Here is a 101,669-nt window from a genome sequence, read left to right as displayed (position 1 = left end):
ACGGCTTCAACCCCCTGCGGTCACAGCACTGAACCAGCCAGTGAACGCACTTCCCCGTTTGCCGAGGCCTCGAGCTTAGCTTCACCTGATCAGGACGTTACGTGCTTTGTGCACGGGTCCCAAGCCTTCCTTTAACTGCTGTGCCCGATTGTTTCACCCACTGAGTCACGTGTTGAAGCTTGCTCCTTGCCATGGTGACACAGGATTCATTAGGAGGGAACACACCGTGATAACCACACACGAATATCTCATCTGATCATCAAATGCAGCGCAGGGAGCTGGCCCGGAGCTCTGATTGTCATCCAGACAAAAAGGCCAGGAACACCAGAAAGAGCTCTCACTTACCCCGGGTACTGGCTGCTGCAGGAGCACAAAGCTTCCCGCGCCGGGGCACCAGGGCACAGCACAAGCTGCAGGGCACGGGGGACGCCGCAGCGCTGGGGCCAGGCCGCGCACCGCAGCTCCTCCAGCGGCTACACGTGCAGCAGAAGCACCGGGGCCCTGGGGAGAGCCAACGGCTCCCTCCTGCTCAGCGGGAGCAGGTGTCGGAGGTGCCAGACCGCAGGCAGCGCCCTCACACCGCGCCACGGCAAGGGCTGAGCCTACAACGCTCGACGCTGGGCAGACGGCAGGGGCTGGCCCTGCACAGCCCCGAGTCTGGGAACCTCTTTGCGCGGGTCAGCGGCCGCGCTCCCGCCACAGCACGGGCAGGATTGGGTTCGCCCAGCGGGGGCTGCTGCCCCGCCCGGGCCTGCCTGGGGCGAGGGATTTCCCAGGAGAGAGCCTGCCCCGCCGCCAGCCTCACAGCCCTGCGGCCGCCGTGGGGACTCTGCCCCCGAGGAGCGGGGCCGGGCAGCTGCTGGGAATCAGCTCTGCCCCTGCCGGACCGGGAGCTGGGGCTGCTCAGTGCGGAGATGCAAAAGCTCAGGGGGATCTCATCAGTGCCTAAATTCCTGAGGGCGGGGCGCAGAGAGGACAGAGCCAGGCTCTTTTAGTGGTAGCCAGCGCCAGGGAAAGAGACAAGGGGCACAAGCTGGAACGCAGGGATTTGCCTGAACACCTGGAAGCACTTCTTTGCTTTGTGGGTGATGGGGCACTGACACAGACTGCCCCGAGAGGTGCTGGGGTCTCCTCCTCGGAGAGCTTCTAAAGCTGCCTGGACGCGGTGCTGCACACCCTGCTCTGGGTGGCCCTGCTGGAGCAGGGGTTGGACCAGAGGGACCCAGAGGTGCCTCCGGCCTCAGCCGTGTTGTGGTCCTGGGGGACTGGAGACCTGCGCTGGCTGGGCTAACCCTCCCGCAGGACGGCTCCCAGCCTGAAGCCAGGGACACCAAAAGGAAGAGCTCCCTGCGCTTCCTTCGGGATCGTGCTTCAGCGCCGCGCCCCTGGCTGGGAGAACACGCTTGCTTTTGGCTTTCCTGGCTGCCCACCTCCAGCAGCGGCCCTCCCATGGCTTGCAACAGACCCTTGGGGTGTCTGCGGGGTCACAGCAAGCACTGGCACGCGTGGTTAAAGCACGGCCCGTCCTCCTGCTTCCCAGAGCTTCTGCTGCAGGATGTGCCCCAGACTGAGTCCTGCACCGAGACTTTCCGGCACGTAAAACCTCTTCCTTTCTTCCAAGAAGGCAGCACGGAGCTGCTGATGTTGCCACCTGGTTTGCGGCACAGCTTTGCCCAACTTCAAGGAAAGCCTCATCTCCTGCGGCTGGGTGCTGGCGCTGGGGCAACCTCACAAAAGTCCCCGCCAGGTGTGCCCGGGGCGGCTTTCCTGCGTGAAACCCGGCTGGCGGGTGGGGGCACGCTTACGCAGGCGGCACTGGGCAGCTTCCAGAAAGCCCGTCGGGCTGCCACGAAGGGGCCGTGCCCACGGGCACTTCCCGACGCCTCCACACCGCCGGCACCGCGGGGGTGCCCGGGCAGCCTGGGGCAGCGGGGCGAAGCCCCACGGGAGGCTCCCGCTGCGCCCGTGCCAGCCCCGGCTTCAGCCGGCAGCCCGGCGGCGGCGGCGGGCACCCGGCGAGAGGCTGCCGGTGCCCCCCCCGCACGGGCCGAGGCTGGGCGCTCACCGGGGGCAGCCCCTGCGGGTGCCGCCGCCGGGCGCTGGAGCCGGGCCGGGGGGCAGCGGCTGCCCCGCGCTGTGCCGGGGCTCGGCCCCCCGCCGGCGGCAGCACGGGGGGGGGAGGGGGCCCGGCCCTCCCGCGCGGGGCCGCGCCCCCAGCAACCGCGGCCCGGCCCCGCCCCGCCCGGCCCCCCCCGCCCCGGGCCGCACCGCCCCCGAGCCGCCTTCACGGGCACGCCCCGCCCGCAGCCCCGGCGGCGCGCCGGAAGTGACCCTGGCGGCGCGGACCGTCACTTCCGGCCACCCGCGGCAGAGCGCTCAGGCTTCCGCCTCCGGCGCGCCGCCGGAAGTGGAGTCGCGCTTCCGGTGCGCCGCCGGGAGCTGCCACCGCCCGCCGCGTCCCGTCCGGTCCCGTCCCGTCCCGCCCCGCCGGGTCTCGCCGCTGCCGCCATGTCGGTGCCAAGCGCCCTGATGAAGCAGCCGCCCATCCAGTCCACGGCGGGCGCCGTGCCCGTCCGCAACGAGAAGGGTGAGCGGGGGGCGCCGGCGGGCGGCGGGGGGGGGCCCGGCGGCGGCGGCCCGGTAACGGCGGCCCCGCAGGGGAGCTGTCCATGGAGAAGGTGAAGGTGAAGCGGTACGTGTCCGGGAAGCGGCCCGACTACGCGCCCATGGAGTCTTCGGAGGAGGAGGACGAGGAGTTCCAGTTCATCAAGAAGGCGAAGGAGCAGGAGGCCGAGCCCGAGGAGCAGGAGGAGGAGGTCGCCAACGACCCCCGGCTGCGGCGGCTGCAGAACCGCGTCACGGAGGACGTGGAGGAGCGGTGAGTGCCGCGGGGAGGGGGCTGGGGGGCTGGGCACGGCTGTGCTGCAGGCAGGCTGCAGAACCCCCTCCAGAGACTGGCCGCGCGCCCTGCCAGCACCAGAGCCGCCCCGGGCTGTTGCCGCCGCAGGCTGCGTTGGGCTGCGCGGTGAGCTGCCCCGAGAGCCTGCAGGCACGGGGCCAGGGCTCAGCCCCGCATTCGGGTGCGCTTTGGGTGGTGCAGGCAGCCTCTGAAATAAAAGTTACCATAAAAGTTGCCATAACGCGCTACAGCTCGGTGCTGATGGAAAGACGGGGTTCTGCGTAAAACGTGCCCAGGGCAGAGAGCGGCCGAGTGCTGTTCGGGCTCTCCCGTGGAGTTGCTTCGGCTGTCAGGCCCAGTTAAGGGGAGGCTCCCCCAGGGAGCAGTTCGCTTCCCGCAGTCTCTTTGCACTTAGCGTACTGAATTTATCTGGGCTCCGTTGTAGGCTGGCACGGCACCGTAAGATCGTGGAGCCTGAAGTGGTTGGAGAAAGCGATTCTGAGGTGGAGGGCGAAGCGTGGCGCCTGGAGCGAGAGGACACCAGTGAGGAGGAAGAGGAAGAGATCGACGATGAGGTACGCTCGCGTTGCTGAACAGGGGTAGCCCGGAGAGGTCCCCGAGCGCCACGGCTGGAATTGCATTCGTACGGATGGGAGCTGTCTGCGGGGACCGAGCGAGGGCCGGCACTGGGGTCACAGCAGCGGCAGCGTGACGCTGGCTCGGGGGTTACGGGGTGCTGGGGGAGGCCGCCCCCACCCTGCAGGGTGGGCGATCTCACAGCCAGCGAGTTCGGAGCACCGTGCTCTGCACGGACAAGGGAGAAAGAAGCAGGAGCAGGGCTGACTGCGCGCGATGCGTCTCCGTTAGGAGATCGAGCGTCGGCGCGGGATGATGCGCCAGCGAGCGCAAGAGAGGAAGACCGAGGAGCTGGAGGTGATGGAGCTGGAAGACGAGGGCAGATCTGGAGAGGAGTCCGAGTCAGAGTCCGAGTACGAGGAGTACACAGACAGCGAGGATGAAATGGAGCCACGGCTCAAACCCGTCTTCATCCGCAAGTAGGCGCCAGGGCGGGCAGCTGGGGGCTGCGCACAGATCCTGCTCCTGCGGCAGGGGAGGGCAGAGAGCTGCGGCGTCCTGACAGGGCACGGCTGGGCCTAAGCGGCAGCGCGGTTCCAACGGGGCTTTGGGCAGGTGCAGCGCAGTGGGAAGCGAGCAGCGAGCTCTGCCGTGTTCCACAGCCACGGGCAGGACCTTCTGCCGCCTGTGCGTGCCTGCGGCCGCAGGGGGAGCGGGCCCTGGGCTGGGCAACGCCAGAAATGAAGTAGCTCGCCAAAAGGCTGAAGGTTTCCGTGCTCCGTGCCTGCAGGAAGGACCGAATCACGGTTCAGGAGCGAGAAGCAGAAGCCTTGAAGCAGAAGGAGCTGGAGCAGGAAGCAAAGAGACTGGCAGAGGAGAGGCGCAAATACACGCTCAAGGTACCACAGGGCGGGCTGGGGTCTGCGTGGGGCAGGCAGTGCAATGGGCTGAGCTCGGTCCTGCCTCCAGATCGTGGAGGAGGAAGCGAAGAAGGAGCTGGAGGAGAACAAACGCTCGCTGGCAGCACTGGATGCCCTTGACACTGACGACGAGAACGACGAGGAGGAGTACGAGGCCTGGAAAGTACGTGAGCTGAAGCGCATCAAACGGGACCGTGAGGAACGAGAAGCGTGAGTATTGTGTGCTCAGGCAGGAGGGGAGTGCCTGCACCCCGCGGGGCAGGGGACAGTCGGGGCGTCTCCTCCCGACCCCCTTCTGGCAGCGCGTTCTTGCCTAGAGAAAGCGTCCAAAGCCCTCGGGGTGCCGTTGCTCCGTTACGGAGCCGGTAACGGTGACCCCTCAGAAGGGCCCCGGTGGCAGCGGCTGCCCTGTCTGGGGGCGCTGGGGGCGTGGGGCTCAGGGCTTTTCTCCTGCCCAGCATGGAAAAGGAGAAGGCGGAGATCGAGCGGATGCGGAACCTGACGGAGGAGGAGCGCCGCGCCGAGCTGCGGGCCAACGGCAAGGTCATCACCAACAAGGCCGTGAAGGGCAAATACAAGTTCCTGCAGAAGTACTACCACCGCGGCGCCTTCTTCATGGTGAGCGCTGCGGCCAGAGCCCGGTCCCACGGCGGGGCTCTGTGGGGGCACGCGGCTGCCATGGGGGCGCTTCCCCTTGCGGTGCCCGGCCCAGGGCTGGGCACACGCGTGGGACAAGGGCCAGCCCTCGGTGGCAGCGCGGCTGGAGTGAGCAAGGTGACGTGAGCCGCCCGCCAGGAGTGGCGGGCCAGGGAGAGCAGCAGCACGGCCTGGCTCGTGCCGCCTGCTGGCAGCTCTGCGGAGCTCTGAGGTTGGGCGGGACCGCAGGTGCTGCGGCAGTCCCGGAGCGGAGCGGCGGCTGCTGGGGGCCCCTCTCTGCTCCTGGCGCCTGCTGGAAGAAGCTTGCAGCTCAGGCGGGTGTGTCCTTCCCCCGCAGGATGAGGACGAGGAGGTGTACAAGCGGGACTTCAGCGCCCCGACCCTCGAGGACCACTTCAACAAGACCATCCTGCCCAAAGTCATGCAGGTGAGTGCAGGGGGCTGACCGGTGGGGCGTGTGCGTGCCGGGGGAGGAGCCATGGTGCGGCAGGACAGGGTCCCCGTGGCTCCCCGAGGGGCCGCTCACCGGCTTTCCCGCTCCCAGGTCAAGAACTTCGGGCGCTCGGGGCGGACGAAGTACACGCACTTGGTGGACCAGGACACCACCTCGTTTGACTCCGCCTGGGGCCAGGAGAGCGCCCAGAACACCAAGTTCTTCAAGCAGAAGGCGGCGGGCGTGCGGGACGTCTTTGAGAGACCCTCGGCCAAGAAGCGGAAAACGACCTAAGGAGGTGCGCGGGAGGCGTCCCGAGGCTGACCGCCGGGCGGGAAGGTGCTGCTGTGCCGGCTGCCCGAGAGCCTGAGCAGGAACAGAGGGGACAAAGCTGCCGGGCCGCGCTGCGCCGTTCCTGTGCCCCTGCTCCGCACCCTCCCCGGCGGCACCGTCCGCCCGCGCCGCGCAGCCGCGGCCTTCTCCACGCCCGGCTCCCGCGGAGGCTGCCGCCCGCCCGAGCCGCCCAGCCCCGGCTGTGTCACCGCCCCCCCGCCCTGAAAGCGCCTCGGCAGCGCCGGGCACGGCCGTGCGGGAGCACCGCACCCCCTGCCCCCAGCACCCCCACCTGCAGAGGAACTCGCGGACTTCTGTGTCTGCTCCGTAGCATCTCCCTGCGCCCTGAACCCCCCCGTTACCAGGTCGGGCCCTCTTCTGGTTTGGAACAGCTGTAACGACGTTTCCTAACCCTGTTTCTGCGGGGCTTGGCTTTTCTACCCGGGCGGTGGGAGGGGATTGTTTTGATTAAAGCAATTTTTTTCCTAAGACTCGCGGTAGCGGTGTCTGTGGAGGAGCCCGCCAGGCGCTCGGCTGCCCTCCGTGCCTCGCTCCAGGCGCAGATGTGCCGGTGCCCCCCCCGCAGCGCTGCCCCTGCCCCGCCAGGGCAGCAGCACGGCTGCAGGGGAGCAGCGTCCCCACAGTGCCAGCTCCCCTGCCCAGGAAAGGGGAGGGCCCCGCGTTAACGGGTGGGACGCAGGTGCCGCTGTCACCGCTCCTCGGGACTTCCTGCCTGCACTCAGGGCTGGGGCAGGTACCCAGGGGCAAGGCAGGGGCTGCTCCACGCTGGTCCCTGCCTGGCGCTCACGTCCTGGGTCCGCAGCCGCCTGCACGTCCGGCCTTCAGCTGCGGCTGGCCCACAGAGAAGGAAGCAGCAGCGGCGCTCTTGCGGCCGCCCGGTGCAGCCTGGCGTGTGCGCGCCCTGCTCAGGAACAGCCCAGCCCCTCGCAGCCCGTCCCCGGGAGGAGCTCGAGCCCGGTGCCAGCCCCGGGGCAGGCTGACTCCTCTGTGGGCAGGGACCAGCGGCTGCTCTCTGGCCGTGGGGCGCAGGGCGGCCACCACACATCTGCCCCCTGTGCTCGCCAGGGCCGGGCGCCCTCTGGAATCTGCCCCCGGGGGAAGCACTCGGCGCTGCGCGAGCCACAGGAACACCTGCTCCCGCTGGTGCCTTTATTCAATAAGTTAACGCGCCTCCTCTCCAGCCAGGCTGCGTCGGGCGAGAGGCCGCTCCCGCAGCAGGGGACGGCAGCGCCGGCGCAGCCGCGGGGCCCACGCTTAGTTGGTGAGGGTGATCAGCGCCTCCACCACGTTGCCCATGTGCTCCCGCAGGCTGCGCTCCGCAGCCGCCCGTGAAATCTCCATCTCATTCATCTGCAGGAAGACAGCCGCCGCCCGCTGCAGCAGGCACCAAACGGCCGCAGGCCCAGCCCGGGCAGGGCTCGGCCCGCCTGGGGCGCCCCAGCCCCGCACCGCCGGGATTCCCCAGCCGGGGCGGTGGCGGCCCCCGGACACCGGGCTGGGGACACGCTGCCCCCCGGCCCCGCCCCCACTTACGATCAGCTCCAGGTCTTCCTTCTTGATGGTGACTTTCGCCAGCTCCTTCTCCCTGCAACGAGGCAGCGCCCGCCGCCGGTGAGGGCCGGGCCTCCCCCCTTCGCCCGGGCACGCTCCGCGGCGGGACGGCTCCGGCTCCCCCAGGACGCGGCGCCGGGGCCGCTCCGTTACCTCTCCTGCTTCGCCTTCTGCTCCCGGGACCGCCGGTCTCCGATCACCGACATGGCCTGGCGGGACGAGCGCGGTCACGGCGGGGCGCGGCACCGGGCGCGGCACCGGGCCCCCCCCCCGGCCCCCCAGGGGCCCCCCGGGACCCCCACCCCCCCCGCCGCCCCCCCCGGCCGCACCGTCTCGAGGTTGGAGCTCTGGATCTCCTTCTCCTCCGCGTAGTCCGTCACCCTCTCCAGGTCCGCCGCCCCGCTGTCGTGCTTCCGCGGCTTCTCGGCCGGCCGCCCGCCCGCCCCGTCGCTGCCGCCGCCGCCGGAGCCGTTGGGCTCGGTCTCCAGCTCCAGCTCCACGTCCCCCTCGGCCGCCATCGCGCCGCCTGCGCGCCCGCTTCCGGCCACGTGACGGCGGCGGAACCAACGAGAGGGCCCCGCCGGGCGGGAGCGGCGCCCCCGGGGCCCTGGGGTGCGAGAGCGCCCCCGTGCGGCGGGAGGCCGGCGGGCGGTGCCGGGGGGCCCGCAGGGGCCGTGCGCTGCTCCCCGCCTCGGTTCCCCCGCCTCGGCCCCCCCTCACCGGCACTTCCCCGGCGCCAGCCATCGCCACGGCACCGGCAGTGCCACCGTGTCCCCACAGCCCCCCGAACACAGCCCCCCCAAAAACACACACACCCCAAACACCCCCCCCAAACAACCCCCCCCAAACACAGCCCCCCAGCACAGCCCCCCCACAGCCCCTCAGGGCCTCGCCATGCCCGTGAGCGACCCGCGGTGAGGGGCTGCGGGGGCTCAGCCGCTAATCCCCCCCGGCCCGCTCCCCGGAGCAGATGGCGGGGCGGGACGAGCCGACAATCCCCCTAATCCCGCCGGGGCAGCGGGGCTGAGCCGGGCCATGGCGGGCACGAGGGCATGCGGCCGCCTCCTGCACTCGCTGCTGGGCCAGGTGGGACCCCTGGACAAACAGGGGGGCCGGGGCGGGGGGCCGCGGGTCTCCGCTGACTGCGCTGCCCCCCCCAGCTGTGCTGCGGGTGTGGCTGCAGCCCCTGCCGCGGGCTCCGCGTGTCCACGGGCACCCGCGTCCTCTACACCCTCCTGCATGTCCTGGCCTCCGCCGTGTGCTGCCTCATGCTGTCCCGCACCGTGGCACAGGCCGTGAGGGAGAAGGTGAATGGCGGAGCTGGGCGACCCCGGGCGCTGGGGGTGCTGGGGGTGCTGGGGGGGCTGGGAGCAGCGCGGGTGCTGGCGGTGCCAAGGAGAACGGGGAGCCAGGGGCACTGCAGGTGCGGCCATTGCCCGGAGCGTGGTTGTGCCGGGGATGGCGAGGGCGTTGGGGGTGCTGGGGGCATCAGGGGTCCCACGGTGCTGAGGGTGCGGGGGGTGCCAGGGGTCCCCGCAGTGCGGGCACACCGCCGGTCCCAGCCCCTTGCCGTGCCCGCAGGTGCCCTTCTTGGCTGTGCTGTGCCAGCACCTGCCTGGTGGCACAGACTGCGAGCGGCTCGTGGGCTCCTCGGCCGTGTACCGGGTCTGCTTCGGCACCGCCTGCTTCCACCTGCTGCAGGCCGCCCTGCTCCTCAATGTGCGCTCCAGCACAGACTGCCGCGCTCAGCTCCACAACGGGTACAGACCGGGGAAGGGGCTGGGGGCTGCCGGGGCTGCTGGGCGCCCCCGTCCTGCATCTCGCTGCCCCGCAGGTTCTGGTTCCTGAAGCTGCTGGTGCTGGTGGGGCTCTGTGCCGCCAGCTTCTTCATCCCCGAGGACGGCTTCATCCGAGGTGCGTCCCCCGCCCCGCCCAGGCCAGCCCCTGCCCGTAGCCCCAAGTCCCCCCCGCGTCGTGCCAGCCCCACCACCGCCCTCTCCCCCTGCAGCCTGGCACTACACGGGCATCTGCGGGGGCTTTGCCTTCATCCTCATCCAGTTGGTGCTGATCACCGCCTTCGCGCACACCTGGAACAAGAACTGGTGAGTGCCGGTGCGGCCGGCTGGGTGCCCAAGTGCCCCGGGCTCTCACCCCTGTCCCGGCAGGCTGACAGGCGCTGCGCAGGACAAGCGCTGGTACCTGGCCGTGCTGCTGGCCACCGCCGCCTTCTACACCCTCGCCTCTGCCGCCTTCTCCTTCCTCTACAAGTACTACACCCACCCGGCTGCCTGCCAGCTCAACAAGGCGCTGCTCACCGTCAACGGCAGCCTCTGCGGCATCGTGTCCTTCATTTCCATCACGCCCTGCGTGCGGCTCAGTGAGTACTGCACAGCGCCACACGGCACGGCACTGCCTGGCGAGGTGCAGGGCTAGCTGCATCCCAGCACCGGGAGGGCAGCTGCAAGCTCCCAGCTCAGCACAAGAGCAGTGGGCACCTGGGGAGGCCCCAGCTCCTGCTGGCCCCATTCCGTGCCTTGGCACAGGGCTCTGGGCAGGAGACCCACAGGAGGGGACTGCCTGGAGCCCACACGAAGCCTCTGACCCCTCCCCTTGCAGAGCAGCCGCGGTCAGGGCTGCTGCAGTCCTCCATCATCAGCTGCTACGTGATGTACCTTACCTTCTCTGCGCTGTCCAGCCGCCCTCCGGAGAGAGGTGAGTGGTCCCACCTTCTGCGGACAGCCAGCTCTTGGGACACGACCCCCCTCTCTCACCTCCACCTCCCTGCAGTGCTCTACAAGGGGCAGAACCTCACCGTCTGCTTCCCCGGCACCCGGCAGGATGAGCTGCAGACAGAGGACACAACCGTTGCTGTCCTGGGGGCTGCCATCATGTACGCCTGCGTGCTCTTTGCATGGTACGTGTGCCCGTGGCACGGGGTGCGAGGGTACTCGGCATGTCGCAGCGCACCCAGAACTGCCCCTTGTTGGGCACAGCCAGCTCAGCACCGTGTGGGGACCCTGTCCCCAGCCTGTGGCATGGCCGGAGGAGCTGGGTTGTACCCAGAGGCATCTCCCGATGGGCAGGGGCAGCGTAACGTCCCCACGCCGGGCACAGCAAGTCTGCTGCTGCTGTGTCGATGCCAGGTGATGGATCCCTGGGGTGGGCTGGGGCTGGCGCATTCCCTTGCGTTACGCCCTCTGCCTCTCTCCCGTGCACAGTAATGAAGCCTCCTATCTTGCCGAGGTCTTTGGGCCCCTCTGGATGGTCAAAGTTTACAGCTTCGAGTTTAAGGTGAGTATGGACGGTGCCCGCCCCCACCTGTGCCCCACATCCTCCTGCCACAGACGCAGCGCCCAGAGCCCTCCTGAGCCCCAGTTCCAGCCCCGGGGCAGAGGCAGGTTTGCCCAGCTCAGCTGGGGACTCTCCCGTGCTTACCCAGTCTGCGCCAGCTCCCTGCAGCCGGGCAGCTGTGGCACCAGCAGGGCCAGCTCAGTCCAGATGCTGCGGGGCTGCCCGAGTGGGGCAGCAGCTGTGGGGCTGGGCTGCCCCAGCAGCAGCAGGGAGGGGTGGCCACAGGTCCCTGCCTTTTCCCCCGCACCATCACCAGCTCGCCTCTCTGGCTCTCTACAGAAACCTTCCTGTTGCTTCTGCTGCCCAGAGAAGATGGAGGAGGAGCTGAGAGGTGAGTGCCAGCAGGTCGGGGAGAAGCTGCAGAAACATAAACGTGGGCACCAGCATCAGACCCCAGGGGTGCTGGCCAGGACAGGGTGCAGGAGCTGTTGTTATCTTGCACTCTCCCAGGTGCAGAGCAGACGTGTGAGCAAGAGGAGCCTGCCAGGGGACAGTGCCTTGTCCAGGATGAGCAAGACCGGGTGGTCTACAGCTACTCAGCCTTCCACTTTGTCTTCTTCCTTGCCTCACTCTACGTCATGATGACCCTCACCAACTGGTTCAGGTAGGGCTCAGGGTGCTGGCCAGCCCCCCCCCCCTTATCCTTGCTCCTTTTCCCTAACTCTGGTTGAACCACCCTGCCCAGGCTGCCCACCAGCACTGTCAGCAGCCAGCTCTGACCCGCTCACGGTGTGGCCGTAGCCTGGTGCTTGTCACAGGCGGTTCCACGTCGGGCCAGTGTCACCAGTCCGGTCGTGTGCTGGGCAAGCGTAGGGCTCTGTGCCTGCAGACCCGCGCTGCTTTGTCCAACAGCCCCTGCCCAATCCCCAGCGGATGCCGGGGTCACCTCTCTTGGTGTCCCTCGGGTGCTGACACCTGCCCTCTCCCACCAGCTATGAGAACGCGGTGCTGGAGACCACCTTCACGCATGGCAGCTGGTCGACGTTCTGGGTGAAGGTGGCTTCATGCTGGGCCTGTGTCCTGCTCTACCTGTGGCTGCTGCTGAGCCCCCTCTGCCTCCACGGCTCCCCCCAGCACCGGCGGAGCAGCCCAGCCTTGCGCGTCCTGCGGCGGCGACGCGCCCCACACCGTATCAGTGTCTCCACGTAGTCCCTGCTGGGACGGACTGCGCCTGGCCCCGTGCACCGGTCATGCCGTGGTCCTGTGCCCGGGCCCCTCTTGACCTCGTGTCCCAGGAAAAGGCAGCATCAGAGCACCGCAGGGGGATCGAGGAGGTGTGTGCTCTGCTACACCAGCTCGCAGGGACGCTGGTCCTGCATTGAGCTGCAGCCATCGAGGGGCCGGCCTGAGACCACCTGGGTGGCGGGTGCTCAGCCTCGGCTACAGCTGTGGCCCCTCCAGCTAGGGAGGCAGCTCCTGCCCATGCACACTTCTGGCATCGCTCCTGCCCTGGCCTGGGGCCTGCCAGGAGAGCAGCACTCTGCGCTGGCCACCTCCACTTCAGCTCGCCTGCCTGGCCGTGTGGTTATTGTAAATAGCTCCTTGAATACATTTTTTTTTTTAATGTAAAGCTCTGAGTTAAGCCTATGCCATCTGCCCCACATGCACACAGCAGCCATGGGTCTGGGCACGGCAGGTGCCAGCAACACCCCAGCAGCCCCCAGCCCTGCGGGGGCATGGAGCAAGGGGCAGGGGCCTGGCCTGAAGGGGAGCAGCCAGGGAGCGCCCTCGGTCCTGCCCCAGCTCACAGCCAGCACCAGGCCCTGCGCCCAGCCCTGGCACCAGGGCTGCTCCCGTCCCCACCTCCACCTGATCCCCGCGCCCACTCCCCCCCAGCTGCCCCTCTCCCACCACCGCAGTCACACCACGCTCCCATTCTGCTCGCCGCGGCCGAGCCCAGCCCCGCCAAGAACGGACGGACGGACGGACGGCCGCTGCCCCCGGCACCCGCCCGCGCCCGGAGCGAGCCCGGAGGGGCCGGCGGCCGGAGGGCGCGGTACGAGCGCGGCCGCAGGAATGCGGGCCGGCCCCGGGCCCCCGCCCCGCCCGCAGAGCAAACACGGCGGGGGCGGCCCCGGCGGGGCCCCGCTGCCGCCCGACGGGGGCCCCGCGCGGCGGCTCGCGCCCGACCGGGACCGTCGCGGGTCCGCCGGCGCCCCGCGCCCACCGGCCCCAGGAGCGGAGCGGGGAGGGCCCCGTCCCGCCCGGAGCGGGGCTGCCCGGGGGCTGCCGCCCGTGCCCCCCCCCCCGGCCATGCAGGGGCACGGGCGGGGCGCGGGCGTCGCGCGGCTGCAGCAGCGGCTCGGGGCCGCCACGCAGGTACGGGCGCGGGGCGGGGGGCGGCTGCGGCCCCGGGCTGCGCCGCCGGTGCCAGCGGGACTCTGCCCGCCCAGGAGAACACCCGTCTGCGGCGCACCCTGCGGCAGGCCGAGGCCGGCGTCTCCCAGCTGCAGGCAGAGCTGGAGCGGCTGCGGAGGGACTTCGGGCAGCGGGCGCAGCGGCGCACGAGGTGGCACGCGGGGCGCGGGGGGCGAGGCGGGACCCCAGACCCTGCCCCACGGCTGCCCCACACAGCCCTGGCCGTAGCCAGGACGGCCCCGGTGCAGCCCCGGGCTCGTGCTGGGCCCGGGGCCAGGCTCCCGTCGGGAAGCGCTGCCCACCCAGCTGTGCTGCGAGCACCGGCAGCCGTCGGGAAGCCCGTGCAGAGCAGCTGGCACGTCCCCACCGGCCTGCTGTTGGCCGCCCCTGTGACACCGGGTGTCCCGGGGCCGTCCCAGCACCTCTGCCAACCCTGTGGGGCCGGGGCTGGAAAGCTGTGGGCAGCCCCAACCTTCGGAGGCCCTGCCATGAGGATGCTGTGTCCCTGCAGAGAGCAGCAGGCCCTGCGGGAGCTGGTGGAGGAGAACCTGGCCTTCACGAGCTACGTCAGGATGCTGCAGTACGTAGGAGCCTGGCAGGGAAGCGGTGGCAGGGGACAGCTGCGGGGACCAGCTCCTGTCCCAGTCCCTGCCAGCCTGGGGCTCAGGCTGCTCCTCCGGGCAGGGCGACGAACAGGAGCCTGTGCGAGAGCAACAGCAGCCTGCGCTCGGCCCTGCTGCTGGGCTCCTGCCTGGGCCCTGGAGCGGTGAGTGCTGCGCAGCGCAGCAGGGAGGGCAGGGACGTGGGCGCTGCTGGGGTTCCCCGCTCGCCCTGCCCGTGCCCCAGCCCAGGTGGGTCCAGCACGGGGGCTGCAGCCGGCACCCAGGGACCAGCCGCAGCCCCGGGTGCTGGGAGTGGTGGACGGCCCCCCAGGAGCCCCTCCGCACTGATGCCTTCCCTACAGCCACCGCCCCCCCTCCAGCCCCGCAGCCCCCTCGCTGACCCCTCACCCTGCCTCCCCGAGGATGCCCACAGCAGGTGAGCAGCGGGTGCAGAGGAGCAGGGACAGCTGTGGCCGCCCCTCCCTGAGCGCTGCCCTGCGCACAGGTACAGGGGGGGCAGCTCTCCACGCCCCCAGCTCCCTGCCACAGGCCCCCGGCAGAACTCAGCCTCCAGCACGGACACAGCCTCGCTCAGCGACGCCGGCAGCTGGAGCTCGGAGGACGCGCGTCCCACCAGCCCCTGCTGGGACACCCAGGTGAGGCCCTGCCCAGTGCCCCAGCTGGGGAGGGGGATGCCGCTCTGCCTACCCATGGCCCCCAGCCCACCCCACGGGCTCAGAAGCCCTGTTGTGATATTTGCCACCCTGCAGGACCCTGCGCCCCCGGCAGAAGGCTGCTGCCAACCTGCGCAGCACTGCTGCAAGAGGAAGCTCCCTGCCTTTCCACCGGAGGTAACCAGCAACGCCCCATCCGGTGCTCGCAGCCCAGCTGGGGAGGGGAGCGGGGGCACCCCCGCTGCGCCGTTCTCCCAATGCCCTCCTCCCCCCTTTCCCCAGGGATCCAGGGCAGCAGAGGAGCCTGCTCCCCCCTGCCCCATGTACCGGCTGGTGCTGGCAGGTGACAGCGGCACAGGCAAGTCCAGCTTCCTGATGCGCCTGTGCATGAACGAGTTCAGAGACGTCTCTGCCACACTAGGTACCAGGGCTGAGGTGGAGGGGCAGGGGCACAGGGAGCCAGGCCTGACTGCTCCTCCTGGCAGGGGTGGACTTCCAGATAAAGCAGCTGCTGGTGGATGGGGAGCAAACTACACTGCAGATCTGGGACACAGCAGGGCAGGAGAGGTGAGCAGAGCCAGCCAGAACCTTGCCCGCCTCCGGCATCCAGCCGGCAGGGCTGGCAGGTCCCCACAGCTGGCCCCGGGCTGGGCGGGGGTCTTGGCCCCCCTGCAGTGACAGCCCTGCTGCAGGTACCGGAGCATCGCCCAGTCCTACTTCCGCAAGGCCCACGGCGTGCTGCTCCTCTACGACATCAGCTCCCAGAGCAGCTTCCTCAGCATCCGCCAGTGGATTGAGGACATCAAGGTAGAGGGGAGGATCCGACAGCCCCTGTGGAGCAGGGCAGCAGCCCTGGGGCTTCCCTGGGGAAGGCTGTGCTGAGCCCCAGATGGTGCTGTGGGAGTAGCAGCAAACCTGCTCCAGCTGGGCCGTTTGTGGAGCAGTGTCTGGGACCAGCCAGGCCTTGGGGAGCACCTGGACCAAAAAGGGCAGAGCCCTGCAGCCCCAGAGGTTGCTCGAGCCAGGCTGTGCGCCCCAGAGCCACGAGCTGCTCCTCGCTCCAGCAGGCTGCTGAGACAGCGCTCCCGCTCATGCTGGTGGGGAATAAGACTGACCTGCGCCCCGGCCTGCCGGAGGCAGCAGGGGTCCGCACGGCCCACGGGCAGAAGCTGGCCATGGTGAGCAGCCACAGCTCAGGACAGGGCCTAGGAGGGCCGGGACCTCCCCCCAACTCGCCTGCTCTCCCCCAGGCCCACAACTGCCTGTTCTGCGAGACCAGCGCCAAGGACGGCACCAACGTGGTGGAGGCTGTGCTGCACCTCGCCCGGTGAGCAGCCCTGCGTGCCGGGTGTGCCGCGCAGCGCCCGGGCAGCGGCCCTGGCTGACGGCACCGCGCTTGGCCCCGCAGGGAAGTGAAGAGGACGGCGGGCTCGAGCAGCGGCCACGGCGTCCGCCTGGATGCGAGCATCCCTCCCCCGAGGGCAGCTCCGCGCTGCTGCAGGGCCTAGCGCAGGAGGCGGGCGGGCTGCAGGACACCGCCCGCCCCCGGCCCCGCCCGGCGGCTCCCGGCCCGCCGCGCCGCCCGCTGCCCCCGCAGCTCCCCCGGAGCCGCGCCGCCTCCCTGCGAGCGGCCCCCGGAGCCGCCTGCTCGGCCCCCACTACAGCTCCTTCCACCCCAGCCGCAGTCCTCCGCTGGTTTCATTCCTCCGGGCTTCCAGCGCATCCCCGTCCTTCCGCCGTCCCCCAGGCGTCTCCCCTCGCCTGCCCCGCCCGGGCCCGGCCCCCCCCGCTCGCCCGCAGCCGCGGTCGGGGTCCCCCGAGGCGGCGCCCGCGGAGACCTGGCAGGCTGCGCCCTCCCCTCCCGGCCTCATCTTTGTTTCTCACCGTGAGGCTGCGGCCGCTCCGCGGCGGCGCTGAGCCCCTCCGTCCATCCGCTCAGCGCCGGGCGCGGCCGGGGCCGAGGCCCCACCGGGCAGCCCCGCGGCGCGGCCCCATCCCGCCCTCCGGGCGGCTCCAGCCCCCCCCAGCCCGGGCGCACAGAGGGAGGAGGCAGGGCCTGCACGGCTCCACAAGCTACTTTAATAGGAGAGGGGCCCGGGGCCGGCGCAGAGCGCTGCTGCCGGGGCCCCCGGCGGGGCGGCCCGGCCCCGGGGCTGCGCTGGGCATCCTGCCGGCGGGCGGCCCGGCCCCGGGGCTTCAGAGGCCCGGCCCAGCCCCGGGCTACTTGGCGCCCTCCTTCTTCTCGTCGGCCTTCTTCTGCTTCTGCTGCATGATCTCCGAGTCCCTGCGGGAGAGCGCGTCGCCGGGCTGGCACCGGCACCACCGCCGGCACGGGCCGGGGACGGGGCGGGGGTGCCGGCGGGGCCGGCCGACGCTCACCTCTGCTTGCGGGCGGCGGCCGAGAGCCCGTCGTCCCGCCGCTTGCCCTTGCCCGAGTCGCTCTGCTTCTTCAGGTTCTTCTGCCGTGCCAGTTCGCGCTGGTTCCCGCCTGCCACGGCGCGGCCGCCTCAGACCGGCCCCGAGGCCCCCGGCCCGGCCCCGGGGCTCGGCCCCGGCCCCAGCCCCAGCCCGGCCCGGCTCAGCCCAGCCCAGCCCACGCCCCCGGCCCGGCCCGGCCCCGGCCCCAGGGTCCGCACTCCCGGGCGCGGCGCCGCTCCCCCGGCCCAGCCCGGCCCCCTCCCCCCGCAGTGGCGGGTCGCGGCGCCGCCGCCCGGCGCTGTCCGGCCCGCACTCACGGGTCATGGCGCCGCTCCCTCCCGCCCTGCGCTCCGCCGCCACGTCCCGCACTGCCCCCCCACGCCCCGCCCCGCACAGCTCTTTAAGGGCGCGCCGCAGCCAATCGCCGCGCCGAGCCTGGCCCCGTCAGGTTCCCATTGGCGCGCCGCGCCGGCTCGGCCCCGCCTGATTGGCCGCGGGCTACGACCGCCGTTCTGCCGGCGGGGGCGAAAAGGCCGGGAGCTGCGGCGCAGGCGCGAGGGCTGCAGAGCTGCGCCCACCGCCCGGGAGGGCGGGGCCTGGCAGAGCCCCGCCCCCTCGTGGAGCTTGGGGGGCGCAGGCCGGGCCCAGTCCCCACTCCGGTCCGCCGCCGCCGCCGCTCCTCCGCCGTCCCGCGGGGCGGGGCCCGGGGCCGCTCAGGCCGCTCCCTCCTGCGGGGCCCTGCGGGCAGAGCCGGCGGTGAGCGCGGCCCGGCGGCGGGGGATGGCCGCGCTGTGCGCCGGGCCGGGCACGGCCCCGCCAACGCACCCGGGGCTCCGCGGGAGGTCGCGGGGCTCCTCGGGGGCGGCGCGGGCCGCGGGCCGGGCGCGGCGCTTCACCAGGCGGGCGAGCTCGGCGTGGACGGCCTGCGGGGGGAGGCGGCCGGGCTGCAGCGGGGCGGCGCGGGGGCGGCCCCGCCGCGCCCCCCACCCCCCCGGCGCCCGCACCTTGCTGGCCGGGTCCAGCTCCAGCGCTCTGCGCAGGACGAGCGCGGCCTCCTCGTCGCGGCCCTGCTCCGCCAGCAGCTGCGGGACGGGAGAGGCGGGGCTGGCGGCGGGCGCCGGCGGCCGGGCGCGGCGGCGCGGGGCGGCGCGGGGCGCACCTGGCCCCGCCGGAGCAGCGCCTTGCCGTTGTCCGGGCTGATGCGCAGCGCCGCCTCGCAGGCCGCCAGCGCCTCCCCGCCGCGCTGCAGTCGCCGCGCCGCCGCGGCGCAGTTGTTGAGGCACTTGACGCGCTGCTCCCGCAGCTCCTCTTCCTCCTGCGGCCCGGCCGGGGCTGCAGGGGGCACGGCGGTCAGCGGTTCCGCCCCGCCCCGCATCGCCCCGCCCCGGCCCACCCCGGCCCGGCTCACCGGCGCCGTCGAGGGCCCGCAGCGCCAGCCGGTAGGAGCGCAGCGCCGCCGCGAAGTCGCCCCGCGCGAAGTGGACGTTTCCCCGCTCCCGCTTCTGCGCGCCCAGGCGGAGGCGGGCGGCGGGCGGCAGCCGCCGCGGGTCGGGGCCGTCGCGCACCTCCAGCAGCGTCACCTCGAAGAGCAGCGGCGCCTCGGGCGGCACGTCGGGCTCCCTGCGGGCAGAGCGCCGGCTGCCCCCTGCGCCGCCCGGCCGCGCCGCCCCCCGGCCCCGGCCCCACCTGCCCGCGCGGCCGTAGCCGTAGGGGAAGGCTGCGAGGAAGAAGGAGACCTCTCCGGGCTGCATGGTGGGGACGCCCAACTCCAGCGCCTGCGGACACGGGGCACGGGCTGGGATCGTCGGGCGCCGGCCCCGAGCCCCGCACCCCCGCCGGAGCAGACCTGCACGACGTCGCCCTGGCCCGGCACGAAGCTGAGCCGCGGGTCCCGCTCCACCAGGCCGCCGTCCTCCAGGGCCCCCAGCACCTTCACAGACACCTCCTGGCCCGGCCGCGGCGGCGGGCCGCCCTGCCCGTCCCGCACCACGCGCTTCCGCAGCAGCCGGTCCTCTGCGGGAGGCGGCCCGTGAGAGCCGCCCCCCGGGCACCGCCGCCCCGGCCCGGGGCTCCCGGCCCCGGCTCCCCGCGCCCGGGCACTCACCCGTCAGGTCGCTCCAGCCCTCGGCGGCGAAGAGCGGCGTGAAACCGGCGGGGCCCAGCGCCGCGAGTCCGTCCAGCCGCCGGTAGAAGAGCTGCTCCTCCTCGCGGCCCGACGGCACCGCGATGGTGGTGTGGGGCATGCTGAACCGGACCCTCCTGCCCCGGCCCGGCCCCCGCGGCCGCTCGCCGGCCTCCGCCTCCCGCTCCGGGGAGCCGCCGCCTGCCGAGGGTCCCTGCATGCCCGCCCCCGGCCCCGCTCCCCCCCCGCAGCTGTGACCCGGCCCCGGCCCGGGCGGGCCCTCGCTCCCCGGGGCTCGGCGGCGGGCTCCCGCAGCCCCCAGCCCGCTCCGGGCGCGCCGCCTCCGGCCCCGCCGCCCCGCGACTGCCCCGGGCAGCCCGGAGCCGGGGGCGCCCACGAGCGCATCCCGCCGCGCCGTTACCTAATGCCCGGAAGCCGCTAAGGGGATTAGCGGTGACGGCAGGGCTTTGCGAGCCGCCGGCAAAAATAGCCGGCTCAGGTCGAGCTCTGCCGCGGGGAGTCCCGCCGGGACCGGCCCGGGATCGGCTGCCCCGCCCCGGAGCCGCCCCGCCCCGCCCCGGTGCCGCCCGGCGCGGTCCCGCACTCCGGGCCATGCCGCGGGCGCGGACGGAGCTGCGCGGGCGGCTCCGGTACCGGGGCTGCGCGCGGGGCCCACGGCTCAGCCTCGTGCACGTGCGGCTCTCGGAGGCGGCGGCGCGGGCGCTGCGCGGCTGCCAGCAGCGGCAGGTGGGACCGGGGCGGGCCGGGGGGCGCGGGGGAACGGCGCTGTGCTGGGCTCACGGCGTGCCGCGATGTTGCAGGGGGCGCCGGGGCCCGCGATCGCCTTCCAGGGGAGCCAGGGGGTGAGTGGGGCTGGGGACGGCGGCTGGGGAGGACTCGGGGGGACCGGGGCGCCCGGGGTAGCCGGGGGTGAGTGGATCGGGGCACCGGGGAAAGAGGGCGGACGGGGCGGGACGCGGCACCCGGGCCGTCGGGGGCCGGGGGAGGCTCGGGGCGCCCCGGGACGGTCTCCGCGGGACGGTGCCGGTGGCGCCGGTGGGAGCCGGGGCGGCGCCGCGGGGTGGAGCCGCCGCGCCCCGCGGGATGGAGAGGCTCGGGGGGGGGCGCGGCCCTGACAGCCGGTCCCCGCCGGCAGTGCCTGACGGTGCCGGGAGGCCCCGGGACCTCTCCGCGGCTCTTCGCCTTCTTCCTCTCCCGCTGCAGCCGGGACGAGCCGCAGGCCAGCTTCGAGTGTGTGCGGCTGGCAGTGCCCCGGTGAGCCCCCCGCCGCCAAGCCAAGGGTCCGGTGGGCTGCGGGGTTGCTCACTCGTAGCCCCCCCAACAGCCAGCCTTCTCCCACTCTCCTGGTCACCTCTGCACTCGACCTGTGCCAGCAGCACGGCGTCAGCCCTAGCCCTGGCACTGCTGACGGTGCTGCGGATGCCCATGGGTGCGAGCACTGCCCATGAGCAGTACCTCCCATCACTGTTCAGACCCCAGTCATGTCCTATCCTGCTCACGGTCCCCAGTGGCAGCCCAGGACTTTTGGGGTCTGAAAATCCCCAACAGCCTCTCATTGTTCGCAGCATCCTCAGCCTACAGTCCCTGCAGGGGCATTCAGTATGCTGGGGCAGCAGCAGCCTTGGAAACAGGGCCTCTTTGGGGACAGGCTACCTCCTCTCTTGGGGTGCCTGCCTTGCAAGGTCTTCTCTGGGCTTTGCACGGGATAGGGCACATGGGCTGGGCTTAGCTGGCAGGAGATGTTGTCTTCTCTCAGACTAGGTCAGAGCTGGCTGGACAGCGTGGGCAGCATCCAGGAGAAAATCACAGTCTGTGCCTCAGAGGGCACCTACCCACCGCTGCGGGAGCGTGTGTCCCAATCTAAAGAGCCCTGGAGCAGAGCAGTCGCTGAGCCAGATGTGGCTGTGCCTGGCTATGGTGAGCAGGGTGCTGCAGGGGGTGCTGAGCCTCTGCTGCCTCTCAGGCTGAGGCCACACTGAGGACCCACACCCGCATGCTGGCAAACCACCAGGGTGTGATGGCTGCAGGGCCCCTGCTGTCCCCCCAGGAGAGGGATGCTGCCTCCCCTGGGACCTGCTGGCTCTGGGATGTGGCAGCTGCTTGCCATGGCCAGGGGCAACAGCTCTGCAAGTCTGGGGGTGTTGGGCCACACCAGGTAGCAGGAGCCAGCAGTGGCACTGCGAGTGCGGTACTGGATTCCTGTCCTGTCACCCACAGTGGAGTGGGCACCACTGGCTGGGGGCACAGGGGCTGCACTGGGTGTGATGGGAGAGGAGACCTGGTGTGATTCTGCCAGGTGCTGACACTGCTCTCTCCGGGTGTGTCTGCAGGCAAAGGTGTCACGGCTCCCGAAAAGGCAGGCACGGTCTGCGTGCTGCAGCAGAGCTCCCTCTGTCACATCCACGAGGGCAAGAACCATGGGCCAACAGCAGCCAGCCCCAGGGCTGCTGCTCAAAGCCTGGTTCAGCTCCTGGCCCTGCGGCCCCACCGCAAGCATGAGCTCCTGCAGCGGCTGGTGGGGACGCAGGCAGGCAGGCCCGACTGGGCAGGGCTGCTGGCTGCACTGGAGGAGGTGAGAGGCACTGGGGCAGCTCAGCTCTGGGATGTGAGCACTGCGGGACACACACCTGCTGCTCTCCCTGTGCAGGTGGCAGACCTGGATCCCACAGAGTGCTGCTACCGCCTGAAGGAGTCGCTGGTGGGGTGGGTGCAGGAGGACTGGCCAGGGTACACGGCCCAGGAACGTCGGCAGGTTGCCCTGCTGCAGCGCAGGTAGAGCCGGGGGACCGGGGTGAGGTGTGAGGAGCAGGGGGCTGCAGGTGCACGTTTGCTGCTGGGGTCTTGCTTTGAGCACGCTGCACGTGATGCCAGGTGCTCAGCACCCTCCAGGCACAGCTGGATCCACCCTTCTGCTGCCTGGGCACCTGGCATCCGAAGGCGCTTCCCCAGCCTCAGTCTCTGGTGACCCTCCTTCTTGTGCTCCAGCAGTCAGCCCCACGGCCCTGCAGCCCGGTCCTTCCTGGTGCCTCTGCAGCAACCGCTGGAGTGCGGCTCCCCTCCGGGTGCTGGTGGAAACCGTCTGGGGGTGGTAAGTGCTTGTGGACGCCGGCAGCAGAAAGCTCCCGGGTTCACAGGGGGAGAGGGCCTGGCTGGGTGTCTGCTTCCCGAAGGCATCCAGCTGCTTCCTCACTGTGTCCCCTTCCCATGGAGCCCAGCCACCCCAGGGCTCTGGGTTCTGCTCCTGCCTTGTGTCCCAGCCACCCCTGTGTCCTCTGTAGCAGCAGAGGCTGGCCCTGCTGCAGCTCCTGGCTCACAGACACAGCAAAGTGGCTGGGGTGTGCCGGGGCTGTGACATGAAGCAAGGGATGTCGCAGCCCTGGGCTGAAGCTGGCAGAAGCATGCAGCACCAACTGCTGGAGCAGGGGTCTGGGACAGGCACGAGGCAGAGCGAGTTTTCTTTCAGAAGCGCCTGGCACTGCTGGATTTCTCCAACCCAGGAGTCAGCAAGAGGCACCGGAGCTGCCTGCGGACATTTGGCACGAGGCAGCCAGGAGCACGGGGCCAGCAGCAGGCTGGGCCTCTGCCCCCGAGTAGCGACACCAGGGAGCTGCAGGGTGCAGAACGGGGGGAGAGCAGAGAAGAGGAGGACAATGACCAGGAGGAGGGCGCCCCATGCCCCAAGCAGCGCTGCTCTGCACCCAGAGGTGGGGGGGGCATGGCCAGGGCCTGGCCAGCTTGTGTTGCAGAACTAGACCCTAGGGTACCTTGGGAGGGAGGTGGGTGGCCCAAAGGAGGACTTCTGGTAAGCAGAGAGGTTTGGCTCCAGAGCCAAGGCAAACACAGGGATGGTGCATGCCTGGATGTGCTGCCCAGCCTCATGGCCCCCATGCCCAGCGGAGCCATGCAGCTGCCAGTTTGGTTTAGGACAGAGTGCTGGACAGGTTCTGGCTGAGTGGGAGGAGAAGGCTCTGGGAGGGCTTTAATCCTCACTTGTCTCCTTGTCAGACACCAGGTCCCAGCCCAGCAGTTCCTCCTTAGCAGAGATCCCGGATTACTTGCGGTAAGAGAGTTTGGCGCTAGCTACCACATCATATCATCACCCTGAGTTTGCCACTACCTACCACACACCATCATCCTGATGATTTGGGCAATTTGGCCCAGCCCCACAGCATTGGACAGGCTGAGACCAAACTGCCTGTCCAGCCTCCAGTGGCAGCAGCAGCAAAGGTTGCAAGCCAGGTCCCGGGCACAGCAGTGTGACAGCCCTGTGTGCTCACTGCCACTCATGCTGAGGGCATTGGCAAGACAACATCGCATGGCCAGGCCCCTGCCCTGCCACCAGCAAGGGCTCTACTGCAGCGCTCTTGAAGACACAGGGAAAAGAAGCCTTTTCTCCTTGTTGTGGCAGAAAATACCATACCATCCGCTCAGCAGAGCAATGCAGATCTTACGAGGCAGCATTCAGTGCAGACTACGCTGAGTACCGCTATCTGCACGCTCGCATTGGTAGTGTGAGCCAGAAATTCATTCAACTGGGAGCTAGAATGAAGACATTGAAGCAAGGAACAGAGGAGCGCAAGGCAAGCAGTAGACCTGGGCCATGGGTGACACAGCTGTGCTGTTTCTGCTCATCTCCTGCTTTTGGCTTTCAGGCACTTGAAGCTAAGATTTTGTACGAATACAGCCACTTCAAGAAGGTAAGGCTGCATGCCCAACAGGTACTGGGGTCCCTCCAGGAGCTGATCTTTGTGTGTGGTTTTCTTTTTTTTGTTGTTGCTCTTTTTTTTGTTGTTGTTTTTTTTTTTTGTTTTCCTTTCAGAGTTATCCTAGTTACCAGCAGGAGAAGAACCGCTGTGAATACCTGCACCAGAAGCTCTCCCACATCAAAAATCTGATTCTACAGTTTGAAGGAAGAGGAAGCTCCTAAGCACACCACTGCTGGGATTCTTTTTTTTTTTTTTTTTTTTTTTTTGCTTCTCAGGACCTGTTCTTCCTGGAACAGGGGAAGAGTTGGAAGAATTAGGTCCCCAAAAAGTGCATTAGACTGAGGGTGATGTTGAATGTCCCACAGCCCAGGGGTAGTTGCCAGGCTACTGTAGAAACAAGCTGCCCGCCGTGCTGCATTGCCAGTTGTGAAGTGTTTGTCTACTCTGCAACAAAGCACCTGGACACAGGCAGTAACACTCACCAAGAGCAGGCTCTCAGCCACACTCTTAGAAGAATGTCACCTGTGCTCAGTACCTGGCTACCACGGGTTCTGAAGTCAGACTAGACCAGATGACAAGGATTGGAAAAGCTGCTTCTTACCCAGAGCAGGACAGCACTTTGCCCATTAGGGAACCAGCACTCCAGTGTGGTTTTACAGAAGATAAATAGGGCCTGTTATAATCCCATTTCTTGCATTAGTGTCTGGATCTGCAGCCAGCTTCAGGGATCCTACCAGCTTCAGGTGCAAGGGGGTCAGATTTTGCTCTAGGACACTACCAAAATGGGGCCTTGATACCTGTGCTTGGACACAGACCACTTGGCAGCCAGCAGCAGACTAGAGAAGGTAAATGTGGTTTAGTATACTGATGGAGTAGAAATTCGTGTATTTTAGAATTGATACTGCATAGCTGCTGTAGCCAGAAAACTATGTGCTAAGTGTTGTACGATCTACTGTACCTGGAAGATTTCAGCAACAATAAAAAACTGGTACACTGCCTTTTGGAAGTGTGGGGGAGGAAACCACAAAGAAAGCACTAGTTCTTACCATGGTAACTGCTGCACCAGAGTAGTACCTCGTAAGTCTGCTGTTCCTTGTTCCAATTCACACACATCCTGAGAAACTCATATCCAGGGCAACGGCCTATCTTTGTTCACCCACCACAGCACTCCTGACCTTTCCAATCAGCACATTCTGGGACAGGGAAAGTTAGGACTGCTTGTACCAAGACGGTCAGTCACAGCCCACACCATCTGACTGGAGAATAGGATTGCATTCCTCTCCTGGAGAAAGGCATTGCTACAGTCTGCTTTCTACCAAAAAAACCAGATCTTACAATTAAGTGGTCTTAATTAACTGTCCTAACCACACACAAAGTACAAACAGATCTTCAACAAGCCTACTGGCTGTGAAAAACACCATCACTGGCTTTACCTGTGTTTGGGTAGAATATGGTGTTACTAATGCTCCTCCCCTACAAAAATTAATCCTCCCCCCAAAATTAATTTTGCAAAATTTAAAAGCTTACTTGAAGCTGCTGCTGGTATGCTGCTGATCAAACCTGATGACATACTGCTCTGTAAGTCTGCATGTCTAGATCCAGCAGTCACATTAAGTACTATGTACCTCTAAAGTCACCAAAGCAGCATTACTGCCCTACCAGGCAACATGCAGACAGCAAAAGCATTTATGAACAGGGTCCCTGAACCCTAAATCTGCACAGCTGCAGCACGACCCATTGGGGCAGTTGCTGCTACTATACTCTGGGAGGACTCAGATATGGACAAAGAGATAAACAGTCTAAAGGCTGAGCCTAAAGGCTCTGAAGTAAACTAGACTCACAGTAGGAAGGTGCTGACTAGAGAGCAGCAGCAGCCTGATGCTATGTTTGAGATCTCCATATGACAGAGACACTTTGGTTTAAGGGGGTCATTTTATTGTTTCACTTCTCCAAATGTACAAAAAAAATTAGAAAATAACCCTACTCCCACCCCCTCCCAAACCACAAAACAAACCAGTCTGGGGAGCCCCACAACAGTGCAGCTAAGAGACGGCAGGAAATTAAACAGAATTAGATACAGCAGCTGGGGCCCCTCAGCCCACATGGTCACTGGCTCTTCACAACCCAGAACTGGCCCCAGTCTGCCCAGTGCTTCCCCAATTCACACAGAGCTCATCCTGACAAGATGGTGAGTGGGTACTTTACAAATCCTCCTTTGCTTTCTTCTTGGATTTCTTGGTTTTATCTTCCTCCTGCAGCACAGGAGTGCTGGTTGCCTCCCGCTTCAAGTAGCTGATGAAGTCACTCACTTCTCTGCCACCCTGCAGGAAGCACAAGACAGTAAGGCAGAGCCTGATCTCCCTGCGGACTTCCCTTTGCTGGGTGTGTGTGTGGGGGTGGTGCTCAGGTGCCAGGCAGGAGACCAAAGCGACCGTAAGCAGAGCTCTCCCCCGTGAGTCTGCAGTGTGCAGCAGAACATTCCCAGCAGGTACCACCAGGCGTGTTCCCAGGGTAACAGGACAGAGTGCCAGGCACAACTCCAGAGAGACTCCACATTATTTGGACACTTGGATTCTACTTTATCTTTTTTTACGAAGCCCCAGGAGAAGCAAAACACTCACCTCATACTTCTTTGGACTCTGCTTCTTGCCAGCTGGAGCAAAATAAATGGTGGGAAAGCTGGGGAAATAGAATAGATGCCTCAGTTCAGGATGTGCTATTTTCTTCAGGCTTTGTCCTTCCAGACTATCAGGCCAACACTCACTGTGGGAACTCGCGCCCTGCATTGCTCTGGTTTAGCATGGCAACAGCTTCACCAGCTCTTATGCCAGAAGGTATGACCTCCAAAAGCCTGGTCCTGTCTGCACAGCTGGCTGAGCACAACTATGGCCAGTTTTGCAAGCTAAACGGTTTTCATAAAAGCAACTGCAGTGTTGTTCTTACGCTGCTGAGACCAGAATCATAGCAGATTCAAAAGCAAAGCAAGGGGTTCAGTGAGACAGGCCTTTAAGCATGGCCAGGACACCAGAATCCCAGAGGAGAGTGACAGATGTGTGTAGTTTTTATCCCACATGACTTCTTCACACTAAGCAAATGCCTAACAGTTGTATGCCAGTTGCCCCTGAGCTCACATCCACCCCAGGAGACACTTTCAGCTCTTCTGTAGGGACTGCTGGTCAGACAGAAGCCTGAACTGGTCCACTGATGCAGTGCTATAATGGCAATAACACCTACCCTCTGACTTCATATGGAGAAGGCACATCGTTGGCTGTAGCATCCATTTTGGCAATGACAATATTGGGGTCTTTACTGAGCTGTTAGTAGAAAGAGCATATTAATAACCAATCGTAGTAGTTAACACCAGGAACTAGGCAATCAGCAAGGACAGTGATGTCAGGACAGTACCCACTGTACACAAAAAGATCAGCAAATTTCTGTGCAGTTTTCTTCTGCCTCAACAGGGACACAAAGAAGAAAGTCCCTCCTCATTCAGTTGTATGCAGCATACAGCTCCCAAAGGTACCTGCTGAATTTGTCTGGTATAACTTCTGGGGAATGCTGACCCCGGAGAAACCACCTACCTTCAATCTTTTAGATGTAGGAAAGGTGCCTGACAATCAAATAGGAAAACACTGGTCGGATCTGAGAAAATAGCTGTATTTACTCCACTACTGAAAATATACAGGGCAGTGTTATCCTTCACCAGACAAGAGACTGTAATCATTCAGAGGGAAAGGACCTAAAAGAGGAACTTCGCCAATTGAGGACAGTCACTGAATCAGGGAATATTTACTTGCCAGAGCAAAAAGAGCAAGCTAAACCTAACAGCATGGTTGCTACCATGCTCCAGACCCTGCTAATACACTTCTGCATTCACAGGCAATGCCAAGCAAAGTCCTCAAGAAGGCATAATTATGCCCTGTTATCACAAAGGCTAGACAGACAGAACCTGCAGTATTGTTTAGCGCTGCAAAGTTCTAGTTTACACTTGCAACAGAATCCTAAGACCTACCTTCTCCCCCAGCTCTTTGTATTTGGGCTCCAGATTCTTGCAATGGCCACACCAAGGTGCATAAAACTCTATCAGGACGTCTTTGTCTTCTGCATTAACAATTTCATCAAAGTTCTCAGCAACCACCACCTGACAGAGTTTGATCAGACAAGTTAGTTTTTTTCTAAGTCAGCAGTGAGGTAACATGACATACTCCATATACTATGCCCCAGGAAGCCTGGCTCTCCCACAGCAGGATTCACATCACACCTACACAGTGAGCATCAAAATGACCAAACACACATCCCTTCACCACGCTGTAACATCTTTAACTTGCAGGCAAAAGACTAAGATACTGGCACCACCTGCAGGTGAGGTTTGGACCTGGTAACATTGCAGGAGGATGGTAAAATCCTTTATTTTTAATTCCACTAGTTCCAGGCTGAAAAATGAGCTTAGCCAGACTGGCCACGGCATCCCCATGCACACACAAAACAGTGCCCTTCATTCCCTCGTAACACCCACATCATAAAGCCAAACCATGGGAATACTTTCTTTCAGGGCAGAATTTAGTGGGATGAATGTACAGTAGGAATTATACCATCGCCCTAAGGTGATGAGATGAGCATTAACTTTTTAAGGAACAGTGCAGTTGTGACCAGCTCGAAAGCCATGCCATGGGAGAGCACAAGTCAAGACAGCAGGCCTCTGCAGAATCCCCGTAAATTGTGATGATCTCACACTTTGAGGACAAATCACTAGTGTGCTCAAGCAGCAGTTACTGTGCTGACAGAACAGTATGGAATCAAAACTGCAAGCTGCATTTCCCCCTTGCCTCAGAAAACTGCAACATAAAAAGGAGTGAATTCTTTTTCCATCTATCACAGGATAGGCTTCTCAAGATGCCACAACACAGCATTCACAGTATGGGATAACTGGCATATGACTAGAAGCTGCCACTGAAGTGCTCTCCAGCCACTAGTAGGAGCTGATGCTAGCCTTGATACAGCACTCACCTTCACAGGACCATCATTGCTTTCAGGGACAGGCTCCGATTTCAGATACTTTTTTAAATTTCCATCAAAGTAATCTTGCAGGAATCTCTCCAGAGCCTTTCCATCACGGCTGAAAGCAAAGTGACATTTTACAGCCACCATGACACATACAGGATGAGAGACAAAAACTTTCAAGGCTGAAATAAGCTCCTTCCACCCACATAACAGATGCTACTTGCATCTGCGAGAGCACCAGTCTGGGGCCAACTTAGAAGACCCAAGAACAAGCACAACAGAAACCACTAGAGTTTTGACAGGAGGCTGGTTGCATACCCCATTCAAGGTTTTAGGCCTTCCAACACCCTTAAGTTTCTTCTTTTCTCAATAAAAAAAGGTATAACCATTCCCACCCGTACCCTTTAATACATCTTAATTCCTAACCACACATTAAATAACTTGAATTTAATTCTGTACCTTTGTATAAAAACAGGGGGGCTGGGAAGCTCTCTGGAGGGTAGGAAAGCACACCTGACAACTAAGGTATTTTGACCCAGCAGTCATTTCTTCCACCAGGAAGATCCAGTTTTCCTGTTTCCTCCAAGCTAATGAAGTATGATCTGGTCACAGACCCCCAGACAAAAGTCTATCAACAGAAAGGCAACATTGCTAAGTTCAAAAACTTACGAGAATTCTTCCTGCATGACATATTTATCTCCTTTAGCTGTTCTGATGGCAACAACAGGAGCCTCACCCACGCTGCTGTCTAGACCAAATTCTGACAGCTCATGGCCAAAGGTTTTCCGGCTAGCAACAGCAAATGACAGTTTGTGGCCAGCATCCAAGAACTTCTTTGCAATCATCATAACTCTGAGGAAAAAAAAAAAAGACAAAACAGAAAACAAAGATGATTCCCTGGAACATTATTTTCTACATGACATAACACCTTTCAAGTTGAGGCACACACTGGACAGGGAATTCAGTGGTGTGAAGTGATACATTCAGCACAGGTAAGTCCTACAGAAGTGGCGTTGAGAAGCAGAGTAAGCAAGCAAGCTTGTGTTTATTCTGAATGAAGCCTGTGCAAACGTTAGGTGCATTCATCTTTTAACCATCAGCTTGATCACTAAGGTCTAAGGCAGTGGTGAATAAGAAGGACAGAATACCATATAACCTTACCAAGGAAATTTCAGTTTAAGGTCAAGGGACTAGAGATCCAAAAGCAAATATGGTGGGGTTCCAAATGATAAATGCCTTTGGTTCTGCAGACAGCAGCCAGCCTGGTAGTTTTGATTAGAAACCCACCTGGAATTTTTCTGAGAGAGAATAATTCCCATACAAACAGTTTTAAGAAACTCTGTAAATGGAACTGTGGAACAGCACTAACACAGGGACCAAATAAGAGAAGCAGATGAACACCACCCCGGCCACTGCGTACCTGTTACGCCAGTAGTTGGAGCCCTTTGCATTCTTCTCATAATCCACATCATAGTATGCCACCAGCAAGTCCTTCCCCTGGATCAAGTCTTTGTTGTCTTCAGTCATGTGTGGACAGATGCCAAAGCTATCAATGAAAGAGAGGTTAGCAGCTTTGATTTCACTGTCCAAAACCTTGTCTTGATACAGTACACTCCTGTTTCACACCCAATAATGTTCAGTAAGCAGTAAGACCCAAGTAAGAAACACTTCGCCCATTCATGTACCAAGTCAAATCTCCATCTCTAGCCACAACGTCAGTTAACATATTTGACCTAATTAAAGCCAAATTTGGCATACTTCTCAGGAAGTTTACCATTTCTTAAATACAACTATAGTTGCTAGATTATGGAGTAGATGCCAACAACCATGCCAGGATTTCCAGAAAGAAGGGAGATATCCCAAAGGACACAGTGCCTGAAAGACAGCTCTTACGGAAACTAAACAGGAAGCAACAGCAACGCCAGGTAGAGAAAAAATGAGTTCTGACAGGTCTGAATCCACTTCCAGATAGATGCGTCTATCATGTTCTCCAGTAAGGAAACACTCACATGTTCTCCTGGATAAATTTCTTGATTTTTCCACTGGTGATTTTGTCTTCTGTGTACTTGACAGTGCTGTCCTCAAACTTGTTCGTGAGCCGTGAAGGACGGAACAAGACTATACCCCTGAGGGGAAGCAGATATCATGAATTAGTTCAAAGTGTCCCTAAGCTTCCAAAGGGCAGCAGCTAGAGGAAGCAAAAACCTGATCTCCAGTGACTACCCCCATTCGATGTTCATAGATGCAGCAAGACTGGCTAGTTTCTCGGTGTCACTATTGCATTATATCTATCTGTCAGGCTGTTTTCTGTTATTCAGACAGGACATGGCCTTCTACAGTGAGAAACTAAAAAGAACATAGCAAGCAAGGGGGAGGCAAAACACCTCTGCTGAGACATTTCCCACCTGGAGGCAAACACTAACTCTCCCCATCCTGCAACTCTCAATTCCAGACATTTAAACTACATACGTATACACACACACACACACACAACTGGCATTTGGAAAAGCAACAATACCTTAAACTATGTTCAGAAGCTTAATCCAGTTAAGAACTGGAATCCATGAATTTGTTCCAGATGTCTCAATAACAAGAAATCTTTACATTAAAGAACTTACTCTCCATCTTCCTCATACTTCTGCACCAACTGCTCCTCACTGGTGTGTGCAAAACGGTAGTTATCTCTTAAGTTGTTGGCAGCTTTCATGAATTCAGAATAAGCATCACCAGATGCATCTCCAAAGAAGCCTGCAGCACAAAGACAGATGGTGACCCCAAACCAACTCAGCAACAGTTACTGTGCAGCTCTCATCATTTATCTTTACAATGCATTGAAAGATGTCTTCTGAATCAAGCCCTCCAATGCATGTCCAGGCCCGTCTTTGACAGCTTCTCTCCCATTTTTAGTGAAACATTCCCTCCCTTCCATCAGCAGGAAGTTACTCAAGAATTAGTCATTCATCTAAAAGAAAGATGTCCTCTGAGCATGAAGATTTCCATTTGCAACCACACGAGACACTGCTAGTGGTAACAACAGCCAATGGTACTAAGTTCAGGACTGCTGATCAATACTCATTCCGTTCCACTTGTATGATGACACCTGATCTAGACAAAGAAAAACTGCTATTGCCACTTGTAAACCATGATCAGCTCATGCAATGCTGACAAATACCACCCTAGTGTACCTTCTACAAAACAAAAGCTACCTCTTGTCAGTCAGCCAAAAGAGCAACAAGCTTAAAAAAAACCAAAACACTACAGTGCCAAGAAGACTGAAAGACAGTCAAAGAATCAAAAGAAAAAAAGTTGGAACGAATCCCCAGAGGTCACCAAGTTCAATCTCTTGCTCAAAGCAGAACCAGCTTCAAGGACAGGTCAGATTGCTCAGAGCTTTGTCCAACTCAGTTTTGAAAAATTTCCAAGACTGAAAGCTTCAAAACTCTCTGGGCACACGTTCCAGTGCTTTTTCACTCTTGCCATGAAAAACTTTTTTGCTCACATCCAGCTGCTACTTCCCTTGCTACAGTCTGATAGCACCTCTCATCCTTTCACTGTATATTCCCAGATTTTCCAGGGCCAAATGTCCACTCATTTCAGTGCTGCACTGATTCTACTCACCCACTACAGAAGCATCTTTATCACCGATGAATTTCTCAAAATCAGCCACAGAACTGAGAGCCACTGAAGCAGGTCCTGCCTGTTTCTTGAGATGACTGACAATTCCATCTTAAAAGAAAAATGAAATGATTGAAGGGATGAATACAAAGTTCTAAAAGACATTTTTCAAGCTTCCTTAAAACAAAAGCTGTTTCTCCAGAATCCACACACCTGGTGCCACGTGATAAATACGATATGAATTGGAAGACTGTCATCAGCACCTTCTCTTAAGTATTTCCATGCCATCACATTGAAAACTAGTCTAAGAAAGGCAGAGCTTTTCAGAGCATTGCCCTTACAAAAAGGATCTTTTTCAATGCTCTCATACCAAGAGCTGCATGGTACGCCTATTAGGTGTAACAGAAAGCTGTACTGGTACAAATAATGCATTCCAAGAAAGCTCATCAAGACAGACACAGAACACCCTCTCACTTGTGCAGAACGACTTCAGAGATCAATTACCATGGAACAAGAAGTTATCTGTATGAGGTCTTCCCCTCAAGCACGTTCTGCATACCACCCATCAAGGGTGCTATGGCTGAGAGACAATTTAGAAACCTTCACCTTTAGAAGAGCTTTAAGGGATCCTAAGCATCCAGGACTTTCACAGCACAAAGAGTTCTGGGAGGGGCAAGGTGTACGTGTAGGTGGGATTCTTCTTTGTACCTCTCAATACATTTAACGTCCCCGATACAAGCCTATTCAGTGTGGGCCTGCCTTCCAGCACTGTTTCAGCAAGCGAGATGCTGAGACTAACAAGCTCTTACCCGCTGTCCTGGGCCCATCATAGGTTCCTGCCTCTTCTCCGTCTCGAAAAATCTTCAAGGTGGGATATCCACTGACTCCATACTTGTTACAGGTGTTTGAATTTGCTGTACAGTCAACCTAAAGGAATAGAAATATTGCTGCTCAGCGACCTAGCAACCCGTATACCCAAAGAAAAGCAGCTTTGCCATTACCCACACCGTCACACATAAATTGGAAGTTTGATGGCTGGAAAGCTCTCACATGCTTTTAACCAAGGCTGGATTCCTTCCACACAAAATGCAAGGATCTGAGAAGCATCTATTTGACTCACATGTAGAAGATTAGAACCCAGGCCTAGCACCCAACCAAGTGGTCCAATGGGGACTCATTACACAGACTACCACTGAGAAATCAATAACAGGGAAGGATGTAATGGGTGTAACAGCACAGATGTAATAAAAGACCCAGAAAAATATTTGAGGAAATACTGGAAAGATTAAATAGTTGTAGGTTTGACATGACTACACGCAAAAAAAAATCTGAGAAAGAGTAGATTATTGCAATCAATGACAGGCTCAACAAGAATTGACCATTCTTAGCACGTTACCAACCCTAACGGTTCCTGCCATGCCTGAAGCAAACAGGAGCCCATAGCACTTCCCACAAAGGAACAGGAAGACCCTCATTTAACAAAACTATGCAAGTTTTCTGGCAGAAAACTCTTGAAGAACGTCCCTTACTTTGTAAGTCACGGGACAACACCGTGACTACATCGCACGCTAATTCTTGGACTAGGACCACGCAGCTCACAGGAGGTTTCTTCCTCCCAGCCTGGGAGGGCCCTCCCCTCCCTCGGGCAGCGGCACACACCCTTTTCACACTCTGCAGGCCAACCGAACGGGCCGCAGCCCCCACAGGCTTCAGCTTCCCGACCGCTCCCTGGTGCTCGAGCCCACAAAGCGGAGCAGCCTGGCAGGGCTCCCAAGGGCCACGGAAGGCCAGGCGCGCGCACGGGCAGAGGCTACCGGAGGGCTGCGACACCGACGCCTTTATTTGACCGAAGTCTGTCCGGGAGCCTCCCGCAGGTCAGCGCCCCCCCGGCTCGAGCCGCCGCGGCCGAGCCCCCACCTTGACGAGCGGCACGATGCCCTTCAGCCGGGTCGCCGCCGACTCGTACTCCGGCGCCAGCCGCTTGCAGTGCCCGCACCTGGGGAGACGGAGGGGTTAGGCCCGCCGGGAAGCCCCAGCCCGCCCCAGCCCGCCCCGCCCCCGCCCCGGGCCCTCCTGCCCGCGCCAGGCGCCCCCCGGGCCCGGCCCGGCCCGGCCCCGCCGCCCCCCGCCGCCCCTCACCAGGGCGCGAAGAACTCCACGAGCACCAGCCCCGGGCGCTCGGCCAGGCCGCTCTCGAAATCGGCGTCGCTGAGCTCCACCACGTCGGAGGCGCGGCCGGGCCGGGCGGTGAGGGCGAGCAGCAGCAGCAGCGCGGCGGGCGGCGGCCGGGGCGCGGACATGGCGGCGGCGGCCGGGGCTGCGCTCCCTGCTCGGCGGCGGCGGCGGGGGAACAAGCGCCGGGGGCCGCGGGCCGGAAGTCCCGCCTCGCCAGCCGGATCTGCCGTGTGGCAGCTCCCGGTTGGGCGCCGTGCCGCGCGTCACGCGAGCCGCGGCCAATGGGCTACGGCGCGGGGCGGTTGGGGAGCCGCGGCGGCCCCGCCCCGGCCGCGGGGTCTCGGCGCCGGCAGGGCCTCAGCGGGGGCGGGGCCGGGGCCGCTCGCCCCGGTGCGGCCGCGCAGGGGAGCGGCCCCTGGGGTCGGGGCCCGCCGGGGCCGTGGCGTTGCTCCGGGGCCTCCCCGCCGCTGGAGCCTAGCGCGGCGCCCGCCCCGTCCCACAGCGCCGGGCCCCGCCGCCACGCCCGGCTCTGAGCCGCCGCGAGCGCTCCGACCCTGCCGGGCCCCCGGTCGGGGACGCGGCCGTGCCCCGGCAGGGGTGGCGCTCGCGAGGGACTTCGCTCCTTTAACGGCCGTGGCCGTGGGAAGCGCTGCGGCGCGTTGAGGCCCCGGTGTTGTCGCCCAGTAGCCCCTGCCTGCGCCACCGAGGGCGGTGCTCCCGCCCGCCGCGCCGGGCAGGTGGCGGTGCCCCGCCGCAGGCTTCCGGCACGCCCACGGCAGGCGCGGTGCGAGGCGCCGGCAGCTCCGCTCCCGCCGGCGCCCATCCACCGCGACCCCCGGCCTCCCGGGGCAGCGCTCCCGGCACCGAGGCGCTCCCAGCCGGCCCCGGCTGCGGGCCTCTCCCAGCCCCGCGGCGCGCAGCGGTGATTCGTGCTGCTCAGCCGCTGGACGGGAGCGCGGTCCTTGCTGCTGGGCCGCCTGCGGAGGTGCTCGGTGCCCCCGGCAGCCCTGAGCTGCGTGGGGAGCAGGGGGAGCGGGGCGCCGCCTGCCCCGTTACTGCGGGGCCGGCAGGAGGCGCCGCCGCCCTTGTCGCGGGCTCCACGGTACCGCTGGGCGCCGTGCGGCTCAGGGGGCCGGCGCCGAGCCCAGGAGGAGGTCGAGCCCCCTCGCCTCGGCCCCGCCTGCCCTCCCCGGCCCCGAGCGGGCCGGCCCCCGGCATCAATAATGCAGTAACGCAACGGCCCGGGCATTGTCTGCGGCGCGGGGGCGAGCGGGCAGCCCGGCCTCGGGTTACAGGCCCGGAGAGAAGGCTGCCGGAGTCGGCCCTGCGGCGCCAGGCGCTCCCCGACGGCAGGAACGGCGTGAGCGGGCCGGGGCCGGGCGGGCTGCGGCACGGCTCCGTCTCGGGGGGCTCCGGGGCCGCCTCTGTCGGGGGGAGGGCTGGGAGCTGCACGGAGGGCGAGAGTGGCCGGGCTGGAGCCGGGCACCGCGGGCAGCCCTGCGGCAGCCAGGCCTCGCCCGCCGGTCCCTCCTTCGCTCAGCTCGGGGCAGCCCCGACAGTCCCGGTGCAAGGTGAGCCCGGGCCGGTCTCGTCCCGCCCAGGCGCAGGTAGCGGTCGGGTCGCAGGAAGGGATCGAGTGATCTCCAGCGGCTGCTTCTGCCCCCGCTTCGTGTCTCCCGGCTCGTCCGCACGGCGCGGCCGAGCCCCCGCCCCCGCCGGCTCCCGGCGCGGAAGCTGCCGCGGGGCACGGGGATGGCGGCTTCCCGTCCCGGCGTCGCGCTGGGGCTGCTGCTGCTGCGGGCCCCCGGCGCCGGTGGGTGAGCGCAGACCGCGCCGAGACGGGGCCGTGCCCGGGACCCGTCCCGCACCTTCGACCCGTGTCCCGCGTGGGAGCCCATCCCCTGGTGCTGGGCGTGAGGGGCCGGGCTGACCCCACGCGCGGGGCTTTGTGTGCGGGCAGCTCTGGGAACGTGCGTGGTGGCGGGGCGGGGGCGGGGGACGGGGCACGAGGCCGGCACGGACACGGTCCCACGCGCAGATCCGCGCGGGGGCCGCGACCTCCGGGCAAGGCTGCAACCCAGCCGGACAGCTCGGCCCTGCCTGCCCTGCAGGAGCTGTCCCGGGACGGAACGGCTCCGTGCCCCGAGACCTCGCGGCCGTCTCGAAGTCCCGGGCCCGGCCGCTATCGCAGCGCGCCGTCCCCGTCGTCCCACGAGCCGGAGCGCGGCAGCACGGGGAGGCGCCGGGCCCCGGGCAGAGCCCGCCGGAGGCCGCGGGGGTCCCGCGGGTGGCGAGCTCCGGGACTGCCGCGGCCCGCTCTCTGCCCAGAGCCGTGTGCGCGTGCATGTGTGCAGGTCTGCGTGTGTGCGAGCACTGTGACGGGCTCAGAGCAGCAGCAGGGATGTGAGCCCTTTCCACGGAGTGCCAGGACTGACACGCTCTGCTCTGAAAGCACTTTCTTTCCTGCAGGCAGGAACAGAGCCGGGCTCCGCTCTGGTTTCACCTTGGTTCTCCTCCTCTGCCTGCCCCAGAGCTTTCTGTGAGCATCCCTCTAATAAAGTGGCGATGGGAACCCAGCTCTGCCTGCAGTGACACAAGAGTTGCTTTTTGCAGCTCATCCTGTCCCAGCAGTTCTTGGCAGCCTGCTGCCTCCCAGCTCCCGTCCCACATGCAGCCCCTCGCAGCCCCCAGACCAGGGCAGCCCCAGAGGCCCCTCAGGCTTGTTCCCTAGGGCAGCAGTGGCACAGGGAAAGCTCAAGGAAGGTGAAGCTCCTTCAAGAAGGTGAAGCTTCTTGAGGGAAGCTCAAGACAGGTGCAAGAAACATAGATTTGTCCAGGTGCCTCTCTGCAGGCACAAGGCTGGGTGGGGCGGTCGGCAGGGCTGGGTGTGCTGTGGGGCTCGAGTAAGGAGCAGACTGAGACATAGCTACAGCAGCGCACATTTATGGGGTCGGGCCTGGCGCGTCGTGGGTAACAACGCAGCGACATGCTGGGCACAGCGATGGCGTAAGCTACAGCGGGAAGCTGGGTCCTGCAGGGCTGGCGCTGCCGTGGTCCAGCTCAGTGCCGGAACTGCGGGACCGGGGAGGGGATGCGGATGTCCTGCCCCTTCTCCAGGCGCCGCTCACAGTCGATCAGGTAGTTCACGCCATCTATCACCAGCTGCACCAGCTCCACCTGCACCGGGGGCACACACACACATCCTGACTCAGGGGCTGTCCTGGCCCCAGCCAGGCCTCTGCTGAGCCATGCCAGCAAGGGTCCCGGCCACCGCGCTGCATGAAGGGCACATGCTGCCACCTCTAGGAGAGTGGTACAGCCCGCAGACCTCATGTGCCAGCCCCAGCACACAGACCCAGAGCTGAGGGCCTGTTGTGCACATGTTCCAAACCACCTGCTGCAAAAGCATCTCTGTCCAGCACCCACCTCTGACTTCCCCAGCCGGTCCAGGTTGGAGATGTCGAAGACATTGCCAGTAGCTGCGGTGTCTACACCACCTGTCCCACGCTTCTGTAGCCGGAGGTTCTCCAGGATCTTGGGGAAGCGGTTGTCCTAGTGCCCAGAGAACACGTCAGTGCTCAGTGCAACCATCAGCAAGGCAGCCAGGCCACTGCAGCCGACTGCTCCCCAGGGCAGCCCTCCCACACCTTGCACAGCCCCGTCTGTGGGCCCTGCCCTGAGCAGACCCAGCTCAACACGCGGGTCCGGCCCCTTGTATGCTTCACTGCCCTGGTGAGCCTGAATGAGGTCCAGGGCTGGTCCCATGCAGTCCTGCGCCTCCCCACGAGGCTGGGCTCCCTGTGCTGGCAGCTGAGGCTTGCCACAGCCCTGGGCTCGCTCCCCACAAAACGAGCCGTGGTAACTACCTTGCTGAGCAGCGGCAGCTTGATGTGGACGCCTGCTCGCAGCCCGGTGCCCAGGTTGGAGGGGCAGGTAAGGATGTATCCCAGCCTCTCATTCCACATGAACTCCCAGCCTCGCTCCTGGATTAGCCGCTCCACCTGGGTTAGAAGTGCAAAAAGCAATTCAGCCTCCAACTGCACAATGCACTGCCCTCAGCAAGGCACTCCTGCCACTTGGGTGCTGCCCAGCCCTGGGACAGTACAGGACACAAACCCTGCAATGGCCTTGCGTGCCCCTGTCCACCTGTCTGTGGGTCTGGCACGGCAACGGCCGGTGGGTGCTCACCTCCTTCAGGCCCCGGCAGAACCGCTCAAAGACGCGCTTCATGTTGCCACCCTTCTCCATGGAGATGATGCGTGTGTGGTCCTCCTCATTGATCCAGATCAGGAAGGTCTTCTCGTTGTTGTGCCTAGGGACAGGGCAGCATTTGGCGGTGCTGGCAGCCAGCAGAGCCCCCGTGCACACACAGCTGCCTGTGCCAGCCCCAGCAGTGCCCTGCTTCCACCACCCCCCCCCCCAGCCCCGGTGCCCATGCTGCCCCTGGATCCAAGCTCTCACAGCTGAGCATGTTGCCAGAGCACAGCACGGCAGTGAGGCAGACAGCCAGGAGATGCTCCCAAAGATGGGCCAGCGTTCATCCACACGCACTGCTGTGGGTGACAAATGCTGGCTCCGGTGCCTTGGGCACGGGCAAGCGCTGCTGGGGAGGAGCAGCGTGGTGCCAGCCCTTCCTGACCCTGGGGCAGGGACACGGCTCCTGCACCACACAGATAGCAGGAGGGGCTGCGAGGTGTGAGGTGCACTCTGGAGCGCTGGGGTTTGGGGCGGCTGGAGCCGTTTGTGACATGGAGGTGTTTTCCCTGAGGCTGCTATAAAAGCGCTGTGCCTGCCAGGGCGGTGTGGGCAAGCGCATGTGCCGGCTGTTGCTCCGCGGGTGCGTGGGATGCTGTGTGGGTGTGCAGAGATGCTGGGAGCGAGCGGTAACAAGCAATTGTAGCAAGATACATCTGGGGGCAGGTAGAGTGTGCAGAGAGCAGGAAGGAGCACTGGGGGTTGCCTGGGGAGCAGAAGGCAGTTACAGGTTTTTGGCAGCCCAGAGAATGGGAGGCTGTAGGCTGGAAAGAGCGGTCAGAGTTGACAGCAGGGGCCTGAAATGGCCGGCTCCTGAGCTGCCCACCGCTTAGCGAGATGCTGCGGTTTGTGTGAGGAGCAGACACCCACTGACTGCTGCACAGCTCAAGGGGCTGAACCCTGCAAGGGGACCCCAGGTTGGGTGTGAGCAGGGAGGGCCCAGCTGCCGCCACCACGGAGCTGGGGCGATGGCAGCCTGGGGTCTGCAGTGCAGGGAGTGAGGGGAGCATGGGCGGTGTGGCTGGGGCAGCTGGACAGAGCAGCAGTGTCCCCCTGCCTGTCTGCCCTGCTGGCTGCTCAGGGCTGGGAAGATCCTCACCAGATCCCTCGGGCGTCGGGCCAGTCCCGGGCCATTCCTGCCGCTGTCAGGAGGGGGGACACCGGCTTGTCGAAGAGGAAGTGGTCCTGGAAGGAGGCAGAGAGTCAAAATGCCCCCTGGGGCTGCACAGCCGAAGCTGTGGCACCCCATCTCTCTGGTCCCAGTGTGCCATGCAGGCGATGCACTGCAGCTGTCCCTGGTGGGGTGAGCTCGCTTGCTGTCCCAGCTGCGGTCAGGACTCCCTGCTTCCTGACTGGGTGGGCAGAGGCTGCTGGTGATCTTGCCTTCCCCTGGGCATACACAGGGGCACGGGGCAGGAGCCGGAGGGGCACATGGGTTGCTGGGGCCGTGTTCAGCCAGCTCCGTCCTCCCCCAGGAGGGCTGAGAAGCGCCATAAGCAGCCTCTGCACCACTGGGGCAGGGAGCCCTGGTCCCACAGGACCGTGGGGCTGGGGAAGGGGGCCATGGCCTCCTGGGGAGGTGATGCCTGGGATGGGGTCCTGCCCCAGGGCTGGCCAGGCAGTGTGCCAACTCACATCAATGAGTTGCTGTTGCTCCTTCTCCGTCATCTCGCTGAGGCGGTAGTACCGGCCTGCCAGGTCTCCAGAGAGGCCGTTCAGTGCCTCCACGGCCACCTTCTCCACCTCCCGCCGCTCGGCACGGGTACAGGCTGGTGGCAGGCTCAGCCCACGGATGCTGCGCCCCGTCCGGACCCGGGATGAGAGCACATAGCGCTCATCGAACTGGCCAAACTTAATCTGGAACAGACAGGTGCCGTGGGGTGTTGGTGGGGTGGTGCTGGTGCTGAGCATCGCCCTGTCCACCAAGGCTCAGGAAGGGGACCCTGCTCCCAGCCAGGGCTATGTGGCACTGCCGCCCATCTCGCCCACCTTGGAGGCGTCCAGGTCCGTGACATGCTTCATGGTGCGTGGGTTGTACCCGTTGTGTCGCTCCTGGATCACAGGGTCAAACAGCTCGGCAAACACCTGGAAGGACATGGGACGGCATGCAGCTCTTCAGATCCAGCGTCCCACAGAGCCCCTGCCACCAGCACCGGGGACATGGCAGCACAGGGGACCACAGAGGGTGGCTGGGGTCACCTCACATCCCGCAGCACAATGGCAACCAACAGGGCAGACACTGCCCAGACAAGTAGGGCTCAGGGGCAAGGAGGAGGAGGTTGCAGGGCTTCAGGAACAGCTGCTCTGCAGGAGCCCTGTGTCCCCATGGGGACATGCTCCAGCTGCCTGGGCTGAGTAGAAGGAGGTGAGCGATAATACTTCAGGCTGCTGGATCCCAGGGATTGGGTCCAGGCCAGCAAGAGACAGCACACATCGGGCCAGAGCTACGCCATGTCCCGCAGGTACCGGGACTGCCACGGCTGCTGCAGCCACCCTAGAGAGCCTGGAGCACAGCAGGGCTTTGGCCATCACTCACCTCATATGTTTCTTCATCACCAGCTACCATGCCCACAGTCTTGATGAAGGGGTGGCCAGGATTGTCCACACCTGTCTGGATGCACTGGTCTAAGGTCCAGCCATTGGGGGTTGCTTTGTCACAGAGCCTGGTGTAGATGGCTGGCGTCAGGTTGCTGGCCATGCAGTTGTTGTGTTTCCGCAGGTCAGGGTACTCGGCACTGCAGGGCAAGAGAGCAATGAGCCTTTGGGGCCAGGGGATCTGCACTGGGTCTGGCTGGGACGGAGATCACTTTCCCCACAGCAGCCCACGTGTTACCGTGCTCTGCACTTGTAGCTAGAACACTATTGCTATCACACCAACGTTTTGGATACTGCTGAGCAGTGCTGGCACAGCATCACAGCTGTCTCCAACCCCTTCCAAAGGCCAGTAGCCAGGGGGTGGGCAAGAGGTGGGGAGGGGACAATGCCAGGGCAGCTGACCTAAACCGACCGAAGGGATATTCCTTATTGTATGACAGTCTGTTCAGTGACAAAAGCTGGAGGGAAACAAGGAGAAAGGGGGGAGGGGGGAGTCTCGTTATGAAAGTGTCTGTCTGCCCAAGCAACCACATGTACTGAGGCCCCGCTTCCCAACAAATGTCTGAATGTTGCCTGCTGATGGGAAGTAGGGATTTTTTTTTCTCCTACTGCTTCTGCGTGACTTTTTTTTTTCCCTTTCATTAAACTGCTCCTTATCTCAACCCACGAGCTTTTTTTCATTGTATTTTCTCCCTGTTTCCCTCTGAGGAGTGGGAGTGAGAGCAGCGTGGCAGTGCGGAGCTGTCCATCCGTTGCTAAATTGCCACCGGGACCCAGCGCTCCTGCCCCACGGAGACCCTCAGGGCAGGCATGTGCAGGGGAGCTCTGGGGGGCTGGGAAAGCCACGCTGCCTGCCCAGGAAGGCAGCCGCTGGCATCACACAGCAAGGGCAGAGAACAGCCCAAGCTGACTGCTGATATTGCCACAAGGACAAGAGTCCATGAGCAAACCTGGGCCGGTTGTTAGGGTGCGGCTCCTTATCAGCTGCGTACCAGGGCTCCTGGGCTCTGGGCTGCCACGTCAGCCACAGCCCTGCGCAGGGTCCGGGTGTGGAGGGGCTGGCTGGCCAGGCCATGGGGGCTCTTGCTCGCCTTCTCCTGCAGAGGGGCAGCTGCTCCCAGCACCAGGGTCTGCCCAGGGGCACGAGCCCGTCCCATGCAGGCAGCGGGGCAGCGGGGCACGGAACCCTTGGGGGCCCTGTCCCACGTCTGCCCGCACTCGGTGCTGTCCCCTGGGCCCTGACCCCACGCAGCTCAGGCACCGTGGGGCAGGAAATCGGCTGACCCCGATCTGCAGCTGGTGGGAACTGCACCAGTCTGGAGCAGTTTATTGTATTAGGGGAATGCTTCCCTCTAATCAGCTTAGTGGGAGGCCGTCTCCTGACCTCCTTCCCACTTTAGCTGGGCTTTGTGCTTGTCAGCACCACCGCTGCCCCCACCCCTGCGTCTGCAGGTTGGGGAACGCACATTGGCCCCACGCCTACGCCTTGGCTGCTGCTTGTGGCTTCCGGAGTTTGCAGAAAGAAAGGGAGGTCGGGCTCTCATTGCCACACTGTGTGGGGAAGCACTGGCAGTTCCAGCCTGGCCTCGTGCAAGGAGGCGTTTGCGCCAGGCAGGAACGGGCCGCAGGCCTGTCCGGCTGAAGGCTGCTCCCCCAGCCCACGCACAGTTCTCTGCCATGTTGAGATGCTTCAGCTCAAAGGACGGCTTGTTGTATATGGGACGCATCCTGCCCCTGCCTCCCTTGTTGCTCCTGCCCCTGCCATCAGCTGGCTATGGATCCATGTCTCCCTGGGGAGAGACATCCTCATAAAAAACACTGATCAGAATGGGACACTTGGACACGTCCCTTCCCTACCCCCAGCACTGCCTGGCATGCCAGGACTGAAGCTCACTCTGCTTTCCTGGTGTCAGTGGACTACGTCCAGAGAGCCAGAAAAGGTTGCTAAGGGGAGCAAGCTTGCTTGCAGAAAACAGAATGCTGTAGTTTTAAGCTCACCGACTGCTGTGGTCAGTCTGTACCTCCACTGCAGAGTTCAGAGACTAAAACCTAAGACCCTGCCCCAGGATCTGTGCCTGCTGCAGTGCTGATTTAGTTCCTGGCCCAAACACACCCTTCTCCAGAACAGCCCTGAATCACAGCCAGCAAATCTGGGCAATCTCTTTTCAGCCTTTCCAGAGAACCCCAACTAAGCTGGATGGTGCCAGGATAAGCAGGGCAATGCAGGGGATGAAGGTGTTACATGCTTAGTGCTCTTAGTGCTGTGCTCACAAGCACTTCCAAAAAAGCTAGAGCAGAGCTGCACAGGGCACTGCCCTGCCACCTGCCTGGGCTGCTTCCCGGGGCTGCGTGGGGAGGACAAGGGGAGCAGGCGCTCTGCTCTGCTGGGTGTCCAGGTTTCCTCTGCCACAAGCAGGAAGGTGACAAGGCACTTGGCCTTCCTGGGATTCCCTTGCCCTTTGGTTCTGCTCCCCAGAAACGGTATTAAAGCAACGGCCCCTTCAGAGCTGGCTTTTCTTTGCCAGTGCCCCGATGCTGAGCTACGAGGTGCATTCCTGTCAGGCTCCCTGGCCACAAAGGCTGGGAGCTCTTCCAGCAGGAGATGGATGCCTGCCAGTACAACGCGGCTGGGAGTGGGCACTTCGCTACTGGCCGTGCTGCTGTGAGAGCCAGCTCAGCACTGCGGTGCTGCCACGCCGTTGGGACGGGGCTGCCTGCAGTGACCGTCCTCTCTGCCCTTGCACGAGGGGTGCTTCACCCAGGAGACCTGCAAAGTGCTCAACAGGCAGTATTAGCCCACCCACTCTCCTGGAGCGGCAGCCTGTGCGTCTCCCCGTGACTGTGGCTAATCCTGCAGCCTCCGGCACCCTTCCTGGCGTCACCGGCTGCTGCTTCTGCAGGTGCACTCCGCGGACACCCCGCTGAGGCCACCCCTGCTGCGCGGGGCCTCCATCGAGGCGTGGGGCTGTGCGGGGCGAGCACCGCGGACCCTGCGGGAGGAGCTGGTGCCAGCGAGGCTGCGGCAGGCAGCGGAGCATGCGGCTTGCTCACGCAGGGAGGGGGGGTAGGGGCTGGGATTCTCCGCGTGACTGCTCAAACGTGGCTGCTGCGGGACCCTGCCTGGCGGCGGGCACCTCCACGCCAAGGTGTCAGAAAGCTGACGGGGGCGTCCGTGCCCCCAGAGTGTGGTCATATGTACCTCTGACAACCATTCGACCATTGTGTGATGCAGAGATCTCTGAAGGCTGTTGCCAATGCCTCTCATTGTTTGACTTAAAACCTAGAGGGGGCAAGTCCCCAGATGGGATGACTTGCCCTGCAGAGCAGGGTGCTGTGGCTCACCCTGGGGCTCTGTCCAGTGTCAGCATCATCACAAAAGCCAAATGCACCCTCCCGGGAAGCTCATCTCAGTGTTTCCCTGACAGATCCCCTGCCCTGGATTTCATCCCTTCCCCCAGACTCATCTCAGCCTCTGTTTCCCACAGATGGTGCCTGTCTCTTCCTCCCAGCCCCGTCTTTGTTTTCAGCATTAACTCTGACCTGCTGTTTTCCCCCAGCCCACTGGTCCTGCCACAGCAACACCTTCACAGCACTGCCAGCTTGCCCCCCACCCAGCAGGTGTTTCGAGTGTGCAAGGGGACACTTCTGTGTTCAGGTTCAGCGGGGTACAGGCCAGCTGCCTGCAGATGCCAGCACACCTCTGTGGGGCCAGAACACAGGCAGAGTGCCTGCCTCTCCCACACCAGATGGGTGTCACAGGTCCCAGTGGATTTTCCTCTCCATCCTCACTCAGTGAAGACCTTCAGTCATTCAGAAAGCTTGAAAGCACAGTCCTCTCAGGAGATGAATAAACAGTAACATCCAATCTTCATCAGTCCCTGAACTCGTTCCATTTCCATCCCGTTTCCATGGCCCGACCCAGCACGTCTGAGCACCAGAGCTGGCTCTCAGCACAGCTTTCTGCACGAGCAGAGCTCTCAGCCTGCAATGCAGAGCAGCACCGCTCACTGACAACACGGTGTTTGGTGCAGGCATCACAGCAGCCGCATGTGTTTGGAGCAGCGACACGCCGCCTCCTTCCCCGCTCTTCTCCCTCACTGCACACAGTCCCTGCTGGCATCAGGATGGGGGGGACACCTCTCCTCGCTTTCCCAACCTGCATCTGACCTGTGGCAGGCTGCCAGCGCAAGGGGAAGGGCCTGCTGGCAGCCACAGCATCCCTCTCCCCTGCCCTGCCCTGTCCCCGTGAGGCACAAGCAGCTCTGCCCTCTTCCCCCCCGTCTTGTGCTTTTCTCCCCATACTCCTCGGGGCCAGGCAGCGTGGGGGCCAGGAGGGAGCTGCCACCCCTCTGCTGGCCTTGAGACCTCCTCTTCCTCATTGCTAAGGCAAACGGTGGTGAGTGGAGCAGTAGGTAATGCCTCCGCATGGACAGGGCTGGTGGCAGCCACGTGCCTGGTCCCCCTTGGCAGAGAGCAGTTTGAAGCGGGGGGGGGGTTGACACGGAAACTTCTGTGCTGGAGCTTGAACCTTAGCACTGCTCCACAGCTCTGACACTTATCTGGCTTAAAGGATCAAGCACAGGTTGTGGAAATAGGGCCAGCAGCTCCCGCACACAGAGCCAGCATTACCCCAAAAGCACCCCTTAGCCAGACCAGGCAGCACGCGCCCGCCTGGCCCAGCTCAGCCCTGCGCCCACCTTCCAGGCACTTGCCTGGTCCCGATCACACACCTCAGGGCTCATCTTCACCCCACATCTTCCAGCACAGCTCTGCCTGGGAGGACAGGATGAACTGCTCAGCCTTAGCGGGACCTGTGGGCCCTTCCAGTTCTCCCTTTAGAATCTGCCATGAGATGGGAGAGCGAGGACCGTCAGGGAACCTTTTTTTAACGCCCTGGAGAAGTCCTTGGCCCAACGTCAGGCACCAGTACAGCCCAGTGGTGAAAGGCTAGGAGCCACAGCCAGCCGCGGGGCAGCCAGGGAGCCTCTGCTCCAGCACAGGCCCTCACGGACAGAGCTCCAGGGTATTTTGCCAGGACGAGAGAAAATGCAGCCTTCCTTTTGCTCCGTCCTGTTCCCACCAGGATACTGGCAAGCCTCCACTGGCTCCTGCGACAACCGGGCCAAGCTCGGGGCATTTCTTTGCTTGACATCTCTGCAACGCTGTCCCCGCCGGACGGACTCACCGCCTCCGCCGGTCCCAGCTCTGCCCCGGCCCCCGGCCCCCTCCGCTGCCCAGCCCCGTCCAGCTCCGCCCGCCCCCGGGCCCGCCGCGGCAGCGGCTGCTCCCGGTTGCCGACCCGCCCGCGCGAGGCGCAGCCCGGGCCGGCCGGGACGGTGGTGCCGGTGCCGGCCCGGTGCCGGCCCGGGGAGGCCGAGCTCGAAGCGGAGGTTCCAGCGCCGCGGCCCGCGCCCCTCCCGCGCCCGGCGGCCCCGGTGCCCTTGGGCTCGGGGACGGGCGCCCGAGGCGGAGCTGCTCCTTCCCGCCGGAGGCGGCCAACACGGGCGAGCCCCCCGCCGCCGCCGCGCCGCCCGGTTCCCCCCGCCGCCGCCCGGCTCCCCGGGCTCGGTTGCCCGCGATCCCGGTCGCTCCCCGCCGCGGGACGCGAGCGGCCCCCGGGGAGCTGGGGACGGGGAGGGGGGCACGGCCCCGCGCCCTTCCCCGGTGCCGTGGCCGCGGGGACCGGCCCCCGCCCGCCGCCCGCCGCCGGCCCCCCCACACGTGCGCCCCCGCCGCCCGCGCCCGGTACCTGGGCGGGTAGCGCCGCCGCTGCCGGTCGCCCGCGCTGACCGCGTCCCGGGCGAGCAGGAAGCCGGCGGCGAGGGAGCCGGCGCCCACCATGGCCAGGAGGCCGGCGGAGCGGCGGGCGGAGAGCGCGCGGGCGAAGGTGCTGGCCATCGCGGAGCGGCGGCGCGGCGGAGCGAGCGCGGCGGGGGCCGGGCGGCGGACGTGATGGGAATGGGAACGGCGGCGGCGGCGGCGGCGGCGGGAGGGTGCGCGGGGGGCGGGGAGCCGGCGGCACGGGGGGGGCCGCGACGGCACCGCCACCTGCTCGGGCCGCCCCGCCCCGCCCCGGGGCCGCCGCCGCCGCCTTCAGCACCGCGCGCCGGACAGCGCCGGCGGGGCCGCGCGCCCGACCCGCCCCGGGCCCCTCGCCCCGCGCCCCTCGCCCCGGGCCCCTCGCCCCGCGCCCCTCGCCCCGCGCCCCTCGCCCCGCGCCCCTCGCCCCGCACCCGCCGCCGCAGGCGGGCACGGCGCAGCGGGGCGAAGCCCGCGACTGCGAGGGTGCGGCCGGGGCAAAGTCCGCGCACCTGGAGCCGGCGGCGGCGGGGCGCGGATGCCGGGACGAGGCGCCCCGACGGCCCGGTGTCGGGACGGGAGGCGGCCCGGGATGCGTGCCGGGGCGGGCGGGCTGCTGTCACCGTGGCGCCCCGCGCCGCTGCCCGCGGCCGGGCATCCCCCCCGCTGCCCTCGCACGCCGGGTCCGGCCGGGCCGGGGCAGCCGGCCGCAAGCGCCGTGCTCCCGGCGGCCGCGGCAGCGCCGGGGCGCGGAGCGCGGGCCTCGGGCCGCCCCGCGCTCCGCCGCCGCGAACGCCGCGGGACGGCAGCGCCGCGGGCCGTGCCCGGGTCGCGCCGCCCGCCCGCTGCGGGCCCGCCCCGCCCCGCGGCGCAGGGCTCACGGAGCTGGCCCGGCTCCGCGGGACGCGGGCGCCCGCCGGGCCGCGCGGCGCGGTTGCCGCGGTAACGCGGGGCCCGGCGGCGCCGCTCGCGCCCACGCGCGCGCGGCTCGCGCGGCCTCGCAGCGCCGCCCGTCGCCGCCAGGGGCCGCTGCGCCGCGCCCGCCCGCGGCCGGCCGGCCCCGCCCCCCCGCGCCGATTGGCCGGCGGCGGCCGTCAGCAGGCCGCGATTGGCCGCCGGCCGCGCCGGCCGCGCAGGGTGCGCCCGGAGGCCGCAGGTGAGCGGAGGGAAATGGCGGCGCCCGGCGGGGCGCCCCCTGCCGCCGCCCCCCGCCGCCGCCGGCGGAGCGGCCCCGCCGCGGGCTGCGCCGGGCGGGACGGGGCGCGGCGGGGGCGCCGCTGCCGGGCGGCGCCGGGCGCCGGGGGGCGGCGGGTAGGTGTCGGCGGCCGCCGCTCGGCGCGGGGCGCCCCGGCCCCCCCCGCGGCCTCCCCTTCGCCCTTCGGCGGCCGAGCTCGGCGCGGCCCTGCGGGGGGGGAGCGGGCGGAGCGGGCCGGGCCTCGCCCCCGGCGCTGCGGGCGGGCCGTGCCGCGGCGGGCCGGGCGCTGGCTCCGAGCGTCCCTTCGGCGGCGGGGCCGGCGCGGCTTTGCCGTGGCTCCGCGGCGGGGCTCCGGAGCCCGGCCTCGTGGCCAGGCGCTGCCGCCGCGCCGCGCGCGAGGCCCCGGCCCCGGCGTTCCCCCGCCGTGCTGCGGGGCAGCCTCGGCTCCGCCGGGGCCTTCGGGGGAGCGGCGGCCGGGCCTCGCGTTCGGCGTGCGAGGGCAGGGTAAGGCGTGCGAGCGGCTGCCCCCGGAGCGGTTACCGGCCCGCCTGCAGCCCGGGCTGGGGAAAAATGAGCGTTAAGTGCTAACGTATCCACAGGTTGTACGCTAACAAACCGAGGCTAACGAACATAACAAACGACGTTTTAAAAGTTCAAACGTCTCTAAACTTGTTTATGATCTTTCTTATCAAAAAAAAAGGAAATAATATTTTATGTTTAAAATTGCTAATAAATCTGTATTAACAATTACAGGCTCAGAAATTCTGATGCTGTAAAGCTTCACGCTTAACAATCTTATAAATCTCTTAAAAAAAAAACATAAAATAATTTCATAAGTCAAGAGTGGATCTTACTCCTGCATTTGCTATGTGAACAATATAACAGCTGCTCAAACGTAGAGGATGTAAGTCACCAGGTTTTTGCTGGATTCGCAAGCAGAGGCATTGTGTAGAAGAAGGAGCTCCTAGTCAGGAAACGTGTTTTAACCATTGCTGCACCCTCTCTGGGTTTGAAGTTGTTGATAGATTTGCAGTTACTGACAGTGCTGTTCAAACAGGCAGAACAGTATATTTAGAAGCATGACTTCAGCTGCCCGATTTTGAAGACGTTGAACTTCTTTGTTAATAAAACATGGAAAATGTTCTTTAATACACCAAGTCCAAATAGCTTTTAATTATTAACTCTGAAATAGGCGTGTGGTTTTTTTTCTGAGGCAATTAAGAGTTTGTGACTTGATTTTTGATAAGAGTACAGCTTTCACCTTTTGTGTGTAAGTATGTAATTAACCTTAATACAAATAGTCCTTGTGACCATGGAAATGACCCCTTTGGTACAGTTACTTCACTGATCATACATTCAGGGTCAAGGCATAAGTTTTGTTTTTTTTTTAAAGTACTGATGATCGTAAGTATTTTAAAGTGTCAGCTATGTGTATTCGTAAAGGTAGTCATATGTCGGGTACTTGACCTTGCCTAAGTCAGGATGGGGTTCTGTAAACTCATTTATCCTCACAGCCTGTTTGCATGCAGTGGTATCCTGCACTCCTTTGACCTCCGCTCTGCTGCTTCCCCCAGGCTCCCTGGGGTGCAGAAGCCTCTCCCAGCCACCTGTGGCTGCTGCCACTGGCGATGTGACTGGTTTTCATTGGTCACCGCATGCCAGAACCACGGCGGTCCTTGTCCTTCAGCTCTCCGCTGTAGAGACTGTGCTGTCAAGTAGTGCTTCTGCAACTATAACAGGCTTTGTTTTAAAAACAAACAAAAAAACAAACTAATCGATCAAAAACAACACCCCTCCCACATAGTTTTCACTTGTTAATGCCATGCTGGGTGTGAAGTTAATGCAAGATATGATCATCCTTTCTGCACTTAAATTTCTGGTACTTCAGAAGTTGGGCGCAAAGAATAAATCTCTCCATGCTGTGAACATCCTTATCAGAACACCACCAGATTCATCTGCTGGAGAACCTGGAAACAACTTACGTCTCATTTCTTATCGCTAATGCAAGGTAGTCCAGAGAGCTGAATTGGTCCCAGAACACTCAGAGGCAAAGTTTAAATCTCAGTTCCGGGTTGTGTGTCAGCAGTTTCTGCTTGCCGTTAGGTGATTACATTAACCTTTGGTATGACTGTGTAGCAGACCATAGCTGTCCTTGGAGGAGAGTGCAAGGATGTCTTTAGCTGGAGTGGCTGGTACGTACTTCCTCATATATTTGTGATGGGATGAGCAAGCATGAATATTTCAAAATAAGAACCATGCTTAACTTGTGTGTGTGTGCCATTGTCGTGTCAAGGCTTTTGATTCTCTTGGACGGTACAGCCAGCAACATTAATGCTTTATTTTCTTGCTGTGATTTGTGAAAGGTGAGAGACCTGTAGTACTCTTAGCAAGTGGAAACTGGTCTGAACCTATGGGCTGTAGGAGCAGTTAGCCCAGGGAGCAGTGAGAATGATGTAGAACCATCAGGACACCTGTGTGAGAAGCAAACATCCCGTACTGCCAGGGTCTCTCACAGCTCTAGGTTTGAAGAAAAAAAGCAGCAGGGAGGATGTAGGCTGAGCACCGTACAGGAACCTTGCTAGTACTGTTTCTGTAACAGATGTTGCTCTCCTCCTGTCATATAAACTCTTTGATATCCCAGCTCTAGAGCTGATTCAGGCATGGTGGCAAATCCTCATGTAATCTGTCTGTTACACTAGAATGGTACTTCTCTTGCCTGTTTGCCTTTAACAGCAGCAGTCTGTCCGAATTTTGCATACCTGAGTTATGCCTGTAACTGTTTCATCAAGTGACTGTAGCCGTGGTTGGTAGAAAGCCAGTCAGAGAAGGGATATGCTTTAAACAGAAACTTGGAAAAGGTTTTGCTTATACCCTGTCCCTTTCCTCTCACCAGAAACAACCTGAGATAACGAGGTTTATCCCATTAACACCAAGGGCATGCTGGATGTATCAGTGGCCTTTGGCTTCACTGAGGCTCTGGGTTTTCACTCGTTTTTAGTATGGCATGTCATAGCCTCCAGAAATAGTTGCAGAGCAAAGCAGAAGTTGCTTTTTTTTTTTTTTTTTTCTGGGATAGAAGCAGGAATGTAGAGAACCTGTTGCTTTCTTAGTTCTTAGGCCAAAGGTTTTCCTGCTGCTTGATCTATTTTTTCCAGGAGGGAGGGGAGAGTATGCGATTGGTGAAGACGGTCCTCCTCCTCTTCTTGCGTGGTTTACTTCGTTAAGTCATCAGCCACCAAGCTGATAGTGAACTTGCTAAGGTCTTACTCTGTGCTGGCATGCAGAGGCAGCGGGGCCAAGGAACAGAAACGGTTCCTGAGTATGTTGGGAATCCTCCTCTTGTCCTTGTGTGGAAGTAGCAGGATTATACGGCGCACACAGTAGAAATGCCTGTGTAGCCTGGTCTGCCAGTACTATTGCTACCGCCAGCTGAGAGCATGGGCGGTGGATTAAAGCTTTAACTCTCGCTAATCTGGATGCTCATGTGTTGGGTGTGCACTGTGCCTCAAGCGGCACGTAGGAGCAGGCAGCACTGGCCTTTGTGCACCGGTGTGAGCTGGGCTTGGTGTGTCTTCTTGCTGGCCTGGGCTCCCCAGGCAGATCTGGTGTGCGAATTGACAGTCTTGCTGTCAAGCCTGCGCCTCGTGGCGTGGCTTTGGGCACTTGTCCAGCGCGCTTCTGCTCCAGTGCTTTCCGTGAGTGCTCAGCTCTTACCTCTCCTGTCCTTTCTGGGAATGTGCAGCCTTTCTGCATGGAGGCATACCTTAGTTTTATCCATATTTCCCTGGAGATTTCAGAGGCAGCTGGATTGCCCGCTGTATATTTGTTTCTTTTGCCTGTTCCCGCCCTGCTCGAGTGGATGAAGTCAGTCTCCCTCCTTTGTTCTTGGTGAGGGGATTTGCACCTACCATGAAACTGTGCTGGCAGCAGGCAGGTGGCATTTGGGTGCATTTCCTCTGTTTTGTGAAGAGCTGTCAGGGAGGACTGGGAATCCAGTTGTATGTGGTGGTACATTCTCCTGTGATATGCTGGCTCTAAGGCCAGGCATGCCTCAAAAGAGGAAGTGCAGTAACTGTCAGTCTGGGGAAGGATGGAGATCACGTGAGAGTACAAGAAGCAGTGGTAGAGTGTGCATTTGTAGGAAATACTAGCATGAGGCGTTTACAAAGTCATCTTCTCGAGGTTGCACTTCCTGTACTGGTTTTGGCTGGAATAGAGGGAGGAAAGCTTTTCACCATGGGGAAACCATTTCCCCATTTGTGTGGGGAAATCAAAGTAAAGGGCAACCACTTGACATTTATGTGTGCACAGCTATGGACAGAGCTGAACAGTTGTGTCCTTGGTCTGTACAGGTCATGCATACTGTACATTCAACTCAGTTGCTTGTGTGGCCGACAGTGCTGCTCCTGTAGGCGATTGTGCAAGATGTGCTCATTTCCTAGTGTTTATAAAGAACGGCTTGTATCTGGATAACCAGACTCCATGGTCAAAGAGTAAATCAGAGCCAAGCTTGCAAAACTTAGAAGTCCTGACCTGCAAGCCGCTGCTTCTTTTGTGTCCTCTTTACCTGCCAAAGAGTTGTCAGTCCTTCCTTTTCCCTTCTCCCCTGCAAACTCGTATGTCTCTCAAACTGTTCTCTCTGTTACTTTAGGTCTTCTTGAGCTAGAAGGATGAAAATTGGTGATTGGAAAGTCACCGTCACTCTCCTAAGTTTCCTCCTAACTTCCGAGTCCCAGTTTGGGTGTACAAGGCTGCGAGCAAGTCTACTGTCCCATTCCATGATTTAAAGAGAGGCCTGGAGCATGCATCATTGTAAGGTTTAAATTATTTCAACGCTAGCAGCGACACTGTCCCTTTCCCAGCTGCTGCAAAAGGGCTCATTGCACAATGGAGCTACCTTTCTAAAATGGTTCTGGGTCCTGGATCCCCTCCCACCCTGAGGGTCTCTTCCTGCATACCTCTGCCTAGAGACTCTCTTCATCTCACCTGGCTCTCCCTGTTTGTCCTGGGCAGCGGGTCCCTGGACTTGTTCACTCTAGCTCAGTCCCTGCCCTGCCCACCCTCACCTGCTCCCAGTGGCATCAGCCCTGGCTCAGGCCCTTCTTTACCACTTTTTGCGCACTGTGATTCCAGAGCGGGATGGTCGGCCACCGAAGCTGCCATGTCGTCCCTGACGACCTCCAGTGAGGGAGAGAACTCCACTCCCAGGTTTGTCGTCGGCTCCAGGGATGATGAGACAGACTTCCTGGAATCAAACATGAAGACGGATGAAACCGATTTCTTTGAAGATGATGAAGAGGAGGAGTCGGTAAGGAGGTCCTGGCATTCTGGGTTGGAGCATCTGTGCAGAATTCCTGGGTTTCAGCCAGGTTTTGCATGGTTCCTGCTGAGGCCACAGACAGTCAGGACTGTGGGGAACATGGCACCAGGCCGTGTGGCACAGCCATGTGAAAGATGCATTGCACTGACATGCTGCCAGACTCGGTGCCTCGTGCTGCAGTAAATTCTAGCCTTTTCACTTGCAGGTCTTTTCCAGTTGCAACAGCAGATTTCTTTATCCTAGCAACTTAACCCTGATACTGCTGTAAACCTTTTGCTTTACCAGGGAACTTTTTGAGGAAAACTGAAGGAACCGTGAATAAGGGCAGAGAAGCGTCTGCGGGGAGGAAGCATTTGCTCTTTTCTGTAGCCTCCAGGAACAGGCTGCAGAAAGGAGAATGATCTCCAGCTCCTGACTACTTTTGGCCTCTATTCAGCCCACCCTTTCAGTCCCCACAACGGCCTCTGTACAGGGCTTCTGTTCAGAGGAGCTTCATGCCACTGAAATCATCTTGCCTTTTGGTGGGCTGAATGGACTGCTCACGTGGTGAACTGCTCTGACTTATTCTTAGTACAGTATGTAGGGACCTTGCAGAACTTTTATCAGCTGTTATCCTGTCTCTGCGCAGCCCGGGGGGGCTAACACAGGTAGATCCTCTAGCACAGTTAAGAAAGGTCATCAGCAGCATATGCTGACCTCCTCTTTAAGGACGGGAAAGTAGATTTCCAAAGGCAGTGCAGAGAAACCAGTGAATAGCTTGAACTTGTCTCTGCAAGACTCGTGGGCGAGGGCACTACTATGAGGCAGAGGAACTCTTGACCTTCCATCCTTTCATTCTGGTGATTCAGCTGGGACTTGTTTAAGTTGGTGATAGCTTTAGTGTTTTTTGTTTTTGTTTTTTTGTTTTTAATTCAGAATGGGCTGAGCAAAGTACTGTAGAGTGGAGTGGAATGTCCCTCACTTTGTTCCTGAGGAAAACACCAGTCCATCCCACAGAAACAGTTTAGGTGCCTTGGGCACGTTAAAAGTGACATTTCCTCCTCTGAAGTTATGAGAAGTTGCTTTTCCCCCATGCAGATGCTTTAGGGTGTTGCACAGTCCTCTGCTGCCTGCCCCTCTAGTAAATTCCTGACAGAAATTGCCTTGAAATACCAAATACATCTGCAGCACGTGGGGACTCAGCTTTAGGAAGGATACAGTGATACAGTATTGATGGCCCAGTGATGGGAGTGCCCAGTGTTTGTGGCATTTTATTTTTGCTGTGGAACCTGAGCCCTTGGCTTTGCAAGTCAGTGCAGGTAACTTCTGAAGTCTCAGCTTATAGTTTGAAGCCACACTTGCATGTGCCGTGTAACCCACAGTCCTGTGTGTATCACTTCAAATGACCTTACTGAGTTTGATCTTGCTTAGACCAGAATTACTTCATCAGGAAAACATCCAGTCTTTGATTAAAAACCGTCAGTGATGGAAAGACCAACACAGACCTTATCCTGTTCTTCTGTTACAGTTACCAACATTTTTTGAATACAGGCCTTCTATCTTGCCTTATTCGACTTAAATTTGTCCCACTGGATCTTGCTATACCTTTGTCAAGTATATGGAAGAGCCCTTAATACTGTTTCTCTTCTACTCACAACTACTTGCTGTTGTGATCTCCCCTTCATTTCCTCTCAGATAAAACAGACTGAGCTCCTGCTGTAGTCTTTTGCCATAAAGCATATGCAGCTCTTCTGTAAGTCCTCTTAAGTCTGCAACTTGTCCTGGTGAGTTGTGGGCCAGAGAATACGAGGGAGGATTCCAGTCCCTGCTGCTTATTCAGGTGCCAGATACTTTTTTCTCTTACCATAGCATTAGTACCTTGTAAAAGGAGGAGGTACATGTTGCCCGGCAAAGAAACAATCATTTTGGGCTGCTCCTTAATGACATCCGCCAGTGGAATCTAGTGGGAGCTGGAACTGTGTATGGTCTGAGTCTAGGAAGGGCTGTGAGTTCTTAGGATTGGAAGAAAATCTTGTGTTTGTTCAGTATTGCCGCATTTGTACACTTAGAGCTTAAATTCAGTAAAGCAGCTGATCCTGAACTAAAACAGTCTGTGTCTTCACTTTAGCCACCTGAACGGCAGATTGTGGTTGGAATCTGTGCCATGACCAAAAAGTCCAAGTCAAAGCCCATGACACAAATTCTGGAGCGTCTGTGCAAGTTTGAGTATATCACAGTTGTGATTATGGGGGAAGATGTTATTCTGAATGAACCAGTGGAGAACTGGCCTTCCTGTGACTGCCTAATCTCCTTCCACTCCAAAGGTAAAAGTCTGTAGCAGGCCTTAGCCTACCTAAGATCTGGACAAGGGAGCTTCCATTCATTCTTTTTGTTTTGTTTTCTGTATTTCAGGATTCCCTCTGGATAAAGCAGTTGCATATGCCAAGCTGTGCAAGCCATTTTTGATTAATGACCTTGGTATGCAGTATTATATCCAGGACAGGTAAGTGTCTGTGATCCAATAAAGCCGCTTCCCTCTTCCTTTGTCCACTTTCTGTCCTTAGCATGCTGTGCAAGCTTCTTCCTGGCCACAAGCAAATGAGATGGGAAGGAAGGGTACTTTAGCAAGGCTTTTAGGGGTTGTTTCCCCATAACACGAAGGGGAGTAGATCTGGGGGTAAACCCATTGAGACTTGTCATGTTTTGTCTTCTGGTTCAAATGCATTGTAAGGAATGGCCAAATGAAGTAGGATGTGGAAGTGGTCTCATGGAATGAGACTATTGTGCCAAAGACAAAAAGACTACCCTCTTAGTAGGAGAGCCAAGTAGTGGGATGGCATTCTGGGGCAGAAACTGGGGGCAGCAAGGCTAAGTCAGACCCTAAGGAAGGTATGTTGGTGAGGCACTTCAAGAGGCTTCTTAGCCAGTTAGTAAAACTAACTTGTAGTCATGTACCGCAGTGCGTACAAACTGCTTTGGCTGTATACAGGTAGGGCTAATACTAGACACCAAACCTCCCACTGTATTTTTGGGTTGTGAGCAGTGTTCCTGCAGGTGCTGACAGGCACCCAGAGGTGTAATTGTAGTGAAGGAATTTCAGTTTCCTCATTCCAGACTCTTCTGTTGAATCTCACTGTTTCTGTCCTCTCGAGGCGTGAAGTGTATCGGATCCTTCAAGAAGAGGGAATAGACTTGCCCCGCTATGCTGTCCTCAATCGAGACCCCGATAGACCGGAAGGTAAGTGCCCAGGCTCTTCTGAAAGCCATTTGCACATACTGTACTATTTAAGATATTCTGCAGAGGTTGGGCACTGATAATCAGCTCAAGCAGGTCTGATTCACGAGTCTGTTGACTTTGGTGGAGAAAAGCCGTTTCTGCTGGTTGGGCCTACTGGCCAGGACTGAAGGGCTTCAGTTCTGCACAGGGGCTGCTTCCACTTTTCCTAACATGCTGCTGCTCTGCTTTGTCTTCAGAGTGCAACTTGGTGGAAGGAGAGGACCACGTGGAAGTAAATGGAGCTGTTTTCCCAAAGCCATTTGTAGAGAAGCCGGTCAGTGCTGAGGATCATAATGTGTATATTTACTACCCAACCTCAGCAGGTGGGGGCAGCCAGCGGCTCTTTCGGAAGGTGAGAGGATCTCTAGTTATAGTGTCGAGACCAACAGATTTGTGGGTCTGAAAGATGCATGTGGCTTCAGGAGGGAGTGTTGGGGCAGGTGAAGGAGAAAGGAAGGTTTTGTGTTGGGGAATACAACTTCTTAGAAATTTTAGTTGAACCTTAAAGAGCTGGGAATTCCAGAGGAATGTATTTTAGTGGTAATGCTGACTTCACCTTTGCTATCCTATGTCTGCCCAGTGTCCTGTGTAGCAGTTATGGAGAAATGTGTCCCTTATTGAACTACATACTGTTTTTTTCCATATCATTTCCTCAGTTTATTGAGATGATCCTTTTAAAACCTGTTCCTGTCTGCTAACATGCGTGCTGCCTTTCTCAGCTTAGTGTTGCTTGCAAATGTAATAAATGCACTACGTATTCATAGATTTCACAGAGAATCTGCCTTTACTCACTTCCTCTACTTTGCCAGCAAAGTTAAAAGCTGTGATGCATCTTTTTTTCCAATCAGTTACACATCTGCCATTAGTAAACCTAAAGTGGTTGTTTCCTTAAGTATACACATGTGCCATTTGAAATTGTATCCAAAGCCTCCCTAGAACTTAAAATGACGTCATCTTCTGTCCATAAGATCTGTCATACTGTCCTAGAAAGAAGTAAAGTTGGTCTGATTATGAACTGTCATCAGTTATTATCATTTCCTTATTAGCTAGTCTCCTTACTTTACACATCTTTATCTACTGTTTTTTGGTGCATATCCTTGTAGCTATTGGAGTCAACCTAAAGGTCTATAATAACTTTTCTCCTCTTTAGGCCTGGAAAAGGGCATACCTATTGCCTGTCTTTTAGAGTCTTTTTTGTCCTCCATAATTATGCTGTAACAGCTAGGGGTTCTGAGAGGTGTTCAGCCAATTCTCTCCCTGTGGTTCAAAGCTTATGCTTTTTGTTCTTCCATCTAAGAAAAGAAACCCAACTGACTTCCTTGATGTGTTTATTCTTTGCTTTCAGATTGGTAGCCGGAGTAGCGTGTACTCCCCAGAGAGCAGTGTAAGGAAGACAGGGTCATACATTTATGAGGAGTTCATGCCTACAGATGGCACTGACGTAAAGGTAATGGAAAGCCTGGAATCGCTCCTCCTTTCTCCAAGACTGGGATAGCTGAAGGTTGGGCAGTCCTGCCTAAGTTGACTCTGGAGTGTTTGTTTAAGCTGTGAGGTGCGGTCTGTGCAGCTTGGATCCCAAAGTGGGGAGTGGGCATTCTGTAAATCATAACAGGAAGAAAGTGTGAGACCATCTAAATTTTTCCATGTGTCTGCAGTAGAACCTTCTGGAAGATGCAGTTACTCTAGATGGTTATGTCAGGTGTATCTATTTCTCTTCCTAGGTGTACACTGTTGGGCCAGACTATGCCCATGCAGAGGCTCGCAAATCTCCTGCTTTGGATGGGAAGGTTGAACGGGACAGTGAAGGGAAAGAAATTCGTTACCCAGTTATGCTGACTGCCATGGAGAAACTTGTTGCACGGAAAGTCTGTGTAGCCTTTAAGGTCTGTCTGTTTTCTCCGCTACACAAGCAGGATACACCATGAATGTCTGATTCGTAGCTCAAGCAGTGTTAAAGCCTGAGTTCTGTTACCCCACTGTGCTCCATGACTGCTGCCAGCTGCCATCTCTGCAGGCTGGGTACAGCTGGTCCTGCTGGCCCTGGCAGTTTGCTGATCAAAGATTACCGGGAAAGCAGGAGGGCCTCCATCAAATGCCCTCTGTGCTGGCAGGTGGCTGGTGTCCAGTGTGCATCTAAGCATCTAATATAAGATTCTGAGTGTGCCGCTTTGTCATATGTGCTGGTCCCTCCTTCACTATTCCTAGTTGTACATGTGTAGAGACCCTGGCCTTCACTTCCTCTGCTTTTTTTTGTTCTGTTTTTGATCTGGCTTTGGTGCGCATTTGTGTTCTACTGTAGAGTTAGGTAGCTGAATGTATGTAAGTCTAGGTGTAGTTACATGACATGTTCAGCAGTGTCAGCAGATGCTGCACTTGACTACTTGTTCCCGGCCTCACTGCAATTTGCAACCCATGCAGCTGTGCCGATACAGCTGTTCCGTCTTACAGCCTTTTCCACATACTGATGGATGTCTGTGAATTCACCACTTATTGTCTGTATTTCTTCAGTGTGCTTCAGAACAGTTAAGTTTAGAGGCAAGAGCAAGAGAGCCTGGAGCTGCTCCGTTCTGATCCTTTAGTGTTCTGTGGAGTAGGGGGGCTAGACCCGATAGGCTTAATCCAGGAGCTCATGGGCTGGGCTCTTGGTGCAGCTGTGAAGCTGTAGAGGTTCCTCTAAAGGGCCTCTTACTGCTAACTTGTGGCTGTGTTTTCCCACTTTAAGACCCGTGAGGCAGGCATAGAATGTAGAAATGCTGCAGCAGAGGTGCCTTTGGAGGCACCAGTGGAGCTGAACTGGGCAGCATATGCTAACAGGGCACGTGTGTCAGCCGTACTTGGCTGTGCATCTGCTGTCCTGCTTGCGGTACTCCCTCCCAATGTGCTTATGAATCCTGTGTCCTGTGTTTCCTCATGCAGCAAACAGTGTGTGGGTTTGACCTCCTGCGGGCAAATGGCCACTCTTTTGTTTGTGATGTGAACGGCTTCAGTTTTGTGAAGAACTCTATGAAGTATTATGATGACTGTGCCAAAATCCTTGGGTATGTAAAAGGGTAGAGGAACCCACAGCAAAGTATAATGAATGGAGATGATAAGTATGACATAGAAATCTGTGGATGGTTCAGCTAGGGAAATTTGTTCAGAAGGTGAAAGCATGGCTCTGGGAGGAAGGGGTTAATTATGTATAGCAGCTGGAACTCCTGCTTGCATTGGCATTAGCTGTCTTTTTCTATACCTAGAAGTATCCTACAGGATACATCTAAGATTGGTTGCTAAGGCCAGATGCAGTATTGGTGATGTGAGGGGAAATTGGTGTCCCCTGGGGGGTGCCCTAACCAGCCCGTGGTGTGCTAGATGTCTCTGCAAGGAAGGTAAGGAGATGATCTGTTTGTGGTTCTCAAATCTTTCAGCAGGACCACCAGGCAGGAGATGGAGAACCAAGGGAATGTGAGTTTTATGTTCTGATTTCTTCCAGAAACATAATAATGCGCGAGTTGGCTCCCCAGTTTCATATTCCCTGGTCTATCCCAACAGAGGCAGAAGATATTCCTATTGTCCCCACAACTTCAGGCACTATGTGAGTACCTGTCATCTTCTCAAGTGAATGCCCACGGAGGCTACATGAGAGACAAAGTGCAAATACTGTCCAAGGGACACATTTGTCAAGTATATCTTCTGTTTCCCCAGGATGGAGCTTCGTTGTGTTATTGCAGTCATCCGGCATGGAGATCGTACCCCAAAGCAGAAAATGAAGATGGAAGTTAAGCATCCTCGGTAAGAGTCAAGGCACGAAGATGCTGCTTTGCTGGGAAGTGAGGAGGGCCCATTTGCTGAATCAAGAAGCACAGCAGAAGAGCACGTGGAAAGCAGTGCTTTTTCCTGGCTCCATTCAATCAAATGTTTTCTTCTAAGTTGAGGGAGTCTTCTTTCCCCATAAGAATCTAGTCACCTTCTTCGTGAACACTGAAAGAAAGAGTGAAGGCTGCTAGATCCTTCAAAGTGAAGTACCCCACTAAATTGCAAGATAGGGGCTACCTCCTTTTCTTAACTGAGCCTGGAAACATTAATTTTTATGAGAATTTCTGAAGCACAGGGAGGACCCAGTGGGTCTGCTGGTTCTTCCTGAAGAATAGTGCATGAATGCATACGTAGGGATGAAAGTTGTAGCACTGAAACAACAGAAACTGTATCAGGGTTCTTTGTTGTCCATACAGGTTCTTTGAGTTATTTGAGAAATATGATGGCTACAAGACAGGGAAGTTGAAGCTGAAGAAACCAGAGCAGCTACAGGTGAGAGGAGCCCTCTCTGGGGTTACTGTGTGGATAAAGGTAATTTGGATCCCAGTGTGAGGCAGTTTTTTGAGAGGGTGAAAACCCTCAGAAAGGCAACAGTCTGTTGCACAAACACTCCCTTTCTCATTCTCCACCCACTATGCACTCAGCAGGGTGATAGTATGAGAGCATAGTGAAAACTGCTCCCGGATGACTTGAAGACTGTAGAACGGGGCTGACCTGATGCCGTTTGCCCATCTGTTGTGGTTGCCTCCAGTGAGAGACAGCTCCAGGCTGGGACAGGACAGTTTGAGGGACCTGTTTGGTTCTGAATGGGGCTGGAGCACGGGGTGAGGATGAAGCAAACTGCGGTGTGAAAGTTTGTCCTGCCGGAGTTGTGTCTTATGAAATGACATGTCTCTAAGGAGTATGTATGTGGCCCTGATGGTGGGTGAGACTGTCCGGAGGCCTTGTAAGATTATGGTGGTGAGTGAGAGGCAGAATTGCTGGGTGTTTGAGACAGTGTCTGCCCTCCAACAGGAAGTGCTGGACATTGCACGGCAGCTTGTGGTGGAACTGGGAACCCACAGTGACTGTGAGATTGAGGAGCGGAAATCCAAATTGGAACAGCTGAAGAGCGTCTTGGAGATGTAAGGATTCAAATAGTGGGGCACTGTGATTCTGTCTCAGAGCGTTGGTCAGCATGTGATGCAGAAGCAAATTGGGCTGCTGATGTCTTAAGCAGCTAGTTCTCCAGAACTCAGGGTATCCTCTGTCCGTTGTTAGAAGCTATATGTAAAAGGTGCCATCCTGTTAACGTTTTCTCCTCAGCATCAAAACCGCTGTTGATTCTTATTCCAAGTGTCTCTGGTGTTTGTCTAAACAACTTGAGACAAAACTGAGCTTCCTTTGCTGTGGGAAAGGAGCTGGAGTCCTGTAAGGACCATATTAATACGAAGCATTTTTATAAGTTTGGAACAAATGTGATTTAAATAAGGTTGTTTGGTGGCAAAAGTTTAACAAAAGGCAGCTTGGAAAACATGAAAAGAAGTTTGTGTCCTCTTAGATTGCATATAGATGAAATAAAAGACAGTATGGTGGTGGTGTCATCTCAGAAACAAAAGGAAGGTTTCTCTCACTGCGACATACACAGGCGGTGTCTATTTAAGCCGTGTCTGTGGAGCACAGAAAATTATTTTTTACCATGATTCCTTCCCCTGCTCTCTCTGCTCATTAGAGGTGCGGCTACATTTAGAGTGGCTGGCCGATTCTTTTTCTGTGATCCCATTAATTCACTTGCTAAAGATGTAGATAGAAAATAACTAGGGTTGATTAAAGTCCTTGTGGGGGTATGAGAGCACAGAATGCTGTCAACTGAAGAGCAGGCAAGTAAATGGGTCTTTGAATTTCATTTAGGGAGGTTATATAGCTTTTTTGTGTGTGTGTGTTCATGCTGGGTCATAGATAGATGTCAAAAATGTTCTTGTTCCATGGCAGCTGGTGTTGTAACAGGAAGTTAGTGCTTGTACTGTGTATTTTTGCTATGTGCTGTCTAGGGACCTCTGGATACAGGGTGAATGGGGTTGGTTTATTTTTAATTTTTCCCCCTCTCACTGTGTTAGGTATGGGCATTTTTCTGGCATTAACCGTAAGGTGCAGTTGACCTATCTGCCTCATGGACATCCAAAAGCTGCAAGTGAAGACGAAGGTAAAGAAATCAGACATTGCTGCCATGATCTTTAAAGCTTGGTGTTTAAGAGTGTGTACAGCTATCCTATCTATAAAGACCCCTGGATATACTAGCAGAACTAATGACCCATTAATCCTAACTTTGCTGCAATCATAAGAAGGGGTGAAGCGATACACAATGTAGTGTACCAGTACACCCTGGATGGTGCCACAGGGCTTCTGTTTCCAATTTAGTGAATGTCAGCCTATACCATCTGAAAGTAGTGGTTCTTAATTTGGTACTTGCTGGCTTGATTCTTGTGGATTCTGGGTCAGACTTGTGCTGAGAATGCTCTGCAAGGCTCTGGTGGCAACTTCTTCCTCCCATCCTCTCCCACTGCAAGCTCAGCTTTCAGATCTGACATAGTGAGTACCTGTTTGTCTCCTAGAAGGTCGCAGAGAGTCTTCCCCGTCTCTTCTCCTGGTGCTGAAGTGGGGTGGAGAGTTGACACCAGCAGGAAGAGTCCAGGCAGAAGAGCTGGGGCGAGCCTTTCGCTGTATGTACCCTGGTGGCCAAGGTAAGCTTTTTAAATGCATCTTAGGTACTGTCCTGGGACTGTACCAGGTTGCTCAGCCCAGGTAATCATTAGTGTGAGGAATGCTCATATGTCTGTAGGTTGTGTGCAGCCTTTGTGATTCAGGTCATCACTGTTTTTGTTCTTTTGAGTTGACCTGATAAGGATAAATAATTCAAGTGGGCTTTGCAACCAAAGATAGCTAAGCTAGCCAGCAGTGTTTGTTGCAGTGGTTAAACTTCAGAATGTCTTAGTATGGGACATAGAATCACTAGGGCCGGAAAAGCCTCTTTCAATTAATCTGCCTGTATTCAGAAAAGAGAAGCAAGTCTAACAAAATAATCCTGATGCAGCAACACTTCAAAATTTATATATTTATTAAGAATGAAATTAGGTCAGGTGTAGAGAACAGGGGAAATCTGTCTTGGAACACTGGTAATTATGTCTTGGGACAGGGCAATAGTTAAATAACTTACCTGTGTTTTTTCTACCTTAATTCTGTGACTGTGAAAAGCACCTAGTACAGAGCCAGGAGCCCACCCCCTGCCAACAACAACAAAAGACTGAGATTGCCTTTCTCATCCAAGTAGAGAAGAGTCAGAAGTAATATACTTCTATATCGGTCTGATGAGACCGATTTACTTAAGATAATTTAAGGTGAATTGGAGAAGATTTCCTTCTAGAATAAGGGAGAATTAACCTGGGTGGAAGAGGATCAAGTTAGGGAATACTAAAGCAAAATGGACGTATGCAAGTCCATGGGTTCTGATGGGATGCCCCCATGAGTGTTGAAGGAGGCAGCAGATGTCATTGAAAGGCCACCGTAGATTATCTTTGAAAGATCATTGTGACTGGAGGAGGTGCCTGAGGACTGGAGGAAAGGAAATGTCACTCCTATCTTCAAAACTGGCAAGAAGGAGGACCAAGGGAGCTGCAGGTTGGTCATCTACACCTTGATCCCTGGAAAGGTGATGGAGCAGCTAATCCTCAAAACTGTTTACAAGCACATGAAGGATAGGAAGTTGATTGGGAGTTGGCAGCATGAGTTCGCAAAGGAAAAGCATGATTAACCAGCCTGATAAACTGCAATGAAGTGACTGGCTTGGTAGATGAAGGGAGAGCAGAGGATATTTTCAGTAAGACCTTTGATGCTGTCTCCCATAAAATCCTCACAGAGAATCTGATGAAGTAAGTATAGACTAGGTGGGCAGACAGCGGTGAGGACCAAAAGCTGGCTAAATGACCAGGACCAGAGGGTGATGATCATGGCGTGAAGTCTAGTTAGAGGTCAGTAACCAGTGGTATACCCCTGAGGTCAATATTGGGTCCAGGCTTGTTTAACGTATTCATTAATGATCTGGATGATGGGGCAGAGTGTACCGTCAGCAAGTTTGCAGATGACACGAAACTGGAAGGAGCAGCAGATACACCAGGGGGTCGTACTGCCATCCAGAGGGAACTGGACAGGCTGGAGAAATGGGCTGACAGGAGCCTCATGAAGTTCAACAAGGAGAAGTGCAAAGTCCTGCACCTGGGGAGAGATCTTAATCTGCAGTGACATGCTGTGTCACAGTTCCTGGAGAGCAGTTGGTACATGGCAGCTTTGTACAGATATACAGCTGACTTCTGTCTAATGTCTGTCCTTATCTAGCAGAGTGTTTCTCTGACTTATGAGCTCAGAGCTGGGAGCCGCGTCCCCTTCTTCTCATGCAGTGTGACTGGGTACTGTACAAATTCATCATGGGATTCCATCCAATAGCAAATGAGTCACCACTGTACTGTTTTTGGAGGGTCAGACTCAAAGCTGCATGAGTTGCTTTCTCTCATTACTGATCTGTCTCCTCTGGTTGACTCAGCCATCATAAATAAACTATTTTTCATGCCACAAGATAACTGTAGCTATACAGGATATGCTTTGGAAGCCAGGTGCTTCATTACTGGCTAGTTCTGTCTGCAGTTCTGATGGCAGCAGTACTTGCTTTTGTGCAGAGAACAAATAGAAGGAGGCAATTCTGTTGTGCTGCTTTATTCTGCACAGGGGCATTCAAGCTAGCAAAACAGTTACAGACTGTTGGGAGAGGGTTGCTGCAACATTTAGACAGCATCAGACCTTTACTGGTGAATCCTCAATTTCTTCCTCAAAATGAACTTTCCCAGTTTAACCTGGAACAGATTTTCAGGCTTCATGTATTGGCTAGAGCTCTGTGTTTTGGAGCAGCCTAAATGCTAGCTGTGAAAGTGATTAATTCTCTACAAAACTTTGTTACTGCAAGGAAGTTTGTTGTCTGAAGTAGTGGTATTCTGCAGTATACTCAGCTGATAGTTTTGCAGATGTCAGAATACTATTTTGACCTTGTTCTCTGTTCCAGGTGATTATGCTGGTTTCCCTGGATGTGGCCTGCTCAGACTGCACAGCACATACCGTCATGATCTCAAGATTTATGCCTCCGATGAGGGACGAGTTCAGATGACAGCAGCAGCTTTTGCAAAGGTTCTTCCTCTCTTGGGCATCTGCTAATTCTGCTACATTGGTCTTAGAATATGACAATTCTAAAGGAAAACCTCTGGTGATGAGGAAGGAACTGTCCTAGGAGTTTCCACCTGCCTGTTGGGAGGGCAGTGGTACACTATGCTAATAGCAAGTTTGTGGGGCAGCACTGGAAACCCAGCGTAGCTGCACATGTATGTTGTCTTTGGTATTATGCCCAATATGGGACTCTGACTTGAGGAGTTATTTACAGGGTATTGCTGGTGTTTAATGTTAGAACACATTACTGAGTATTAATTGCCTACAAAATGAAGGTTTCTGACTGCCCAGCCCAGAGGGCAAATGTCTATGGTGCCCAGACACCAAATGTCTTTGGTGCATTTTGGGGTGAAGGCTGGGGAGGAGACAGATTCATCTGCGGTTACAGCTTGAGCCAAGGGGGATCCTGTGGTAACCGTAGCTGTTCTTCAGAGCCTCTGCTGTATCAACATTTTCCGGCAAATTGTGTTGCCTGCTTAAGGATTGCCTAGACAAATCTGGGACTGCTGCAGGCAGAGATGGTGTTTTGCCTAGAAAAATGGCTGTTGCTGATGCTAGAAAAAGTAGATGCTGGTGCTGTAAAAATGCTCTTCAAGGACAGTTGAGATTTCACTCAAGTTAACTGGAGGTTGGCCTTGAAACTAACAGAAGTGTTTGTTGCATGGGTTGCACATAGCTGAAATCTTGTCCTCTGTTGTATTAGGGTCTGCTGGCCCTGGAAGGAGAGCTGACCCCCATCCTGGTGCAAATGGTGAAAAGTGCCAATATGAATGGTCTCCTGGACAGTGACAGTGATTCTCTTAGCAGCTGTCAACACAGAGTGAAGGCACGACTGCATGAAATCATGCAGAAGGATGCTGAGTTCTGTGAAGAGGATTATGAGAAGGTAAAGCACCTGCATAGTCTTAGAGCTTCCTGTGTCTAGAAGGAGAATAGCGTTGCTGCAGTAGTTTAAGATGTGAAGCTGGCTGGGATGTGAACAGTAGTTCTGTTAGTCTCAGATCAGCTCTAGTCAGAATTGCAGGATATAAACAGAGCTTAGGAATGGCAAAGGAAGGATTTGGGGGATTAACAGTCCCTGTACGTCTCCAAGTGGAAATCCTCACAGTTGTTCCGGTGTCGACTTGTCCACTTCAAGAATCATCATCATGGTACATTTCTCTCCCTTTAGAGGTCCCAGTGCATTTTATTCTCATTGCTATGCCAGAAGAAAATGGGTTTGACAAACCTGTTTTATAAATGCATGTACAAATATGTGATTGACTGACATTTGGCATTTTTTTCAAAGATTTTCAGTGTGTGAAATCAATGTAACCCTTGTTAGAGGAAAGCTCCAAGATGTTGTGGAAGAAGTTGCTCCTCTGGTCTTGTGAACTATGTCTCATACAGGTTAAAATTTAAAAAAATAGATCTAGGGGAATTTTTAGTGAGGACGCTACAAAAACCTCTTTCTTCAGTGGCGTACAGAAAACACTGCCCAACATTGATGCTGGAGTGTCAAAAACTAAAGGGCTTTTTATAAACAATGGGTCCTGCAATAAGCTGGCCACAGTCGCATGACCTCCTATGTACGCTCTTGCACAAAACTAGGGAAAATGTGCGGGTCTATGGCAGAGAATGGGAACTACATTCAAAAGGGGAGTGATGATGAAAAGAGCAGTGGGTTCAGCTGAAAAGCTGCAAAAGACATTGCCTCTTCTGTGTAAGAGAAAATTCCTCCCAAGTTGCTTCTCTGCAGGATGGGAAAGTGGTCCCAGAATAGCCTGCCAGTGTGGTAGCTCTCACTGGTTTATTCCCTCCCTTTCCCTTCTCCCCTAACCAGGAATCTGGATTTTTAGCAGCTCTGTGCAAGTGTATACTGTACCGTATGCTACATGTACTGTATGCTGTACCTGATAGCCCCAGTACAGGAATCATATGCATAGCAATGTGAGTTGCTTGCTATTTAAATCAGATTGATTGTGCCAGCTAGGGGTTAAAAATAGTATGTTTTGCAGCAGAGAGACTTAAACATGATTCAATAGGAACTGTGATGAACTTTTGAAACAACTTGATATGGAGTAGGGTGAACTTGGTTTTCAAGCCAGTGAATCTTTGAGCCCCTGTTTTTGTATGTTGTGGCTCATGACTTGGACGGATAAGATTGTGTCAGAGACTAAGGCTGTAAGCACAAGAACCAAATGCAATAGGCTTTGTTTATCCCGGCCTTACAGGAAACCATGTGTCAGTAATATAGGTGACATAAAGCAAGAAGACTTTTCTGTCCTTATCTTCTTTGGGGCTCCCTGATTAGGGTGCATTGCTGCATGCTGCCTGGAACAATCCAATTTGCTGTGGGTGGGCAATTCACCTTTGCCAGATTCTAGATCTTTCGTGTACATACGAACAGATCTTTTGGATACAAACCCTTATGTGGTCCTGTCAGTGTCTGGTAACTGAAGAGTAGAGAGCATATGCTACATCCAGCGCTGTAGCTGCCTCTCCAACCAGTCCCTAGACACTTTATTTTTCCCAGACTCTGAGATATGATTACAGAATACTTTTTCCCAGACTCTGAGATATGTTTACAGAACTGAAACCCATTACCATTAAGGAATATATTTATCACCTCAGAAAAATACTTAAAACACCTGTGGAGCCCTTCTGTTCAAGCACAGAAACAAAGAAGCCAAGAGTGGATATTGTAGGTGGAGGAAGGTCTGATCTGACAGGGGCAGTTGTTTGCTATCTCTGAGTTTGGTTCTAAGAACATGCCTAATTACCTTACCAGATTATTACACTTGGCTGGGAATGCAACTTTAGTACCTAATTTTAAAGCAGGGCAGCTGAAGAAGGCAGGTATTTTGTGTTCACAGTCTGTAAAGCTACTAACTAATCTCTATTGTTATCTTCTCTCAGCTAGCACCTACAGGTAGTGCTTCTCTGCTCAACTCCATGACCTTTATCCAGAATCCAGTAGAGATCTGTAACCAGGTGTTCACCCTGATTGAGAATCTCACCTCCCAGATACGAAAACGTCTGGAAGACCCAAAATCTGCAGGCAAGCATCAGAGCTGGAAAGGGTCTGCAGCAGATTCATTTATTCTTCTGTCTTCAGAGCTCCCAAACATCACTGTGGTTTATATATATATAACTATAGCAAAGAAATTGTAGGGTGAAATTTTGTATATGCTATTGATATAGAAGGCCCCTATTCTGCTTTCAGCTACTGGTAAAGAGAGCTGTAATGCAACAGAAATGTAATATGTATCTTGGTTTTAGAAGGAATATAATCAGCAGCACTATGGCCTGGAGGGATATGCTTGGCTTTTTCGGGAATGTCTTGGAGGGCAGGTCAAGGCTGTAGGCAAGTTCTTTGGGTCATGACTTGCTGACCTCTGAGAGTTTTCCTTATAACAGCACAGAGGCTGTATAAAGGCACCTGTGGGACACTGACACATTCTATGGTAGACAAGCTGTAAGGAAAGCAGTTTCACTTTTTTCAGATTTTTCAGAAATAATTTATTGCTGCAGGTTAAGATGCAGTGCAACAGGTCTAGTGGCTTTTCCAGGCTTGGATTCCTGTGGGTGGCATAATGCCTTCTATGCTGGGAGAAGTCAGTTGGAGCTGTCACTTGAAATCTACGTGGAATTAGGCAGGATGTGAATGCGTTTTTGTGTTCTCTGCTGTTTAGACCTGCAGCTGTACCACAGTGAGACTTTGGAACTGATGCTGCAACGCTGGAGTAAGCTGGAGAGAGATTTTCGCATGAAGAATGGCCGTTACGACATCAGCAAGATCCCCGATATCTATGACTGCATCAAGTATGATGTACAGCACAACTGTGCACTGAAACTGGAAGGCACAGCTGAGCTCTTCAGACTCTCTAAAGCCCTGGCAGATGTGATCATACCCCAGGTATAGCTTGTCCTGCCTGTGTGAAGATATCTGTGGTGCCACTTTCTGACCTATTCTCTGTCTGTTTTTTCTTGCATCTCCTGCACATTAACTTTTAAAGCAGCGTATCACAGATATTTCTCATGTATCTCTCTTACTGTTTGTATAATGCCAAAACCATATATGACTTAAGATATGGCAGTGCTTTCTTCATGGATGAGGATTCTAACAGCATTAGAGCAATCAACAGCTGATGCAGCAGCTTTCCCATGTTCATCACAATGCATTGTAGCACAGCTTCAAGTTGAGTGTGTGCTCTGTACAACATCCCATCTTCCACACGCAAGATTGTACCTGGGGATAGGGTTTTCTGTGTTAAAGTGAAGGCTTTTTATGGTAGATCTAATGTCCTTGTTAAACTAGGACTTTTTGAGTTTGCAAAGTTCTCACAAAATTTTTGCATGTATAAATGGGAGGGGAAAGGAGGGCCATTTGCAATAGATCTCTTTATTCACCATTGTTCTGTCCCACTTGAGGCACAAATCTTTCATTTATGTGAAATGAGCTTCTAACAGCAGGGTCCAGTTGCCTTGGGCCCATGTAAGGCAGAAGTGGGCTTCTAAGCTTTCCCACACTATTCCTGATGAGAGGTCCTTTGGCCATTTACAGCTTAGCTGTTCAAGTTTTATGACTGCAAATAGCAGTTGTTGCATTACTGCTTGTGACGGATCTGGGTATGTGTGTTCATACATCAAATTGTGTTTGTCCTGAGAGGAAGTTCCCTGTTGGGTACTTGTCTCTCTCAGTTGTTGAAAGTCTACTGATAGCTGTGTCCAGGCAGGCTAGGATTCTTGGAGGAGCCTCTGTCCTCTGTCACCCTCTTCAATATGTGGAAAAAATGAGAAAGTTGCTGAGTGGTGTTTCCCTTTCTGGCCTTGCTTAACTGTAGTTCTGTTTGTGGACAGGACTGAGGAAGTCCAGCCTCCTTTCATCTGAAGATGTGGCAAAGAACAAAGGCTCAAAGATATCTATTGTGTGTTTGTTTGTTTGTTTTTGTTTTGTTTTTTGTTTTGTTTTCCTGCAGGAATATGGAATTAATAAGGAGGAGAAACTGGAGATTGCTATTGGCTTTTGTCTTCCTCTCATTAAAAAGATCCAGTTGGACCTACAGAGAACCCATGAAGATGAGTCTGTCAACAAACTACATCCTTTGTAAGGACTGTGCTGCATGCTGTTATTGGTGGGGAGGGCCAGCTTTGGAGCAGCGTGTGGGAGCCATGCAGAAGAGTGTACTGGTGTGTGAGGAGGCACTGAACACACACTGCTCCCTCCTGGTGTGTCCTTTGGTTTGTCTGATGCTCCTTGAAGTGGAAGGGAAATGGAAAGGCACATTGAGACTGCTGAGAGTGAGCCAAGGTGCCAAAGAAGCTTAAACCGATTGTAGCTGGATGGTGGTACCTTCATTCCTGTCTCTGCAAGGGGCAAGTGCTAGATTGATGTAGGCACTTCTGCCTGTCTGTGTGTCTACCACAAAACTTGCTGCTTCTGTGCCTAATGCTCACTCTGCTTGTTCTGTTCCTGCGTCTCTTTGACAGTTCCCAGTGTACGATTTTCTTGTTAAGTAAACAGAAATGGTGCTGTATGATAGATGTTAATACACTGGCAGACTGTGAGTAACATGGGGCTAAACGTTTTTTTTAGGTACTCAAGAGGAGTTTTGTCACCAGGTCGCCATGTTCGGACACGGTTATACTTCACCAGTGAGAGCCACGTGCACTCTCTGCTCAGCATCTTCCGCTATGGGGGGCTCCTGGATGTAAGTGTTCCAGCAGTGCTCACAGAGTAAGCCTCCCCGCTTTTTCTCAGTAGCCCTTTCCAAGGTAGACAGTGTTTGTAGGTTGCCCCTTTAGGCAGTGTTCCCAGTAATGATGTGCATCAGTGGCCTCTGGCCTACTCCATTTCTGCTGTGTTTGCATGTTCCAGCTTCCTGCCTTTCTGGCATGTAGGAGGATTGGTCTTCCTCTTTCCTGACACTGCCTGCCTTACTTGTGCAGAGGCATGTTTTCTCCAAAAGTTCTCCTGTTGATTTTAGATGAGTCTAGACCACTTGCCTGTGTAGGAAGATAGCAATATGAGGCAGCGGTGATGCAGAGAATTTCTTCCTGCCTCCTTCAGCTCTTTATATAAAAAGTTATGCAGTCACTGTTATGTAGTGTTTTTCGGTCAATTCTAAGTCAAGAAAATCAGTTTGCTTACAGAAAAATTGACTTGGGGTTGCAAATGCATAGGGCGTGTTCTGTACCAGAGGGACAGATGACAGAGTTTTAGGGGACTAACTCATCCAATCCAGCCTCTTCCTGTGCTCTCATAATCTACTTCCTGAAGGAATCATCATGCAGACCCTGAGAAAAGCTCTGCTTTAGACTATGATTTATTTACCTGCTTTTAAGCATGATGTTCTCAAAAGCCTTGAGAGTTTGGGGTTGTTTAGCAGGTGTGATTTCTGATGTCTTTGGAAGCTACCTATATCTGCGGGCAGCCATCATGCAAGTACCTCTGTATTACTTGCTCACTCTGTAAGATGCTGCTTTATTCCCCACTCAAGTGTCAGAGGATGCCGTCTTGCCAGTATAAGAATGTTAAGCTGCATCTTAGTTCATATGTACCATTGGGGTTCATTTCATGTCCATCAAGGTGGTGGGACACTCCACAGCAGCACGAGTGGCACTTTAGGTATGCCCAATCCCTAGCAGTGCTAGGAAACAATTATGGATGGGCTGCCCTGCCTTGTGGAGCCCAAGGGTCCAGCGTGGCTCTGTAGACATCATTCAGCATTGTGTACAAGCAGCTTTACTCAGTCCTTTATTTACCAGTTCATTCCTTGTGCTTTTCTGTGATTTCTCTAAGATACTCATTCTGTAGAACACTGAGAATGACTGTGTTTGGGTACTGCTGTGGGTTATGCTTTTCTTCAGTCAGCATGGCATAGGGGGCTTGCATCTGGATGTGCTCAGAACTGCACGTGGATTGTATGGGTAGCTGTAGTATCCCTCTATGCAATTGCTCCTTACTGTAAGCATCCTGCCCTCATTGCAAGGTCATCTCTCTTCATGCAAGTTAAGCAAGATGTTTTTGTCCTGACAATGCTGTTACCTTGTGGAGAGGCTAAGTCTCTCAGACCCATTTCACTGAATGCTGCAAGGTGTCTGCTGTTGCTTATTCCATGCGACTGTTTATGTGTATATATCAGGAGAACAAAGACCAGCAGTGGAAGAGAGCCATGGACTATTTGAGTGCTATCTCAGAGCTGAACTACATGACCCAGATTGTTATCATGCTCTACGAGGACAACAACAAGGTGAGGGATATAGCTGTAGGACAAAATCCTTCCTGCCATGATGCAAGGCACAGTCCCCTGAGAGATGTGTTCAGCTGGGAAGTTTGTGACCTGAGCTCTCTCACCTTGTAAATAATGATGGATGGATCATTTACACAACCGCTGGTTTTTATTTTTAGGTGAGAGGAAGTGACCCAGTTAATGTTTGTTACGTGTAAGCAGAATGCTATCCTGATCGGTAACACCAAACTCACGTAATTGATACTAGCTATTTTAAAGCATGTCCTAAAGCAAAATCATTTGGTGTTTCTTACTATTAATTACAAATGAACAGTAAGAAAAACAAAATAAAATCAAATTATAATTGACAGTTTATTCAGAATATTTCTAGAAAATGTCCATAAATCCCACATTCATAAACTTCTTTTATTTAACTGAACAGAAATAGACTGATATAGTTAGGGAAGTATATACTGATATCTTCAGGAAGTTAAGATAATCACTTAGAAAAACAGATGGAATATGGAAGGTGACAGTGATGTCCATAAATAATTTTGACACTGAATTGTACGTACTGAATCCCAGGTTTGGTGACCTGTACTGCAGGAGGTCGTAGTGGGTGAGGGGAGCAGTCCTTTTCTGTAAGCTTTAGAATTAGAATTTTGTATTCAGAGAGCTGATGTGGGATTTTAATGGTAGAATAGAGATCTTGAGTGGTGTAAGTCTGTTAGTGAATTGAGATGATGAAACTTGGGGTTTTCATTAGTGCCAGATCCTGTAAAAGCTCTGGCTACCTTTTAAATATATATATATATATATGTTTTTTTATAAGTTATATATATATATAAGTTTTAAATGAATATGAGAGACAGTTACTTAAATCTTGGAGTAACTTGACGAAAGTTATAGGAGGGAACCCATCTCTCCCTGTGCCAGTAAGTTCTGATTTTGCAACAGGAATGGATCAGAAGGGGCTATGCTTTAGGTTTGTATATATACATATAGCCTGATGCTGTTTTGGTCTTCTGGTGGCTGTTGTCACAAAATAACAACAGTTTGAATGCCTCAGCTTTGTGCTAATAAGGGCTGTCCTTTTGGATGAGACAAACCTAGAGACAGTATGTTTGTGGTTCCTTGTTGCTTCTGCCTTTCTTCCAAAAGGATGCGCTTGGGATGCGTGCTGCACCAGCATGGTGGGCTGACCTAAGTCCAGATCATGGCCTGTGCTGACAGTGGGATTCATTTTTATTCGTTTATTTATTCCCTGTCACTTGTGTTCACAGGACCCGTCTTCAGAAGAGCGTTTCCATGTGGAGCTGCATTTCAGCCCTGGTGTGAAAGGCTGTGAGGAAGACAGAAATGTCCCCACGGGATTTGGCTTTCGGCCTGCATCAGCAGAGGTGAGCACGTTGTCCTAGACAAGAGTGACACTGTGGCCTGCATGCTGGGGACATGGTGAGCATGGATCTGTCAGACCCCATGCGGCTCTGCTGGGCCCTGCTGCAGTTCGGTCTCCAGCAGCATGTTCTCCTCTGGCCTTTAGTCTTGTGCCTGAGGACTCTAAGTGGGTTATGTTCTCTGCCTAACTTCGTGGGCTTTTCAGGACAGTCTTTGTGTAAGGAGAAAGCGGAATGCTATATCTCACTGAGCTTAGCAGAGCTGGAGATATGAGCCTAGAGTAAATGCCCTGAGCAGTGCCTGGAGCTGTCAGTGTTTCCTACTGCAGAATGAGGACAAAAAAACAGACCAAGGCAGCCTGGAGGACCTCTCCAAAGAGAAGGGCATTGATGATCCAAATCGTGCACAGCAAATGTCTCCGCAGCCCTCTGAGCCGATCAGCATTCAGCGAAGATCACCATTGATCAGGAACCGGAAGACAGGGTCCATGGAGGTAATAGTGCAACGGTCTGTCTAGGTTCTTCTAGTGAAGGTCTTTTGCCTAGTTTTAGTTTCCTGAGATTCCTCTTAACATGCCAGAGTTTGAGTTGATTCTGTGGATTGATTTGGGGATGGAATTTGAACAGGGATTTTTTTGAAAGCTGACCTACCAAACTCCTCACTGAAGAAATAGGGAATTGATGAGGAAGAGCAAGTAAGGAAATGCTTGAAAAACACAAGTATATTTAGAATACATGCTCTGTAGAGGCATTCATGTTCCAGCCACCAGATTGCTCACAACCTGTTCACCTTGCCACATTGTTATCTTTGTGTTCCCTTAGATTCCAGCCTTTGCATCTCACAGTTCAGCTCCCCATTTCTTGTTCCTGTTTCCTATGTGTGGTCTCGTGCAAATCAGAGGTCCCTGCTAACTGGCGGGTTTATTAGAGTATTTAATCTGTCATAGGGTTTAGAACTGTCAGTCTCTGATCTGCTAAAGCAACAGAGATCGATTTTATTGATCTTACTACTCTCTTTCATGGCTATTTGTATGCCATAAGGCTAGCTTCACAGTCAGCAGGTAGCTGACACCTTCAGGGTGTTTCATGGGCATTTTGTGTATCTATTTTCTGAGCCAGTGAAAGCAGAAAGTTAGGGCTTGAGATGTTTGTTAGCTGTCTTCTATCTCTGTGTCATTTGTGGTGTAATCTTTGTCTGTAGTACGCGGGGGCTCGTCGTAGTGAGCGCATGCTATATTTAAGGGGACATACTTTTCTGCTGCTTAAGAAGGAACTGTATGTCCCAGTGTTTCCAACAAGAATTTTGGGATACGAGGAGCTTAGTACAGGAATCCCTTCATACTTCTGAAATCTATACTGTTCCATAACCCAACACAAACCTGAAATTAAAATTGAGCACACACTGTCACAAGCTTAGCATACAAGTACCTGTATGCTTCTTGAAAATTGTGATTTTAAGGAAGAGACACTTTACTTTTTATGGGTGTATAAAGGCTTTTGACATCAGTGGGTAACTTAGGGCATGACACTAACTATACTATCTCTTTTTGCAGGTGCTTTCTGAATCTTCTTCCAAATCAGGAGGTTATCGCCTCTTCAGCACTTACTCAAGGCAGTCTTCTGAGATGAAGCAAAGTGGCTTAGGTACTGTACTTGACCTATACTCAGCCTGCTCACCTGTACCTCTGTATTTTTGCGTGCATCTGTCTGTCCCTTCCCATATACATCTGGCTTAAGTTCCTTGTATGTCTGTGTATGTGTGTTCTCTCTTCTTGTAGTGTTACTGCCTAGACTGCTATAAAGGCTATCTTATTGTAATGCCTTTTGTGTATGATCTTCTCCTTCAGTTTTTAGCAACAGAAGATGCACCTGTCATCCTTTATAGCACGAAACAACAGAGCAAGCTGTGTACTTAGAGACTGGACTTCTGCTTCTGTGTTGCTATCATTTGTTATACCGTTTTTAACCTTAGTAGGAAGAGGTGATCTCACGTGAGAACTAGTATGCTTTGTGTTCTGAAGAACGGTAATTTACAAACAAAGCTGCTCTTCATGTAAGACTATTTTATTTCTACCTTTGTTTCATAAAGAACTCTTGTATGGAACAGCTCTGTCATCTGCTGCGGTGTTTTGACAGCTTCAGTTGAGATAGGATCAACTGGTTAGCTGTTCTTTGCATGGTAGCCAGTGGCAGAAAATATTTTGGGGCAGTTGGTATTCTCCATGTGTCCTTGAGGATACCATTCCCTGCCAACCTCAGCTAAACTATGTGTTAATAGTGGAATTTTTTCCTGAAATATTCTCGCTAAAGCAAGATCTGTTTGGAAGATGAATAGCAGTCTTTGGTGCCATGAGGTTTAAAGTAGCTGAGAAACCTAGATCCTGAAGATGACTAATAAGCACCAGGAGGTGGAAGTGCCCAAGTTATGCTCACTTTCTTTTTCTTTAAAGCCATTTTTTACATTTTGGCTTTGAGGCATGGCCGTAGATTTCCTTGCAGAAGTTCTGATTTACAAGTTCTTTTCCCTGTTGTGTGGGCATCCTGCAGCCAAGGGTTTTCTGAAAGGCCTAATCTTTTTTTTTTTTTTTGGTCACTTTTGAATGATTTGCTTCTTTGGAAACTAATTCTTGCCAAGTTAATTGAATTTTCTTTGGAATAATAAGGAAATATCCATGGAGTCTGCAACCTATAGCTCCACCCAGTTGGAAAAGTCTAAGAAGTAATGCTGATGCATATTATTTTCTTAAAAGCATAATAACCTTGGCCATAGTGGTTTTTGAGTGTGATATATCTACTGCCTTTCACAGACCACCTGCAGGATTAAGGAAGCTATAATAGACTGCCTTGATTAGGCTTGAAGAAACCTGTGGTTAATCTGTGAATCCATGTGAATTAATATGAGAATTTCTAAGATAGCAATCTCTCAATGAAGGACATCTGTTTGAAGAATGAATACATCAAATGCAACGTGCAAACTGTCTTCGCTGTTTGGATTTCTGAGTGCCAGGAGGCATGTGTTCTGGAAAGCAGATTTTACAGCATAGATATTACACCATTTTTGAGGTTTCTGAGGAATGTCTGTTTTGGGGATAGAGAAGACTACTGCTATACCGGACTATTGCAGAGGACTACTTTTCCTTGACAACAGAATTTAAAATGTGATCCCTTCAGGTTTAATACCAGGTTCTTGCCTGACTTGCCTTGCAGGAAAGCCTTTGCTGATCACTTCCAACTGTGAAGCTCTGCAGAGGCAAAACTTTGGGTAGGAATTGAGAGACCAGATCTGTGACAGGAGATACAGCTGGATACTCAGTTCAGTCTGTAGAGACTTGCAGCTGCATGCAAAGAAGGGTTGAGCAGAAGAGACTTGTGGTGCAACGCCAGCTTGCACGATCTCTGGTTATTAGGATGTCTGTTTCTGTGAAGTTCTCTCAGCCTGAGAACTGTTGAAAAGAATGGTGCCTCTTTACTTTTAAAAGTCAAGCTCTTCAAGGATTATTCCTGCTTATTTTGTAGAAATCTAATTTCTTCCCCCTTTGTGATCTGAAATGCTCTCTCTCGGAGAAAGAATACAGAACTCATGTGAGCTTGAACTTTGGCTTTAATACTTGTCTCAGCAGCTGTGCTATGAGGTGGTTCATTCAGATGCTACCGCTGTTTCTGAGCTTTTCTGAAGCTGAGCTTACTCTCCTGTTGCCTGACCTTGTCAGTGTCTGGCTATTTATCTCTGAGGGAACATTTGCATCTCTTCTGGTATAACCTTGTATGTTGAGGCATACAGGAAAGGGGAGCAGGACAGAGCTCCTAGAATAGCCCTGTTGCCATACCTGCTAGAATTCTGTCTTTAGAGTATTTTAAAAGAAGCCTTAAAATGGCTGTTTGGAAAAGGGGAGAGCAGCAGCTTGCTTTGTCTTTGCAGTGTGATGCTTTGGAGTATGCCTCATTTTTCTGGGCAGGAGCAAGTGCATCATTATGGATTGTCTGCAGTATTGTGCATGCTTCTGGTTTGAGAAGCCTAGGGATCTTTCAATGCCTTTCTTCACTTGCAAGAACACTGAAATGGGATAAAATCTCTCCTTGCTGTTTGAGTAAGAGGTGGTTTATTGCTGGTGGGGGTGACAGCCTTGTTCTGAGACTTCCTCTCCCATAGGGAAACAGGGGATGTCCATTTTTAAACATCTGAAACATTGAATAGACATCTGAAAATTAAATATACAAAAATAATCCAGTACACACTGCTGTTTCTGGCAAGTGTTGCTACATCTTAAAACCAATTTGCTAGTATACCATTATGTTTTTAGGATGTGTGTTTGTTTGTTTACTTTGGTTACAGTGAACTCCTAGAGTTTATTCATAGACAATTGCTGTCATCCACAGTCATCCTTGTAAATTCTATTCAGGTTTAAGGGTGCGTACAGAGTGCTTTTTCTGCTGTAGAAGAACAGAACCACTGGGGTATTCCTAGCTTAATGATTATTGACTCAAGATTGCACAAGATAGTAAGTGATAAAAATATTCTGTTACATTTTTATTTGCTGGTAAATGAGTCTTGTTTTTGATGTTGTTTGTTTTAAACCATAGAAGAATGACTGAACATCACGCTGGCTGTCACTTGACAAAATTTTGTTTGCTTTCTGACAGATTCCAGTTCATGCTGAGTCACTACTGAACTTCACTTTAAGGCATTAGGAGAAAATTTTCTAAGACACGTGTATCAGTCACCCTGCAGGCAAGAGTTCTTTGCCTGTTTGTCGAAGGACATGTACGTGCTAGTCTGTCATGCTGGAAAAGCTATCAGCAGTGATATGGTGGAGTAGCTTAGGTTCAGTGCATATGAGAACTCTTTATCATCCTCCACTGTTCCAAGAAGCAGGTGATGTCAGCTGAGACTGAGCTTACACAGGAATAACTCAAAGCTCAGGATCTGTTTTTTTTTTTTTTTTTTCTCCGGAGGCTCCAGCTAAAAAGCAGTTTTGTAGGAAAAGGGCTGGCATCGTCATAGGCAACGAATGGACACTAGGCAGCAGTGCACCCTTCCACCAGAGGAAGACAATGGCTTGTTTTCTCTGCTGGGTTAACAGGACTGCAGCAGGCAGGCCGAGGGAGCTGTTTTTTCTTCTCTGTTCAGCATCTGTGAGACTGTGTCTGAAGTACTGCTGTCCTGTCCTGAGCTCCCTAGTGCAAGAAGGGCATGGACACAGCAGGCTTATGTAAGTCCAATACAGGGCAGTGGAGGTGGGTGGGAGCTGGAGTGTGCAGTTGATGAGGAGAAGCTGAGAGAGCTGGGCTTGTGCGGTCTTTGGGTCAGAAGCTGAATGGAGGATGGAGACCTTAATGTTGTTCAGCCACCTAAATGGGAGGTTACAGAGAATACAGAGACAGACTCTTCTCCAAGGCACATGGTGATAGAATGAGAACCAACAGGCAGAAGCTGCAGCATGGGAAATTCCAGTTAGCTAGGAGGAGCACAGTTTTCACAAATGCACCAAATATTGGAACAGGGGCCTTGACAGGTGGTGAAATCTCCTTCCTTGGAGGTATGCAAAACTTGACTGGACAAACCCTAGCAAGCTGATCCAAGTTGGTCTTGCTAGGGGGATTGGGAAAGAAGCTTCCAAAGGTTCCTTCCAACTTAAATTGTGCTGTATTTTAGAACCAAGAGCTGCTTGCAATATAAGCAGGATCTTTTTAACAGTAGTAACAGTTGCATTGTTCCACATAAATGCTAGAAGACAGTATGTCAGGTTTTTCATCCTGGCAGACAGGATGGAGCAAGATCAACCTGCTTGTTTCTGGAAGCAATGTAAGTGGGAGTAATGTTGTTTTTTAGTAGTTGGTATTCTCAGTACAGACTGTAGTATTAAGACAGTTTAACAGAGAATTCATAGACAATCAGTGGTTTGTCTGGCCCATAAGAAGTTTTTTTTTTTTCTTCTCATGGACAATTGCTTTCCTTGGTCAAAAGAGTTCTGTTTCTAATGCCCAGCAGTTCCTTAAATATCACATAAAGTCAAGTTGCTGTAAAAAATGCTGTACTTCACAGAAGCAAACACCAGCACTTTCCAAAGCCACTGGTCTTAGGTTGCCCTCCTGTGCTTGAGACCATTTTGAACACCTTATTTGTTGCCACAGGTTATGCAAATCTCCACACTGTGTGGGCATCTGGTGCTTTGTGGATGTAGATCGTGGAACACTTGGACCCACTCGGGAGTCAAAGCATGACCAAGTGGATGTGAAATATCATCTGGGCAGCAGCTTGAGAAAGAAAATTCTCTGGTCGTATTGCTTTCCTTACTGCTTGACAGAGCAATTAATCTCCATTTACAGCAACAGATTAAACACATTGAAATTTATTAGATGTAGACAACCCTTTCTCCTTCTCAGTGCCCTGCAGAAGAAGGATCTTCCAGAGAAAGGACAGGAGAGCAGAGAAACAAAGGCCTGTGACATGAACATCAGTGATTTGCATCCTCGCTTTTCTGATATGAATACTTAGTTTTGCTGACTGGCAGATGTCAAGATGTTTTTCCTAGACCAGGACAGAAGAGCCAGAGGGAAATAAACCACTGGAAGGAGTTAGGAACTTTCCTGGAGCTGAGTATTGGGCCTACCTCATGTGCATTTGTCGCTGGTGAATTGAGAATGGGGTTTACTGCCTCCCCGCACTCCCCCAGCATCAATTTCTTCCTGAGATGCCTGTGAAGTAGGCAGTTTATTCCTCATTCTTCGACTAACCCTGCTTTTCTGTAGTTGCATGTGGTGGAGATGTAATACTAACACCTTCCATGCCTTTCCAGGGTCACAATGCACCGGCCTGTTTAGCACCACTGTGCTGGGAGGCTCCTCCAGTGCCCCCAACCTCCAGGACTACGCACGCAGCCATGGCAAAAAGTTTGCCAGCAGCCTGACATACAAAGACGGTATGTGTGTTCTCTGTGCAGCAGGTTAATTTGTGGACTTTGGTGTCTCAGGATACTACTAAAGCAGAGACTTAGACCATTAAGAAGAGTGACACGGTTGAATGTGTATATTCGCCGCATCTACCCTAATGCATTTTGTCATATCCCAAGAAAACATGAACCCTGCTAGGACAAGACAGGAGCTGACATTGTGTGAGGAGTTTTATGCTGATGTATGGTAATGCTGGTGTATGGGTCGTGCTGGTGTCTGATTTTGCTCTCGTATTTTAATACTGCTTGCTGTTGTGGAGGAAGGATTATTGGTCCGGATAGGAAATAGGTTTGTCCTGGTACTGAAATCCAGCACGTCAAATCGTTTTGCTTTTCTTGGTGATCTTCCTGATGTTAAGCCAATGTTTTCATGCGACAGTAATGCTCAACCTACAGAAGATGGGGCCATCCCAAAGGCAGTGTGATGTGCTGGGTGGGATAAGATGAGTGCTGGAGTCCCCATCTGTGCGCTGGGCACACAGAAGAGTCTGAGAGAACTGTCAGAAAGCAAGTGTAATAGGTGTGATATGCTTGTGGTAAGTGGGATGCTTGGACAAAATACTGCAAAAGGACTGTAAGGTCTAGTTATTGCGACTAGTTTGTACTGCTGTATAGTTCAGGAAGACAGTCTGGTAAAATGTATTTGGGCCATTAGTATAAATGTTGCTCAGTGTGCATGGATGAAGGGGTGTTGCCAGCTGAGGACTGATCTGCAGTTAGTGCATTATGTATTGAGAAGCAGAGAGTCTGTTTCTACTTTCAAGGAAATTGGAGCACAGGAAAAGGCTGAGGTATCCTGAAGGAGTTGTAGGGATGTAATGCATTAGTGCAAGTGTTCTTTATGATCCCAGTAAGAAGGTCGTTCAGACTCTGTAAAGTATTGATTAGAACAGATTACGTGATGAATTGATTGAGAGCAGCCCTGCAGAGAAGGACCTGGGGAAGGCTGATGGATTCAAAACTGAACGTGAGCCTACAATGTGCACTTGCTATCCAGAAAGCCAAACATATCCTCATAAAGATCATTGTAACCAGATGATCTTTAAGGGCCCATTCCAACCCAAACCATTCTATGGTTTTGTATTCTATGATCTAGTTCCATTCCCCCTGCTATGGGCAGGGACACCTCCCACTAGACCAGGTTGCCCAAAGCCCCATCCAGCCTGGCCTTGAACACTTTCAGGGATGAGGCATCCACAATATCCATAAAAAGAAGCATGGCCAGCAGGTCAAGGGAGGTGATTCTCTCCTGTTGTGGTTTAACCCCAATAGGCAGCCAAGCCCCACACAGCTGCACGTTCACTTCCCTGCAGTGAGATGGGCAAAAGAATTGAAAAGGTAAAAGTGAGAAAGCTCAGGGGTTGAGATAAAGACAGTCTAATAGGTAAAGCAAAAGCTGTGCCCGCAAACAAAGCAAAATAAATAATTCATTCACTGCTTCCCATCAACAGGCAGATGTTCAGCCATTTCCAGGAAAGCAGGACTCCGTTATGGGTAACAGTTTCTTGGGAAGACAAACAGCATAACTTGAAACATTCCCCCTTCCTCCTTCTTTTCCCAGCTTTTATTGCCGAACATGATGGCATATCATTTGGAATATCCCTTTGGACACTTGGGGTCAGCTGTCTTGGTGTGTCCCTTCCCAGCTTCTTCTGTACCCCCAGCCTACTGGCTGGTGGGGCAGGTGAGAAACAGAAAAGACCCTGACGCTGTGTAGGCACTGCTCAGCAACAAGTATGAAATCGGTGTGTTATCAGGACTGTTTCTGTCACAAATCCAAAACATGGCACCATACGAGCTACTATGAAGAAAATTATCTCTATCCCAGCCAAAACCAGGACATCCCTTTCTATTCTGCCCTCATGAGACCCTACCTGGAGTACTGTTCTGGGGTCCCCAGCACAAGAAAGACATGGACTTGTTAGAGCAGGTCCAGAGGAGGGCCATAAAAGTCATCAGAGGTTTGGACACCTCTCCTGTGAAGACAGGCTGAGAGAGTTGGAGTGGTTCAGCCTGGAGAAGAGAAGGCTCTGGAGAGACATGATTGTGGCCTTTCAATATATAAACAATGCTTATAAGAAAGAGAGAGACTTTTTTTAATAAGGAAGAACTTTTTTGCAACTAATGTGGTGAGACACTGGAACAGGTTGTTGAGAGAAGCTGCAGATGCCCCATCACTGGAGGTGTTCAAAGCCAGGTTGGACAGGGCTTTGAGCAACCTGATACAGTGAAAGATGTCCCTGTCTATTGCAGGGGGCTTGGACTAGATCTTTAAGGGTCCTTTCCAACCAAAACCATTGGTCAAAAGTAACACAGGAAGGGAGAGAGGACAGATGATCTTATATGTCCCTTCAGGTACTGCAAACACTGAGTTATGCAGCATTGGACAAGCCTCTCCATGGATGGGGTCTGCACAGTGTGCTGTGCCTTGGTTGGAAATCCATCCAGTACTTCACAACTCGGGTTTCCCAGCATTTGAATGGACTATTATTTGTTGCTGTGTCTGAGTGCCTTTCTTACTGGGATCACAATGAACACAACACCCGCATGTGACGAGATGGGGAGGTAACTAAGGTTATAATTTGTGGCATCGGGGAAAACAGGAGATTGATTCATTTGGATTTTTGTTCAGTTCTGAGGCAAGGAGAATGGCCTAGCAAATCAGGGTGTAAAGATGTTATCCAATGCACAGACCTGTTGGAACCCCCTGAATACTGTTGTATTGAGACCATTAGGTACGCCAGCTTTCTGTGCTGTTTTGCGGAGTGTAAGAGAAAACACTAGTTGCTTTTCACCTCTTTAGGGAGCTCCCTAGCAAACAACAGGCTGTGTGATAGAGGCAAGGAGGATGAACTGGAAGGATTTTTTAAACCCTGCTGCACAAGCCTGAGTGCTGGCTACCTGTGGATCCCAGAATAAGCTCATGGTGTTTGGCACAAGACGGATATGGATACCAAGAAAGCCACTTGAAAAGGCCAGCTAGGGCTCTGGCTGATTTTCTTCCACAACTGTGCAAGCATTGTGGGCTGAAGGCAGTACTGATTCTCAGGGAAATCTGTCAGACTGCTTGCTCTGTGCTCAGCTGGGAACAGGACAGATTCTGCTCAGTCCTGGTGCAGCACTGCCTTTCTCCATAGGCTGTGTAGTGGGACTGTGCCTGCAACCGGCTACTTGCAGTCAAGGTCCACAGCAGACACCTACTGCTTTAGCCTAAATTCTGCAACAAGGTTTCTGTGTGCTTAGGTGCAGCTGTGCACTCAAGTACTTAAAAGTCAGACTTACTTAACTAATATGTGACTAACATAATGCAGAATTATTCATCTTGATGGTGCATTTCATTTTTCATATTTCATAGTGTGCTATGGCACCCTGTGCTACAAGTGCCCTGCCACAATAATAAGAAGAAGTTGGGGGGGTTGGAAAAACAAATAGGAGTTGGACATTTATCTTCTGGGGAAGGTGGTTTGGAATGTGAAATAAGCCCTTAATCTGTTTGTTCTGCTCAAACAAGTACCAATGAAATGATGAACATCGGCATTTAAAACAAACATCACTAGAACTGACTGCAGTAAGTGACATAGCAGCTACTGCAGTCTCTCGGGAGTACACTTGTATCAAGGCTTTTTTCGCAGTCAGGCTAATAATCTTTAAAAAGTCTTCAGATTCTGAAGCATGTCTTTGCATGAACTCTGACAATTTTTCATGATTGTGATGCTTCAGGATATGATACATGGCTTATAGCACTTCATCAAAGACTTGCTCAAGTGAAGTTTAAGTGGCCCTTATGTCTTTTTGCTTGGGACTGAAAAGAGGGTTAAGCAAGACCTCAGTGGAGAGTTGTGTCCCAAGCTCAGGTTGAGGGAAGGTCCGCTGATGGTGATGCTTTGAAGTTGGTTTGTCTGAAGCCAGTGGTCCCGTAGCCTGTGTTGCAGCACCATTGAAATTGATGTCCTGATAAAGGACTGGTGTCCTGGGCAAGATTGAGGTGGTTACTAGCTGACTGACTGCAGCACCAGGACTCAGACACTTCTCAGAGGATGCACTTGTAGGGAAGCTTTGCCATCTAACTGTTGAGTTTAAAGAGGGAAAAAAAAACAATTTGTAGGGCTATTACGTTGCAAAGAGAAATTGCAGCAACCTTTAGAGTTGTTTTAAATATATTATGTGGGCAAGTCAGTTGGTGTAAATAGAGAAATACAACGTGGGGTGTGGCAGCATAAATTGGTAAGTCCCCTAACCTTGGTGTACAGTGATAGGCATACATACTAGGTGGAATGGATGCATGAAACATGAAATAGAAATGACATCCTCAGTTCCTAAATAGTAGCAAAAGATATGATTGGCTGGGCTCTCACACCAAGTCATACATACAGGTGGTCTAGACCATTCTTTCCCATGATAGGCTGGGGGAAGAGTGACTGGAAAGCTGCCTGGCGGAGCTGTGTGCTCAGGTGGCCAAGAAGGCCAACAGCATCCTGGCTTGTATCAGAAATAGTGTGGCCAGCAGGGCTAGGGAAGTGATTGTTCCTCTCTACTCAGCTCTGGCGAGTCCACACTTTGAATACTGTGTTCAGTTTTGGGCCCTTCACTACAAGAGGGGTGTGCCCAGAGAAGGGCAGCGAAGCTGCTGAAGGGTCTAGAGAACAAGTCTTATGAGTAGCAGCTGAGGGAGCTGGGGTTGTTCAGCCTAGAGAAAAGGAGGCTCAGGGAGAGACCTTATCATGCTCTACAGTTACCTTGAAGGAGGCTATAGCGAGGTGGGGAATGGTCTCTTCTCCCAGACACCAAGTGATAATACAAGAGGAAATGGCCTTTAGTTGTGCCAGGGGGGGTTTGGGTTGGATATTAAGAAAAATTTCTTCACTGAGAGGGTTGTGAAGTATTGGAACAGACTGCCCAAGGAAGTAGTTGAGCCACCATCCCTGGAGGTCTTCAAAAAAAAACCATGTAGAAGTAGTGCTTAGCGACATGGTTTAACGGTGATCTTGGTAGTTCTAGGTTAAAGGTTTGACTGGGTGATCTTAGAAGTCTTTTCCAACCTAAATGATTCTGTGATAGCCAAGGAATTCCCAGAGTGGGAATAAACCGAAGTTTTCATCCTTTTGGGTTTTTGTTTTTTTTGAGCATATGGAGAGTAATCCGTGTGTTTTAAAACTCAACTGTTTGTGCCCCATTAGATGCACAGAGCCTATCCTTGCACTCACTGTCTTTCTGATGTTTGATTTCTGTAAGAGACCTTGGTCTGATTTGCTCCATGGCTCTAAGAGAAGCCTGAGGACCAGTGTGACAAGTGTATCCCAAAACGTCTTCCGTATCGAAATGCTTTGAGCAACAGAACTGCAGAGGCATGCCTTCATGGGTGTTCTGTTTGTTCCCTAATTAGTTAGTTGATTAAGCTTTTAAATTCTCAAATAGCTGTGTTTAACTTGCATTAAGAGGATGTTTTGAGCTGCTCTTTCCAGTGCCACAGCTTTTCAGTTCCTCTGAAGGTTCCGCGTGTTTTCCTTGGGCAGAGGTGAATTCTGAGGACTATGGTTCCAGGTTTTCAGGGTATTCTGTAGTGCTGCTGATTGCTTGGTAATGTGCTTTTGTAGTTGCAAGCATGGCCTACTTGCCTCTTTCACTGGACTGAGCCTGGCTTTCCATCAAGATGGCTGGAAGTGTGGTGGGAAGGAGTGTGACTGAGGAGTCACTCCAGGGAGCCACTGGTAGGACAGTGCAAGGAAAGTGGAGAGCTGACAGTGTCCAAGGAACCTCAGAGCTTCAGTCAAACCTGTGGGCAGAAAATGCCTGGGGTGCTACAGTAATGCCAGTGGAAGCATGTGTTACGGGGGTCAAGCCAGAAGGTGAACTTGAAAGGGTAGTTGCAAGCATATGAAGGCTGGGGGATCCTTAGAGGTAGGCTGTTAACTGAGATGATCTGTTTTTATTTCCTCAGAGCTCTTGTCTATGCCAGCCGTAAAACGATTTTCTGTGTCGTTTGCAAAGCATCCGACTAATGGTACGTTTGCTTCCTTGATTTGACGTTCCCTCACACTTCTAACCCCGTGCTCACATTCAGTTCTCCTCTCTGCACATGCTCTCCTTTCAGCCACCTTGTGTTTTTTTGCCTGTCTGTGTACCTGGTGTCCAAACATGCTTCACCTTTCCCCATTGTCTCATTGTGACTAACTTGTTCACTCATCTGCTGTTACTGCACAATGGTTCCTGTGCTGTTTGTGGGAGATCTGTCAGGATGCTTTCCCTCCCAGGCATTTGTGTGAAAAAGCAACAGCAGTGGCTTTGTGAAGGGACTCCTAAAGCAGCCTTTAATTCCACTGCTGATGTTAAGGCCTTCTCTTGTGCTGCCTTGCAGGGGGTGGAGAGAATGCTCTTGGATTTGAGGGTGTGTGGGGATATCTACTCCATATCCTAAAAGCACTGCATCTTAGGTCTTCAGTTTCTACAGAGCGGTTCTTAAGGATCAAAACAAGGATAGCCTGGAGCTACACGTGTCACCTTGAAAAGTGCAGTCTGCGTGCGAGAGCAGGAGGTGCTTGCAGCATTCCCTCTGCACATTGTATTCCTTAGCACAGTGGTCTTAGGAGGCCATGAAGTTACTGGTACCCCTATTTGCAAACTTGTTTGTTATGGTGGTCCCTTGGTTACTCCAAGCATGGTGGTGCTGGTGGGAGTAGTCTCACCTTTCCTGATGACATTATCCTGGAAATGGTGTCTCTCCAGAAGTTTCATCTGCTGATGGTGTACAGTGCTGGCTTGGGCCTGGCGTCATCCCAAACTAGGAGGGGATCAGCAACGTGCCACGCAGGGTGATGTGACCATATTCACTCCTGTTGTGCTAGTAGCTATGAAGAGGCTTGGTAAGGAAAGATATCTGACTGTGCTTATATTTACTCACCATCTCTGCTTCATATTGGTAGTAACCTAACACCTGAACTGTGAGTCTTTTGAGATTAAAGACCACTACATGGGTTGTAGCAGATGCCTTGAGCTACTGTTTATTATAGCTTACACTTAAACTTTTGAAAAGGTTTGTTTCATAGCACCACTCCTACCCATACCTCATGGCTCCTGCTGTTGAGACGAGTTAGATCCAAAGCACATCACTGAATGATACCAGGTTAAGTATTTCTGTCTTAAGTGGTCATGGCTGCTTCTGGAATCTTGTTGCTTAGTAAATATGAAGAAATTCTGCTCTCTGTGATCTGGAAGATGAAGGGAAGTCTAGAAGACTGTTACAAAGACCAAAGTTCTGGGAAAGATGAAAGAGGAAGGGACGACTAACTGTGGCTTTGTTTCACATATCTAAAGGGAACCTATTTTCTCTTTGCTTGATTTTGTTTTTCCTAGAGTGGCCAACTGCTCAATTTGTATGTGTGGAAATCATCTGAGAAAACGTGGTGTATGTCAGCAGGATGTGTCATTCTATCTTGCCAACAAAACTTGTACCAAGTACCAGTCTTTTCCAAGCCACAGTGTAAAGCACCTGCCCCCTACAAAAATACAATAAAACGAAACTGGGCATCAGATTTTCTTAAGAACCCAATGAATATTTCTAATGGTAAAGTGATTCTTAATCAAGAAGACAAAGACAGAGGTCCAGCAGGTCTGAACTTGAAGTTAAGCATCTTTGGTCTACACGTAACACTGTTTTTAACTGCAAGGACATTTAGCTGCATGAACCACTTGCCTGAGGACGCAAAAGTTATTCGTAGTCCTAAATCTTTTTTTTTGTTTTGTTTTGTTTTCTTAAGAGCTGCCTCAACTTGGTGAGATGGGATGGGGGAACTAGAGCCGTGGCCAAGCACAGTTTCAAGCCAGATGTTATATGACCTGATCTCATGAGTCTTGGGAGCACAATATGAGTCCTGAGGCTGCACAGATGGAGAAGACAGGCCTGTAGGCTAGTATCTTGACTGCCATACAATAGCAAGGACATCACAAAAGATTGCACAGGGCTGTTTTGAGAGTCTAGAGAGGGAAGGTCAGCACTTCTGTTTTTCTACACACACTAACAATATGTTCTCAGTCAAGCCCTGCTGTCCCCACAGTGTATCTTGCACAGCCTCCAGTCATTTGGTGCCAGGTCATTTGTTCTCTTCCATGTGCTGAAGTGACTGGCTGCATTTGGATGCAGGACTTTGTGCTTTGTTGGCAGTCTGGAGTTCTTGTCTCCTCTGGGAGGGTGAGTCTGGGCCTGTCTTTCTTATACTGCTGAACCTGAACTGTATTGGACTTGGAATATGTCGTGGAATTTATTCATTTGTCAGACTTTCACTTAAAAAGGTGAAGCCTTGCTGTTCTGCTTGTGGTGGGACTGCCCATGTGCTGCAGTTGTGTTTGGCAGAGGCTGGGCCAGGTGGGAGTCTGCCCTGCTGCATTAAGATTTGGGGTATGTAGCACTGAGGGTATTCCTGGTCTGCTTACTGTGGGAGGGACTGGGCTGCACAGTGCGATGAGGGTCGTCTCCCATGCAGCAGCCCCAGTGCTGGCAGCTCCGCTCCATTCCCCACATCTCTACATTTTTTCTGTTTCTCAGCTGCGCCTCCCCACTCCTCTCACTCTTTATGGCCCCCTTTCCTCCAGATGCGTTTGAGCACCACCACGTTGCCCAGTTGCTGCGCCGTTTTTCCTCTGACTATGCCACGAGCCGGAACATCTCGCTGGATGCCACTCTAGCCCATCACCTCCAGCAGTGCTCCTACCACCTGCGCCTCTTCAGGAGCTGGCTGATCTCAGGGCAGGATGACTTGGAGTGTCTTTACGGTACTGCACGCTGCAGCTGCCTTGGTCCCGTGCTCTTGTAGCTGAGTAGGGACCACTGTCTGCTTGGAAATGCAAAGTATGCTTTGCTTCTAAAAAAGGAAAGCCTTTCCCTCACTGCATCCCTTAAATCTCTGGGTGGCTGTTGCAGCAAGGCGTGTGGGCTGTTGCACCCAGCAGTTTTGGAGCTTTAGGAAGTTGCCTTTTCATGTGGAGCCGGTGCTCTTTGTGCAGCTCTAACTCTGCTCTTTCCATCCTAGGCAATTATTCATTGCCTCCTTCCTTTAGCCAGGGTAAGCCCATAAGCTTTCTTCAAGTAAAATGCTGTGCTTCTACCAGTGTGATGCCCTGCTGACATGATATGCCTGTCCAGGTCTCAGCAGGGGGCTCCTTGGTGTCCCATTATTAGTGGAGGAACCAAAATGAATAAGAGTGTGGGAAGAAGGATTAAGGGTGCACTGCAGCTGCTCACATGCAGAGTGAACTTGCTCTGGAAATTCAGGGAAAGTGACTGCTTGTGGGACTGTGTTACTTATAGAGAGACCAAGTTAAGCTAGAGTAGACACTGAGCCTCTGTTTGTCTGCATTGCATGGCATCTGTTCTGCCTGTTAGGATGTTTGCAGCGTGTCATGTGTCTGGTGGGAAGATGTAGGTGATTTCAGTATTGAATCCAGATGTTATAAATCAAAGTCTGCTACTGTTTCTTGGGTGTTTGTCAGCATCTAGCATGGGTGGGAAGTCTGATGCGTTGACGTCTCCCTGCTCCTGAGAAAAGTAAAAAGATTCATCTCTGAGAGGGGCAGCTAGCTAGGGCTGGCTGTTAATGTTCACCCTGCACCATAAAACCTGCTTGGTGCATGTGGCTTGCTGAGCTGTGTGGTGTGATGCATGGACTTCCTTTTTCATTCAGACCCATAGGTGGAAGGAGTAGGGTAGACGTAGTATAGCTTTTCATGTAGTGAAGCACCAGGATCAAGCAATTTTCAGAGCCTGGAAAAGAGTTTTTCATATTTGGTCTATTTTTTTCTTGATATGGCCCTTTCTGTAAAGTAGGCAATTTGGAGATGGCAGTTGCTTTTCATCTATAATTAGGACAATCCTTGGTCTCCTAGCAACAAATACTAAAGAGGATCAGAACTGCTTGAAGGGATGAAATGCTGGCACAAAGCAGACTGTTCCAAAGCCAAAGCTGAGTTTCCCCTGCTGCAGATCTCGACCATCTCCTGTGAGCTCCTGGAGAGAGAGGAAATGAACTCAGCGCTTTGGGCAGTGACACTCCAAATATTGCAGCCTGATGCTGGGTTGTGCCACCTATCCTAATGCAGCCAAGCTATGAGCTATGCGCATCAACATAGTAGCTTTCCTATGTGGAAATTAGATCTCTGCGCTCATCAAGTTCTTTTTTTCTGCTGTTTTCCCAGTCTGACTGTCATCCAGCCCACAGTTAATTAACATGTTTGGAATTCCTGCTGGGGTTCTTCCTTGAGAAGTTTCTCCTGTCTCTGTAGCTGACAGTCCTACTTCCCCCCTTTGTAAAAACTATGTACTCCTATCAACTTTTTCTCATCTCTCAACTGTACTTCTGTCCACACAAAAAAATTAAAAGATATAAACAGGGAGTTGAAAGTGTGTTTCTAGCATCTGTGGTTGGAGAGATCAGTGGTGAAGCCTTGAAGCGATTGGTCTGGGAACATGTGCTCATCTAGTTAGGAAAAGGAAGAGTGTGAAGTGAGTTTGTGTTGGTAATGAATTACAGCGGTAGTAAGGGCAAAGGTCAGCTGTGAAGAAGCACAGAAGGACCATGTGATAATGAGTGACTGGGCAGTAAAACAGCAGGTGATGTTCACTCTAAATAAATTTAGAATAACAGGGGGAAACTGACCCAAATTCATACGTAAAATGATGGGCTCAGAGCTAACCATCACCACCAGGAAGGATATGGAAAAGGTAGAAAGTCTGGGAAGAGTGATTTTGATAGTAGTCTGGGTGGTCTGGAGAGGGGTGGTAGGGATCTGCAGTTCAGTCTCTGCTCCAGTACAAGAACTATGAGGTTTCTAATAGACTAAGTAGGAGGCATATCATACAGAAGTGATTTTTTTTCTTACACAGAGTGGAACTCCTCACAGCACTGCATGGGGGTGTTAAAGGCTTAACTGAGTTTAAGGGGAGACTGGAGAATGTTGTGGAAGAGACACGTCAGGTTCAGAACAGTTCTGAGCTGCAGGTCTCTGGAGGTTGGGGGAGTGCTTGGGGAAGGAGTTGCTACGTGCTGTCATGTGTCATACTGCCATCGTGAATATCCACTTCTGGCACTGTGGGCAGAGAGATGCTGAACTAGAATAGACATTCAGGCTGACTGCACAGGGTTAAATTTAGAAAGGCTGCTTAGCAGAAGTCCTTCATGTACGTATGTACATGAAAAATGTATTTCATGTATGTATTATGTACACATATATAAACACATACAGATATACGTGCCGTATTGAAGCTCCCCAACACAGTATAGCTTGACTGACCAGGCATTTGGAGGGGGAACTTGCTGAGTGTGCTTTCTCCCATCCCCTTCAGAATCTGTGCTAAGACTGGGGCGAGTGCTTCTTTACTCCGGAAGAGCTGACATACAGACCTTTGGCATAGAGACCATTTGGGGATGTATCGGTGCCATTGGTCCGCCTTCTGCTTTCTGGATCTCCGTTACAAAGGAATAGGTACTCCTTCCACTCCAACGTAAATTTCACAACTGGAGACACGCATAGTAACTTGGTAACTTCTGCTTATCAAAGTATGTATACTAATGTTCAGAACTCTCAGACAAAAATATAATCCTCAAAAAGGGTTGCTTTGGACCAAAAGAATTCTCACCTGAGCCTTCTCTGGCCTCTGTCTTTGTTGGCTGACAGCAGCCTGGATGCTTTCTACTCACCAGCCTGTTGGAGCAGCCAGTGCCTTCTCTCTTTTAAGTAGCTCACTCTGTTAGTGCAGATGCTTGCCATATTTGGGACCTCAGCTCAATCTTCAAGCTGAGGAACATGCCATTTGGACTACTTGAAAACTGCTTCTGTGACATAGCCACGAATTCTGCTGGCTCCCAGGTGAGCTGATGAATTACCAGTTCTGAGGGGTAATCGCACAGGTGCCGATTTCATTCTGTGAGGAAATGCATTCCATATAAACTCAACTTTCCAAATTCATATCAAACAGTAGACTTTCTGCTGGTCTCTTTGGGGCACACATAGAATTTAGGAAACTTTGTGTTACCTTGAGTCAAATCAGATGCTTCCACTTAATGAGATGGTGTTGATTTAATCAAGGTTTTACCCTTTTATTTGTCCTTGTAGACTGGGATATCTGTAGTAATCAAGAAGATGCTTGTGAATTCAAGGTCTTGTTTTCTGTCTTATTCCTCCCTTCTCCCATTACATAGACCTCAGGGTGACTGGAGGAGATACAGCTCGATAGATGAAAAGTACCTGTTAGATCTGCAGTGAAAGGGCAGTAGAGTAATACAGCATGGAAGGTTCATTTGGTGATCTGTGATGTATTTGCCTGGAGTTCAGGCCACGTAATTGTAAAGTAGGTGTTGGCTGCTTCAGAATTCATCATTATGTTCATACAAAAGGTGGTGCTTCTTGACCCTTTCTTTGGGGTCATCTGCTAACTGTTCACAAGAGTTGCATCTGTGTTCCTACTGCCTGCTGGAATCTCCTAGAAATCTGGGATTCTCTGGTTTAAATGGAAGACTTGAGACAGGTACAGGTCTCCATTGGCTTTATGTAGTGTAGTGTGCTTGGTAATCTCTGCAAAAGGGTCTTTATACCCAAGTCATCGTTTTATTAGAGTCTTTTAAAACATTGTGTGTTGGTACTGGGCAGCTCTGAAAGCCCTACTCTAAGATGAGAGTCACACCCTCCTTCAGCAATTGGAAGACTTCTTCATAAACTGTAATTATACAGAGTAGATGCTCTGACAGTGTGTGGTGATGTGCACATGTGCCAAGAAACTGCCGGGGGAGAGCTCAAACGGGAATGTTGTTCCCATTTTGCACATTACTCAGCTGTAATGTGACGGGGCTTTCAGCTTTGGCATCAGCATAGCTGGGAGAATTGCAACAGGACTTGTAATCCTCTAGGTGGGTTGTACCTCCGAGTGCTCTTACCTGTAGAACTGTTGGGGCAGTACTGTGCTCTCTGCTGCTGTGTCAGGCTGCTCCTGTGTTATCGTTCAGATTCCTCCACATCACATGCAGTCTCTTTGGACATCCAAAGTAATGCAGACTCCTCTGTCTTGAGTATCTGAAGGTTTTTCCCATTACCAAATCTTGTTTAATCAACTCTTAACAGCCAATTTCTTTTATTTTACTGAACAGAAAATTGAGAGCCATAGCCACGCTGTGCTCCTTGCCCAGAGGAGATTACAGCTGAGCCTGTGAGTTGTTTCTAGCTACTCTGGTCTGCAGAGCCCAGACATGTGCCTCTTTCTGCAGGCAGGTCTAACTGGAGGAAGCAGATTGCCCTCTGCATCCCTAGTGTAGCTAGTGTAGACAAACATGAATTAAATGAAAAATGGCTGTGGGCTGCTGTTCGACTTTGGTATAAAATGAATGAAATTCTGTTCACTTTCTTGTGCCATTGTCCCCATCACAAACTCCTGCCCAGCAGGCTCCAAGAAAAAGAGTTTCAGGAAGTATCATCGGAAGCTGAGCTGTCAGCACTGAGTAGCTGTCAAATCGGAAAGGTTCATGTGTTTTCCACTCCTGCTTTGTTTATTTGTTGTCTCTTCCCCAGGGTGCCAGTTCTTTGCTAAGCATATGTTGTGCAACAGTGGTCAGAGCCTTTGCTTGGGACTCTTACTACTGTTGTGATATAAGAACTACAGTCTATAACAATAACTTCTGCTTGAAACTGCTGTTGTTGGCCTCTCCACAGCAAAGCGGCAGGTAAAGAGAAGTGTGCAGGGCAGTGGGCTGCCATATGTAAATGAGAGGACTTGCTTGAAAATTGTAAATGTAGTGCTTCACCTTAAGAATGGAAACTTCCACCTTTTCCTCCACTTCCTTGAGAGCAGTGAGATTATGTATTGCTGAACAGATCTGTGCTAGCAGGCAATTGGCACTTCTGGGATCTAGGTGTATTGTTTCACATCGGTGGTGTCGGTGTCACGTTTCCTTTGACATTGGATATTTGACTTCTTCTCTTTGCTAGAGGCATGCCCATGCACTCACATCCCTGTCGATGCCTCCAGCGTATCTTGTAACAACATTGCTTTGCCCTATGTTATATTTAATCTTCTTCCCTTTTTCTTTGGAGACCTAGATAGCTGAGCAGGCTTTGGCCTCTCTTAAAACAGGTTCTGTTGTGAACTGACATTAGCCTCTCCTGTGCTGCTCCAACACCATCTCCACTCTGCTGGTCTTTAAGTCTTCACCTCACCCTTTTCCTTTAGATCTGTCTCCAGGATGCTTTTGAGAAAATAATAAACAATCTTCCTTATTCAGCCTTTCTGCTCAAAGGATTTCTCAGCAAGGGACAGAAGACAATGGTGTTTTTTCTGTCTTACATTCCTTTGTTCCAGCCAAAGATTTGTTATCCTTATGTCTTGAATTAATGTTTATAGGCTCTTTGTGGCATAGGTAACCTCTCTGGGCTGGCTGGAGGGTTCTTTATCTCCAGTAGCTGTTATGATGGCAGTGAATGTCTCTGCAGCACTGCAAACTGGTGATGATCTGGTCTGTAGCCTCCTTGTATTGCATGTAGATTCACTCTAAATACCATCTGCTGGCTCGCACTCCTTGCCTCTTGCAGAACTGGGTTAGGTGAGTGTGTCTGAGCAGAGAGTGTCCAATGAAACCTGGAAGTGATTGGAACAATGTCTACTTTTAGCAGATACTCCAGCTACTCTTGATTTTCTCCTTAGCAGGTGCTGTCAAGCTGCATGGACCAGTTTTAGCCTGTCTGTGTGCTGGGCAGCAGTCCTGACACAGTAGTGCATCAAAAGCTGTTGCACTTTTTGCTTTTCGAAGTGATTTTTCCTTACCTGTAGGAACAGATACGATTCCTTCACAGTTTTTTTTTTTTTCTGGTCTTCTCAGAGGGAGCTTGGGGAGTCACAGAACGGGAAGCCTAAGCTTAAGTGTAGAGGTCTTTAAACACCAGAGGCAGAGGAGGAGGAGGCATTCCCATATGTCCAGAGCCTCATTTGTTTCTTCCTTGCTCCTCTGACAGATTCAGGTTGGCTTGGTGCCCCAAAGTGTTGCCAAGAAGCTTGGATGAAGAGGGAGACGCTTTGCCATAATACTCTGCTGGCTTGAATAGCAAAGAATTTCTTGTCAGTGGCTGTGATGTAGCTTAGCTCTAAGCAAGTGTCTGTTAAATGTTGAGATACCTATTTCTGGTAATCCTGGGTTTGCTGGAAATGCAGTCTTTTTATGGAGACAAATAATTCAAACTGTTGCCCAGCCCTTCCTTGGGGGAGAGTTCTGTCCGGTGTATACTGGAGGGCCTGCTGTGGGAGAGGGAGGTTCTTTTGCCACTCCATGCATTGGTAGCAGTGCGCTCTAGCTCACTGATGGTGAGAGGGTGGACTGTGTCCCAGGCTAGAGTATCACTAATGGCAGGAGTCTTCATGGAAATTCTGTTAACTTCACTCAAATTATCTTTAGCTTCTGCAAACTGTGGGGAACTATGCCGAGTTCTCTGTCATAAGCAGATATTTTAGCGAAAAGGTCACGAATATCGCAGCAAAGACAGTTGCTGCTAGATATGGTTCCTTCTCCTTCTCCTCCTTTTGCGTGTGCCTGGATGCTTGCTTTCAGGTCTGTTACTGCATGTGATTGCCTAATGGTGATTTTCTTGACCTAGAAAAGGTGACTTTAGGCCTGAGCGTGGCTGTTGTTTGATTCCCAGACTGCCAAACTCCTTAAGCCATGAGCAGTCCTGCATGGATTTGGGTTGCTGTTTGCTCAATTTATTTTCTGATTGGGTTTCTTTCCAGGTTTTGAAGGCTGTTCCATGGTTCCTACCATTTATCCCCTGGAGACCCTGCACAACTCCCTCTCTTTGCGACAGGTCAATGAGTTCCTGACGGCTGTGTGCAGGAGTTGCAGTGAGTCACATGTCCAGTCTACTGCAGGTACTGATGAGGTGGGCTTGTTTCTGGGTAGGGCAGAGCAGAGCTGAGGCAAGCAGTCAGTTAAGGCCTTCTGGTCTTTCACATTTTTGGGGCAGATCAGTCTGACAGGACTGGCAATAATTGATCAGTCAGGTCTTTCTGCAGCTGATAAATACAGTGATGTGGATACAAACTCCAGCTGGGCAAACCTGAGGGTTGGATTCCCAGGGGCTGGGGGCAAGCATGGCTCTGAATATGCACTCTTAAGCTCTTCCCTGAATGCCTGCTAGTGGCTACTGGGCTATGTAGACTGGTTTGACCCATTGTGGCCATTCCTTTATCTCTCTGTCTGAATATTACTGATCTGTATGTTTTTTTTTCTTGTTTTTTTTTTTTCTCTTGAAGCTTTGTTTGATTCGATGATTGGCAACCAGATACCAGGGGACCCCTTTATGTCTCAGCGAATCCTGTCATCATCCTCTTTCCCATTGCGCCAGCGTTCGGATAAGCCCCCTTGGTGTGAGTGTGCTTGCTTCTTGATTGGGGATGAAGAGGGGAGCAGAGGGTGCCAAATGCTGAAAGCCAAGTATTGGCATTCAGGGTGTTTATGCTTTGGCCTTGAAGGAACAGAAACAGAAAGGGGAAAGAAGTCTCATGCCCTGTAGGAAAGCTACCAAAGAAAGATGGGAAAAGGAACTCTTTATATATAGCATTGTATATCACAGGGAAATCTGCTGTTGGATAGATGCTGTCTCTCCAGGCATCCTCTACTGAGTGCAATAGGACATAGCCTGAATGCACTTCATTTTTAACTCAAGTTCTGTGCTTCTCTGTGACGTGTCCAACTCAGTGTCAGCATGTGGAAGCACCTTCCATACCCCATCAAACACATACATGCCTCACCCAGAACTCCACACTGGACAGCCTGTCATTTAATTCTTCACTTACGGGCTTTTCTGTAGCTCCTGAGCCTCACTTGCCACAGTCTCTGCAGAGGTGGTGACTGTTGTTAATTACCTTTGCAGATCTGGCTGGAACTCAAAGGGGAAAGGCTTATCAAACAGTTTCACAGCAAATGCGTTAATAACACAAGTCAGTGTTGCCACTGAAAGGGCAGTTCCGCTCTTCTTGCTGTACACTCCTTGTTCCAGGAGTAGTGTGTATTGAGCTGTGTAGGAAGCAAGGCCAAGAAACTGATCTGGTGTACAGCAGTTGTTTAATCCTCTCCCATTCATTGGACTAGATATAATCTAAATCTCTTCTCTAGTTTCACTCAAACAATGAAAACAAACAACAACAAAAGAAACAAAACAAAGCCAAACATGAGTGGTGAAGTAATATTTCTTCTTCCAGTGGCAACTGTAGTTCAACATTCAGGGATTTTGTGCTTCAGGAACCAAGGGCAGCAAAGTTAAAGATAAGTGTCGCATAATAACGAAGGAATGAAAGAAACTGCTTTTCAGCTCAAAGCCCAACATCAGATTTCACATGTGATGTGTTGGCATTATAGATCAACTGTATGACAAGATGTAAGTGTGGTGTTTGTGCTTGTGTTTTCATCAGCTGAGCTGCCAGAAGCACACCTAACAGCAGCTGCAAGCGCCTAGGAGGGTGCATGGCATGTAGGTGACCCTCACCCATTGCTTGTAGAACTGTGGGACTGCAACAGCTTGGGTTTGCTCAGGCTTTGGGCTGGGGAAATATCAACTACATGTTTAAGATTTCTCTTCCTCTTTACAGACAGCAGTGGCCCCTCCAGTACTGTCTCCAGTGCAGGCCCGTCCTCCCCAACCTCTTTGGACAGCTGTGCTCGTTTCAGCTTCACCGAGAAACTTTCCATCAGTCCCCCAAAAAGCGAGGAGCAGCTAAATAGCCAGTCCCCTGAGCAAGGAGAGAGAGAGCCTGACAGAGGAGGGCTTGATGTGGAGGTAGGGGTGTCTGGGTTGTCAGTGGCCGAGCCAAGTGCCCCAGAAACGCTGACCTGGAGTGAGGGCACAGAGCCAGGCGGGGTCCTGGAGCCGTGCGAGAAGGAGCTGGCTGACAAGAACTCTAACCCAGAGAAGAAAAGTGTGCTGGCACTGGATGAAGAATCATCATCTGGGGAAATGCTAGACCCAAGTAAAACAGGGAAACTAAAGTGTCAAGCAGAGTCTGAGATAAGGCCAGCTGGAGAGAGAGTGGAGCCAGGTGAAGGGTATTTAGGGGAAATGACTGGCTTGAGTCAGTCAGGACTGTCCAAGAACGAATATGAAGACGAGTTGCTGGGAGAGGTGTTGGACCCAGAGCATATGGGCAAGGAGCCACTGGGGGACAGCGCTCTGTCAGGCCAGCTTCTGTCTGGTCAGCCATGCCAGGAGCAGCCACTGCCTCCTGAGACAAGCATGAAGGGGCTGCAGCCAATGTGTCAGGAGGGTCAGCAGAACTAGCTGCTAACTGGACAGTACACTGCAAGCGCTTCTAGCCTGGAGGCAGCCCAACTTCCTGCACAACACTTCATGCAGCTGGCTGTCCGCAGCACAGAACAAGCCATATCCCAAGGCCACAAGACTCTGGGATGTGGAAGAGTCTGCTCCGCTCCTACACAAGCCAGCTCTTTGCCAACCAGCAAGAGATAACACCCCATCTGCCTCGTTAAACAAACAACAAATGCAGTCTCAGTTACTGGCACAGCACCTCCATGGAGTAGGGATGTGGCGCTGCATCGGTGCAGGGTGTCCCCAGGGCTGTTCTTGCTGGGACAGCAGAGTTAGAGGATTGGTAGAGTCAAGGCTTTTGGGGTGGTATGTCCAGAGGGGACAAATGCTCCCTGGAGATTTGTTGGCCCACAGCCTTCAGAGAAAGGCATTCTGGGTCCAAAGTAATTGGGTTCTTCACAACCACCAACCTCCTCTGTTCCTTCCTTCCTCTCTCGATGCGCACCATTGGCCACCAAAAACAGATCCAGAGAGTCCATGTTGGGAAGAATAGGAAAAGGAGAAAGCATTCTGAATGAGCATGGAAAAGAATTTAATGGGAGGAACAGGTTCAAGACTGCCACTTGCAAGAAGAACTCTCTCTGGTGTGGACTTGAATATTTTTCTGCTGGGCTGGAGCAGGCAGGCAGGAGCCTGGAGATCCAGCCTGAGAGGGGTATACAGGGAGGACACACGGGTTTTTCTAGTCCCCAGGGGTCAGGCAAGGTAAAGTTCTGAAGTCTTGGTGACAGAAATTAAGAGAAACTGCTATTTGAGCAAATCAGGATTGTTAGAAACCAATAAGGAGAAATCTTTATTATATATAAAATGAAAAGTATTTAATACATATTTATGTAAATGACCTGCAAGCACAAGCCTGCGGGCAACATTGACACAGGTTTCCCTGCTACATCCTTAGTGCAGGTCAGGACTGTGCTTCCTGCACCTCCTGCATTTATGGACAAGTCTGTGTGTTCGTCTGTAGCTAGGATCTATGTTTTTGTGAAGCTGTGCCCAAAGATCTCTGCGCTGTGTTGTGATGATGTACGTTCACAGTAAATCTCTGCTGTGGGTCTGGTGTCTGCCTTTGATGCTGACTAGTGCAGCAGTGTGCGTGTGCCAGAGCTTGCAGATGCGCAGGGCAGCTAGCACTGCTTGTTCTTGTTCAACCTGAAGGAATGAGGAACTGTGGCCAAGACTAGTTACAAATGAAGTGAGTGCACAGGCATGGGGCTTTGCTCAAGAAGGCCAGATACTTTTTTTCCTCTGAAGAAGAACTGGTCATACTGAGGAAGAGGTCATGGCTTCCCAGGGCCCATGATGGTTTGCTGTAGGACGGGAGCTCTGGTCTAAACATTTTCTTCAGTTCCAAGCACGTCCTGCATACCATGTCCTCTTTCCTGTGCCTGATAAAGCCTCCCTGCGAGTTTGGATATTTGAGTATGGTGATGTCTACTTGTACCTGAAATGCAGCAGTCTTACAGCAGCTTTGAGTGCAGCACTGTGCCAAGAGGAAACCCAGCTCCCCTTTCTACAGGTTTGGGTGCTGGGGTCTGGGAAAAGGGCCTTCCACATGCTGCACGAAAGCTCTCTGGCTTCTATTGGCAACCCTGAAGTCAAGAGTGGCCAACCAGCTACCCTGGCCTGTCTGACTGAGGCTGCCAGGCTTCAGTGCACCATGGCCCCAGGAGCTGGCCATGGGAAAGCTGGCAGCAGAGCAGCTCTCCAGACCCCACGGGCCCTCGGGCGATGCCCAAGCACCAATCCTGTTGTGTGGCCCCACCGCAGCCCTCCCCAGGCTTGCGCATGGTCCTGCCACTGCCAGCACCTCGCTCCAACAGCCGAGGCCCTGCTGGGGCCTGGCTTCTGCCAGGAACCGTTGGTTCCTGAGGA

The 101,669-nt window shown here is 54.5% G+C and overlaps 10 protein-coding genes across 65 annotated transcripts; 5 read left to right on the top strand and 5 right to left on the bottom strand.

The window, feature by feature from the left end:
• Positions 1-2,392: 2,392 nt before the first annotated feature.
• Positions 2,393-6,309, top strand: MFAP1 (microfibril associated protein 1). Its single transcript, XM_083850269.1, has 9 exons — positions 2,393-2,587; positions 2,659-2,878; positions 3,345-3,474; positions 3,767-3,954; positions 4,266-4,374; positions 4,445-4,605; positions 4,854-5,013; positions 5,390-5,479; positions 5,597-6,309. The coding sequence occupies exons 1-9, from the start codon at positions 2,509-2,511 to the stop codon at positions 5,777-5,779; spliced, it is 1,320 nt and encodes a 439-aa protein (XP_083706395.1). The 5' UTR covers positions 2,393-2,508; the 3' UTR covers positions 5,780-6,309.
• Positions 6,310-6,974: 665 nt separating this feature from the next.
• Positions 6,975-7,948, bottom strand: HYPK (huntingtin interacting protein K). Its single transcript, XM_083850272.1, has 4 exons — positions 7,720-7,948; positions 7,544-7,599; positions 7,373-7,424; positions 6,975-7,189 (listed from the first exon to the last, which is right to left on the bottom strand). Exons 1-4 carry the CDS (start codon positions 7,906-7,908, stop codon positions 7,094-7,096), a joined length of 393 nt encoding a protein of 130 aa, XP_083706398.1. The 5' UTR covers positions 7,909-7,948; the 3' UTR covers positions 6,975-7,093.
• A 150-nt stretch (positions 7,949-8,098) lies between these two features.
• On the top strand, positions 8,099-12,698 carry SERINC4 (serine incorporator 4). 6 transcript variants are annotated; one of them, XM_083850218.1, is made up of 12 exons: positions 8,099-8,476; positions 8,551-8,697; positions 8,972-9,150; positions 9,225-9,304; positions 9,399-9,492; positions 9,556-9,767; positions 10,007-10,102; positions 10,178-10,304; positions 10,609-10,681; positions 11,021-11,072; positions 11,192-11,345; positions 11,674-12,698. In XM_083850218.1, the coding sequence occupies exons 1-12, from the start codon at positions 8,426-8,428 to the stop codon at positions 11,888-11,890; spliced, it is 1,482 nt and encodes a 493-aa protein (XP_083706344.1). In that variant the 5' UTR covers positions 8,099-8,425; the 3' UTR covers positions 11,891-12,698. The 6 variants fall into 6 exon arrangements, with proteins under 6 accessions (XP_083706344.1, XP_083706343.1, XP_083706341.1 ...); XM_083850217.1 differs by having other exon boundaries at positions 10,007-10,304; positions 10,609-11,072; XM_083850215.1 differs by having other exon boundaries at positions 8,972-9,304; positions 10,007-10,304; positions 10,609-11,072.
• Positions 12,699-12,825: 127 nt separating this feature from the next.
• LOC310904914 (uncharacterized protein) lies at positions 12,826-16,448 on the top strand. 21 transcript variants are annotated; one of them, XM_083850225.1, is made up of 10 exons: positions 12,826-13,060; positions 13,135-13,679; positions 13,784-14,137; positions 14,207-14,357; positions 14,472-14,552; positions 14,658-14,796; positions 14,861-14,942; positions 15,068-15,182; positions 15,320-15,702; positions 15,784-16,444. In XM_083850225.1, exons 1-10 carry the CDS (start codon positions 12,995-12,997, stop codon positions 15,881-15,883), a joined length of 2,016 nt encoding a protein of 671 aa, XP_083706351.1. In that variant the 5' UTR covers positions 12,826-12,994; the 3' UTR covers positions 15,884-16,444. The 21 variants fall into 21 exon arrangements, with proteins under 21 accessions (XP_083706351.1, XP_083706352.1, XP_083706350.1 ...); XM_083850226.1 differs by having other exon boundaries at positions 13,784-13,865; positions 14,082-14,137; positions 14,213-14,796; positions 15,784-16,448; XM_083850224.1 differs by having other exon boundaries at positions 13,784-13,865; positions 14,082-14,137; positions 14,207-14,796; positions 15,784-16,447.
• SERF2 (small EDRK-rich factor 2) lies at positions 16,433-17,253 on the bottom strand. Its single transcript, XM_083850282.1, has 3 exons — positions 17,111-17,253; positions 16,755-16,863; positions 16,433-16,659 (listed from the first exon to the last, which is right to left on the bottom strand). Exons 1-3 carry the CDS (start codon positions 17,115-17,117, stop codon positions 16,596-16,598), a joined length of 180 nt encoding a protein of 59 aa, XP_083706408.1. The 5' UTR covers positions 17,118-17,253; the 3' UTR covers positions 16,433-16,595.
• Positions 17,254-17,279: 26 nt separating this feature from the next.
• Positions 17,280-19,529, bottom strand: LOC310904918 (uncharacterized protein; the record flags this gene model as incomplete). 10 transcript variants are annotated; one of them, XM_083850254.1, is made up of 6 exons in its annotated part: positions 17,280-17,716; positions 17,798-17,875; positions 17,953-18,125; positions 18,202-18,568; positions 18,640-18,806; positions 18,898-19,529. In XM_083850254.1, 6 exons carry the CDS (start codon positions 19,527-19,529, stop codon positions 17,292-17,294), a joined length of 1,842 nt encoding a protein of 613 aa, XP_083706380.1. In that variant the 3' UTR covers positions 17,280-17,291. The 10 variants fall into 10 exon arrangements, 9 of the variants coding, with proteins under 9 accessions (XP_083706380.1, XP_083706376.1, XP_083706378.1 ...); XM_083850250.1 differs by having other exon boundaries at positions 17,953-18,413; positions 18,480-18,568; positions 18,898-19,272; XM_083850252.1 differs by having other exon boundaries at positions 17,280-17,531; positions 17,619-17,716; positions 17,953-18,806.
• On the top strand, positions 19,528-25,715 carry ELL3 (elongation factor for RNA polymerase II 3; the record flags this gene model as incomplete). 10 transcript variants are annotated; one of them, XM_083850264.1, is made up of 12 exons in its annotated part: positions 19,528-19,662; positions 19,737-19,778; positions 20,072-20,190; positions 20,693-20,853; positions 21,267-21,508; positions 21,584-21,708; positions 21,925-22,024; positions 22,400-22,640; positions 22,942-22,996; positions 23,345-23,516; positions 23,589-23,633; positions 23,756-25,715. In XM_083850264.1, the coding sequence occupies 12 exons, from the start codon at positions 19,528-19,530 to the stop codon at positions 23,861-23,863; spliced, it is 1,545 nt and encodes a 514-aa protein (XP_083706390.1). In that variant the 3' UTR covers positions 23,864-25,715. The 10 variants fall into 10 exon arrangements, with proteins under 10 accessions (XP_083706390.1, XP_083706389.1, XP_083706386.1 ...); XM_083850263.1 differs by having other exon boundaries at positions 21,922-22,024; XM_083850260.1 differs by having other exon boundaries at positions 21,267-21,708.
• On the bottom strand, positions 25,556-34,660 carry PDIA3 (protein disulfide isomerase family A member 3). The gene is made up of 13 exons (XM_083850268.1): positions 34,398-34,660; positions 34,176-34,254; positions 33,068-33,185; positions 32,262-32,369; positions 31,262-31,391; positions 30,653-30,769; positions 30,064-30,189; positions 29,313-29,495; positions 28,650-28,758; positions 27,655-27,783; positions 26,877-26,956; positions 26,264-26,321; positions 25,556-25,963 (listed from the first exon to the last, which is right to left on the bottom strand). The coding sequence occupies exons 1-13, from the start codon at positions 34,556-34,558 to the stop codon at positions 25,844-25,846; spliced, it is 1,518 nt and encodes a 505-aa protein (XP_083706394.1). The 5' UTR covers positions 34,559-34,660; the 3' UTR covers positions 25,556-25,843.
• Positions 34,661-37,360: 2,700 nt separating this feature from the next.
• Positions 37,361-47,743, bottom strand: CKMT1A (creatine kinase, mitochondrial 1A). 2 transcript variants are annotated; one of them, XM_083850271.1, is made up of 9 exons: positions 47,594-47,743; positions 41,224-41,422; positions 40,677-40,772; positions 40,323-40,544; positions 39,787-39,872; positions 38,622-38,745; positions 38,300-38,434; positions 37,860-37,985; positions 37,361-37,610 (listed from the first exon to the last, which is right to left on the bottom strand). In XM_083850271.1, exons 2-9 carry the CDS (start codon positions 41,383-41,385, stop codon positions 37,494-37,496), a joined length of 1,068 nt encoding a protein of 355 aa, XP_083706397.1. In that variant the 5' UTR covers positions 41,386-41,422; positions 47,594-47,743; the 3' UTR covers positions 37,361-37,493. The 2 variants fall into 2 exon arrangements, with proteins under 2 accessions (XP_083706397.1, XP_083706396.1); XM_083850270.1 differs by lacking the exon at positions 47,594-47,743 and adding an exon at positions 47,032-47,351.
• Positions 47,744-48,186: 443 nt separating this feature from the next.
• Positions 48,187-100,854, top strand: PPIP5K1 (diphosphoinositol pentakisphosphate kinase 1). 12 transcript variants are annotated; one of them, XM_083850199.1, is made up of 32 exons: positions 48,187-48,237; positions 52,928-53,088; positions 53,410-53,584; positions 55,704-55,899; positions 55,988-56,078; positions 56,728-56,813; positions 57,050-57,204; positions 58,198-58,299; positions 58,574-58,735; positions 59,769-59,890; positions 60,325-60,426; positions 60,537-60,623; positions 61,064-61,139; positions 61,662-61,771; positions 62,744-62,829; positions 63,239-63,367; positions 65,734-65,855; positions 66,595-66,777; positions 68,790-68,931; positions 69,566-69,789; positions 70,853-70,980; positions 71,470-71,584; positions 73,019-73,126; positions 74,389-74,505; positions 74,832-74,996; positions 76,056-76,146; positions 81,300-81,422; positions 87,391-87,453; positions 90,039-90,218; positions 97,207-97,344; positions 97,729-97,842; positions 99,064-100,854. In XM_083850199.1, exons 3-32 carry the CDS (start codon positions 53,438-53,440, stop codon positions 99,747-99,749), a joined length of 4,350 nt encoding a protein of 1,449 aa, XP_083706325.1. In that variant the 5' UTR covers positions 48,187-48,237; positions 52,928-53,088; positions 53,410-53,437; the 3' UTR covers positions 99,750-100,854. The 12 variants fall into 12 exon arrangements, with proteins under 12 accessions (XP_083706325.1, XP_083706327.1, XP_083706323.1 ...); XM_083850201.1 differs by lacking the exon at positions 48,187-48,237 and adding an exon at positions 48,373-48,392; XM_083850198.1 differs by lacking the exon at positions 48,187-48,237 and adding an exon at positions 98,887-98,945 and having other exon boundaries at positions 48,590-53,088; positions 99,064-99,203.
• Positions 100,855-101,669: the final 815 nt, after the last annotated feature.

Source organism: Anser anser (genome assembly GCF_964211835.1).
Source record: "Anser anser genome assembly, chromosome: 10".
Lineage (NCBI taxonomy): Eukaryota > Metazoa > Chordata > Aves > Anseriformes > Anatidae > Anser > Anser anser.
This window is presented reverse-complemented; position numbering and strand designations above follow the sequence as displayed.

Coding starts and splice junctions, on each gene's coding strand:
- PDIA3 (XM_083850268.1), bottom strand. CDS start 34,558: ATGTCCGCGCCCCGGCCGCCGCCCGCCGCGCTGCTGCTGCTGCTCGCC. Junction 33,186..34,175: donor GCATCGTGCCGCTCGTCAAG/GTGGGGGCTCGG, acceptor CTATTCCTTTAG/GTTGACTGTACAGCAAATTC. Junction 31,392..32,261: donor TAAAGATGCTTCTGTAGTGG/GTGAGTAGAATC, acceptor TTTGTGCTGCAG/GCTTCTTTGGAGATGCATCT.
- HYPK (XM_083850272.1), bottom strand. CDS start 7,908: ATGGCGGCCGAGGGGGACGTGGAGCTGGAGCTGGAGACCGAGCCCAAC. Junction 7,600..7,719: donor AGAGCTCCAACCTCGAGACG/GTGCGGCCGGGG, acceptor TCGTCCCGCCAG/GCCATGTCGGTGATCGGAGA. Junction 7,190..7,372: donor AGGAAGACCTGGAGCTGATC/GTAAGTGGGGGC, acceptor GTCTTCCTGCAG/ATGAATGAGATGGAGATTTC.
- CKMT1A (XM_083850270.1), bottom strand. CDS start 47,180: ATGGCCAGCACCTTCGCCCGCGCGCTCTCCGCCCGCCGCTCCGCCGGC. Junction 40,545..40,676: donor CGGACCTGGACGCCTCCAAG/GTGGGCGAGATG, acceptor TGTCTGTTCCAG/ATTAAGTTTGGCCAGTTCGA. Junction 38,746..39,786: donor CCCGACGCCCGAGGGATCTG/GTGAGGATCTTC, acceptor CCCTGTCCCTAG/GCACAACAACGAGAAGACCT.
- SERINC4 (XM_083850213.1), top strand. CDS start 8,426: ATGGCGGGCACGAGGGCATGCGGCCGCCTCCTGCACTCGCTGCTGGGC. Junction 10,305..10,608: donor GCCTGCGTGCTCTTTGCATG/GTACGTGTGCCC, acceptor TCCCGTGCACAG/TAATGAAGCCTCCTATCTTG. Junction 11,346..11,673: donor ACCCTCACCAACTGGTTCAG/GTAGGGCTCAGG, acceptor CTCTCCCACCAG/CTATGAGAACGCGGTGCTGG.
- PPIP5K1 (XM_083850199.1), top strand. CDS start 53,438: ATGTCGTCCCTGACGACCTCCAGTGAGGGAGAGAACTCCACTCCCAGG. Junction 56,079..56,727: donor CAGTATTATATCCAGGACAG/GTAAGTGTCTGT, acceptor TGTCCTCTCGAG/GCGTGAAGTGTATCGGATCC. Junction 63,368..65,733: donor TATGTACCCTGGTGGCCAAG/GTAAGCTTTTTA, acceptor TCTCTGTTCCAG/GTGATTATGCTGGTTTCCCT.
- SERF2 (XM_083850282.1), bottom strand. Junction 16,660..16,754: donor GCCGCCGCCCGCAAGCAGAG/GTGAGCGTCGGC, acceptor GCTCTCCCGCAG/GGACTCGGAGATCATGCAGC.
- LOC310904914 (XM_083850219.1), top strand. CDS start 12,995: ATGCAGGGGCACGGGCGGGGCGCGGGCGTCGCGCGGCTGCAGCAGCGG. Junction 14,138..14,206: donor CCCGAGGATGCCCACAGCAG/GTGAGCAGCGGG, acceptor CCCTGCGCACAG/GTACAGGGGGGGCAGCTCTC. Junction 14,943..15,067: donor GACACAGCAGGGCAGGAGAG/GTGAGCAGAGCC, acceptor GCCCTGCTGCAG/GTACCGGAGCATCGCCCAGT.
- MFAP1 (XM_083850269.1), top strand. CDS start 2,509: ATGTCGGTGCCAAGCGCCCTGATGAAGCAGCCGCCCATCCAGTCCACG. Junction 3,475..3,766: donor AGGAAGAGATCGACGATGAG/GTACGCTCGCGT, acceptor CGTCTCCGTTAG/GAGATCGAGCGTCGGCGCGG. Junction 4,375..4,444: donor GGCGCAAATACACGCTCAAG/GTACCACAGGGC, acceptor TCCTGCCTCCAG/ATCGTGGAGGAGGAAGCGAA.